We start from the raw sequence: 123289 nt of genomic DNA, 5'->3' as shown, positions 1-123289 counted from the left end.
CCCTTTACCTCCCTTCCCCCATTTTTCAACAGGTTTCAATACATCCTCGTATCCTCTATCTTCACATCTTATGTCATGTGATATCACTCTCTTTTCCTTTTCCTCTTTCTCCAAGTTCCCTAGAGTAGTTCCACTGTTACAAACATGTTCTACTTCTGAATTTGTATATGATCATGCTTGTTTTTGTGTATATGTTTATCTTTGGATCTGTCTTCCATGTATGAGAGAGATCATGTGGCCTTTGTGTTTCTGAACCTGGCTTACTTCATTTAATATGATGTCCTCCAATTGCATCCATTTACCTTCAAACCACATGTCGTTATTCCTTATAACTGAGTAATACGCCATTGTGTATATATGCCACATTCTCTTGATCCATTCATCAGTTGTAGGGCACCTGAGTCATTTCCAAAGTCTGTCTATTGTAAATAGTGCTGTGTTGAACATCAGTGTACAGGTGTCTCTATTGTATCCTGCCTTATGTTCCTTTGGGAAGATGCCCAGCAGCAGTATCACTGGATCATAGGGCAGTTCTATCTTCAGCTTTTTGAGGCATTTCCTTAATGGTTGCACTAATTTACATTCTCATCAGCAGTGTATTAGGGTTCCTGTTTCACTTCGTCTTTCTCCAAGCTCTTTTCCAATAATTTAATAAATGCTTCCCCTTTGGGAATTTTGAGTCATGTTTGTTTGTTTAAATACTTCCCAACCAGATGTGGTGGGCACCCAGCATAGACTTGGAGCAAGGTCATGCATGTGACACCAGGTATGTCAGTCCCTCCCTGCTGAGATGAAATAGTCTCTGTGACTTGGTGGCAGAAGGAGATGGACATCATAAAAAGCCATATCAACCAGGCCTGATGGTACACACTTATAATCTCAGTACTGAGGAGGCTGAGGTGGGAGGCTCTCAAGTTCAAAGCCAGCCTGAACTGTTTGAAATCTTACTCAAAGCCTTCTCATCTCCAAATTCATGGGTGCCATCACACTGGGGAGAGGCTTGTGGATATGACTGGATGCATTTGGAAATCCTCCTGCTCAGATCAGCTCAACTGACTCAGGAAAAGCACCAAGGGGAGAAGCCCGGCCTGTGTACTAAATGTAACAGAAACTCACGTGATTTTATCACCGAATTGTCCACAGACCATTTTCACATAGCACTGTAGCCCTTGAGCCATGAGGAAATGTGCAGCTGAAATATTCTCACCAGTGGCTTTTGTTTCCTTGCTACCTAGGACTGTGCACACTTAGCATTCTGTATAATCCTTTAAAGCTTCCCTTCTTTTTTCTAAAGCTCAGAAGGAAAGCGTCTCTGTACTTTCATATAAAAACTGGATAATACACAACTTTATTGAATCAGAAGCACCCTTCACCCTCCTCTACAGGGTTTCTACTTATATCAGTATGTTATGGGTCCTTCTGGGTCTTTCTCTGTGTACTTACTTCTCTGTGCATTTATAAAGCTGGGTGCCAGTGGCTCATGCCTATAATCCTAGCTATTCAGGAGGCAGAGATCAGGAGAATCAAAGTTCAAAGCCAGCCCAGGCAGATAATTCCTGAGACCCTATCTCAAAAAAAACCAACACAAAAACCAGGCTGGTAAAGTGGTTCAAGTGGTAGGGTGTCTGCTTAGCAAGCATGAGGCCTTGAGTTCAAAACCCAGTATTGCCACTTATAAAAATGTATTGTGAAAGATGAGTACTTCCCTATGCTGTGTCTGCATTTTTGCCTTCACTATTTCACTCCTCAACTAGACTGTAAGTCCCCCGAAGACAGGATAACAGGTTATGTCTTTTGCACTGCTATCTAGCACTGACTCATAAAGTACATTCACAGATAAAAAAGTCTATCTGGGATATGCATTTTTGGTGGCAGAGTTCACAGTTCATTGAGTACTCACTGTAAACTGAAGCGTCACACCTCTATACTTTGGAAGCTACTGTGGGCCTCTTGCCCAGGCAATTCATACCAACCAGCCTGTGCTTGGAATCTAATTTATTAGGCTAACTTCCATTGAGGTGGACTTGCAAGAGGGTAGAGCATGATCCAGTCACCTCGAAGAGGAGGACAGCTCAGAAGCCATGGCTCAGGCTGTCCCCACCAGAAGAGGGTGTGCAGCTCTTTCCATTTCACCAGGACCACCTCAGCCAGCTCAGGCCACAATGTCTACATGCAAGGCACACTCTTGGTCAGGGTAAGCAGGGAATAAACACCATCTTGAGGAAAGAAAATATCAGATGAAGGAGGCTTTATCGAGTGCAGGAAACAGATTCACAAACTCAACAATGAACAATTTGTACATTGAAGGGACTCCCACTCCTGCAAGGTACACAGGTCTTCTGGAAGGCAGCTGAAGGGGCTGTTCTTGCCCTGTCAGAACTGATAGTTGCTTGTTCTGGACTTGTCTCCTGAGGTAAGAAACTCTAGGGCAAAGAAAATTATGAAACTTTATAGTGAATGCTCTTACAACTAACTCGATTTTTAATTAATCATCTCCAACTTGAAATAAAATCCTAACCTTGGGAAAAATACACACATGAATAAGCACACACATCTCGTGGTTTTTGTGAGATGGTAAGATAGAGTTTCAAATAACTAAATAGTAATGGAAAATTGGCAGCCCAGCTATGCAAATTGCTAGTATTGGGGGAATATCATTCATCCAGTCTGTGAGCTGGGAAAGAGAGTAATGCATACCAAGAAAAGACATACTCCCACTATGTCCAAAGACTGCACACATTCAGAGCCAGCTTGGAGGAGACTGTAGCCAAAGAATCTTTCAAACAAATGTTAATATGTTAAGGTACCAGGAGAGAAGTGAGATTTTCCTATTTGACAAGATCGAATTCAATGCCAGGGATTGATTACATTGTCTGAGTTATCCAGAAAAAAGGAGTATTAAAATTTAATCTCAATTTACCTCTTCACACTTCTCTGCAGAATGTTGGATTCACGTGTTCAATGTGATATGAACATAAACATTTTCTAAAAAGTTTCACTGAAAATCAATAGCTATTTTCATAATTAGCAACTGCTTAATCTTAAAATAGAAGGGAATATCCAAGATCAATTACTAGGAAATAAAGATGCATTTGATGTATTTACATCCAAATACAAAGTAGAAATACATTTAATGAGGTTTATAACTTTTTAAAAAACTGTAATGTATCTACTTAAACAAAATAAGTCTTTTGTACCCAGATCCAGTGAATTAAAAGAACTAAAATTGTTCCAAAATGTTTTTTGAGACAGGATCTCACTGGTCTTGAACTCACAATCCTCCAGCCTCAGCCTCCCAAGTGCTAGAATTGGTGGTTAGCCATTATTAAGTTTTAGTTTTAACCTTCACCAGAACTTGGAAAACGTACTATTTTTAGTCATTTCCTACGTCAGCCAAACTGGTTTAACCAGTTTTTCCCCTATTCTCAATCCAAGTTAGGCCCAAATCAAAAATTGGTTGCAGACAGTTTATAAGACTACCTGGATAACTGTCCAAATGTTCCTCCAAATGAAGTACATGAATGATGTCTGAGAAGACAAAGCAAGGATATCAGGCACTACTGAAAGAAGACTTAAAGTAACTGACATATGACTGGTATTGTACACAAAAAATACAGCAAGATGTTAAATACAGTAGGAAAGAAAATGTTTTCAGGAAATACAAGAAAAATAAGCTAGTCAAAGCAAAAAACATACAAAAATGCAGCAAGACTGACTTTGTGTTATTAATTGGTAAAGTTGGATGGCAGAGACATGGGTGGTGAAACATTCTATCCTTTTATGGTTGAAATTTTCCATACTGAAAAAAATAGAGAAAGAAGAATCAGAAAAAATCCTATTTGTTTTTCTTGAAGACTGTCTTTAAACAACTAAATGAAAATATGAATAAGTGTTTAGAACACAAATAAAAACAAAATGATTTGTGGTATAAGCTTCCTGGGGACAAGTAATACAATATGGAATGTTGAATTAATGTCAGGAGAAAAAGGACCACCAGTTAACCATGAAAAAGGTTGTGATTTTTAACAAAATGGATAGATTCAAAACTGTCTCTTTTTAAAAACTTTTTAACCAGATAAATGAGAAGCTTTATTTGGAAAAGTTATCATGTTGGTTTGAGTGCACATAGACACACACAATCCATTCTCCTAAAGCAGAATGGGATTCATCTAGATTTTTAAAGAAAAAGATTATTCAATGGTGAGACAGGCTAGAAGTAGGAAAAGTTAGGGGCTCATGTAGGTTGCCCAAGAATGGCCCAAACCACCCTTCCTTGATCAGGAACCACCTGCGCCCCTCCCCACTCATTGATTATTGAATGCGAATCACCTGATACACCCTTTCCCATAGGTTATCGTAGGTTTCAAAAGCACCTAAAGGGCAGGAACATGCTCCATGGGCCACGGACTCCACCTGGGCCCCACCATGTCCCCTTTGTATTTCCCTTTCCTAACTTTTAATAAACTCCCTTTACACCCACTTGTCCTGCCATGAATTCTTTCTAGTGGGACACAAAGAATTTCGAATTCTTCTGATCACAGACTGCACCAGCACCGTTAACAATGGTACTTGGTAAAACATGGAAAGGATGACATTCTTCAGGATGGTGGCCATGGGTATAGGGAATCCGGAACACTGGGGTAAAGAAACAGTACCTGGGGATAGTGGGGAATGGGGGACCCTGATAGCTTTAATATCTCCCAGATACTGAGAGTCATCAGACATTGAGGAAGGGGGTGTGGGTTCTTGCAAAAATGACTTATTGGGCCTTTGTGCCCAAATTTGGATTTTTACAAAGAAGTGCACAGATGAATCGAGCAGAAGAGTCAGGAGCCAGACTGAAGTTCAACCAAGCAAAGCATCTTTGTCAAGGTCAGAGATCTGACGATATTTGTTTATATACCAACCCAGTTTTCCCATAAACACTGAGTGCTAAGAAAAAAATAAATGTGTCTAAAAAAATATGGTACCAAAACCAAGAGAAAAGGGAGATTTTTGTTAAAATATTATATTGAGTCCAGTTTAAATACTTCAGTAAAATATGTGTAGCAGAAAGCTAGGAAATTAAACTAAATCAAAATAACAGTGAAATTTTAAAGAATAAGCCAGGCCTAATATTTCAAAGGTGGTTTGGAACAATCCCAACACTACAGAAGGAGAGGAAACCGCTACCTCAGGAAATTTTGTTCAAATATTGAAACCTCTGGCATATACACTGCACTACAGATGGATGGCTCAGTGAAAGACCCTTAACTGGATAATGAGAATGACTTGCTGAAGAAAAATAGAGGGAAGCAATAAAATCACAAGACATCTTTGTTCTCAAAGGTTCTCCTTTGGAGGATTAAAGCATAAAGACCTTAACAATATGCTACTTTTTCTGGGCCTCTTTGTCATTCTGTTTCTGGCCATTTCTCTTCATCTTAGTCCTACACCCTGAATATAACCTAACAGTCACTTCTACCCAGGATTTTCTATCTGCCCCCTCCCAATCAATCTTCTCAACTTCTTGAAGCTGTTTTGCATACCTTTTCTGACCAATTTCTCAGAACATCCCTAATTTAAAAGGAAGAAAAACATTCTTAGGAGCAATTAAGTTACTTAGTAATTTTTACAAACAGATCTAAAGGAAAACTTACAAGTGTGACTGTGTACTTACAGATACTAGAAAAGTTGTAAAGTAAGTGTTTATGTGTGTGTGGGTGTGTTATTTCTTTTGAGCATTTATTTAGTGTTCCTATATTCTTTCCTTAAGTGATCGTCTGCATTCCTTTCACTTAAATATGTACCATACAGAGATTGGGGATGTAGCTCGTTTGTAGAGCATTTGTCTGAGCACTTTATAAAGAAAAGAGGTTTAGTTAGCTCAAGACTTATGGGCTGCAAGTCTAACTTCAAGTGGCCCCATTGGTTCAGCCACTGGTGAGGGCCTCAAAATGACATGTGCAAAAGACAACACCTGGTAACACAGATTCAGGGACCAGTCTTGCTCTTTTTATAACAACCCTTTCTTGTGGGAACTGTGTAGGGTCCCATGAGAGCTACCTTAATCCTTTCCAAAGGCAGTGCTCCTAAAAACCTAATTACCTCTCACCAGGCCCCACCTCTTAAAAGTTTCACCATCATTTATCACTGTCACTCTGGGGGTTAAGATTGCAGCACATGAACTCTTGGGAGACACACTAAAACAATACTCAAACCACAGTTTCAATTCCTATTTTATGCTTTTCCTCAAACTAGTCTCTGACCAGTACTATTATCAATTAATTCTAATTTTCCACGCCTCTATTCTTGCTTAATAAAGTCGTATCAGTAGCAGAAAGGGGGAATGGGAGAATCAAGAAGGAGACTTAACCACCATGTCATGTGCCAACTTTTTATTGTTCACACTGCTTAAGTAGGTTAGGAGACAATACATGTTTTATGAAAACAAAGGCAAATCTGGAAGGAAGAAGGCTCCTTGATTTAGCTTCTCTTCTGTCCACCCAAGGCAAGGTTATGATATCAGTTTTAAAGGTGTAAAGGCAGTGAGCATCTGCCTTGGATTCAGAGAGACTTGGCTATACATCTTGGAAAACCCACTTAGACATTCTGAACATTAAAACAGGGATAGTAATATCTATGCCTGGAGAATTCTGAGACTTAAGAGAGCATAATGCATTCAGGAAATGGTTGCTCTTATCACTAAGAAAAAGAATTTAATTCAAAGGGAGCATCGTGTTTGAATTGATTAGCAATAAAAACTGGCTTCAGCACCAAACTGTATATAAACCTTATATAAAACTGAATTCTACTGCCATCTGCATATTCTTTTAGCAGATGAAGAATCGTAAGAAGTCTCCACCCCTCTTGTAGAAGAATCGTTACTTCCTGTCTCTAAGGCTACCTGTGGCCCTGAGACTTGACTCTTTCTGCCAGAGCTGAGCCCAGCTCCATGTTCTCAAATACAAGCTCTACCTGCAGTAGTCAGCATTTCTGATATCTGACCTAGTAGTGACTTCAGGATTTATTTATATTAAGAAAGTTTTGAATCTCTTCATTTTACAAATCCTTCCTTTGATAGTGTCATTTTTTTTAAAATATAACAGAGTTGTATTCTTATGACCAAACATAAGTCAGAAGTCATAGGAAAGAGAAACTGATCCCAGCTCCAAACCTACTCTCTGAGATGAAGGTGCTAAGACACTGTTGCTTCGTATGGCATATAAAATCAAATATCCAAAAGAGACCAACTAAACCTGAGCCCAAAAGAAAAAAAATGGTTGGCTCTTATACTGTATCAATTGATGTGCTATTAGACCTAACAAATGCAAAACTATAGAAGTAATTCCTATGGATGTATACTTCATATGTCTTCCCCTATACCACTGTAGGACTCACATGACCTTGTCACAATGCCACCCAAAATGTAAAAGGCCACAGATCAAACCACTCATAAGTGATTTTACATTTTCAAAACAACATCAAATCTTGAAATAAAATGTTTTGCCTAAAAATGAAGAAATAGACCTCTTTCAGATGCTCTATTTTGACAAAACTTGGCTAGAATAACTTAGAACACTTCTGATGTTCACATATAAAGTTTTAGATGAATGGTAGACATATTAATGTAGAAGTGACAATTATTATTATTAATCTTAGATACACAAGAGGAGGGCAGAAATATAACTCTACCTTAGAAGATATTTTTATTTCTCCTTTATTACTTGAATTTAAAAAATAATTGTACACATTAATTAAATAGATATACTAATTAAATTGGTTCATCCCACCTCCCCAATTACACAGCTATGTGCCTTTTTAAATTTTCTTTATTTTGTATACATGAAATTTACATCCTCAACTATTTTGCAGACAAAGCACATTTCTGTTATCAATTAAGGTTCTTAGCGGGGAAATAAAAAGATGCCATGTAAACTTAACATCTTGACACAGAGCCCAAAGACAAAATTCTCAGCTCTTTAGTCCTCAAAATCTCTCAGTTGAAAAATTAATGTAACATGCTTGTGCATGGAAGCAATGCTAGGAATCTCTCTGTATAGCTATACTTATCTCAACTAGCAAAAACACTTTATCTTTCTTATTATTGCTAAAAAAAAAAAAAGAAAAAGAAAAATTAAAAAAGGAAAGCAATCCACAGTAGAACCCATCTGCTCCCAAAAGAGATAAAAACAACACATCAGAACACAACCCTCAGGAGGAGCAGAATGGGCTCACTGAGCCTTGCACATGGGCAGAGAGAGAGCCAGTAGCTCTGAGACCACTGAAAGTCCAGGTCCTCTGTGCACAGTGGCCCCATGTGTGTGCTCTACTCTGCACATCAGCTGTCCATTTGCTGCCAGGGGACTGCATTGTGGCTTTAATGGCAAAGACCTCCATGAGGTTTCTAAGTTTCCTTTTGGGAAGAGTGGTTATGACAAGATTTTCCCTTTAGCTCTCACTGATAGTTTCTTTCTCTCCAGCCCCAAGTCTGTCTATAGATTTGGCAGCTGAATTGATTTTGTGACAGAAAGAGGTTAACTTGGTGACATTGTCAGAATCATACATCAACTGAGGAGATGAAAACAAAACCTAAGTTTTGACTTGGGAAGTTTTGTTCCAAGCATTGCAACCGTGTGTTTCAGTTCAAAGCTGCTCAATCACCACAGTACTGAAAACATCAAAGTGCCCAAATTCAAGAATGGTGTGCCCCTTTGCAATGTAATAAGTACTCTTTTTTGTAGGACGAAGGCTGAAAATTTTCGGGGAGAATGAAGTTAAGTCTCAAGAAAAAAGAGGACATGACAGAGTAAAGAAAAATTATAAGGAAAAATCTGGAACACAGGAAGGATTGACCAGTAAGTGACAGCTGTGTGTGTGCAAGTCTCCCCAAACTGCTGAGCTAACAACTTCTACAACTCATATGTAGAATAAAAAGTTGGAGGTGAGCTAGACAGAATACTTTTGTTTACAAGTATCACAATACTTCAATTCCATTATTGTTCCACAATCCGAGGACTACAGCACTTTTCATCTCAAAAATACATCATATTTTTATGACTTATAGAATGGACACTCCTTGAATAAAAATTCCCTGTGATCATGCTTAGGCCTAAGAATAACTTTAAAAGCTCTTATTTCTACATCAAATTATTAAACTACAGGAATGTGAAATGTAGTATTTGTTGCATTGCTCCAATTACTGTTCTTTGTCATGGGAAAAGAATTATAATCTTCCAAAAGTTGTATCTGAGAAGAGTGAATATTTCTTAAGTAAGCCAGAGGCTGTATTATCTACCAAGATAGCCAGTGGTCGCTAAGATTTAAATTAAGTGAAATTAAAACTTCAGTCCATCCACGGATGTATACAGTGGAAGGTCTGGGGCAGGGGCAGTGAGCAGGGGCAGGGAAGAAGGGTCAAAGTATGCTACCTATGAGGACAGCATGATCAAGCCACCATTTGAAAAAGGGAGGGGCTGGAGGAGTGGCTCAAGAGGAGAAATTCCCACCAAGCAAGCGCAAAGCCCTGAGTTCAAATCCCAATACCAACAAGAGAGAGAAGGAAGGAAGGAAGGAAGGAAGGAAGGGGGAGACGGGAGGGGAGAATGGGAATATAATGGAGGTGAACTTGTTCAAAGCACAGTGCACACGTGTATGGATCTCTCACCATGAAATCCCCTCATAATATTAACATATGCTAATTCAAAAATAAGATAAAAAATTAAAAGAAAACTTCTGTCTGTGAATTGCATACATCAAGTGATGGGTTGCCACGTGTGACCAGTGGTCACGTATTTGACAGCACAGATGTAGAACATTCTCATCACCCCAGATGGCCCTCTCCACTATTGCTGCTCCAAGGAGAAGCCTTAGGAAAACAGGAAATGCATAGATGAGGAGTTGTGTGTGGGGGGGGGGAGATGAGGCCAGTGGCCACAGGTCCTCAAGGTGCACAGTTGTGCTTTATTTCTATCAGCTTTGTCTCACAATTTGGGAAGAAGAGAGATGAATGACTTCTCTCTTTCTAGACCAGGCAGAAGAGCTTCCTCGTGTCTGCTCAGCTCAGGAACAGTGGAACCTTGTGCCTCGCTCTCACAGCAAGATGTCACCCAACAAGACTCCAAAGGACCTGGACTTCAGCTACGTTAAATAACTCATGCTAAAGCTGGAAGGTACGTGAGTCTACTTATTGCAGAAAATATGCCTTCTCCTAAGTAAGGAGATGTTTAATTTTGCAATTTAGCCGTCTCTTAAATGTCTCTGGACTCTTCTAACAAAAGGCACCAATAAATCTTATGAGTCAACGAGAATCTTAGCATGACAGATAAAGCATCCAACTTTAACTATGCAGTTTAAAAATAATTTGGGGAAAAAAAGGGGAAACAAAAACCATTTGTTACTTGAAATGTTTACGACTTAAAGAAGACAAATATGTGTGTGCTAAAACATAGCTGAGAGAGAGAGAGAGAGAGAGAGAGAGGAGAGGTGGGGGTAGATGAGGAGGGAGAGAGGGAGAGGAACAGGACAGGGAGAGGGAGAAGAACATGTCTTAAAGAACTGACAGAGGAGAATCTTTAATGAATTTATGAACAATGATTTGGATATGATCAGAAGACAGCATATATTCCTACTGATGCCTGATGAGCTAGGGGTGTGTTTTTGTTACAAAAGTACTTCTTGAATTAAAACCTGTTTAAATAGGAATTTTCCCTCTTTAAGTACTCATGTGTGTACATATACATGTCTACACATATATTTTGACATTTGAATAAAAATGTCTGTAAAGGCCAATTTACGTGGAGGTCTGCACTCATTGTCCAGTGTTCTAATGATCTGTGTTACTTTGTCCCTCTTAAAGACTCAATAGCAAAGAAAAGAATAATACAGTCACACTTTCTGACAGGCTTTAAGAAGTGAGATAACAAAATGAATAAGTAAAAAGCAGCTGTATAAAAACCTGTAGGAAAGTCAAGGGGAAAAAAAACAGTTGCATAATTGCAAGGAAGAAAGGCAGTATCTTCTCAGTAAAAAGAAGAGAAATAAAGATAAAATTAGGAGATCTGTCCCTTTTAATTCCCTCTGGAAATTAGCAATGTCTTATACCTACATACACAATGATTTCCTTGGCTAAATCAATATAATCAGTAAATACATATTAAATAGACACACGCATATTGCTCTAAACTTAAGCAAAGCAATGCACACCCCTCCCCCATATCTGTGCAAATCAACACCTTGGAATGAAAGAAACTTATTATAGTAATTCTTTCCTAGAATTGGTACTTTAGGAATTTTTTGCTATGTCAGCTATTAATTTTTCCTCAATAATTTCTGACTAACCTCTCTTTCTAACTTATTAAATCTCTCTCTTGAGAGAGAGATTTAATTCAAAATTATTTTCTTCTTCTAGGACTCTAGTACAGACCTCTAGACACATGATCTCAATTTGGAAAGAAAGTCCTAGGTGCCGTGTGCATCACAATTGAGGTTGGAAATTCATTCACCACAGTCCAGGTTATCTCACTTCACCACCTGGGGAAACCAACGAGCCTGTGCTTCGGCCCAGAAAGTGGACAGAAACCACACACCTTTTCCCTGCCCATAATTGTAAGCATAAACTGGCCACAAATTTATTCAGACAATATACACATCTCTTCTAGAGAAAAATCAGAGAAGGCAACCCATGACACAAAGACTTCTGTTTGCCAGTAAGCAATGTATTGAACCCCAAATTCAGGGTCAGTGGATTTCACTGATTCTCAACTTCCTAAGGTAGGTAATTTCTATATACTGATTAGTCTGACTTTCCTGGAGATGAGAGGAATAGAACAAGGTAAAATCATGCTGCTACATCCTTACAGGCTTCCCCTCTTGCAAAAGGTAAGAGGAAGAAAGGAATGATTGAGAGGGATAAAATGAAAACAAGAGAGGCAAACAGGCAAAACCCTTCTGGCTTCTGTTCCGATATCTGTGTATTTTCAGGGAAGGAAAACTGAACACCACAGGTACATAGGGTGTTTGTATGGGTGAACCACCGGTGCCATAAATGAGGTGATTTTTGCCACCTAAGAAACTGTTTTGGCCACATGGCTTGTCAGGGGCATATTTATTCCAAATCAAAACAGACATAGTTAACCCACTCTCCCTGCAGGCTGCCGTGGCTCCAGGGTTATTACTCCTTCCAGTCAGGCATAAAAACACAGGCCAAGTACACAAGGAGGTTTGTTTAATCATTACAACTGGAGCCCCTGTATCCAAGACCCACTGAGAACCAGGAGAGAATTCTTTACAGTACTTGGCGTCTTCTGGCAGAGAGAACTCCTAATGTGCTCTCTATGCAGACTATATCACTTCATCTTTGGTAAATCCATTATTCAATCCATTTCCAGGGTTAAGCAGATCTGCTAACCTTGCCTTTCATGGTGATTTCTTTTACATGAAGAACTGAAACTTTACCAAAGTATATTAACATACATGACAAGCAAATTTATTTCCTTCCCAAAGACAATAAAAATAATGTGTGTGCGTGTATATATATATATACATACATATTTATATATGTGTGTGTAGATACAGATAGATAAGAGATAGATACATAGAGAGAGAGATAGAGAGAGAGAGAGAAAGAAAGAGAGGCAAATTCCACATCTGCATTCAGAATCCTCTGTTGGAAAGAAAGACCTCCCCAGCTCTACCTGGAACTTAAGCCATGCATTCACATGAAAGGATGGCCATCTATCAAAATCTGACAACAGCAATGGAGGAAAACTGATGGGGTTAATGAAGTATTAGGCTATAAGTAACCATGAATAACTTTTAAAAGACAGCTACTTCTTGTACCTCTTCTCATAACGAATAAAAAATTCTTTTGCCAAACAGTTAACTCAAATATGAGACTGTATTTAGATTGTGTCATTACACTGCTAAATTTACAGAAAATAATTCCTAGAAAAGACAAAGGTATGTGTGAATTCCACAGCCAAGAGAGGTTGGCTTTGGTGCCTTCCTCTACAGCAATGGTGTAAGGAAAATGGTGTCTCTCTGCTGAAGTAGGGTTTGCTGCATAGATCTGGAGAAAAAGTGCTTTCCCTGTCTGAAATAGTAAAATACACTGCATAAACCTTATATTAATTCTGAAGCCTCCTCAGACATACTATTACAATCTAGCTCTAAACATCTTAAGTTCAGTTATTAGGACTATTATTTTATAGAATTTTTAAAAGTTTTAAAACTACTTAGGATTATATCTCTTCATACACTGAAATTTTCTTTTGTAGGGCTGGGAATTTGAACCCCAGGGCCCTTCATATGCTAGATAAGCACTCTACTTATCAGGCAATGCCCCATACCCATTTGGTTTTTGTTTTATTTTATTTATTTATTTATTTATTTATTGTGGTTCTAGGGTTTGAACTCAGGGCCTACATACACCTTGAGACACTCCACCAGTCCTTTTTTGTGATGGGTTTTTTCAAGACAGGGTCTTAAGAACTATTTGGCTGGGCTGGCTTCGAACTGTCATCCTCCTGATCTCTGCCTCCTGAGTAGCTAGGATTACAGATGTGAGCCACCAGTACCCAGCTGTGTTTATTTTATTTTTGACACAGGGTCTCAACATTAACTTTGCCTAGGCTGGCTTCGAACTCACAATCTTGCTATCTCTGCATTCTGAGTAACTGGGATTACAGCCATAAACCACCACACCCAACTGAAATTTAAATTTTATAATGCTTTATATTAACACTATTTTTGTATGTGTGCCAAGACAGTTACTATTCTTCCAATGAAAATGATTGAAATTCTGCTTTCTCTAGGGAAAGAAACAAGCAATAAAATATTCTAGTCACTGTAGTGATTACACAAAATAGCGACTTTAAAGTACTTTTTAAATGCTTCCTATGGAACTATTATATTGATTTTAAACTTTGCCACTTATTTTTTTTAATTACCAATAGATTTCCTTGGCAGAAATGAACAGGCATTTACCTCATCTCCAAATGTGGATTTCATTTTGTGACATAGCTTCAAGTCCAAAAGAGGGCTAGTTTGTTGACACCATGAAGAAAGACTACCTTTGCCGAGAGCCAGATGTGGGACTTCTCAGTGAACGCCACCTCAATGGTGATACGGTGACTAATTTGTTCCCGTCAGAGATCTCCTAGGGAGGGAGTGACTGAACGCAGGGAGGCAGAGGAGGCCAGAGCAATGATGGAGCTGGATACTTGGTTGGGTTCTACCAGATTTTCACCTCATGAAGCTTTTAACAAGGTGAAAAAGTCTTATCCATATTGAATTTCTGTTATAGCGAGGAAAAGACATATAGGAAGAAAGTCTGAAGAAAAAATATTTTTCTCTTCTTTCTCACTTTACAGGAAGGATGCCACCTGGATTTCTATTTGATGTAAATGTGTTAATTTTCTTACTTAGATTTTAAAAGGAAACCTGGTAGATGAGGTGGGTCCCCAGCAGGCCTCCCTGGAGATGGTATCCAGAGAAGGCTCTGGTTCCCCCGAGTAGTCTGGACACAGCAGAGAGTCGTGTGCACACTCAGGGTAGGCTGCTCATGCCCACTGCTAGGGCTTGGGTATGATTTCCATGTGTCTTCCAACGCTCCGTGTGCTACAAGTTTGATCCCCACTATGGCGATGCTGACAGGTGGTGAGACTTTTAAGAGGTGGGACTTAGTGGGAGGTAATTAAGTTGGTGTGGGGAGGTCACTCTTGGAAAAGACTAATGCAGTTCCCATGGGACCTGAATTTTTTCCCACAAGACTGGGATATTAAAAGGAAAGCAACCTATGCTCTGAATCTCTCTGGCTTCTGCCTCTCCATGGGCTCTCTTCCTTATGCATCTGTCATTGTGATACCATCTACTACAAAGCCCTGGCAAGAAGCAAAAAAGATGAGGTCACCTGATCTTGGACTTTCAACCTCCAAAACTATGAACTAAGCAAAGCTCTTTTCTGTCCATATTACCCAGATATTTATTTCATTACAGCAACAGAAAACAGACTAAAAAGTTTCCCCATAACCCCTGCCCACCCACTGGACAAGTCTGGCACACATTGCTCCCCTTTGACATCCCAAGTGTTGTACTAAAGGAAAACAGCTGGAGCAGGGTGCTGATGGCTCACACCTGTAATCCCAGCTATTCAGGAGGTAGAGATCAGGAGGACCACAGTTCGGAGCCAGCCCAGGCAAATAGTTCATAAGACCCTACCTTGAAAATACCCTACACAAAATAGGGCTGGCTGAGTGGTTCAGGTGGTAGAGCACCTGCCTACCAAGTGTGAAGCCCTGAGTTCAAACCCCAGGGCCACTAGAAAAGAACTTTAAAACAACAGCTGGGAAGACAAGAGAGACTTAAAAATCCTCTATTAAATCTCCGTCTGATTTTTATAAAATTATAAACTAACACATACATTTAAATTATTTCTCCTCAGGATTTGTTAATACCTTTGTAAATTTGTAGAATCTAATTGCATTGCATAACTGCTACAAGGGCTGAATAACTTTCCTACTGTCTCACCCCAAGATCACAGCACATTTTGTAGGTTGAGACATGGAAACACAAAACTTGTTAAAAAAAAGTTGTAAGTAATATGCAGTCAAGAGTATAACAGGCAGACTATTGTGCAGAATCTCTTTCCCATGTATTATGCCCAGCACTTTTATTTTCTCAAATAAACCAGCTTCAAATGAAATTGTATTAACTAAAATCCTGTCTAGTGTCCACCAAAAGTCACTTTTCCAAGCCAGTTGTAGTGGCTCACACTTGTAATCTCAGCTACTCATGAGGCAGAGATTGGGAGAATCACAGTTTGAGGTCAGCCAGGGCAAACAATTAGTGAGACCCCATCACAACCAATACAAGCTGATTGTGGTGGACCATGCCATCATCTCAGCTATGTTGGGAGCATAAATAGAAAGACAGAGGTACAGGAAGACCCTGGCATAAAAATAAGACCTTATTAGAAAATTAAAACAAAAAAGTTTGGCAGAATGACTCAAGTAGTAGAATGCCTGCTTAGCAAGTGCAATTGCAATGCCTTGAGTTCAACCTCTATACTACAAAATAAATAAATAAATAAATAAATAAATAAATAAATAAATAAATCACTTTTCCAGCTCCCTCCATTATATCAAATTATTTCCCTGGCTGTTCAATAACTGAACGGTCCTGAGTTTTACCATTGACATCCTAAGTGCTATAAACAGAAGCTCACTCAGTAAAAAAGTCTGCAAACAGAAAAAATAGAAATTCAAGTGGCTTTAAGAAGTTACTTCAACCTCTGGTAAAAGTAATAAGTTAAAATGAATAATTTCAAAATACAGACTGTTTTTTCCCTACCAGTAGCAATGTCTAGAGACAAAGAAGAAAAATTCCATGGCATCAACCTTTGATAGATGACAATGTTACTTAATTTGGAATGTCATTGCAACAAAATGAAAGAATAATTTCATGTGCCAGTCAACCCTAAGAGAAATTCCTTTCTAACTTAATTGATTCTAATGGTGAAATGCAACATTATTTCACCATTTTTGTTACACTTCATGCATGACATTAGGTAGAGAATAAAGCTCAAACACAGGACAAAAGAGGTCATAATTGTCACTACCAAGGCTAAAACACGAGTGAGTAAGACAGAAAGCACATTTTCAGTCTTTCTGCAGCTGATTGTGTGAAGACAGCCAATAGTCATCATTCTACCCTCTATACAGACACATTCTCTAAAACCATTGTTACTGTGCTGGGCATAGTAGCCATACCTGTAATCCCAGCACTTGGGAGGTGGAGGCAGGAGAACTGAGAGGTTAATGCCAGCATGAGCCATATAGAAAGATCCTGTCTCAAAAAATTGTTATTATTTTTAGGCCAATTTAACACACTGGGTGAACCTAATGTCAGTGAGTCCTGCTATGTAATTTGAATTAATTCACTATGTGTTCAGAGTCACCAAAGTGACTGATTTTTCTGTGCACTTATGTTATGAGACATGCACATTTTATTTAAGTTTTAGTTCTCACTGAGTCACAGGAGGAAGTTACCAGACATATGAAAAGCTTTAATCCTAAATCCAGAAAAGAAATTCCCAGGCACGACTTGAATTCAGCAGAAATATGGCTGCTGTCTTCCCCAGCATGTAAGTGGCTTTTTTAAAATATTTTTTTTATTGCATTGGGGGACATTGTAATATTTACAAAAGTTCTTACAATATACCACAGTGGAGTTCACTCCCTCCATCATTTCCTTTATCCCCCCCTTCCCGAATTGCTGGAATAGTTTCACCAGGTCTCATTTTTCCATTTTCATACATAAGTACATAAAAGCTCCACCATATTCACCCTCCTACACCTTTTCTGATGTCCTCTCTGCTCCCATTAGTGTCGGCCTCCAGATAGGACCTGTTTTATCTTCCTATTCTCCATTTTTTGGGGGAAAAAGACATTTTTATTTGTTTAAGATAGTTAAGTAACTTTTTCACAGGAGGAGAAAAGCACCTTGGGGAAGATGTTCCTTAGGTAAGAAACATAAAATACTGAATACTCCTGCCTCATGCTCTCTCATTTTCAACAAGCCAAAGAACAAGCAATCCCTGGTGAGAACTCATTTTGCACAGGAATAAAATGAGAAGGGAAAAAAAATCACTTATGTGTTTTTAATTAATTTGTGAAATTAATGTAAAAAACTGTACTTGGTGCTCGACTTGCTGTGCCTGGGACTTGGACATTTAAAAAATGCAAGTGTGGAGTATGTTAATGCATGCCTTTGTTTTAATAACACAGTAACATGGAATTTCATGCAAAAGAATGCCCTTTCCTCCCAGTCTTTCTAGGTTCCCTAAAGGTGGGCCCAACTACAGAGCTTAAAGTAATGAAATTTACAAGTATTTATATTAAGTGTCACTTTTTCATCTTTTCTAATCAGCAAATCTTCATTAAGCACCGGCTAGATGCCCTATCATCCCAAAACTACTTTTTATTTGGCACCTAGCTTGTACCACACACATACACATGTATATATCATACAAGGGTCATGTGCCTTATCCCCAATTCATGCAGCCAAGTAGCATGGTGGATACTGAAATGTAATTTGATTTAAGGATCATCCAAGTTAGTAAGTACAATCAAAAAAGTATTCTGTTCTCAAATTCTCTCTGAGCATATGGTATGCTCACCACCTCTGTGATTCTTCTCTGTGCTTGACAGTATTCAAGACTTTAAAGAATGAAGCCCAGTTTTCACCTCTAAATTCTTTTGTTATGAATTTATGAGTATAAAAATACACCTTTTCTTTCAGGGCTGATATGTAAATGTTATATAACATATACAGTCCCTGTGGAGAAGAGATGTATTGTACAATAAATGCATTGTTGTTGCTATCTTCATTACACTCCAGGCAGACAAAGATACTATTTAAATTAATGGAGAACAGATGCCTGAATAAAACACAATTGGATGTTAGAAGTAATGGCAAAATAAATGGGATGTTACTTTCATTTGACTTTGATTTATCTGCTCAGTAACAAAATCTTGACTTAAATGCATCAGGACTAGAGCCCTGAATTTCCTTTACCCAAACATTTCCCTGTAACCTACTCTCCCTGTTGACAAAGATTGTTTTCAAATATAAAACTATTTTTCTCTCAAATTTCTTTCTTTTCTTTCTCTCTCTCTCTTTCTCTTTTTTGAGACAGAGTCTCATTATGTACCCTAGGCTGACCTTGAACTTGTCATCCTCTTGCCTCCATCTTCTGATTGCATCAAATTTCTTTTGTGAAGTAAGGAAAGTAATTAGTATTGTAACACCAATCTGACTTCATCTCACCCCAACAGAGAAATTGTTCATGGGGAATCACAACAAACCTCACAACTCACATCTGCCTTCATTTATTTTGACCTTTCAGTGACTTTTAGCAGAAGAGTTCATGTCTAAATCAAGCTGTTCTCATCTTTTGCTTCTGTGACGCCACGCAGAAATTTTCTTCCTTCTTCACAAGCCAACTTCTGGTCTTTGCTGGCTCTTCCTCATATAACTAGAGATCTAACAGGACTTTGTGTTGGGTGTCTTTCTTTCCTGTGTTCATACTCTCTGAAGGTGACCTCATCTACTCCAATGATACTAAGCATATTGACACACTGAAAATTCCCAAATGCACCTCTCCAGTCTGCACCTTTCTCTCCAAACCCTGACTTTTATGCCTGTACTCATCTGCTATCTGGTGTTCCTCCTTCTTTCTTGAGCACAACTCAAACTTAAATCCAAAACAGAATTCTGGATTCCATTTGAAAACCTGTTACATCTAAAATGAAAAGCTTTCCATCTCCAAAAATGAGAACACTATTCTTCTAGTTACTCGGTCTAAATAGATGGAAGCTATATTTCTTCCTTTCCCTCTCCCCCAATTTAATTCAGTAAGAGGATCTGGGAGGTCCTCTTCTTAAGTGTATAGCAAAGCTATTGACCTCCACCCAGCTTTCTTTTCTGTCCAGCTTCAGAGATGGATATTTCAGGCTTGATCATGTTATCAAAGATCCAGTTTCCTTCCATTCTTCCATGGGTCAAAAGACAGAGTTCTAGATCATCAGATGTATAGAGACATTTTCTACCTGATAAACATGATGTTATTTGTACATTGTATGTTTTTCTACTTTTAGTATGGTAGAAATACATATTGAAAACAATCACAGGGATCTAGCTTCTCTGTACAGAAGACAAATACATTCACATGGGGGTAAAAGAAAGAGAGACAGAGAAGGAGGAAGTACGAATGAGCCTGTAGTTCCAAAATATTTGTAAAATCTAAATATCAAATGAAAACACTCATCATTCTTTCTGATGAGTTTAAGAACAGAACACATATCAACTTTTAAGAATAAATTGAGTTTAGTAAATGAAGAAAAAATGAATTTCCTCAGTTTGGTTATGCATGCATGCATACTAAATTATTTGACTTTACCTTTCATTTTTACCTTTTTATTGCTTTTACTGTCAAATTTAGCAAATCTTTATCTGTATAAAATTGTGAAAGCAGTTGGCAAACTATGCAGACTCAAATCTGAGCCAAATTGTCTACCATGAAAATGGGATATGTACTCATGTATGTAAATGGAAAAATGAGACCTATTGAAACTATTCCAGAAATGGGGGGGAGGGGGACAAAGGAGAATAATGGGGGGGTGAATGCAACTATGATATATTGTAAGAACTTCTGTAACTGTCACAGTGTACCCCCAGCACAGCAATAATAAAAAATGGGTTATGTCATATAGTCACACAAAGATGAAGGTGATTTTATAGAACTTAAAAGTTTGTCATCTAGGCTAAATTCTTACCATAAGGACTTTGATAAAAAGAATTATTATTAATAATAATTATTTAAAGAACATAGTAATTGTAAGTTTCACACCTGATCATACTTTGGAATCCCTTCTCCTTATCTGTTATCGTCAACCAAATCTTGCCTGAGTTAGAATCTGAGCAATTGAGTCTCTTCAAGGAAATAATAAATGAAATAACCAAGATGAATCCAGTTGTGCACTTCAGGGTCATATTACGTGGTTAAAGGGAGAGATTTTTTGAGTGACTCATCAAAGTACTATATTTTAGATTTGTTCTGTTTTGTTGGCTTGTCGTTTTAGAGTTTTTCATTTTTCTAAGTGCCTTTTCAGTGAGGTGCCACTTTTTGGAATGTTCTTAGTCTTTTCTTTTGATGGATAGAAACTTTAATACAAAGCAGTGAGACTGGTGTGGGGGAGGGGCATTATAAGTATGTTCTCTATAATGATGTGCTCCTAACTGAGGAATACATCTGAAAAGACAGACTTTAGGTGGCACATGTAGTTCCTGCTTGGGTGCCCACTACCTAAGGGGCAGAGGTAGACAGATCATGGTTCAAGGTCAGCCCAGGTCACTCTGAAAAACAACATGAAAGCAACAGAGCTAAAGGTGTGACTCAAGTGGTAGCAAATGTGAGCCCCTGAGTTCAGTCCCCAGTAAAACAACAACAATAATTAATAATAATAACTGGAATTAATTAATAAAGACAAGTGAAAAAAAAAAAAGCCTGGAGTTAAGGTTCTCTCTGTAGAGGATTATCTGAAGATAATCCTGGGGTCAAGGAGTCAAGTCTGAGTTAGGTCACTTGCCAGCTGAGGCCAGGCAAATACTTTATCTTTCTGAACCTGTTTCTTCAGGAGCACAGTGTGAGCAAATGATGGTCACTTGTTAAGGATTAAATGAATTGATTGGACTGATGAAGTAACGGATAGTGACGTTACTACCACACAGAATAGTGGTGCTCAGAATAGTTTATTTTACAAGTACAGGTACTTACTGTATAGCGATTTGCCAATGAGAGGCAAACTGACAGAAGAAATAGTCTAACTACAACTCCTCACAACGTAGACTTTCTTCATGAGTAGTACGAATTCAACATCACTGTAGTTTTCTATGTAAAATATTGAACTGACTTCTAGAAGTTGAGTTTGAAGGAAAATTCAAAGCTCAGAAACAAAAAGTAAAGGGATTTTATTTAGGGCCTTGGGAATTGCAATTTGGAAGACACAGGTACCTCTGAATAAATGTTCCGAAGGAGACAGGGACAGTGACAGCATATATAGGCAAGCACAGCTGATCTGTTACAAAGCAGTACAATTTCTTTTGTAGGAGACCAGTTGAAGTTGAGAAAGAGCAGGGACTCTGTGGCCAATAGGGATAAAGAAAAGGGTGTTTCTATGCAGTAAAAGTGTCTGAAAGACAAGGGTCAGATAACCTCAACACACAGCTCAAGTCTCCGGACACAATACATTTATTTGGTGATCCCAGTTACCTATAGTCAAGGGGACAGGTAACACAAGTTCACATTCTCCAGCTGCAGCTCAATGTGTGTAAGTCCTGCCTCCTTACGGGGTCATACTCCATTTTGAAAGTGCTTTTGATGTTGCTTGTGTCTTGTGATCCTTTTTATTTTCACAGAACTTACATGAAGGGCTCTTGAGCATTTTCTTCCAATAGAACCCCACTTATTCTAATTCTATTGGATCACCATTTTCCTAAAGAACACATTCACTCTGGCTTTACTTTTATTTTCCATTCTTTTTTCTTTGACTTTCTTTGCTCATATGCCAGATGCTTTTCAAAATGAGGATTAGAAAGAAGAAAAATTAATATAAATAAGAAATAGCACTGTGTGCGAAAAATTCACACAGGGTTTCACCAGCCAGAAGGCAGGGCAGGAATAGACTCTGATGACCGATATTGTTAGGTTGAACCATGTGGAAATGGCATTTAACTTTTTGATCTACAAAAATGGCTACAATTTGAAACCACTATGAGTAGCAGAGTTGTTTCTTATTTGAAAGAATGAATGTATTTTTAGAAATTTATATTGAAAATAATTTTTCTATTAACTGAATTATATGGTACTTTTGAAGATAGTTTCATTAATAAATGAATATTAAGTTATAGACCAAGTCTTCTAAAACCCAATAATTCATTTTTATGACAACTTTTTAAAAATATAATTGTAAGTCAGGCACCAGTGCCTATAATCCTAGTTACACAGGAGGCAGAGATCAGGAGGAAGGTGGTTCAAAGCTGCCTGGGCAAATAGTTCTTGAGATGCTATCTCAAAAACAACCCCCAAAAAAGAGCTGGTGGAGTGGCTTAAGTGGTAAAGTGCCTGCTTAGCAATTGTGTGGCCCTGGGTTCAAACCCCAGTATGGCCATATATATATATACATATATACATGTATATATGTATATGTAAAATGAATACAGGCTCAAGAAAATACAAATATAAAAAGGAAAAAGGCAAATTATACATAGTCTTATTTGCCAGAGATTAATATATTTATAATTTTATATTTCTTTTTTTTTAATTAACTATATATGCTCATTTTTACATGGCATGATCATTTTCTGTAATACCTATCCTAATTTTTCACTTAATACAGAAAAATAGCTTCTGTAAAGGCTACATAAATCCTATCCTATGAATAAATCATAACTTTTAGTCATGCTGCTACTATATGTGAACACAAAACACCTTGCTGATATAATATACCATTTATTCAAAAGATTTCAAGATTTGTGTAACACATTACAACTGAGCACCTCTAATAGAAATCTTTGGCTATGTATTAAATTAAAATAAATGATTTACATTTAAAACAAATGGTATGTATTTGTTTCATTTGTAGACTTATTTAGGTAAGTCTAGGCACTAAAACAGTTTTATAATTGGCCCTGGGAACATTAGTAATTATATAATTCTCCCTCAATCTAGCTATCCTTTTAAAAACACACTTACTAATTAAAAAACCAAAAATGTGCTCAGTTTTACTTTTTCTTTCACCTTCTGTGCTTGGTTTCTGGATACGTTTTCAAGACAGGAATAAGAAGAGAAATGAATACAGATAAGAAAGGACAATTGGTCCCTGAATAAATGTTGCATGTATAAAATTAACAGAGTTTCACCACCCAACAGAGCACGATGGAAGGACATGGGTACAGAAACAGAAAGGAATGCCTCGAGCTTAACTCTAGCAGTCGAGGACACAGAACTTCCTGTGTTTAAAATTCTTAGAGCAGTTAAAAGAAAAGAGGAAGTAGGGTTCTCTAGATTTCCTGACTTTCTCTCACTGCTACACGTAAACAAAAGAAACCAATCAAGCCATAAATGTAGAGAAAATGACCAAGTAATTTAGGAAATATTTTTTGCGCTGTAATAGTGCTGTGGCAACTATAGTTTAGCCCTATGATTATTTACTTTTCTTTTTCCTCCTGTATTTTTTCTTCCTAACATTTTACCTAAGACATCCAAAATGTTTTATAAATTTTTCTTCAGCTGTTTTAGGGATTCGTCACTAGGCAATTTAATGAGACATAATTTCCTTCAATAATAATAGAAAGAAAGTAAGAAAAGAATTGGGTATTTTATATTTTACTACTTCTAGAAAATAATTTTTTTAAAAAACTATTTATTTAGAATTCTTACCTTAAAGGTTCCCATCTCAGGCTTGTAAAAATTTATTTCAACTCTGTTGGTATTACAAGCCTAAAATATATATAATGATAGCACAAATTTTAATTTTTATACTAACTATCAAAATGTAAAAGAAAGCCTGTCTAAATATTTTTAAAAAAAAGAGAGTGGATTCTTCAAAACAAGAAACAATTACAAATGTAAGAATGGAAAATACTTTGATTTTTTTTCTTAAATATGACTTTCTATGGAAACCTAACTATCCAAACCCAACTTTCTTAGAGTTGAAGGAAGAGAATGGAAAAGAAAGTCTCAAATACTGCAGTATATATGTCATGGTAGTGTTTTTCGAGTGTGTATTAATTATACAAAGGGTTTCATTGTGATTGTGATACTTCCATTCATGCATAAACTGTACTTTGATCAAATTCATCCCATCTTTTTATCTCCTTTCCCCTTTTAAAAACAATTTTTAGCAGGCTTCATTATTCTATTTCCATACATGCAGTAATGGGTTTTAAAAGAATCTCAGAGTATTTCCCATAGGTTCTTATTTGTCACCACATAGGGGTGACAATGAGAAAAGTCTCTATAAAATGTTACATTGCAAAGGCCTGTTCCAGTGAAATGTCACTGAGAACATAAACCTTAGCAATGATGCTCAAAATCCAGGTGCCCCTTATTTCATTGTAAACTCAGTACATGAAATTCTCCGTAAGTTCAGCATCTGCCTCATTTTTGTCCTAAAATGTGACAAAGTGATGAAAAGGTGTCCCAGACAAGAGGTTGGAAGAAGTGTGGAAAAGGAACAGAGAGAGTAAACTACATTACTTTGAGTCTAATGGGGACACTCAAAGAGAGGCGGGGTAGTTGTGACTTTCATAAAGCCTAATGAATCAAGAGTTTGGGATTACAGGGCAAGGAAGGTGGCCCCACCAGGGGAAGGTTGCAGGAAAAGGTGCCCAACAAGCCTGGGCTGTCTTGTTATGCAGATGAAGCCTCCTTCCCTCCGGCCCCACAGGTCAGCCACCTGTGATCATCTCTGCTGGGCATTTGATTTCTAGCTAATTTAAATGCATCAGTATTTATTTATAGTTCATTTCTTCTTTTATAAGTTATCTATGGTCTTTGTTTTTGGGGTGGGGGAAATGTTGGCATTTATCTTACTGTCGTGACATACCTTCTTATATTTAAAAATTAGCACTCCAGTTCTTTTTTCTTTCACTTCTACAATCTTGCCCCACCTTAGAAGTGCATTTGCCACTAAACAAAACATTCTTGTCCATTGAAAATGTAGCTATTACCTTAAATTAGAAAAAAATGCTATGTGTTCCTGAGTCTCATTGAAATGGACCTGTTTAATTCACTAGCTTACATAAGTAAACCTATCATAACATACTACCTTCCCTTTACTCATCTTTCTGTAGTATGTTCTTCATCTGCATTCTTGAGGCCTTTCACAGCCTCAAGAGCTACACTGTGCACTTAAGATGCTGTTCTCAAACAATGGAAACATGTAATATCCACCATTTATGTGATTCAATCTTTAATGCAAAAGAAACATAAAACCAAACATAATGGTAAAGGCAAACAAAAACAGTGCATTTCAAAGGCAGTGGAGTTTATTATCACTGGCAGTGAACAAACCAGGAACTCTCTGAGAGTTCAACAGGTGATTCCAAGCACTTACAGCCATGAACATTGCTCTAGCTGAGTGAATCCTAGGAAAAGGGAACTGATTCTTGCTGTGTGAAGAGAGCAGGAGGAAAGCAATGAACTTCTTATAGACATATTTTAGGGCAGCACTGACTTCTTGCTCACACAGATGATTTATAGTCAAACTTATCAGTATGTGTGAGTTTATTCCCATTGCTGTAAGGGTTTTGGATATTCTCCACTTGCAATCTTACAAATATTCACCTGTCTTTTCTTCTAGGTTTTACATGACTAAGTCATTGAGACTTCACAGTGTAAGGTAAGGAGAGACTTTATTGCTTAAAGTGACACATTCTCCACCCCCAATTCATTGAATATTCCATGCTTTCCCTATGCAATGTTTCTCAAACTAGACTGGAAGAAAGTGATCTGCTGGTCAGGTGTCATGAAGTACAGAAAGTGTTGGTTGGGGCTAAGAAAGAATGAGGAGGGTAACACACAGGAAGTCCTTCTTTATGCTGTCTCAGAAACGTTCAGATTGATGCAAACCATCCTCCTTTCTCCTCACCACCTTAGCCTTTTGTACTCTTTCCACAGTCTGGGAGGTGACTTCATGGTATGTCTCAGGCTGTAGGAAATAACTATTTTGGTTTTCCAGGATTTCTGGCCCCCTGACACGCACACATATATTCAGTCAACTGAGGAACAAATGAAGTAAATGAAACTGTTGTAGGACTGGAGGTGTGGCTCCAGTGGTAGAATGCCTGAGCGCAAGACCCTCAATTCAAATCCCAGAACCAACAAAAAGCATAAACACAAAACTTGAGAAGTGAAAAAAGAGACAAGGGTTAATTTCTACATAAAGCCAATATGAAATCCAGGACTAAGTTATCTACTTACATTAGGTAAAATAAGAGATGGTACCTGTGCATAGAAATTGAAATGCTACCTATAAAATTGGAGAAGTGGAACAATAGCTACCTCTTTCCTGAAAGATAAGACTTCTTTTATACATATGCAATTCTTTTGTACTTGAATGTCTTCTGTAAAATATATATAAATAATATTCAGTACTTTATTTTATAGATCGAGTAACAGACTTTTTTTTTAAGAGATGATTTACTTTAAAAAAGGTGATCGTTAGACTTCCTGATCCAGCACTCAAAGTAGATATGGCTTGAAATTCTTCTAACACTCTTTAACCCTTCTACTGAATTTTAATGGTATGTATAAATCCTCTAAATGAATCAAAAATATTTTGTGATGTTCATTGAGATGGCAAAAAAAAAAGTTGAGATGTGTGTATCAGAACAAGGGCTGCTAACGGTTTGAAAGATGATGTTTGACTGATCTCATACATCAAAGACCTATTCAACGCCACTCGTTTCTAACAGACACCACCTAAAAAAGCAGATCGGTAAACTGAGTAAGAAAGTCAATATTTCTAAGACCCTCTCTTTCTAGTGACTTCCACGCACCTAGGTCCCATGAGTGAGAAATTTTAGTTGATTGCTTTATCTCCTAAACTAGCAGGGAAAGGTCACTAGGGACAATAAATGAGATCTCTATGTGCTCTTATCTGGAGGCTTCCCCCCCAGATTTTCTTAAGCCAGAGCTTAAGGGCTCGTCGGTGATTAGACCTAGAACCACTCACGCTGAGAGATAACCCACCCCGCACACACATTTGTCATGTTCCTGCCAGACTGATAACGGGTGGTCCTGCTCTTTTCGAAGTCCTATTTGTGTACACAAGGAACGGGACGTGAGCCTATCCCTGCGATCAGAATGAGAACTGGCTTCCTCGTTTAGGCAGCGCCAGGATGAATGCTTCTGCAACACGGTGCCATCCCGGCCCGGGCTGGGATGCAGCAGGGTCCGGCAGGTCCATCCCCCACGTCCCCGGCCGCCGCCCGGGCCGGGCCCGAGCCTAACAATGCTGCCGACGTGTCTGAGCTGTCGGGGTGCAGCGCCCCTGGCTCGAGCGCGCCAGCACGTACGTAGCTTTCACGTGTGTATTGATATGGAGTTCGCGTGTGGATCCAGAAGAATATGCTGAAACAAACTGTGGCCAGAGGCGACGAAGACAGGCCGGGGGAAGGTAGGAGCGGGCGCGCACCGGCCCCGGCCTGGGGCGGGAGGCGGCCGCGAGCCGCGCGGGCTGCGCGCAAGTCCAGCGCCCGCCGCTAGAGCCTCCCGTGCGCGGCGCGGCGCGGCCCGGCCCAGGCCCAGCTTCCCCGGCCCGGCGCGGGGGAGCCTCGAGCCCACACAATAAACTCCGGGAGCGGGAGCGGGGCCGCGGGCGGGCGGGCGGGCGGGCCGTGGGGCCGGCAGGGCCGGACGCCAACTTTCCCGGGCGCCCGCCGCGGCCCCGCACCGCCCGCAGGCCCCGCACCAACTCCGCCGCGGCCGCGCCCGGCCCCTCTCGGGCTGCAGCTCGCGGGCCACCACCCCCGCCCCCTCGCCCCCGCGGGCCCGGCTGCAACTCCGCCGCGGCCCCGCAGCGAGGACACACCGTAAGTGCGCGCGGCGGGGGCCCCCGCGCCCTCCCGGCCTCGGCCCGCACGCGCCCCGCCTGGGCCCGCCCGTGCCCCGCGCGCTCGCGGCGTCTCCGTGGGGAAGGGTTCCAAACATGGCGCCCCTCGAGCCCCGAGCCCTGCGCGCCGAGCCGGCGGCGGGGCCGGGCGGGGGGAGCCGGGAGGAGGGAGGAGGCCGGCGGGGAGGAGGAGGCGGCGGCCTGAGCGTCCCCCCCGCCCCCCGCGCCCGTCGCCGGCTCAGGCCCGAGAGGCGCCGGGCGGCGGGAAGGAGGCGGCACCGGAGGGGAGGGCCGGGCGCAGCGGCGGCGGCGGCGGCGGCGGAGCCGGAGCATAATGGTGGGGAAAGCTCGGCGGCGGCGGCGGCGGCAGCGGCGGGGCGCGGGGCGCGGGGCGGCGGGGCGGGCGCAGGCGTCCGTGGCGATGGCGCGGCCCGCGCGGTGGAGCTGCCCCGGCTGCGGCCTCACGGGCGGCGGTGGCGGTGCTGACGGCCGCTCGTCCCCCTGCCGAGCTGCCCCGGGGAGCTTTGTGGGCGGCGGGGCCCGCGGCGTTGGCGCGCCGCCTCTCGCGGGGCCGTGGTGGCCCGGGGAGGAGGCCCCGGAGGACCGCGCGGGGCCTGCTCGGGCCAGGAAGCCGCGGAGTCGCGTGAACGCCGCCCGCCGGGTCCCGCGTCGCCCGGCCGGCCAGGCCTGCGGCGCCCCGGCGCGGGCGAGGTCGGCCGGGAAGGCGGCCGGAGCGTGGGGAGGGCGGCGCGTCGGGTTGGGGCGGCGGGGCGGCGGGGCACGGCCGAGCCCCAGGCCGAAGTCCCACCGGAGCTGCGGGCCACCCGGCGGCGAGGCCGCAGCTACCTCTGCAGGTCCTCCCGGGCCTCCGGGACTGTCCTCCCGCCCACTCCGGAGAGAAGCTGCCGTGGACGCGGCTGGGGTGGGAGAGTCCGGGGAGGGGGGTGCGGCCCCGAACTTGCGCTTGCAGTGTCACCCCTCTTGCCGAGGGGGCGTGCGGGGTGTCTGTGGTTCTGATGTCGTTTTTCTGTGCGTCCGTGGTTGTGCAGCACACAGGGCCGTAAGTCGTGTGCACGAGTGGCCGCTGTCCTGTGCTCTGTACACTGCGCTCAGCCTCCCGCAGTGTCCTGTGCGGTGTGCACACCGTTTTGGGTGTCGGATAGGATGTGTGCATAGTATCTGTGCATACAGTATCTGTACACAGTGTCCAGTGTCATGAAAATTGTTACATAGTATCCGGTGTTTTCTGCAGTTTGTCTGCAGTACCCAATGTCTTAAATGGTGTGTGGGTAGTACCAGGCTTCCTGCGGGGTGTGAACCCTGTATCCAGTGTCATTTGCGTTGTGTACACAGTAACCAATGTCTTCATGTGCCGTGTGCAGGTAGAACTTGGTGTCTTGTGCAGTGTTTACACAGTATCCTTGTCACTACACTGTGTACATGCAATACTCAGTGTCCCATATGGTGTGAATATAGTACTCCATGTCATATTTGGTGTGTTCATAATACCTCGTGTCAGGTGCCTTTGTAAGCGGGAAGTAGTCAGGTGGCCCATTTGGGATCTGGCACTCTGAAGACTGTAAAGAATATACAAGGTTGTTGTGTTTTGGGAACCATTTCATTCCCCATGTTTTAAGTCCCAGGTCCTCTCTCTGCCTGTCCTGAGAGTTTTGCTTCCCACAATAAACTGTGTTGTTATGGAGGCAAGAACTTTAAAAAAATAATCGAATGGTTGGAAAGTAAGTATTTATTTTAAGCTTGAGAAATAGAATAGTTTTAGCTTGGTAATTATGGGATGCATAATCTTTTCAGATTTAGTAGTCATTGATTCTAGTTAATGGTTGGAAGTTATCAGAGACAGTATTTGGTTGTACTATAAAAGTTTACAAATTTGTGTGTTTTCTGATTGTCTTATTCAAGTAGAAGATAAAAATAAGAATTTCTGTACAGACATAACTTCTCTTTGTTTTATCCGGTGCTGGTCACATAGTAGTCAGTATTTTGTTGACTGAAAGATGATCAGGCAAGAGAATCAAAGATGGGAGGATACAGGAAATAATTATGACAGAATCAATATATGTTTGTTGCTTAACTGATTAAAAGAATTCCTGTATTTTACATGGCATCTTTCCCCCTAGATATTGTTTATGTGAAAGCCAACTCTCCCTTTTACATCCTTTTTTACATCCATTTTTCTTTTTTTTTACATCCTTTTTTACATCCATTTTTCTTTTTTTCCCCAGTTACCATTTGCAAGGTATTTAAACACACATGTGAATGTTTCTGGCTTTACAAAGAAAATCAATTAAAATGTTAAAACTGAGCTTTTTAGTTCATACTAAATATTCCTTGGGTATCTTAATGATGGTTCTCTGAGTGGATGTCATTTTGCAGGTTTCTGTAAATTGCATATGTATATTTGAACTCTCACCCTTTTGTAATCCTCCCGTCTCTTTTTTGGGTGGTTCAGGCAGGGTATAACAGAGACATTCCTTTAGGGGTTTAACATTGTAGCAGAAGTATCATATACTTCTCTGCTGTTGCTTCCTTAAAACCCTAACCCCCTAGTGTCACATTGTCATTACCTCCATTGTCCTTCAATTGAATCTTACTTGGAGGACGTCATTATCTTTAAGCAAGGTAATCCTCTTTTAAGCAAAGAGGATGTATCTTGGAGAAAAAAATGAGACAGTGAACAGTGAGGCTTAGAATTATAATAGTTAAACAAGTTTCACTGTTTGAGCACTTAACTTGAATTTAACACTGAATTTTTCTCAGGGCAATTAGTTTTTGTCCTTGCTGGGGGTGGGGGTTGTTTTGTTTGTTTGTTTTTGGTCATTGAAGAGGTAGTCAAAATGATTAAAAGCAGACTTTTGAGGCCCAGTGGCTTGACTTTGAATCTCACTTCTGTCATTTACTAGGAAAGTGGTCCTAGGCAAATTTCTTAAACTCGCCAAGTTTACCTATATGGAAAACATGGGTGATTATAATTACATCAACTCATAGGGTTATTGTGAGGATTAGATGAGTTATTAAAGCACTTGAAGCCATGCCTGGCTCATGAGAAAAGCCAAGGCTAGGTTAACACAGTTGAGCTCCTTACTACAATGCATCATTTTCTCATGGATTTAGGAAATATAGATCTTCCATCCATAGTCTCAATTTCCACACTGTGCTCTTATCCGGGCTCTCATGTTCCCAGTGAAATTCTAACCTTGAGTGATCTAGGTTGGAAGAAAGATGGCCAGAGTTCTTTTAAAATTTATCTACTGTCTTTTCTTTGTTCTATCATTAGACAGACTGTGGATTGCATACCCATCAGTATTTTTTTAAGAGCTGTCAGTAGGAAAGTTACTTCTGGGTGATAGTAGTTTTGGCATTTAACTCCAAGTACCATATACCCTAGCTTTTGAGACCTCGTGCCCACAGCATGAATTTAAATGAAATTCACAGATAATCTAAAACCTCATTCGTCATTAATTGAACTTTTGTTCTCCATGGTAGAAATTACATGTAGGAAGTGTCTATTTTTAGTTTTAAGTTGCTGTTTTGTTTCTCGTTTCTCTCTTTTTTTTCCCCTTTCAATGTATAAAGAATAGAAGGGAGGATAAAACAGTGTCATATACAGAGTATGTACTCATGATTTATGAGTCCAATTCAGAATGGTAATAATTAAACTAGTGTGGAAAGAGGTGAAGATCTTACAGTGTGGCATGCTTGCATATATGCCTAGTTTTGCTGATTTCTGTTTAACTGTCATAGCACATCTGTGAATCTCTGGTTTTTACTTTAGTTGTCTTAGAAAGTTGAAAAAACAGCATTTGTTACACTCTTCAAAGCTGTGTACCTGAAGCAAATTTAAATTTTAAATCATTGCTTCTTAATCTCTGATGAATAATACAAACAAATGAAATACACAGTGTGAGAGTTATTTTAATTATTGGTTTTAAATTAATATTTTTCTTTTTTCCACACTTGCTTCCCTGTCCATAGTGCTTCAAGTTGTAAGTGTCCTATTTCCTTGAAGCAGGCGGTCTGCATGCAGAGAAACTGCTGGCACCTCTTCATTTGATCATGATGGGAACCAATTCCTCACTAATATTTTTTTTTCTAGGAATTTCGACAAGAAATAAAAAGCAACGGCCCATACTTCTCACATAGTAACTTTGAGGTAGTTTCCTGCAGTGCCAATTGTCAGATTATCAAAATGAGTGCCGCTGTGCTTTGGTGCAGTGATTCTGTGTGGATATTAGTACCCTGGAGGGATTTCTCCAGCTTATCAATTCTCCACTAGGCTTGGTTTTTGAAATGTTTTGGGATCTACGATCTTAGAGCATAAATGAGAATTATGATAATAATACATGTCATGTACTGTAGACCTACTGTGTCTAAGCCACTGTACACTTACTCATCCACACTAAGTCCCTTAAAAACAAAACCTACATAGTACCATCTTAAAAGCATAACAATCTTCCCTTTAATTATGGAAAGTTCAAAGTTCAGTTCCTGTAGCCTTAACACTCCGCCTGCCCCCCCCCCAACTCCCAGTGCACAAGAAGAGGGCAAATTAGGTGTTTGAGAGGGAATGTGATGTATATATATAAAACAGAAGTTGAGAATCCCTGGAATAATGGGTGAATGACAGGAATGAAGATAATGGGAGATAAGACCAGATTCCCAATACAATAGCCTTTTTGAGTGATCGGAGCTCGGCTGTAATTTTCTAAACATGCACAAATGTGTTGGTGCTTCTTGTTTTCTTCTTTTCTTTCTTTCTTTCTTTCTTTTTGTGGTACTGGGGTTTGCTAGGCAGGCCTCTACCACTTGAGTGAAGCTTAAGGAAAGTGTGAGTGTACCTGCTCTTGCAGATTTTCCACTTAGACTATTCTTAAAGAGTTATAGAGTTAGTGTCTGTATTATGAAAACTTCTATTGTGAAAGACTTAATATCAAAGAAATTCTCTAAAACATAAAACACTTGGTAATTTAAAAGTATTTGTGTAGCTCATTGTATATTTGAGTAGGAAAATGCTAGATACTCAAATCATCAAATAAGTCACATACTTAATCTTTTGTGTTTTTTTTGTGTATTTTATATTCAAGAGTAGTATTTTGATACTTAGTTTGGATTTCTTTTAAGGGAAATTTAGTATTTTGGATAATTTCACAGTAACATGCAGGGTAAGAGCTGTATCATGTGTTTGATAAGACAGCAGAAGACATATTCTTATGTGCAAACAAATAATTTATTGACACTGTTAAGTTATTGTAATGACACATTTGCATTGTGTATGGAAAATTTGCTATAAAAAATACTCTGTGCACCAGAGTATTTGCTACCTAAGTGACTAAAAGCTGCCTAACTTTATGTTTAACAGAAGGACAAAGGTAATGGAGTACTGTGATATGAGTTTTTTAAGGCATCATTATAGACTCTTATCCATTTGTTCTTCAGAGAAGAGCAGGATATATGACAGATATTTTCTTATACATCAGTTGGAAAATATGTTGCTGAAAACATGTATATAAAGGTTTTTGTAAACTGAATATTTCAGTAGGTATATTGGTTTTGCTTTAAATAAATGCTTGTATAGTTGGGGTTACTCCATACTTAATCAGTTTCATAAGAGCATATTAAAATATTATATTGTGTTTTCTTACAAGTACAATATGTATAGTTTTAGAATATTTACTACTTTATTAATGCATTGTTATTTATTGAAACTTTGCTATGTGCCAGACACTTGCTAAGTGCTCAGGTGGCCAACATGAGGGTTCTTGTCATTGTGTTGTTTATTATTGAGAGTAACACCGTTACTGAAGCCCGCACAATAAAATACAACAGAGAAGAATGTGTCCAGAATGCTGTGGACATTGTAGCTAAGGCTACTCCTGAGGTCTTAACAGTGACTATTTCACGTTTACTCTGATTTGTAACTTTGATATTTGCCAGGTTAATCACTTATGCTTTTTTAAGGCAACTTTGTTATGATTAGTAATTTTTTATACTGCTCTGTTGAAAAGTAGAGCCATAGTAAAATATCAAGCATATGTTATGCTCTCCAGAGATTATTTGAGCATTTAAATGAAAAGTAGACACATTTAAAATTTTTACTGTTTTTATTTTTGCCTAATTTGGTCTGTTTATATTTAAGTAAATTTAAAATATAAATTAAAAAATGAGGGCTCTTTTTTCCTAGTTTAAGCACTTATGTGAATGTAAGAGAAAGATATGTATAAATATATTTTAATTGACTTCCATTGAGAGCTTGACACATATTAACTTGTAAAATAGCATTAAAATGCTATCTTAAAAAAGCAGGAAGATACTGTGATTTATAGCCAGAGAATCAGATTTGTATACATTTTAATTTGCCTGTGCACATTAGGTTCCTTTTAAAGTCTACTGTGTAAAATGCTGGCTTCATCACCAGCATTGTGCATGGCAGTACCTTCTTTGGTACGATTTTTAAATGGTTGCCAGTTAAGTACTTCCCATACTAGGCAACTTGTGTATTCCATGTCGTCCTCACAACAGCATCGTGAAGGAATTGTAACGATTTCATGAAAACGGTGAAGTTACTCTTGCCCAGGGTTTCAGGAATGTATCAAATTGGTTTGAATTCAAGTGCATGACTACCCAACCTAGAATCAGTTGTATTACTGTCTCGCTAAAGCCCATCAACTTCTTGGGTCTTTGTACTGATGCACCTTCATCTTCCCCAGGTACCTTTACAAATCTGCAAAAGCGCGTGAGGTAACAAATGTGGGGCCTGGCACGTAGCTTAGTGTAGAGTGCTCGGCTAGCATGTGCAAGGCCGTGGGTTCAGTCCCCAGCAAGAAAACCAGTACACTACCGCACTCACTTTACATGAAAAAACAGGAGGTGGAAAAGAAAAGGATATTGGAAAACTGGTAATCAGAACATTCCATAAATAAACTTCTGGTTAATTTCAAGTTTACTGTTAATGACAGCTAGTGATCTAAGAACAAGCATAGATAATTGGCCCGGTTCCCTTCTGTTGCTATGGCAGCTTGTATTAAAGAGAAGCTTGGCTCAGGGGCAGTGGGGAGTGGGGTACTCCTCACTCTTTATTTTAATGCTTATGTGTAGGAGAAAATGTTTGAAAATAAGCAGAATTAATTCCAACACTGAACTATTCTTGCTGTTTTAGAATGGGAAGTCACTGTCTTGAATCTTTTAATGGTCCCTCTGCTGGATAAGTTCAATTTGTATTGAAATAGCTAATATCTGGAGTGCTACTCTAAGTGCTAAAGCTTCAGATTTCTGTAGGTGTATGCCGCCATCCAAAATGAAAGAATGGAGTCACATAAGAAGCATATGGAGGGAGAAGGAGATGAGCAGAGTTGTGGTAGCCACGAATTCATTCGGAGCCAGAAGGCAGTCAGCAGCAATGTTGCTGTGGGTGTTAGATATGCTTTTCTCATTCAATAGCCTTGCAAAGATTTTTTTTTTTTTAAAGAAATAGTCTCTTAATGAAGGCCAAGCCTGACATAGCTTTCTCAACTTGAAAGCTGTTAGGAAATTTTCAGTTTTCTCTGTGTAGCTTCTTGATTTACCTGCTTATTGATCATTTTTCTGTTTCAAAAAATTTAGACAGCAGGTTTGTAATTGTCAGTTGAATTTTACCATGGAGCCCTTGTAGCCTCCATGCACCTATTTTAACTGTCCAGTATTTTCAGTAAAAAAAAGGGAGAATAATCTACTGGGAGTGTGTGATTATTTCCAATTAGAAATGTCTTTTTAAACTGTAAAGGACGTAAAGTACTAAGTTATAGCATTCTTCTTAAATGTACAGAAATAGCAAATATCAAAATGCTTGAAATTTTTTATTTTGAAATATCTACATATTTTACTGTTCTGTGCATATATGTTCCATGCATATAATCTTAAGTCTCAAGGTAGGTTGTAGTAGTAACATCTGTAATCTCTGCTAGAGATGGATAGGAGGATCCCATCTGAGGCTAACCCCAAGCAAAAAAGCATAAGACCCAAAGCAAAAAGGGCTGGGGGCATGGCTGAAGTGGAAGAGCCCTTGTCTAGCAAATGCAAGGCCTGAGTTCAACCCCAATACCATCAACAAACAAGCAAACAAAAAAACACCCAAAATGGTCACTTCTAGTCAATATTCAGGTTAGAAACTGCCATTTGATATTTAAATTTTGTTTTCTTATTAATCAAACAAAACTAATTTTAGTTCCAGTTATATTCAAGTGAATTAAAAGCTAACCAATCAGTCCAATTTAAAGTTGGACTTTATCTTGGTTTGTTTACAAATTTTAAACAAATGCTAATGAAAAATATACTAATCCAAGCCTTGTTTGCAGTAGTATTAGGACCTTTTTAAAAAAGTTTTTAACATATAATAGCTGTACAGGGGGATACATTTTGATATTTACATATGTGCTTACAATGTATCTTAGATTTATCTCCTCCACCGTTCTCCTCTTCTCCCCTTCCTCCCTCTCCCTTCTTAGAACAATTTCAACAGGTTTCATTCTTCTGTTTTCATATACAGATACAAAATACATCCACTGCATTCACCCTTATTCCCCATTTCATTGTATCTACCCACTTCCCAGTGGTACACCGCCCCCCCCCCCCAAGTTTTTGAAGTGTGTGTTGATAGTCTAAGAGGGTTTTGCTTCTGGTACTTCAAGCATGTATATATTGTACTTTAATCAAATCAACCCTTATTTGTTCTTTTATTAAGTTTTTTGGGGATTTCAGATGACAGTTGTATCCGAACTCATATTTGAAACCAAGGATGATTTAGCATACTGGTTCTCTGTCATGACTGAGCATCTGAATTACTTTTTTGTTTTTTTAAACAAAAGCATTGAATCAGCCTCTGGAGGTGGGTCTGGGCTCTTCATTTTTTAAGTTTCACTTTTAAATCTTGCCAATTTCACCTTTTTTAAAATCAGAGTGGCATGTATACCTTTTAAGAAATGTTTCTTTTTGGAATAGCTTACAGAAAGTGGTGTATTCTGTGACCTTTAGCTCTGTGACCGTTAGTGCTGTGTCTCAGTAATTCTTTTTTTAGAATCAAACCTGCTAGGGGTGTAGTTCATACACACACACAAAATAAAAATAAATGAGGTTTCCTAAAGGAAGACAATAATCAAAATAACCTGAAAAAAAAGTGCATCCCTAAAGAACACCTCAAGGCTTTTCGGATTTCTCAATAATGCATCTGTATTGCCACTGTGCTAGATCTGGGAAGATGGTTATCAAAGGTTGGTGATGTTGCCTGATGGTCTCAGATATTGCTGTAATCACAGGTTACTGGACATCATATCTAGAGATAAGTGATGTTCAGAAGATAGGCTGCTATCCAATTTGAACGTTCCAGTAATTTGACTGGAAAGCAGCAGCATTCGTGTCCTTGCTTGTCTTATGGTAATCTTTCCAGGATTCTTCATACTGATAGATAGAAGACAAACTTGCAAGTCTCCCTGGAGCCGTCAACCAGCCATCTCTGGATTACATCTACCATCAGTTGGGAGGCCTCCTGAGAAAGTTGTTCTGGCTTCCCTCCCTTCCTCTGGCTACCACCCTCTTTATCCTTGGCCTTTATATGGACCCAGTGATTTTTGATATTCTTCCAGGTTCAAGGCCATTTCCTTGTATAGGTTGTTCTGCTTATGTGGACTTCCACAGGAGTAGATTCACAGTCTTTGAGCTGAGTATCAGAAGAGCGTGCCTAACTTCCTTTGCTCTGAGAAGAAGTCCTTGAACTATGCGACTCACTGTTGTCCAACCACAACTCTCCTCAGTAGCTGCGTTTTCCACACAGGCATTTGGAGGCACCATAAGGATCCTAGGACCAAGGCAGTGCCTAATGATTTCCACAGATTTCCCTGATTTCTCTTTAATACAGTGTTCAGAATCTTCCACCCAGGCACATGGCAGATGGGTTTCAAAGGAAACAGAGGAAGGAGTTTTAGGACATGACCAGCACTGTAGATGAGTGTTCAGCAGGTGTGTCAGAGTGTGGTCACTTGCTTTTCTGACTGTATTGCCCAGCCCTGTTCACAGTGGGTTTCCCACTGGTGGTGATGTTCTCAAGCGCTCACCCAGTTGCATCCCAAGCAACAATGTGCAAAGTTTTGTCTTTTTAAATAGTGTAGTCAGATTTTCTTAAGTGTATACAATTTTTAGTTTTAGATTAGATACATTCAAGAATTGTATTCTTATTTACTGCTGTTAGAATTGTGTTTAAAAGAGAATGTTCTTTAAAAATTGAACCTTGAATATGCACATATGAATAAACAAAACAAAAAAAAATGGACCTTAAATAGCAGTGGGAAATTTTTAGATGGATAGAACTGTTGGGGTCAGTATTTGTTCTTAAGTAGCAGGACCCTTTCCCTGACTGACTCTAAATGTTATGAACAATAGGAAGGAAAGAGAATCTGAAGTCTGATTCCTAGAATGTAATTAATTGATTTGGGAAAATTAGAATTCTGTGAAAAGAAAGGCTAAACTGAACCCTGGCCCCTCTGATCTCTGACCTTTGTCTTCTCAGCTCTGTGAAACCTAGGATGCTTTTGAGTTCTGTGTTACTGCAGTATGTCCTGGAAAGTACAAAAAGGATAGATGAGGTAAAGGCCGTCCACACTCATTTTCCTTCCCTCTGGGATTATACTCCTGTCAGGACATGTTAGGGTTTGTTCTTAGCTTAACTTTATAGTTTTATCCTCCGCTGGTTCCCTAACTAAATTTTTACTTCAATCAGCCATTCTGTTTTTTCTTTCAGCAAGTTTTTTTGAATACACAATTTTAGCACTAGTATATTAAATAATCAGCTTAATATTCCACTTAAAGTTTGTTGGCATTTGAGGTCCTTGTCAAGGTTCACCTACTCCATCTTGCTGCCATCATCCCAGAGATTGGATCGCTGTTTAATTTACATCGTTTGAAATTTCCATTAACAAGTTCTTACTTTTATGTAGCCATTTATTGTTATTTAAGCTCATTCACTGTAATTGTCTTACCAGTTCTTTGACCTGAGGAGACTCACCTTTCAAATTTCATAAAAATACCTAGTATGGTGCTGTATACAAAGTAGTAGGTCGCTCACATGAATGCAGAGATAGCCAAAAGAAAGAGCTCTTTATCTTTGCAGCGCTTTTACAGTGTGGGCAAAACCTAGATTCTGGGTGAATTTAGCCTTGGTAGTCTCTGCAGCGTGGCAGAAGGAAGCAAACCGTGGAACTGATGGGATCACTGTAGGTTCCTGGGAACCAGCATGTATGTTCACTTAGCTCTCCTCTGATTAGACATTCTTCCACTTTCCATAAAGGCTGACTTAAACTTTCCTTGTGTTCTTTCTCACACACCTCCTCTCTCCCCTACCCCCATTCTTGGAGCCAACATTAGCCACTTCTCAGGAAGAGAGAGAAGCCATGACTAGGAGGTAACCTGTTTTACTCCAGATCTGCAAATATACCTGCACTCACTGTCATCTACATTTGTCATTCTCTTCACTTGTGTTCTATGGAACATCCAGAAACCCCTCATCTGTTTTTTGTTTTTTTCAATCCACTTTGAAGCTGGTTCATTTTCATTTGCATTCAGATGTATTCAGACACTTCCCATTATTACAAAATGAAAGCAAATAAAAACCAAACCAATCAAAAACAAGAACAAAAAATCTTTTCTGAACTGTCTATCCATTTCCCAGGCTTTCTTTCCTCCCTTTCATAATCTCTCTCCTCTATAAATATTCATCAAAAGAATATCTTTGTTTCTCTACTTCACTGGTTCTCACACTACCCCAGTGCAGCTCCACCCCCGACTATGCTGTGGAAACTGCTCCAGGCAGTCACTCATGACCTCTGAGCTACAGGCCTCATTTTGCTTTACTTTTCAGCACCATGTACACACAGTTGGTCATTCCCTCCTGGAACACTCCTTTTTGTTTGTTTGTTTGTTTCTATAATGCTACACTATTTTGCTTTTCTTTATATTCTTTGGCTGCTTCTGTGTTTCCACAGAAAAATGCCTATTCTGCTACCTAGAATTAAACATGAAGTGTCTCGGAGCTCTGCCCTGGAACTCCTTTCTTTACTCTCTGTCTTCATCCAGAATGGCATCCCTGTTTATGATTTCAGCTACCACCAGCCTGGTAGTAACTACTGTATTGACTAGGATGCTATCAGTTCCAACATGCAGAGAACCTTGATTCAGACAGTCAGTAAGCATCATGATCCTTAGAATCTCATGTTATTGTGAGTCCAGAGGAAGGATGGACTCCAAGTAATACAACCAGCAGTTCAAAGGACCTGTTTTCTATGTTGCATTCTACCACTCTCATCGCCAGCTTTATTCCGAGGTTAGTCCCTCAAGATTGCAAGGTGGCTGCATCAGTTTGGGGCATCATATTTGACCCAACCATATTCTGAAGCAACTGGGAGCCTTTTGAGGAACTTTTTAGGAGCTAGGAAACCTAGCTCCAAAGTACCCATAGGACACTTCTCCCACCTTGAGTCACATGGCAGTTGCTGATTATCAGCAGGAAAGGGTAGTGCCGTTCTCATGACTGGCACAGACTAACCTTGTGAACCTTATAACCACTGGGAGCCTAGTCAATTTCCTTCACCAAAAATTCTTCAGGGACTTCCTGTTGCCCTTAAAGGTCCAAGTCCTTTATAATGGCTTATCAAATTCTATAATTTCATAAGACTCCTGGGTGCCTGCTGCAGCTTTGTCTGGGGCTGCAGTGTTTATTTGGTCCAACCTTGCTGGCTTATGTTAACTGTCCCAGAGGCCTCTGATTCAGTGTCACTTCTCCACAGAAGTCTGTATTGGTTCTTCAAGCCAGGTGATAGAACTTGGCCTCCTGTCTAGCACCGTCAGCTCCCAAAGCTCCTGTACTCAAAACAACCAAAATTGTTACTTAATGCAAATAAATGTTGACCAATTGATTAAGTTGCCTAGGTGTTCTCTTATAGAATCGTTTAGAGAATTGATGGTACAGGTCTATAAATGTCCTTTAGTCAGTTACTTGTGGTTAAAATCAGTGCTGTAGATGCTCAGATAGCATTTATATTAGTTTATTAGGTTACAGTTTTTAAAATGTCAATATTTAGAGTTCATTTTTGGAAAAAAGATACATGATAGGCATAACCAATTCTATTAAGTTATATTTTCACACTTGTGTATTAAATTCTGGGCTTGTCTTAGTTTGTATGGGAACTAATGTTATACTTTATCAAGTCTTATTTCAAATAGATATAATGTCACTTGGGAGAAGGGCAGTTAACCAATTGTGAGTAGAGGAAGGCTGTAACAGTCTAATAACATAACATTTTCAGTCTGATTTCTCTTCCTTTCTTATGGAACTCTGCTCCTCATTCAATAGAGTCATCACTTCTTAGCTTACTCATCCCATCCTCAAAAATAGTGAAGCAGAATGTTTGAGAAATGTAGCGTGAAGTGAAGGAAATTGTCGCCAGGGTTTGCCCCTTTAGCCTGAAAGCCTATGCATGTGAGCTAGCTTTAAATATTAGCCATGCCTTGGATTGTGGGCATTTTTAATGCTGATGAGAGGGGGTTATTTTAGAAAATAACTTGCCTTTATAAACCACAAATAATAATGATATATTTTAGTTTGCTTGTGACTAATTCTTTTCTCCTCCACAGAACCACCAAGTTTGTCCCTAGACTTCAGAATCCTTCTCAACACAGCACCCTAAGGCAGTCATTACAAATCAGTTAGAAATGTGAAGTGAGACCAAACCTATTTGCCATACCTTTTCAAAATTGTAGGAGACACATTTTAACCAAAGTAAAACTCAAGTATTTCAGAACACTATGCTGCAGTAGTGGTAGGATTTGGCAGTTGAGCCAGGGAAAGTGCCGGCTTTATTGCACACACAGTGTCAGTGTCTGCTGTTGCTGAGTCTTCACAATGTGTACAATAATTATCAAATTTTAAAAATGGGTTCATATTTAACAAAGTATTGTAAACATTACCAAAGATATTATAAACTTTGAGATCTCCATCAACTCAGTAAGGCAATAATACCAGAACTAAAATTAGATGAGAATGTGTTCCGCAGACCCAGCCAGATGTAAGTGTCAGCCTGGAAGCTGCTGGATGCTGGAAGGCATCTTGCTGGTGCAAGAACAGGAGTCTGGGGCTGCATGCTCTCACCCACTGTGTGGATCTGCTGTGTTTGTCTACAAAGTAGTCATAGGACTTCCTTGTTCTTTCTGTTGTCCATTCATTATTTCTCCAGGTAGTAAAATGAAGCTTTCTCCATTATAGTGTAACTTTTATATGGAATGATAAATGAGAGTGTGGTAATTCTCATGTGGTCAAAGTCTAAATATAATTTCTTTGGTCTAATTTCAGGAATTAAATAAAAAGTTACCATTGTAAATGTCAATGTATTAGGGAAAGGGAGGTCAGTGCAGGTTGAGATCCACCTGGGTCTTGGTGGAAGTTACTGTTACTGCTAATGTGCATAAATGTGCACACTTTTATTTGAGTTCTCTTCCTGCCTCTTAAGTTCATTCAGACATTTTTAAGGCATGTGTTGGTTTTGCATCTGAGCAGATCAACTCATTTCTTGTCTCTCTGCACTTGAATATCTTTAGTGTGGTACTTATATGAAATATGGGATTGTTATGTGCTATTTTCTTCAGATTTTGTGAGAAACTTCTTGAAAAAATATTTGAGAAGTGAAGCATTCTGGTTAATTTAGCATAGACTAGTGTAGTTGCCATGTAATAAATGAAGGGCCAATTAAAACAAATTTTTAGTAAAAATACTTGTATGTCCTATTTCTTAACCTTCTTAAGTTCCCAGAAGGCAGTGGTTATGTCATTTAACTCATTAGAAAATAATGTTATGAGCAGATCACAGGACAGCAGTGATCCCCTTCTAGTTGGCTGTGGCTCCGTTGGAAGTATCCATCTTCTTCATCTGCCTCTTTAAAATGGTTTTCAGAATGAAAATGTTATAAATATGGCTATTCAGCATATTAAAAAGTGAAGAATATATTATTTTAGTGTAGTTATAATGGGTTTTCCTTGTCACCATAGTTATGTCTATAAAGTCACCACACACACTTACTGAGTGGAGGTCAGGGATGCCAATCATCGTCCTTTGATTCCCAGGATGGCTGCAGAATCAGGAATCACCTGGCCTCATTAGGTATGGCTGAAATTTTGCTGCATAGTCTATTTAAGCACATATGGGCATTTACAATATATGTTAGATGTCCAGTCACATTTTAAGAATTTTTTATTATTTATTTATTTATTTTTGTTCATTTATTCACATGTGCATACATTGTTTGGGTCATTTCTCCACCTTGTCCCCCTCTCCCACCTTTCCCCCCCTCCCCTCCTCAGTTTCAGGCAGGTCCCGTTCTGCCCTTGTGACTAATTTTGTTGAAGAATTTTTCAATGCTTAAGTCACTTATTTACAAAATTTATTTTCAGAACACCATGTTTTCAAACTAGGTGCATCAGGCATTCCTATATTTGAGTGTTTTATTCACAAGTCCTGGACCTGTAAGCTATGTAGAAAGTCTTCTCCACTGTGACTAACTTCTTAGCAGCACATACTGTATGCTTCAGTGTAAGTCAGTTTCTGTTCACAGATATGCTGTGTACTTTTGCTTAAAAGCCTCCATTTAAGTAAAAGCAAAGCTGAAAAACCACTTTCAGATAATGTGAAACCCACAAATTTGGGAAGTAAGACTAGCGGGTCATATTTATCTGAGAGGCAGCATTTGTTGAGTAGAAAATTTTGATTTTTTGGTCTGAGTTTTCATAAACAGTGAAATTGTGATTCAGAATGCTTATTGAAAAAAAGCAAAAGTAAACAGCCAAATTAAAAATACGAACAAAAATACCTCTCAGTTACTCTTTAGGATACTGTAGGCGAGACCACCTCACTGACCTTTGAGAATTGGCTGTGTACTCTCTTTATTTCTTTGATATTTCTGGTTTTAGAAAGAGTCAAATTTGTTTTAAATGAATTACATAATTTACATGTATGCATTATTATTTTTTGTTAAGGGTAAGTTGCTCTGAACATTTGGTACCTAGGTCTTGGGAATTTGAGGAAAATGATTTAGATTTAAAATATATGGCAAAAAATTAATAAATTACTGTAACAAAAGATTCATATAATGCTATTTTTAAATGCTTAGAAATTTCCAAAATAGTAATTTTTTTTTAAAAAGTTGGTTAAATCAGTACAACAGCTACTTTCTTATGGGTAGGGAAGTTAGAGGAAGGACAATATATTTTAAAATAACATAGTTTAAAAAATCAATAATGATAGTTTGAAAGTACTTTGTAAGTTGGTTATCTTTAATAGAAGATATAAAAATAGTCCTCTGCTGACTCCCCACTTGAACAAAGTAACATGTATAGTTGGCTTTGGTGACTGCTTTGTTTGTGGCATTCAGTGATTTAAGTGCTGCACCCATCATCACTAATTCAGGAACATTTCCACTACCCCCAGAGAAAAACCCCAAATCCAGTGGCAGTCTCTCCCCACTCCCTTCTCACGCTAGCCCCAGAAACCACTAATCTACTTTCTGTCTCCAGGGATTCCCATTCTGGGCATTTCATTTAAACAGGATCATACAAGGTTGGTCCTTTGTGTCTGGCTTCTTTCATTTAGCGTATGTTTGTAAGGCTTATCCATGTTGTAGCATAAATCAGTACTTCATTCCTGTGTGTGTGTGTGTGTGTGTGTGTGTATAGTGTGTGGTGTGTGGTGTGAGGTAGGGTCTTGCTATGTACGCCAGATTGGCCTGAAACTCATGATCTCCTGTTTCTGCTTCCCAAGTGCTGGGATTACAGGTGTGGACCATCACTCATGGCCCACTTCATTCCTTTTTAGGATGTTTGATGGACATTTGGATTATCTCCAGGTTTCACTTCTGTGTGAACATAGGTTTTTAACTCTCCTTGGCATTTGAATAGGAGTTGGATTGCTGGGACCTGTAGTAAGTCTGTTTTCCTTTTTGTAAGCAGCTGCACTGTTTTATAATCCCACCAGCAATGTGTGATACTACATTTTGGCCATACTTGTTATTGTCTTAATTTTTTTTTGTTGTCACAACTATCCAAATGGCTGTAAATGGTGTCTTATAATTTTGATTTGTATTCCGCTAAATGACTACTGATGGTGAGAATCTTTTTTTGTGTTTCTTGACCATTTGTGTATTTTTTGGGGAAAATTACTATTCACATCCTTTGTCTATGCTTTATTTGAGGTATTTGTCTTTTTGTTGTTGAGTTATAAGACTTTTAAAAGTATATTCTGAACAAAAGTTCTTTCTGAGGTCTGTGATTTGCAACTATTTTTGACCATTCTGTAGTTGTCTTTTCACTTTCTTGATGATGTCCTTTGATATACAAAAGTTTTTAATTTTGATGAAGTTCACTTTATTTTTTCTTTAGTTGCATTTGGCATGACTCCCTCATTCATGTTTATTGCTGTGTCGTAGTCCACTGCACACATGCCCAATAATGTCCAACCAGTTTCTCATTTACATGATTACAAATAGTGCTACAAAGTGACTTTGTACGTGCATTTTTCCCTGTGAGCTCACTGGGTCACAGTAAATGTATATGCAATTTTGCTGGTTATTACTATATTCCCCTTTATAAAAACTGTGATGTTTTGTGTTCCCACTAGTGGTATGTGCAAATTCATGTTTCTCTATAGCTTGGACAATAGGGCATATTGTCAGCTCTTCTAGTTTTGCTAGTCCAGTACTTAGAAACAGTATATTAAGTGTAGTTTAAAAATTGCTTTTTTAATTTTGAGAGAACTCATAAGTTTGTAGGTCTTTTGCATTATGTTTTCTGCCTCTCCAAATATTTTGCTCATTTTTTTCTTTTGGGATTTTTGGCTTTTTCTGAAGTTTTAGAGTTACATTTGTGGTATGTTTTCTTATTGAACTTGTCATTTATATTGTACATTTTGGATGTGCAAAAGAATTCTGAGACTGAGTCTGTAGTCCTGGAGCTTGCTGTGTAGCCCAGGTGAGCCTTGAACTTGTGAACCTTCTGCCTCAACCTCCCAAGTGCTGGGATTACCGGTGTGTGCCACCTCTCCCAGTTTGGACATGTAAAAGTTTTAATCTTGCTGCTTGTTTACATTTTATATTTTTGTTTTTGATGATGGTTGGTTGTAGTGGTAGTCAGGTTAATCAGTTTTGCTTCTGGATCTTGAGTCATATGGGAAAAATATTTCCACTGTCTGCTTTAATGAAATTTACCTATGCATCCTTATAGTACGTGATGATTTCAGTGTTCTGACTCTTGATTGTATTCTACATACCTTTGAGGTCTCTGGATACACAATCATAACCTGTGCTATCTGCAAATGGAAATGGTTTTACTTTTTTCCCCAACAGTTTTTCCTCTGATTACCTTTTCTTATGCAATATCCGTAGTGGCATATCATAAGAATGGATCTAGTGAGGATTCTTAGCTTTTCCTTGTTAGCAGAAAGTTTCCTAACATTTCCTCGTACTCTGATAGCTTTGAGGTTAATATGTGTAACTTAAAGCACTATCCCTTAGTTCTTATTTGTTGAGTGTGTTCACAAGAAAGTGCGTTGAATTTTGTCAAGTGTTTTTCCAGCATTGCAAAAGTGATTGTGTCTCCCTGGATCTTCACATTTTGTATCTGTTGTATTTCCTGCAGTAAAGCATCTCTATTTTTAATGCACTGTTGATTGCATTTGCCGGAATTTTACTTTAGATTTTTGTATGATATTAGCTAATTTGTTGTTTGTATGTTTATTGGAATAGGAATTTTTTGATGTGTCTAAAGTAAAACTGGTGCAGTTTTTTGCTCCATGGAGACACCTCCTGGTGTCATCCTTTTTCTCTGACATGGACTAGAATTTATTCAAGGTCTACTAAAAAGCTTTGGTTTAGCAACTCCTTTTGCCTACTTCCTGTGTTGAGTCCTGTTTCCTGAGCAAGATAAGATCTCAGGCCTTCGTTTCTCTTGGTTTACTGATTCATTTTGGTTCTTCCTCCTCCCTCAGAATTCAGAAAGTGCTCATCCATCATTCTTTAACTTCTACATCTTTACTAGGAAATCTGGTACCAGTTCACTCTAAGACCTCTTCGAGCCAGCCACCACCACCTTAAAGCTTGGAAATCCTGCTTCTTGCTTCTAGTGTTCAGATCTTTGAGCTTACATGTGTGCATTGGCTTTCCTTCTGATCGTATGTTGGGCATTTGACCCTTTCATTTGTAAATACCCTTTTTTTCAGTAACATGTACTTTTCTTGAATGTTTTTCTCTCCTCCATTTTCTCTTTTGAAACTCTTCTTACTCAGAAATCGTATCACCCTAAATTTCTTTCCTCTTTGTCCCTTACTGTGTAATTCTTGTCTTTTTGTTCTGCTTTTTGGGCAATTGCCTCAAGTTTATCTTCTAGCCCTTTAACTGATTAACTCAATTTGTTATTTGTCATATTTTAAGTTTTCCTGACTATTCTTATTTGTAATATCCTGTTTATGGTTTATAAATCCAATTCCATTTCTTAACTCTTCCATGATGTTAATTTTATATATTTTGAAGATGTTTACCATTCTTGCATTTTCTCATTTGAGTTCCCCCCCTCTAATGTGGCTTCTTTCTCTCATACTGAGAAGCTACTTTTAAATGTGTAGTGGTCCTTGGCTCTTCATAGTTAAGGGAGAGATACTAGAAAGCTAACTGGAAATCATGTAGGCTTTACTGTGGGCATGCAAGGTGGCCATAAGTCTTTTTCTTTAGGTTCTTTCAAATGTCAACATCTGAAGATCCTTTTCTGGAAACATTTAGTTGTCCAAAAAGATATTATTTAGACTCTTTGGTCTTTTTCCTGAGCCTGAGGTCAAGCATCAGGAACTAAGAAGGGACTACCAACTCTTCACATTATATGGGTTTTTTTACTTAACCCTGGTGCCCCTCCTGACCAGCCTGTTTGAAATCACTGCAAGTTCTGTCTGTCTGCTGAGATCCTGTTGAAATCCACTGCTGACTCTGAGCCCTGGCTGCTACATGGATCCAATATACCTCTTCCTCTCTTCATGCTACTTCTTTCCCACTGCTCCCAGCCACTGTCCTTTCTGCACCTCAGACGTGCTGGGTTCTTTCTTAGTTATGTCTCTGCATATGCTTCCCCTTCATATAACTGCCTGAAACAGTTATAACATCTCCAATCCAAAATAAGAAACAGTTAAAGTGCTGACATGAAAAATTCCACACCTGACTTCAGGTGATGAATTGCAGTCAAAATGCAGGCAACACAAAAATTATTTTTAGGTTATGTATATAACCTAAAAAACACAATGTATAAAACACAAATGGTTTCATGTTTAGACTTGGGTCTCATTCCCAAGACACTTTCTGAAAGTATCTTAAATGCTTTTGGTCTCAAGTATTGAGGGTAAGGGGTACCCAACCTGTTTATTATCACCTTAAATTCTTATACTAGGCAGGCTCCGTTATTTTATGCTGTGGATACAAGCAACTTCTAAGTCTCAGTGGCTTAAAACAAAGATTCTTGCTCATACTCCACAAGCTCCATAGATTGGCAAGGAGGTATGCTGTGCTTTTCCTCACTCAGCCACCACCAGGGGGGCACTGCCCTACCTGTGGTGTAAAGAAAAACACAACATAGCAAATCATAATGAGATTCTTAAATCCCCCAATGTGGAGGTGGCATAAATTAGTTTTACTTGTATCCCATCACTGAGTCTAGTCATATGGCCACACCTAATCTCAGTTCAGTGGGGAAGTGCAATCCTACTGGTGCGTGAGACAACTAAAAATATTTGGTAAGTGTCACTAATGACTACCATAGCAACCTGACCATGCAGTCTGAAGTAGTCCCCCCATGGTAGCCATGGACAATTTACTTTCAACAACCATGCCAAGTCCACTCAGTCAGGAAAGAACAGAGTCACTAACAGATGGCACTGGGATAACTTGGTTAATACATGTAAAAATAAATGAAACTGGACCCCCATCTCACCCTTTGTGCAAAAACTAACTCAAAATGGACCAATGACCAAAATGTAAAAACCAGAGTGCTAAAATTCTTGGAAGAAAAGATACAGGTAATCTTCATGACTTTTGATTTTATAGTAGATTCTCAGGTAAGACAAAAAAAGTATTAGCAACAAAAGAGAAAATAGATAAATTATACTTCATTAAAATTAAAATCTTTTTGTGTATCAAAGGACAGTATCAAGAGAGGGTAAAGAGCCCAGCACCCAGGAAGCTGAGCAGGAGCTTCAGAAGACTGGCCTGGGCTACATTGTGAGAACCTGCTCAAAAATAAAAGCACAAAAAAGAAACAGAAATGGTAAAGACAACCTATAGAATGGTGAAACTGTTTACAAAAGGATTAATTAATATCTAGAATTTATGTATTTATATATATATATCACAACTTAACAAAAATAGCAATCCAGTTTTAAAAAATGAGCAAAGGACTTGACTAGACATTTCTCCAATAGAAAGCTACAAATTCCCAATAAGTACATGAAAAAGTGCTCAACCGTTAGTCATTGGGGGAAATTTAAATCAAAAGTACAATGAGATACTATTTCACACCTGTGGGTATGGTTTAACCATAAGAAAGAGAAAGTGAAAAGCAGTGTTTGCAGTGATGTGGAGAAGGTGGAATGCTAGTACATTTCTGGTGAACTGTAAAATGGTGCAGCTGCTCTGGAAAATAATTTGTGTTTCCCTTAAAAAGTTAAACATGGAATTACAGTGTAATCTAGTAATACCCCTCAAAGAAATTGAAGCAGACACTTATTGTATGTTCATCTGCAAGTAAATGAAGTGCAATATACATGTGCAAAGGAATATTATTAAAATGTATTATTATATGTAAAGGAATTGAAGACCTGATGCCTGCCACAACGTGGGTGAACCCTGAAAACATGATGCCAAGGGAACTAAGTCCCCCACAAAAGGACACATATTGTCTGTGTGATTCCACTTGTGAAATATCTTGAGTATGCAGATTCATAGAAATAGAAAGTAGGTTTGAGGAGCTGGGGGAGGGAAAATGGGGAATCATTACTTAATGGTTAATAGAGTTGAGGGTGATAAAAGTTTTACAATAGATATTGGTGATAGTTAAAAAACATTAATACATAAATGTAATACATGTCACTAAACTGAATACCTGGAAATGGTTAAGATGGCAAGTTTTATGTCACATGCATTTTATCTCTTTTAAAAATTAAGAATGTTACATATTGAAAACCATTGAATTATGTATTTCAGATTTTGGAATTACAATGTATGGGATTTGTAGATCAATAAATCTGCTTAAAAAATAAAAGGTTAACAGTTTTCCTGCCCATCATTTTATTTTACAAACTATTCTTTCAACTCTAAAGTCTGGAAATACCCTTTTGATTTACAAGTTTATGATTTGAATGTGTTTTGCCCCTTCTAAAATTCATATTGAAGCTTAATCCTTATTTTGAAATATTAACAGGGGAGAAACTTAATCTGGCTGCGTTCCCCAGAGATGGGCCTTGGGAGGTAATTAGGATGAGATAAGGTCCTGGGGCGGGGCCCCTGGGGAATACTGGTGGTTTTACAGGAAGAGGAACGATCTCGTGCAGGCACTGCCCCTCACCATGAGATCCTGCACTGTCTAGGGACTCTACTACTAAGAAGGCCAGCAGCAGATGCAGGCTCTCCACGTTGGAACAGAACAGTGAGTCAAAGTAGGCTTTTCTTTATAACTTACCCAGTCTGTTGTATTGGTTTATTAGCCACAGAAGACAGACTAAATCACTTCACTTTTTAAAAAAGAGAAGCATTTTCAAAAGCCCTATAAAGGGTTCGGTGCAACCTGTTTTGCTGTCAGGAACTTTGAAGGGTATATACTATTATTTCCTATTTTTAATTTAATATACTTTGCTTAAAACAAACAAACAAAAACCCAGCAGTAGATCTCCTTAAGTCCTCTGTGCTGTGAATTGTCCGCATGTGGAAAGTGGATGCCTTCTGATGGTGCTGGAGGTTCCTGATGAAGGATTGTTCAGATTTACCCTTCTGAAGACCTAGCAGCCAATCATTTGTTACTTTTATAGACTAGCTTTATTCCTTCTCCCCATCCTATAAAAACTTTTTAAAATGTAGTAAAATACACATAAAACTTAGCATTTGTGCATATAATTCCACATAAACACATTCACAATATTGTGTACCATCACCACCATCCATCTGCATGACTCTGCTCAACCTGTGAAACTGAAACTCTACACTTACCAAGTAGTGACTCTCTAGTCTCCCTTCCCTCCAACTTCTGGCGGCCACCAACTCATTTCTTAGTATCTCAGGCTTGACTAGGGAGTATTCAGTCAGTATGTATATCTACTTTTCTGTTAGGGACACTAAGAAGGTTTAAAACATGACATGCTTGTAAAAAGTGATGATACAGCCAGGTGCTGGTGGCTCACAGCTGTAATCCTGTCTCCTTGGAAGGCTGAGATCAGGACAACTGAGGTTTGAGATCAGCCTAGCAAGTTGTCTTTAAGACCCTCATCTCCAAAATAACTAGAACAAAATGGACTGGCACTGTGGCTCAAGTGGTAGAGTGCCTGCTTTGCAAGTGTGAAGATGTGAGTTCAAACCCCAGTCCCCCCAAGGCAATATATATTGTTGGGTAGACAATACTCACATGTGAAATAATTACATAGAATCAACAGTAACATAGAATTACAGTTGTACTTTTTATATACATAGTTTGCATATGTAAGTTTTAATGAAATTCTGAAGCACTATTAAAAGATAAAAGGACAAAAGAAATGAATGCTAATGATATCCATAAGAATTTAAAATCTGATTAAGAATGAATCACATTTTGCTGGTAAAGAAAGAAATCTTTGAGCAAATCATGCAGGTTCATTTGGTTGCCTCTTTGGAAAAACATTGTCATCTCATTTAGTATCATAAGAAATCCCACTTTTCCAGTAAGGAGCTTCTGAGTCACTATTCTGTCCTAATAACAAATAAAAAGATAAACTCACCAAAAAATAACTCTTAGATCTGCCAGAGAATTGAGGCAACACAGAGCAAGCTGCTGTACCAAAAATTGACTAGCCAGGTGGATACAAAGTATAGAAATAGGTAGAATCAAAACCCACAAGCAGAGAAACCTGAACTGAATTCAAGTTGTGTGGACAACTATGAGAATTAAAAACTCCAGGAGAACCCAGCTATAGAGGGGCTCCCCACATGTTTCTGAGTGGATCTCATGTGAATATCAGAGAAAAATCCTTTGTGTTTTTGGTACGTGGAGAGGGGGGAGGGGGGATGGAGTGGGTTGAGGGGAGGAAGAACCTTCCTCAAATATGCCAGAGTTTTATGTTCTTAACAAGACCTGCCCTCAGAAGAAACTATTTTAGGCTTCCTCAGGTTAGGTGCCTAAACAGCCCAGGTGTTATCAGAGCTCAAAATACCTGAGGGAAGGTAAATACCCAACTCCAGTCTCTACTAGCCCTCCTGTCCCACATGAGGGAGGAAAATGCCCGAAGAAGTACACCGGGGCATATCATACTCAAGTGTTAGAAAACTTGCCAGCAATGAGCAATTACAATTTAAAATAAAAACACATTCCCAGTTACACTAGTACCCCCAAAATGGACACTCAAGTAGAAATCTAGTACAATATGTACAAGATCTATGTGAGGAAGTTTTAAAGTCTGATGATAGTAATGGAAGAACTAAATAAATGATGAGACAGTCCATGTTCCTGGATAGGAGGGATCAGTATTGCCAAGACATCCATTCTTTTCACTTTGATATATAGGTTTAATGCAGCACCAGTCAAAATCTGAGCAAGTTACTCTATATAGCCAGGGAAAAGATGCAGACTAGTCAACATAACATTGAAGAACAAAGTCAGAGGATTGATAATATCCAATGTAAGACTTACTGTGAAACGATGGTAATCAGTATTTATTGAATACAGCAGTTAACTTGAAAGAACAAAGAAATTAGTGGAACAGAATAGAAGGCCCAGAAATAGGCTCATATAGTCAACCGAACTCTGACCAAGCAGCCAAGGCAACACACTGGAGCAAAGATAGTTTTTTCAAGAAATGGTGCTGGAACTTTGGCAACAACTGTAAGAAGTGAGTTTAAATGCCTCTTTCCAAAAAACTAACTGAGATTGGATCATAGACTGAAGTGTAAAATGCAAGGATATTAAACTCCTGGAAAGTAGCAAGAGAAAAGCTACACGACCTTGGGTCTGGTGATGTTTCAGATACAACCCAACAGCACAGGATTGATGAAAGAAAGAATCGATAAACCGGACTCTATTAAAGTTTAAAATTCCTACTGTGCGAAAAACAAAGGCTAGAGAATGAGAACACAAGGCACAGGCTAGGAGAAAATTTTTCCAAAAGATGACTCTGCGAAGGACTTTAACCAAAATCAACAAGGAACATTTAAAACTCAACAATAAGAAAATGAACAACCCTATTTAGAAATCGGCAAAAGTCCTGGATGGACATCTTACAAAAGCAGATAAGAAGATGAAAAATAAACATAAAAACAATATATTTATCATCATATATTGATAGTACCAAATGCTGGCAAAGATTTGAAGCAACACAAAATCATTCATTGCTGGTGGGAATGCAGAATGGTTCAGGCACTTTGGAAGGTGGTTTGGTGGGTTTGTTTTTTTTTCCCCACAGAACTAAACTACTCTTACTGTACAATCCAGAAATTATGCTCCTTGGTATTTATCCAAATAGACTGAAAACTTACATGCACACAAAAACATGCACATACAGTTTGGAGCAATTTTATTCATAGTTGCTAAAACATATGCAACCACGGTGACTTTCAGTATATGAGTGAATACATAAATTGTGTTATATCCAGCCAGTGGAGTATTATTTAGTGCTAATAAAAGAGCTTTGGAGTCATGAAAATACGAAAGGAAGTGAAATGCATATTGCTGAGTGAAAGAAGTCAATGTAAAAAGGCTATATGATTCCAAGTATTTGTCATTCTGACACTGCCAAAGGTTGAGGGGTAATGGAGATAAACTGGTAGAGCAGAGAATTTTTAAGGCAGTGAAATAATAACTTGTGATACTGCTGTTTGCTTCTCATTATCCATGTGGGGGCACACAGTATTGGTGCAGACTTCTGTAATCCCAGCACTCAGGAGACTGAGACAGAAGGATCTCAAGTTCAAAGCCACCCAGTGAGAACCTATTCAAAAAACCAAACAAAATTTAGTAATTTTAAAAAGTAGTTTCAGCTGAATTACAAAGTCAGTAATAAAAGACAAATTATAAAAAACCGGAGAAGCATGCAAGTAATTATTTTCTGATCTGAGTGTGGAGGCACTTAGAAAAGTAATTATAAAGGAATGTGTATTTAGATCTCAGTATCATTTTATTTATTAATGTGTAAATTTATTAAAAAGTTAATACACAAATTAGAAAGTAATATGAATATTTAATTGAAAGGTAATTTAAAATTGCTAATAGGCTTGAAGAGAGTTTCATACAATGAAATACACATTAAAACAATAGGATAATTTCTAAATTTTATGTAGTATTTGGTGCAAATATTTGAATATCTGTTTTATGCAACAAAATCAAAACCCTGAACCCACCTCCCTCTGCTACCCCATCTCTGCCCTGCCCTCGGTTTTCCTGTCCTCCCACCTTTGTGCTTATCACTCCCTTGCATTTCTGCAGAGTTTTCATACACATATGTATGTATGTATGTATGTATCTATATCTGTCTGTCCATCTGTTGTCATGCAATGCATTGTTTAATTTACGTTTTTGGAAAATATCCCCAACCTGTTTTATTCTCTCTCTCCATTGTGTGGTGGTGTAAACATTCCGTAGAGTGAGAACTGCTGTGAGACTGGATTTCTAGGAGCAGGGAATCTCACTATCACCTGGGGACTCATTAAAGTGACTTGGAAGTTTTTAAATTTTGTTATTTTTTAAACTACGAGCCTCTTGAGAAGCACTTCCTAAGGAGCCACTTTTACTAAGAGGAGTCTGTTATATTTCTCAAATGTATTGGAGCAGGAAAGAAAGGTTGAGGACTGGCTTAATGATTTCTACAAGTCTTTTGAGCTTTTCTTTTTGATGTCTCAATCTTTGATAAAATGAAAATGAAAGCTCACTCTGGGGTCTTGTTTTTTACATAACATTTGAATTCAGTAATTTCATATTGAAAGTTTAGCATGTTCAAACTATACTAGGTGCCTTGAAAAGCATTAGATGTAAAAATAAGTGAGACATGTCCATAGTTGAATTAAATAATTCTTTTGAGGAATTTATACTTAATTATACAAACAATATATTTGTAAAAGATGTGCAAACAAATTGCTACCAGCATACAAAAGACAAATGGGTTTGAATCCAGAAGGAAAGATTGTAGGGAAGACTGCAATTTGAGTAAGATGGAGAAAGGACAGGGAAATTAGTAAAGGGGCAAGGTAGAACATTTCAGGTAGGGAGGATTGTTTAAAGAAAAGGAGGAGAGCTGTGAAATTTGGGAAAATTTGGGAATTTAAGTAATACAGTTTGCTAGTACTCTAGTATACATTCCGGTAAGAATGGACTGAAAAGTTTCGTTGGCCACATCAATATAGCCCTAAGTGATCAGCTGTCTATTTTTAGGAAACTCATTTTCTAAGACTTTTTTTTAAATGAATACCCAGTTACTATGATTTTCTTGTATTTGGCCATATCATTAATGATATTAGCTAGACGAGAGAAGGGTTTCTGTCGTGCTTATTGCTGTGTCCTCAGAGTATAGAAGCATAGCTGGTATATAACAGGCATGCATGAAATACATATTAAATAAATGAGTGCATTTAGATTTCTAAGAAAGAAGAATTTGAATGATTGTACTTTAGAAAACTTGTCTTCATAGGCTGTTTTTTGATACTTTTTTAATATGCCGCAAACATCATTATATTCATGTGACCTGGGTGTCCCCTCTCACTGTTGGCATTGTTCTGCTTGGACTCAGTAACTAGTGATGCTCTGATAGCCTGCCTTTAACACAAGCAGGGTCTACTGGCTACCGCTTGATCCAGGCAGATTTCAGAAATCTTTGATTTTAACTTTACATTGCTTCATCTTTTAATCTTGATTTTAGTAATTTCTAAGAATATATGACATCACTTTTATTTAGTCTCCACTATATCTTTGTGATTGTTAGATCATGTTATATTAATAGCTATGCTTAGTATTATTTTAAAATGTTAGTTTGCTGTGGTATTTCTGAAAAACTATTCTTAATTTTGCATACTATATTTTGAAAGAATAATTTATACCTATAGCTTTGTATTATTTTCTAGTGTTTGTTTCAGTGATTACAATGCATCCTTAATTTACCATTGTCCCACTTGTATTAATATGATACTTCATCACATAAAATATAAGAAATTTACAATAATATTCTGTTTACTCCCTTCTCCTATTCTTTGTAGTATAGTTCATCATATATTTTACTGGTACATATGTTATAAGCCTAATGACACCTGTCAGTTATTTTTCTTTGCTTTAAACAATTGTCCTTTAAATAAGTTAAGAAAAGAAACATTGCATTTTATATTTTCTTATATTTGCAGAGTTCTTCATTTATTTCTACTCAAGTTTTACCTAAGCTAGAAGTAGCATATCTCTTGTTGGAATTCTCATTGCAAATTCTGGACCATTTATAAGTCCTATATGACCTCACAATTAGTGGTTCCATGTTCATTAAAGATTTCCTTTGCCAGTAGTAGGTTGTTTCCTGGCAAGGATGATTTATACATTTAAAAACACTTCACCATGCCTGTCATTCATGGTGCTTTAAACCAAATGGGCACTGTATATTTTTTAAGTGTATTTGAGTGAAATTTTATTTTTATCTAAACAATGCAAAATTTCATTTGTGTCATCTGATAGGGCTAAGTGGTGTTATTATGATACACCATAAGGAGTCTCTTTCTACTTTCAATTCTTACCAGTAAATTTCTTATATTAGGCTTATCACACTCTGACAGTTGGCACTCATGTACAAACACACTTAAATAGTGAGGCTTCTGTACTTCCTACAGTGGTTCCTCTTAAAGCATGAGCACTCACAAATTGTAGTTGTCATTTTATTATCTTTCAGTTATCTACCTATGTTTATACAGAACCAACCTGTTTTTCCTCAAGTTTTCTTTAAAACTTAATACTGATCTTATTTTTTTAAATCTCTCTCTCTGTGGAGCAGAGAGTAGGAAGGAGATACTCACCTCACTCACTGTCTTCCCTTTAAGATAGAAAGGTCAGATCAAGGAGATTCCAGCTGTCCTGGCTTCATGCTCACTTTACATTCAGGACATAGAGTTGAAAGCCAGTGGGGTCCCAATGCTGGGATTCATCATGGAAGAAAGCCCCCAAATTCCGAAGACCTACAACTTCCCACGCCCAGATGAGAGGCCTCCTGTGACACCATCGCCCGCCAGCGCCCAGGCGCTTTCTTTATCTTGCCAGCACACAGTTGGAAAGTTAGCTCAAGGGGTGGTGGCTCCTTTTCAGCTCACTCAGAATATTAAAATTTGAATGAAATAACAGTGCTGTGTCCTGATGATGTTAATAAACATCCCTGAAATCAGCATCTAATCCAAGAACTGGACCCTTCCTAATAACTTGTGATGCTCTCGTGTACTACCCCCGGCATTTCACATCTCAACCATGGTTTATTTTTTTTAATGCTATTTTCTTATGTATATAACATTGGAATTTTTAAAGCCATGACTAGAGTCAACTAAAATGTCAAATAGGACACATTTAGATTCCATTTTGTATTGCTCAAATTCCCCACAGTATGAAGTCTAAAAATGAAACTTTCTTATAGTATTTCTGTGCTTTAGAAAAAAACTTTTTTCTTTTTTTTAATATACTGATATAAGATGTCCACTTGTTTTGCTTAGGAAAAAAGACCTTTTCAACATTTTAGATTTTAGAATGTCACTCTTTATGAAGTAAAAGTGAACGTAAGTTTTTATGAATTAAAAATGTGGTGATGTGGATGGTAGAAACTAAGAAATGTAGGTAAGGCTACATTCTATATTAGTATAATCCGTAGTCAAGAGCTGCTGAAAATATTACTCACGTTGATACTGATTCCTTGCATAATATATGTTTTTTTGCTTTATGTTTTTGTATATTACTACAGCTAAAGAAGTAAACAGGTCATGGCACGCTTAACAAAAAGACGACAGGCGGATACAAAAGCTATCCAGCATCTTTGGGCAGCCATTGAGATTATAAGGAATCAGAAGCAAATTGCCAACATTGACCGAATCACAAAGTAAGTAAAGTTAGGCAAAAATATCCCTGTAAGAGCTCATGTAAGACATTGGGGAAAAAGTCCAAAAATACCTTGTCTACTGTGCATTGAATGTATCATGAAGGACTGAAGACACTTTCTGCCCTGCAGAGTAACTTTTGTTATATTTGTTTCCCTGCATACTTTTTAAAGTAATAAAACTTAATTTATGTATTTTAAGTGTTTGGCTGATTTTTTGGGTTAATTTAGATAGAATTTCTTTATGCTAATCCATCCCCATATTTGTTAGATGCTGTCTATAAAAATGGAAAACAAATTCACAAATGCCGTTTTGGTCTTTATTACTAAATAACACAATTGAGTTTTACACATTTTTGTCCCTTCCCTGTATTCTGGTGAAGATTATAAAGGTTGCAGATGAGGGAAGGAGCTCGAAGATAGAGAGAGATAAGTGATAAACCACTCTCACTGTGCATTCACCCCGGAGTCATGGAAGCCTTCAGCTCCTATAGGCTAGTAGAGAAAGAAAACACTGGACAATACTGTATGGAAGATAAGAATAAAATAAGTGCTATGTTTAAACTGAAGCGAGTAACTTGAGGCTTGTTAACTAAATACAGAATAAATTATAAGAAGGTGATATTGACACAAAAACAGTTTTTAAAAAATCTTGTGCTTAGTGATAGAGGGCTAGACTAGTATGTACCAGGTCCTGGGTTTAATCCCCAGCACTGAGGGGAAAAATAATCTCAAAGAGTAAAAACCATAGTTTTAAAAATATTAACATGCTTATAAAAGAATGTTGAAATATATTGTTCTCTGGAGTAAATGTTTTAAATTAAAAATCATGTAAGTTTGACCAAACTATTTCAATGTCTCAGACTATTTGCTTCTTTCTAATCTCTGGAATCTTTCTCTGGAAGTTTAAGGGACATTTTCTGAAGCTTTTGGAATCTCCTAGTACCGATGTTACTGCTAAGGTGGGAGTATGGGTGCACATATCTGCTGGAGCATCATAATACCTGTGTGTGTATATGTATGTTAAACTGTAGCAAAAGGTACAGAGATTGTTAACAGAATGCATCTTCTCACTTTACATTATTTTATTCTTTCTTCATTAATATGGTTTTGAATGGTGCCAAGGCATAATTTTCTTCATATCTTAAGATAAATAGATTTGTTTACCAACCAAATAGTCATGGTTTTATAAGTCTAATCAGAATATGGAAGGAAGGAAAAAGTGAAAGAAGGAAGAGAAAAGGAAGGAAGGAGAGAGACAGAATGGGGGGGAGAGAGAGAGATAGAGAAAGGTAGGTAGGTAGGTAGATAGATAGATAGATAAAAGAAAGCAAGCAGCACACAGGTTAAGTGTTTGAGAGTGCTTCCCAGTGTGACTTCTGCCCCATCGCTTCTGAGAGGACTGTCATATTCCTTTTATTACAGTGGCTCACTTTAGAGTATGCTATCCTTCTTCTATAACATTAATCACATTTGTAATTATATCCCTGATAGACAGTGAGCTCCAAGAAGGAACTATCTAGGGAAATGCCTAATCTAGCACATTTGCTTCTTGGGTAATTTTACTTCTCTTGCTTGTTACTCTTGCCTAAGGTCAGGTAGGAAGTACCACTAGACTGTGACAGGAAGTCAGATCCTTTGCTCCAAAGCCTTCCTGATCTGCATTCTAGGTTAATTTCCAGTCAGGTTGCTCTGCTTAGTTCTTCAAGTTTGAACATAGAAATATCTTTCAAACTTTAAATGTATCTTAAGTCATTGAAGGCTTTACTAGAGTTATTGTCAAGGGTGCATGTGTAGTTGTTTCTCTTTCTGTTAGGACTGGTGAATGAGTGGTTCCATTACGAAAGTAAATAAATAAAAGCTACAGTTTCAACCATGCATTAAAGGTCACGGTCTCTCAGGCTCTTAACCTGATATATCACTGTCTAGTTTACTTCTGTGTAATGATTTGATTCAGCTTAGTTTTTCAAAAACGTTTTTTATTTTAATCTATAGGCTTCTCATCTTTTTTGTTGTTGTTTTCCTTTGGGATTTATTTATTTGTACTGTGTCTTCCCTTGGTCTGGCTTTTCCTGTGGAGTAGTTTGACCTGTGGCTCATTGCTCTGTACTTTATGGACATTGGTGACTGCATTTAGAGGCTGGTCTGTGGGGCCAGACTGTTCATGGGTGGAGGTGTTCTACTGTCAGGAGATATATGATGTTGAGTGTTATTTCATGATGTCTGTGGCCACTGATGCTAGATCCAATAATTCACTGAAGCTTGAAAACGTCAATAACCTGTTTTATCATTTACTTTAAACTATAATACTTTCATAAGGACATAAGCCTCCTATCATCTGGTTGGCTAGTGTGGCATAAGTCCATATAGGAAAGGTAGTGTTTCTTTCTCTTTACTTGATAGTTTTTAAAATAGCATCCTCTGGTGATAACCAAGGATGTTTTTTGTGTCATTTGTTATTCTCTATTGAGTTGTCTTTATCATCTTTTTGGTTTTTAATATTTTTGTTCTTTGCAACTGTGTTTATCTCTGACATCTGCTGTGCGTTTACTTGCTGACTACCTAGTTTAACTTTATTTCTGGTTCCCCCGCCCCACCTTTTTTTTCCAGTGCTAGGATTGAACCTCGTCTTGACTTCTGAAGTGATTGTCTTCATTTTTCTTTAAGTGTTTGGCTCATTTCTAAGGTTTTTCTAATTCTTACTCATGGCTTTGTCACCTCACATCTCTGCTAGCACATCTCTTCTTGTGTTTTGAAGTAAGAGGTAACAGTCTTCCTCTCTTCTGTAGACTTATATTTTCAGGGTGCTTTGGTTGCACAGATGCTAGTCTGCCCTTCAGTCACAGTGCTTCTCCCTTGGTCATGTTGATATGAAGTCAGTTTTCCTGACTTGTATCTGGGGAAAATGGTTCTCGATACTTTTTCTAGATTTATAACTATAATGTCTCTTTTTGATTTTTATTGCCAGAAACGTGACCTCATGTTTCCTGGAAAGGGTGTTTCTCTACTTTTTCTCCCTATTTTGTTTTCTGGAACTGCCCATTCTTATACTGAAAGTCTTTTTAACTGACTTCACTCATGTTGCATTCTTATCCCTGGCATTTTGCTGTAACATGGGGCTTTGCCCTGGATGGCAGCTATGGCTGCTTGATTTTGAGCATTCACAGGGCACAGTGCTCTCTGGCCATTTAAGACTTTGCCATGAATTCATGCATTACTGTGAATCGTCTGCAAGTGGGAATTTAGCGTAAAAACCTACCTGGTTGCTGCTGCTCTTCTTAGTCTGGCCCCACACTTTCCAGAGCACCTCTTGACTGTTTATTCTCCTGTCCTCAGTGCGAAGACACTGAGCTCATCGCTGTCTCCTGCACAGGTGTCGGGATCAGTTGGACTGGAGCGCTTGGAGATTTGCCCTCACCTGCTTGAGTTTTAGGATGCACAGGAATCCCTATACTTATGTTTTGTATATGTTGTCCAAGAGTGTTTTGTTGTTGAGATTTAAAAACTATGCTACCTTTGACATCTTTCCATTCCCAACAATCTTGTGATTTTTTTTCTTAAAACAAAGCAGAAGAACTCTTTTAAAGACACTGAATATTTTCTAAAGTCCAAAAGCTGAGATGAAAACATTTTTAAAAAGTCTCTTCTCCAGAGGCAAATCCAAGAAACATACATTTTCTTCACGTTCCTATATAATTCTTGGCATATCTGAATCAACAGTACTGGCCTCTTCAAATACTGGATGAGATCCTTACCATAATAAGATTTGTGTTGCAGTTTTAGAAAGGAATTCTCTAAGCAGAATTCACAGCTTTTTAAACTGGTTAAGTCCCAGTGAGCTCTAGGCACTGATTATAATAATCATTAATTGTTAATAATTACTGTAACAAAATAATAAGAGAAACTGTGACCTAAATGTTCATTCCACCTGATTCTTTTTTTCTTTTTCTTTCTTGTGTGTGTGTGTGTGTGTGTGTGTGTGTGTGTGTGCGCACGCGCGTGTGCACATGCTGGGGATCAAACTCAGGGCTGTGCACATGCTAGGCAAGTACTCTATACTGAGCCGCATCCCCAGTGCTTGTTTCTTTGAGACAGCGTCTTGCTATGTTACCCAAGCTGGCCTCAAACTCACAATCCCCTGTCTTTTCCTCCCAAGGGCTGGGATCACAGGCATGTTCCACCAACCCAGGCTGTTCCACCTAACTGATGACATGTAACTTTCAGAGTTCATACTAGTGGTCTTGTGGGGTTCTCAGGATAACCCCCTGAAAGGAGTTCTGAGTCTTTTTCAAATAGTTTAAAAATATGACTTCTTTAATAAGTTCTGTTGTTTTGTCAAATAGTCAAAATGAAAGCAAAATACACATGAATTTAAGTTTTTTTTTTTATTAATAGTTAAGCTGTCTCTTTGAGTTAAAGCTCCTATTTTATAAATTTGATTTCATACTGTAAAATTTTACAGGTGTTCTCATTTGAGAATTTAGCAAACAGAAATAACTTTGGCCTGTCAGTAAAACCATTTTGCATTTTTAGAAGCTGGAGGATGTTTCGTGATGTTTCTTTCTTTCTTCTTCATGATCTTATTTTTATTTATTTATTTTATTTTTGCAGTGCTGGAGCTCACACCCAGGGTTCTGCTTGCTAGGTGGGCACTCTACCACTTGAGCCGCACCTCCAGCCACATTTTAGGATGTTTAACCATCTCTGAAACAGATAAATCATTTTACATTAACAAGGGAGTACGGTAGCCAGCTTAGGGTTATCCATGAAGATAAGCAAAAGAGCATTTTCTCTTTTCAATTCAAGAACCTATAGATGCTAAATTATAGTTGGTACATGTGAATTCATCAATTTTACGTCATTTGGATGGGTGTTATTATAGTAAAACTTTGAAATACTTGGTTAGCTAACATTTATGTTAGACAAGAATTTATAAAATATTTGTATGCTTAAGATGATGTTAGCTTTCATGTTACATATTTCAAATCAAGATGCAAAGGATAAAGAATTATAGTGAAGTGAAACTTAAGCTTTCAATCTCTGACTCCCAATACGATTCATAACTCATTGTCATGTTATTTCTTTAAGTGCATCTATATTTTAATAGCTTAATAAAACAAGTTACCTATATCACTCTTTTGCTCTTTAATCCAGATGTTACTCACATCTAATTTGGATAATTATAGCATGGCACTAGCTTTACAATTATTCTGAGTAGTTGTTACAAGTATAAACATGCATTTTTGAAATTAGAATGGGTTTTATCCTTGTCTCTGAGGCTTTATTGGCGGAGGTAAATTTAGCTTTTACTGACTCCTGGAAGCAGCAATTGAAGAAGATACTGTTTAGGTTCCTTCCTCTGAGTCAATTTGATTTTGTGTTTCGAGGGGTAATTATATTGTGACTAACATGGTTAGACTAACATTGGATTGGTAGACTAGTCCCATTCAAATTGATGTTTCAGAATAGGGCATCAATTAATTACATGTATTGCTTACTTTAGGGTCAAATCCCACTTAGAAAATGTGACCTCTGACCTCTTGTGGCATGTTTGGCATTGAAGTGTCAGAGTTCTCCTGGAGTTCTTCCTGTTGCTACAGACACACATAAATCCGAACTGTAAGTCCTCTTCATGCGTAGGTTCAAGTTACAACTAGGTACACATCACTTCTCTATTTATTTATTAGAATTTAAGTTTACGAAGCCCAATTTCTGGGGCTGTTTAAGTGAAATTTTGCTGTGTCTTTCTGTCAGTTTTTATTTCCTCATCATAGTAATTGGAGGGGAGGAGAACGGCTATTGCCAGAGAAACCGCTCTATGTATAATTTAAATACAAATCAGTTTAAAAACTACCAACCAATATTACCATGCCATCCATGTAATCCCAAGGATTCCTCACAGAGTACTTTACTATATTGTCATTTCTGCCCGTTGATTTATTCTTTTTTGTACATCTTAATATCTTATGGACTAACAGGTGTACCTCACCACTGTTACCACTTTATAACATCCTGACAGAAAAAGTAACTGATTCTAGGAAACCATAGTCCACAATGGCATTTTTTTCCAGTGTGCCAAATTCTTAAGGCATTCACCTTGCCTGTTTTCAGATATTTGACATTTCTATTGTGAAGGAGACATACTGGAATTTGAACTCAGGGCCTCGAGCTTGTTAGGCAAGCTCTCTGCCATTTGAGCCACACTCCCAGTCTTTTGGCTTTGGTTATTTTTCAGGTAGTGTCTTGAATTTTTGCTTGGGGCTGGCCTTGGGTTGCGATCCTTCTACCTCTGCCTTCCTTGTAGCTGGGATCATAGGCACGTGCTTGTTTGTAGCTGCTGCTCCCCATGCTCCTTGTACCCCAGGAGCCCTGGGCTCTCTGCAGGCCTGCTGTTCCCTCTCTCTGCCTGGGATTCCCTGCCCAGACTCCTCTTTCAGTAGTAACTGAGAAGCCTTACACTAACAGCTTTCTAAGTTTTAGATATGATTGTGTTCTTAAAAATCTCTTTATAAAATCCAAATACCTAAGCAGGGCATTTGTACCTCACTCTTTACAATCAGATCCCGACATGTCTTTCTTCTTTTCATCCCTGGCATCTCCCCACTCACTGTTCCATCTGATGAGATTGTTCTCAACTGCCTGAACACTCTGCGGATGTTTTATTTTCTATTTTTCCTTCACTTATGGACAGAGTCAGAGCCATTTTTTAAGCTCCAACTCCTGATAGCCCTTTGAGATTTGGACACATTCCTTAGCTTGATTAACCACACTCCCCTTTTTGCCCCCATAGCAATTGTTTGAAATTCAATTTTATCATTTATTAAAGTTTCTTATCATCTTTGAAAAATATTTTTGCTGATGTGAGCACCTTCAGAGTAGAGCACTTATCATTTCTGCCTTTGTGTGTTCGCATTAAGTGCAGTGGCTGGGATGTTAATAATAACGTACGTTCAGGCTGGGACCATCGCTCAGTGGCAGAACGCTCGCCTGGCGTGCACGAGGCCCTGGGCTTAATCTGCAGCATCACACACTCACATGGATACAGTAGCGGGTGTCTAGTTGTGTTAACTGTAGCAGTGGCTCCTAGGAGGGTTGTAATACTTGATAGCATTGAATGAGTCATCATTCTGACAAGCACATGCTTTATATGATTTACTTATTTTCACAACTCTGTCAAGTGCCATTCGTTATCCCCATTTGCTGATGGAGATAATGAAGCCCAGGAAGGGGAAGTGAGTGGCTGGAGCTGTGCGAGTTGCCCAGGGCAGACAGAGCTCAAATGCAAAAATAGTTCTGTCTGATGTCGCAGTCAAAAGCTGTTAACCATGGCATGTTTCCTTCTGATATCTAATAGATTGACACGTGTATCCTTGCAAACTTTGAAATTTTCAAAAACAACACTGATCATTATACAATATCTCATTTTCTCCTCAGAACCACCCTGTGAAGTTAAAATTTGCTCTACTATAGATGAAGAATATGAAACTGTAAGAATAAATTATCCTAGATTGTTAGAGTTAGGAAGAACATACTTCTTCAGAATATATTCTAAAATTTTAAAATAAATTAATTGGTAAAGGCTTCATAAAGTTGCTACTTAAATTTTCAAGTTGATTACTTTTTGTTCAGGGCAATTTTAAAATAAAATGTTTAGTTGCCATAAACATCTAGAAAGGAGCTAGGGCAGAATATTACTATTTTAAAAAATACTGTTTTATTTCTCAAAGTAACATAAACATATACAATTCTTGGAAAATAATCACAGTTTCTCAATCCAAACTCAAGTAAGATCTTCATTTTGATTTATTTTAAGTTGTTTTCATGTTGTTTCAGCATTATTTATGCTTTTTCTGTGTTATGACATAGTCACTGTAAATTACTTTTAATGCTTCCACAATATTCGACCTGATGAGACTACACTATAATATACTTTGAAAGGAAGGAGGAAGGGAAAGCAAGATACATTAACAATTATTATGAGTTTTATCTTTTTGCCCTCAAAACAGTTACACAGGGTTGGCTTTATTAATTTTATTTCACAAATATGCAAATAGAGATGCTGAGAAGTTAGGTAACTTATCCAAAGTCCTGCAACCAGTAAGTTACACAGCTGGCATTTGTTCCAACTTCTATGTGACGCCACAGAGACCTCACATTTCCACTGTATTTCAGTGTTAGCTCTATGTACCATCTATTAAATTTTTATACTAACTCTTGAGTGTTCCAATTATATAAATAGCCATTTATACAAATAATGAAGTTAAAACATAGAGGAGTAAACCACACTAAAGAGCAGGAAGCATTTACTGAGAGCCTACTAGGTAGATGGCCCTGAAGCCTTCTCTTATCATAACCCATAAGCAAGTATTATCCTCTGCCTTTTTAATCATCATGGTGCCATTGTGGTACACTAGATACCTTGGTTGCTTTCAGGTTTTTCTCTGTGTTCCACATCTCCTTCCATCATAGTAAATGTGCATGTCCAACTCTTCCGTGACTGATAACAGTATCTTCTTTTCAACCTGCATGAGGACATCCTTGGTATGTATATCCAGAAACAAATTCCTCCTTGGCTATAGGATATGTAAATGCTTAACTTGACTAACTCTGAAGAAGGGCAGCCTGCATCCTCATGCTTGTTTGCGCTGGTGCACAGGGATTTATTTCCTTCTTTATCTGCATATCCTTAATGTCTGCATAACCCAAATTTTATTACTCAGATTGATGCTTTAATTTCCATTTCTATATTCATTAGAGAATTCAGGCAGATCTTGGTGTGGTATTCTTGGGCTTCCTTTTCTGTGGGTGTCTATTATTATCCTTTGCTCATTTTCCATTGGGATTGTTATGTTTTTCTGTTGATTTGCAGAAGTTATTCTTTTTCTAGGCATTAATTCCATCAAGGATTTTATGCTCTGTAAATATGTTTTTTATTCTGTCATCTGTTTAAATTGTTCCAAAATGTTCTTTATTAAACAGAAAATTTTAATTTTGGTGTGATCAAATTCAATTTCTTTTTTTTTCTAATATTTTCTGCTTTTGAAATTTTATTTAAGAATTCTTTTTTCTTAGGAAGGCTACAAGAATATTCCCTACATTTTTTTCTTTACTGATCTTGTAGTTTTACCTTTCACAGTTAGGTCTTTAATCCATACTGTTTTCTGTGTTAGTTCAGGATCTAACTTTATTTTTCTTTTACACCTTTTTTTTTTTAGAATCTAAATCTAAGAGTCAGAAACTCTCGTGGGAAATATTTTCAGAGCCCTTATAGTGTGCCATAAAATTGAATTATTAGCAGTACCATGAATTGTGTACACTTGACCCTGCAGCTTCTTCCCACCCCTGTGTCATTTTTACAGTCTCTTTTGTGTTGAGGTGTGTCCCAGGCACCCAGAGCTAGTGATAGGGACATGACACTCACCAGTGGTCTTCAACAGTATTTGTTAAGTCCTTAGTAAGTGTAGGCTCTTTTCCTGCAGCCAATTTGACTCCCCAACCAAAAGTCTGAAATCTTTAATGATTTAACTGATATCTTTAATAACTGCTCTTCTATTAACCTGTTTTGTCCATTTTCCTTCCTTCTCCAGTAAATAAAATGCCCCTGTATCATGACCCAGAAACATTCCCTGTCTTCCTCTGTTGTCAGTCTGCCCTCCCTCTAGCCCAGGCAATCACTGATTTGTTTTCCATCATGGTGATTAACCTTACTTGTTATAGAACTTTATATAAATGGAATCCTATGGGACAGGCTGAGCACCCCTGATCCCAAAATGCAAATCCAAAATGCTCTGAGGTTCAAAGTGCCACAGCAGCATTCAAAAAGTTTTGGATTTCAGAGTTCAGGTTTTAGAATTAGCTATGCTTAATTGGCAAACTGTGCAAGTGCTCCAAAATCTGGAACACTTCTAGTCCCTAGCCTTTTTGCTAAAGAATATTCAACTTGTGTATTTTTCATGATTAGCTCTTTTTGGTCAGCACATTTTGAGATTCATTTGCTAAAAATATTGGAAACTCATTCCTTTTAATTGTTGAGTAGCATCCCATTACATGAATATACCACATTTTTAAAACTCTGTTCACCTACTGAGGGACATTAGAGTTTTTCCATTCGGGGCTATGACAAAAGTTACTGTGTGCTTTGGTGTAGACATGTAGGTGTATGTTTGGATAAATACCTACGAGTGGAATTGCTGAGCCACACAACATAATGCCTGTAGAATGTCATTAGAAGGGCAAACATTTTCTCCACAGTGCTTGTATTTGTTTGCATTTCCATCAGCAGTGATGAGAATTCTAAATTTTCCACATTCTCTTTAACACTTGCTGTCGTTGGTCTTTTTAATTTATTTCAAAAGGTTTGTAGTGACATTTCATTGTGGTATATAAGTTTTCATTTTCTTGAAGACTAAAGATATTAAAGAGGACATAAAGTATGAAGATAAAGAAGGAGAAACAGGTGAGGATGCAGCTCAGTAGCAGAAGCTCATCTAGCATTCAGGAGACCCTGGGTTCCATCCGAAATGTGCATGTGCACACACACACACACACACAAACGCAGAGGACACACAAAGTTAAGGACACTAGGAATTGGTGGTGGTAGGTGCCATCAGGCGGGACATGTCCAAGAAGTCTTATCAGAATTGGTACCTTTCTTAATTGCTCTTTCTTAACCTGGGTGGTAGTTTGTTTGGTGTTTGTTTTATTCTTGAAACTGTACACATATTTTAAAATATTTTGTTGTATATGTAATTTTAAAATTAAAAAACTTAAAAAAGAAGTATATGGAAGGCACATTAAGACTTAGGGAAAAGAGATGATGAAGAAGGGTTAGGAAGGTGGGTCACATACAGGATGATTACTCTGCTTTTTCTATTCACTGAAGCAAATCCAGATGAAAAGAAAAAGCAATGTATTTTTAAATAAGATTTGATCTTAATATAAACATTGGAAGCATCCTATTGAATCATAAGACATTGATTAGTTCATATTTTCAGCTGATGGGGAATGGAGAAAAGAGGATAGAGAGCACCTATGACTGGAATAAGGGTGGGAGGACACTTTAGGTAGAGTTGTTCTGTAAACCATGTTGACCAAACAGTCCATGAAATACTGTCTCCCTGTCATCACAAAGAAAAAAAATGGAAGGTCCATGGCATTTAATTTGTGTGGCACATGTGTCTTGTATTCATATATGTATATCAAATAAATACATAAATGTATTTTATTAGAACTCCATTGGTCCAACTAGAAAAAAGATATAAAGCAAAGTAAGTTACTATGAGAAGGGTAAGGAAAGCGAAATGAGGTTTAGGGTTTAAAATGGAGCCAGGAGGAAAGCTAGTGTAAGAAACTTCTGTGAAGTTCCGCAATGTGTGAAGGATCTGCCACAGATATGGCGAAGGAATTTTAACATTTTAATAATGTCTATTGAGCACATCAGTTACTGAGGTGAACCACAGTGATTTCTGATAGTATTAAGACCAGAAAGAAATTTATCTATAGAGTTTCAAGTTGTTGCGAAGCTCATGACAGATGGCAGAGGGTAGTTCTGTCCTGAGGAGTCAGGCTGGACTCTCAGAGGCAGTTTTAACTAAACCATTATTGTCATATAATAAAGAATATCCCAACCAGTGCTGTACTGTTACATGTGCTCTTTTCCAATGTACAGGAAATTGACCATAAAGCTTACAACATATTTCAATTTCTGATATGAAACAACTACATTTTTCTTGAACCTGTGGTGATTTTTGCATCATTACACAGATATGTCATTTTCATTAGTTGTGTCATTATTTTAAACTGGTAAGTAAGTTTCTAAAAAGTTGGCAAAGTTCAGGGACAGACCTAATTTAATAATATAAAAAGATGTGAGCAAGCTGTAGAATGTAGAATCCATCATTATTGAAAGTGAGACTTGGAATTAAAAATATTCCCTCTTTATAGCATGAAATCAATGTTAATAAAATAAGTAGTATTTAGGAAAAATGTTTTTCCCCTCCAATGAAAACTGCCTGATAAGGAAAAATGTTTTTCCCCTCCAATGAAAACTGCCTGATAAGGAGTAACACTTACATCTCTACCTAGTTTTAAAATAACTAAGTGTTTTACAGTTATAATGAAAGTCACTGCATAAATAATAGAGATTGGATTCTAAGGTGATCAATCACAGTGTGACAGTTTGAGGTCATTGGAGAAACTGTGAGAAAAAAATATTTGTAGTGCTGTTACTATTGATGAAAAACATAATGGAAAGGTAGGGCTTTTTGTTAATTAATTCCCATAAACTTCACAGTATTCACTGAACACTAAATTATTTTTAATTAGTTCAGAAGTGAGGAAAATTAAGACTGCAATTATGACTAAGCTGAAATTATGAAAAGCTACTAAAATCTTTACCTCTCCCTGTGAAGGGGTGACAGCAGTAATTAGTTACATGTGTAGTGTTTTGAAAGTGGACCAGAACTGGCCAAGGATTATGGTTCTCTGGAGTCTTTTAAAAGCCAATGATAGTGACTTGTATGTTGCATGTTTTTAAGTCTCCTGAGTGCCTGGGTTTTTTTAATTGTGTGCCATCTATCTCTAAGAAATACAAATGTAGACAGAGACAGATACAGGTAGGGTCTAGGCTGATGTCCTTTGACATACCATCAATTTTAGATCACCTTGATCTAGTCAGTAATTGGCATGATTTGAAGCTCGGTTTTCAGTTCCTTTGTGACTCAGTCTCTTTCTAGGTTTGCCCTAAGCGTAGAGTCCTTTTGGTCAACAATCCAGAGCCTGTGGGGTTTTTTACCCAGGCTCCCTTTCTTGGTGTGCTGAATTACAGTTTTTGTCTTTGGCCCTATGAGGCTACCAAAACCACTTAGCTTTTGAACCTGTCATTTGCTTCTTTTAGTAGGCTTTCCAAATTAAATGCATTATTTTTTAGTATTTTGTTTGGTTTTTCTAATTTTTAATAGAAGAATTGCTCTCAATAAACTTAGACACCTATTACTGGTTATAGAACACACTCTTCCTCCATATCTATGTGTGTAGATATGTGTGTATTATATGTATGTGTATCTAATTTTAAGTCTTATCCCTTTTAATATTATACCATAACACACCATTATGTTTTTTTTGAAACATTACTTTTATTAGCTGCAAAGTATTCTATTGGGTAGATACAGCATAACTTATTTTATGATTATGGGCATTTAGATCCTTTTTATTCTGTAAATTTCATGATGTGAGGAATATTTTATACATAAGCCTTGTGCCCCATTTGATTTCCTTAGAAGTGAAATTGCCATTGAAGAATTATCATAAAGTGACTGATACATAATACTGCACTGCTTTCCAGGCAGAGCTTCAGCCTTGATGTGGAGAGTGGCTGTGTCAATGTGCCTTTACCAGCACTGAGGAGAGTAACCTTAAATGTCCTGTTGTTTAATAGGGGGAAACAATCTTTTTATGACTTTTAGTTTTACATTTTAAGGGTATCCGCCCATTGTTAATATCTGTCATTAAATGTTTTTCCATTTTACCATTTGCTTTTAATTTGCAGAATGGAAGTTACTGGTGATAGCTAAAGAAACTAGAAAAAAATGGGTTTCTGATGTGCTTGTCATAATGAAATTCCATATTTCTTACTAGTCTTACTAGTCTTCTTATGTAACTTCCATCGCTTTTATATACCGAACACCTTTTAACATCAACAGATGTGATCAACAGACACTTAAATTTCCATCTCTAATTATATGATTGTGATGTTTTTCTGATTCTTTTTTCAGCCTCCTGAGCTCGTTTACCCAGGCCAGTTGGTGCAGGGAGGCACTGAATTGTGGGGCAGTGTCAAGTGTTAAGATGTTTGTCTAAATTATCCAGGATACACTTAAAATGAATGTTACAGTTAGCCAGGAGCTGGTGGCTCTGTTGTGCCGGGTAAAAGTTCTACTCTGAGCCACATCCGTAGTCCTCAGGGTACATTTTTACCCATAGACTTTCACCACACAGATGGGTTTTCTGAGCCTCTATGCACTCTAACAGCTTTAGAGCGTAGACTGAAACACATAAAGAGTTTTAGTTTTTCCTCAGTTAATAGCAGGTCGGGTTCAACTTTCTTAGTTAAAACAGAGCAGACAGAGTCAGGCACAGCAATATATTGGGCCACTTGGTTTTCTGTCTTTGGCCTTTGAGGGACTATAGAAGATGTACACTGTGATAAGCAGGCACATAGTCCTGTTCTTAGCATAAGGGTGAGGACAGTACCAGAGCATGGCTGAAGGATTAGCCCTGCTAGAACCTAATAACAGCAGCAATGCAAAGAACTGCTTCTGCTGAATATTGATCTACTCTGATAATACAATAGCTGTGAGTTAACGACCCTGTCTTTTCTGAATGGAAAGTCAGACCAATGTGGATAGAGGATAGTGATCAAGCATGCATTCAGAGGATCATGAAAGGCTAAGAACATACGTTCATTGCTTGTAGTAGAGGCAAATGTCCAGAAATACGAGCTCCTAAAGTGATACCTAAACTTGATGAAATGCTCACTTTGTTCCTGCTGTTTTCTGTCCTTTTTAAAAATTGTTGTATCCTTTAAAAAGTCAGTTTGAAGAAGTTGATTTCACCTATTTTTCTTAAAAAGTATAGGAAAAGGTTAGAACTGAGCCAGAATACTTAGATATTAAGAGAGGAATAGTGTGATTCTATTGAATGTTATAGTGGACAAGGTGTAAGATTGTCTTGAATTAATTACAAATAATAAACCCTGAAGGCGGAGGGATATATATGACACTGCACCTGTGACCAAGCTTCTACTTCACTTAGAACATGAAGTACTCAGGCAGATTTGTTTCATATGAAGATACTTACATTAATAACTGGTGAAGAACACTACAGGTTTCTCTCATTTTCTTAAAAACTGCTCAATCCATCACAGGGGTGCACCTTTTCCCAATAAAGAGGCACAAATAGGAATTTGGGTTTGAGATACATTTACAGAGGCCTTCTAGACTCTTTTTAAATTTTACCTGATTACAAAATCATGAAATGGTGCACAGATATCTAATATTTAGATGCTACATTCAGTTACCATTCATTTCATTTTCTCCTGTCCTAGTCCGTTCCTGCAGTTTTTCTCCTACTATCTGGAGCCCCGGGGTACTGCTTTCGAGTTGTTGCTAAGCCCCAAAGTGCATCCAAGCAACAGGCTATAACACCCTAAGTTTGTTCTTCTCCTGAGACAATAATTCGGCATGTTCCAAGACAAAAAAAAAAAGTTAATGCTAACAGCCACTGTTTACTTGACATTTCTACAAAACTAAGAAATCTCATGAGTCATAGTTCCCTGAAAGTAGTTAACTGTTTTTATGTCTTCTAATAATGATTCGATCTGAGGAGTGGTGGCATCTCACTTGAAATGAAGGTGTCAGAAAGTGAGCACAAGAGGGAAAGCAGAAGAAACCTGGCTGTGTCTTGTGGAAGATTAACCCACCACAAAATACAGTCGTGTGTTTCTGTTAGTTAAAACACATGACGAGTGCCTGTAATGTCCTCATGTATCTTACAACCAGGTTCACACTACTCATGGAGTTTGGAGCTGTGAGAATCGAAGGCAATAAAACTTTTTTTTTTTTTTTTTTGACAGTACTGGGGTTTGAACCCAGTGCTTCATACTTGCTAGGCAGGCACTCTTATCATTTGAGCCACATCTCCAGCCCTTTTGGTTCTGGTTATTTTGGAGATACAGTATGGCTTTTTTGTCCGTGCTAGTCTGGATTGCCATCCCCCTAGTTCACACGTCCCACCATGTCCAGCTGTTGGTTAAGATGGAGTCTCACCAGCCTGGAGCTGATGGCTCATGTCTGTAATCCTAGCTACTTGGAAAGCAGAGATCAGAAGTATTGCACTTTGAGGCCACCCCCCCCCCCACCCACTGCAGAAAGAAAGAAAACCATCCAAGTTTCAAGGAATAATAAAATGCAATGACATTCTTCTTAGCACCCTAAGACTGGAAAGGAATTTCCTCAATAAAAGATATACCCAAACCCTACAGCCAGTCTACCAGTAATCATCCTTTTATTATTGTTGTACTGAGGGTACCTTGTGACATTTACAAAAGTTCTTACACTGTATCATAGTTGAATTCACCCCCTCCATCATTCTCCTTTATCCCCCTCCCCCCATTCCTGGCATAGTTTCACCACTTCTCACTTTTCCATTTACATACATGTGTATACAATATTTGCACTATATTCATCCTCCTATGCTCTTTCCTTATATCCTCCCCCTCCCACTGGTTCCAACCCCCAGATGGACCTGTGTTGCTCTCCTGTTCTCTGTTTTTGTTAAAAAAAAAAAATGACAATTTTGTTTGTTTAAGATAGCTATTTGTGACATTAATCATCTTCAAGTCTCATGTTTCATTGTGAACCATTTTAAGAATCCTCTGAAAGTTCTAAAACAAGAAATGATCGCTATTATGATGTATATTTTACAAGTCCTAAATAGCTCAATAAGATAAGTTCAATAGGTTTTACAGACAAACTTGTAAATGATAAGAGCACAGCAAAGGTGCTTAACATATGCTAGCAACCAGAAATTTTATAGAAAATGAAATTGACTTTTCAAAAGTAAATCTGAGGCTTTTTGAGTGCCTATACGATGCTACAAGTGGAAAGTTTCATACCAGACTTCATGTGATGGGTTGCATCAAAACACAGGTGCACTACTTGGTGTGGTGGCACATGACTGTAATCCTAGCTACTTGAGGGTGGGGGCAGCAGGATTGAGAGAGAGTTTGAGGCCAGCCAGGGAAAAGTTAGGGAGGCCCTATCTCAAAAACAAAAAATGAAAAGTCTGGGGGCGGGGCTCAAATAGAAGAGCTGCATAAGGCCCTGTGTTCAATTCCCATTACTACAAAAAAAAAAAATGAAAACCAAAAAAAGAGGTACTAAAAGTATTGTATAAAATTATCTCCAGGCTACAAGTACATGAAGCATAAACGAATTTCTTGTTTGGACTTGGCTGATGTTAAAGAAGCATTCACTCATTCCTGTTTTGTTAGTAACTGGGTATTAAACTTTATTAAATGTCTTTTTAATGTGTCAAATTTCTTAATGATGTTTTACTTTTGATCTATTGTGGCAAATTTCATATTTAGATTTTAATATTAAATGTTCCTGAAATTAAATACTTATGGTACGTTTTTGTTTTCTTTTGGCAGCACTGGGGTTTGAACTCAGGGCTTTGTGCTTGCTAGGCAGGCGCTGTACCACTGGAACCACACCTCCTGTCCTGATCCATTCTTAGTGTGACTGTATCAATGTAATAATAATTATAAATATATTTAATATTCAACCGCATATTCACATTATTATTTTGGAATTTTTTATCAGTATTCCTGGGGAACATTAAACTTCTTTTCTGTGCTATTTTATAAGATTTGTCTTCATAATATATTAAGGTCCTTGCTTTCCTTCATTACTATGCACTGGAGTTGTTTAGAGCCCCTGGTCACTGAAAACTTTGACAGTTACCTTATGAATATGTCCCTAACTGGTATTTTTCTAGGGAACTTTTTTGCCAGCCCCTTCTTTATGTCTTTGGAAACTGACTTTTTTTAAAGTGCTCTATTTTTTTCCATGGTCAAGTTTTGGTTACTTGTGTTTCTTAGAAAACCATAGTGTTCATCTCTTGTTTCTTGAGCAGAACTGAGGAAAGTTCCTTCAGATTGCTGCAGTTTCCATCTCACTCTGATGGTGTCCAGAGCTTTCCTAGTTTGTGCCTTTGTGCTGCGGTCCTCACTGTTGGTAGACTGGCTATGATACTTCTCTGGACTGATGCTTGTTCTCAATTTTTGTTTTTAAACTAGCGCTGCTTTGCCTTTTTTATTATTTTAAGATCTTTTGGACCATTTAGGTAACTTTTTTAACTCAGTGGTTGTTTATAAGAGTTTTTAATTTTGCTGTTAATATGTGTTTTAATTTCATATGACTAGCAAAGGTCTGCATTACTTTTGAAATCTATTAAGGTGATTTTGTGGTCAGTTTTATGAATGTCCCTTGGACCTATTAAAGGTTTTGTTTTATTCAGTTTTAGAGTAAATCAGCCAGCTCTATCTTAGTTAAGTCTTCTACAGTCATATTAAATTTTTACTCATAGAATCCAGATAACTTAGAAATATTTTGTTCCAAGGATTACCTTTATAAATTTAAATAACACTTATAAGTCCTGGGATAGTTTTTAACTTTTGACCATTTGTCAGAAAAGGTGACAAAATTAGTGTGTTTGGACTAATTCTCCATCTTCTTCTCGTGTATCCCCATTTTGTAAATTGTAGCATGTCTCCATTGTCAGGGACGATGTTCTGCTGTCGAACCATAACCCCCACATTTCTTTCCATGTCAGTCCTTCAGTTAACAGGGTGAAAGAAAAAGCAGGAAGTTCTTAAAAGTGCCCCATCTCCTAAACAGAAAAGAGTTATCTTCTGCATACTGAAAATACAAATACTCATCATCAATCCTTTTGCTGGGATTTTCTGGATTTCTTTGTTAAAATTCACTTTCTGAATTTAGAAGGTCATTTGGTGCTGGGTTTTTGCATTTCAAAATTATTTGTTGCTTTGATACTTGAATGACAGGCTAATTAGAAGTAAACTTCTTGTGCCCTGTTTTGTTGTCTTAAGGCCACAGTAGGCTTCACTCCTTTGCCTTCCAGTGTGGAATGGTTCCCTGGAGAAGTCAGAGGCATATCTTATTTGTCTCATACCCTGTGTTTATCTGGATATCAAGGGGTTCTTCAAAATCCACTGTTTCCTGGGGCAAGAGGGTCATTGAGGCTTTATTTTTAAAAATACTATGAATCTGTAAATTAGGCAACACTTGTGTGCATTAGTCACTTAATCCAAAGTATATTTTGCCAAAAAGCACATTTTTGCTTTATTGATCATAACATTCATGTTTTCCTTATATGTGACAACCACTCATATAATTTCTTATTTTCTCTATGTCATTTTCTGAGTGTTGAGTAAAAGTATTATGCCATACTTTTGTGCTTCTAAATCCTGAGGATTATAAATCTTAACTTCAGAATCTGCAGAGTAAAAGTAGTGATTGCTCCAGAGGCTTAAACTAAATGGGACGTTTGACTAAAATGTGTTCAATGGTTTCTATCTGCTGATTTGGGACTGTTTTGAAGAAGTACTGCTCTAAATGTACATGACAGAGTTTAGGCTTAAAATAGCCTAACAGCTGATAGTACTTGGGAAGCAGGTCTCCCTTTCCTCTCCTTTCCTCTCCTTTCCTTTCCTTTCCTTTGCTCTCCTCTCCCCTCCTCCCCTCCCCCTTTCCTTTTTCCTTTCCTTTACTCTCCTCTCCTTTCCTCCCCCCCACCACTCATAGTTCTTAAGAATCTTTTCCCTCCCTCCCTCCCTCCCTCCCTCCTACCCTCCCTCCCTCCTTCCTTCTCTGCCTTCCTCCCTCCCTTCCTCCTTCCCTTCCTCCCTCCCTTCCTCCTTCCTTTCCTCCCTCCCTTCCTCCTTCCCTTCCTCCCTCCCTTCCTCCTTCCTTTTCTCCCTCCCTTCCTCCTTCCTTTCCTCCCTCCCTTCCTCCTTCCTTTACTCCCTTCCTCCTTCCTTTCCTCCCTCCCTTCTTTCCTTCCATCCTTCCTTTCTTCCTTTCTTCCTTTCTTCCTTCCTTCCCTCTCTCTCTGTCATTCCCTTTCTGGCACTCATAAATAGAAATCAGTAAAAGAGAAGCAAATCACATTTATTTTCTGGTTTTTACTCATTTTAGTTTTTAGTACTAAGATATTTCTAAATTTGTGTTTCCTGTGTGTTCAGGTATATGTCTCGAGTCCACGGTATGCATCCAAAAGAGACCACCCGTCAGCTGAGCTTAGCTGTGAAAGATGGTCTTATTGTCGAGACGCTAACTGTGGGCTGTAAAGGGTCAAAAGCTGGTATCGAGCAAGAAGGATACTGGCTGCCAGGAGATGAGATTGTAAGTATGTTTGATTTGACAAACTTAAGAGTGTTGGACTTCAGTTTTGAACATTATTTAGGTAAAGCCTGTAGAAATGCATTTTCAGAAATGAAAATTTTTGTTAACATTAAGGCTGCACACTGGTAGAATGAATACTTTCCCTTACTGATTTTTAAGGAGATAACTTTGAGTCTGGTTTTTCTGTCAATGCTACCTTGAACCTAAAAAATAAAGACCTGTTAGCATGCACATAATTAATGGCATTCCTAGGTGTTTTCTCAGTAAATATTAGTAAAAAATGCTTCAATGCAGGATGATGTTGATACCATCTGTTCAGATGGAAAGGGACAAACTGTCTTCTTAGGGAATCAGTTGCATTTCAGTTTGGATGGCACTGGACTGGAACCATTGTGTACAAGGGTTCTAAATGTTCGTCCCCTAGTCAGCATCTTCATTGACCAGGGAACGAACTGTTGCAGGTTTTGTACACTAGAGTAGAATCAAATAGGAGAGGCGGAAAGTAAATTCTCTTTATGTTTGTACCATTCCACTTTTAACTCCCTTGTAAGTGACAACATTTTACTCTCTGTTTCCTTTCAGTCTGTAACTTTATACCGAAAGGCACACATAGGAGTTCATTTTTCATATGTAAGATTTTCATATGTAATCTTTCTGTTTTCCCACCTTATTTTTGAGGTTTTAATAAATCGATTAGCAATGTCTTAATTTTTATGAAAGATCATTTAAGATGATAGGTTCCAAATATAGAATATGTTAATTTTTCTACTTTTTGAAAGAATGGATTTAGTAATTGAGTGTTTTGAATGTTTCCCATGAATTCTCTAAAATTTAAAATTATAAAAAGACATAAAATATTAAAAATTGGTTCATCATGAAAAAAGTTTCCTAAAACTTTTTGTTCATTTCCTTTTCTGACTCTCCAGAAGCTGAATCAACAGACTTGGTAACCTGTGAGTCTGAGAGCAGCAAAGTTGCCCATACCGTTTCTGTGGGGAGCTGCTTCCCGTAGTAGCTGTGATACAGGTCTTTTGTTGCTAGCCAAAAACTTGGGGTAAAAGTAATCAACAACTGACTATATACTTAAAATAATGTGGATAATAGAGAATTTCTTACCCCCAAACATGTGGAAGATTACACAGTTTATTAGATTCCTGTAGTAACTAATAACAGTCAAAACTTACTCCACAAGATTCTGCCTTGTGGGCCAAGTGTACATTTTTCCATACAAGTGAGTTTCTTGTTTTGATTAGCTTATTTTTATATGTCTGCCACAGTATTAGTTCCTATTTTCTGTTTTTATTTTTATATGTTCTGATTGCATATGTTTATAGTATCATACTTTCTTTTCCTTTTTCCAGATGAAGTCTTATTAAACAACCAGTGTATGGGTTTAATTCTGATTGGTTCTTATTCACAAACTTTCATACTAAATATACATGCATAATATAAGTATATCAGAGTTGTGCCTAGATTGTAAAATATGTATATATTTAAAATTCAGAAGTAAAGTAATATATCAGAAGAGGTAAAGTCTTATGTTATAATAGCAGGGGTTTCAAACCCATCTCATGCATTTATTTAGTTACATAAACTTGAAGAAATTTCCAAACCTCATTGATACTGTCTTCAGTTGTCATATGTTCATAATTAATGTCTAATTCATTTGATTTAGGATTAAATGAAATTATATACATACAGTATAAATAGATATACTCGAAGGAAGTTTCTGACAGTGAATAAATATGCTTAATAGCAGTCTATTACACAGCAAAGTGACTAGGGTTAATAATATATTTCAAAATAACTAAAAGAATGGATTTCAAATGTTCTCATCACAAATTATAAATATTTGCTGTGAGGGTATGTTAATTGGCCTAATTTGGTCACTTCTACAATCTGTACACGTATTGAAGCATAACATTGCACCCTATATAGTTATTATTTATTAGAAGTAAAATAAAACTTCAAAATCTTAAACTAGGAAAGTGCTAATACAGTGCAGCAGAAGCACATGAGTTTCTTACAAGCACAAATTCTTATCAGAATTTTACTTTGCAGCATGTGTCCTCAAACACAATCTTGTGAAGAGATTTTCCTTTAAAACACTAGGTCTTAAGGTGTAACCACAAAATAATGAGACTGATTGCATAAGCATTTCATTGTCTTGACTGATGTACCACCTGCCTACCCAGGGGCTGTCTCTGTGCTCTAATTTTCATGCCCTAATAACACTCTAGAAGCTCATGGGATTGATCCTGTCACCTTTGGCACAATACAAGCATCTCACTCTGCCAGCTTTGTGTGTTTGTATTAACTGTATGGCCCGAGCATGCAGGCTGGACCTAAGTTGGCAACTGTACAACTTAGCAAGCATCATTCACATCCCAGACATTATATTTCTGTATGTTTACAGTTCTCTAGCATATGAAAGTGTCTTATTCTAACTAAATGAGTGTACCACAAGAGCATCTGATGGAAGGGTCACCTTTTCTAATTTGCACAAAGGTGTTCCGTGGGCTGCTTGCGTGCCAGCCTCTAAAAATAGTAGTTATCCATTCAGAGATGGGAAAGAATATATTTCTTGATAAGTCCCCCAAGTTGTATCTCCTGAGATACTTTGTATCAGCAGAAGTAGGGTTCTTCGTCTTCACCACTGTATTGACAGAGTAGGTAGACAAGCGTAGTTTCCTCTCTGCCACACAGCTGTTGTCGATAGAGCTTAAAAGATAAAGAGTTTGTTGGGGCTACACTTTTTATAACTCCAACATTTTTGTAATGCTTATTTTTAAAAACTTGAAACAACTGAGAAACATGTATATCTTCAACATCATTTTTATCAAGTCTGGGGATCGTGCAGTTAAAGCTTAACTGCACTGTGTGAGGATACAATTATATAAAATCTGTCTACAGGGAAGCCTGCATTACGAGCCAAACGCAGAAGCCTCCATGATACTGACATGTTTGCCACTAAACTGGAGTGATCCTTAGACATTTTGCCACCCTGACGCCAACCACTATTTGCAGCCCCTGTGTAAGTGATAATTCATTTGGAGAAACTCATAAAATTAGGCAATGCTTAAGCACTTCATGGGGATATTTTATATATGTCCATATGAGATGGCATATGAAAATGTAATTATTAAAAATGAGGCCACTCCCAGTTTTAAATGGCTTGCCTAAATATTTGTCAATGAACAAGCAAAAGTATATGCACCAACCATTTTTTTTTTAAATGACAATCTTGCTGAGCCTGAGAAACACTCTTGTACAATTATTTATGGTCATCTCAAAATTTCCTGATGTTATATCATTGACATCACTCACAAGGTCCAAATAATTCATTTAAAGATGGTTTTCATAGCTTTTGAAATTTTATAGGTAAAAGGCTATTAGACCAGGGCACAGAAAGGACTTTGTAATGCCTGACCATTCAAAATTTTGCTACGTCAAGACTTTCTCTTCCGATTTCTTTTTAAAGAAATACTACATGTTCATATAGGTTCCCATAGGCTCATGCAATGCTTCAGCATCTTCTCAATCTAAAGAAATACACATGAGTGGCTACCTTTAATCTATATTTCTGCACAGCATTTCAGCCCCTTTATTCTTACAACTTGAGAACTATATTTTTAGGACAGAATTTTGCAATTTGCTAGGCAGAGTTACCTTTGTAATAAATGTAAGTTAATTTCTTATGAGTCAACCTCTTTAAGGTGCTCAATAAAGTATTTAGTGTAATACAGGAAGGCAGGTAACCTTGAGTTGTGGATCATTTGCAAGTAAAGCACATCAAATACGTATTTTGTAAGTGAGGCAGTTAATGTTATTTATTTGATGATATCCAAGTTTATTCACAGACCCTGACTCAAAGCTAGACTATCACTTGACACCTTTTCATCTGATGTTAAATAATTTGGCTCCCAGTATTGAGGAAGACATAATTTTTTTTTAAAAAAAGATGTTATTCATAAAATGACTTTTCTCTTTTCATACCTGCCAAATTTGGCCAGAACCTCACTTCCTTCGTAGGTCATGTCAGTACAAAAATAATGTATTAATTTAGGAACCTCAGCGTCTGCTTTGGATCAGAATTCTTCTACAAGTTTGTTTTGCTATGTGTGAGTCAAGGGTTTCTGGCCCCATCTCCTGCTTCAATTGGAAGATTTTCTTTTTGCAAGTATGTGGAAAGTTTGTAGGGCCTGAGAGTGGGACCTCACAGTCCACTTAGATAGGACTAAGAGGAAAGGTGGCACCTTTCCTTTTCTCATCTTTTGCCTTTTCTCATCCATTTAAGGTTTTTGGTACTTTTTAAAAGCATAATAAATAAAAATACGTATTTTGTGATTTCTTAAAGAATTTAACATGCTGGGAGTAAATGATCTCCAGAGGGGGCAAAATAGATACTTTTTCCCTCTCATCAGCTGCTTCTCCCACTCCAAGTCACCAGCCTAAAGGAAGCCGTGGTCTACACTTCTCTTGGAATCTAGTTAAGCGCACATCTTTTACTTGAGAGGTACGATTAGGGCTTATTGCCTTATCCTTCAGAAATCTCCCTGAAACCGTGGCAAGAAGTGGCCCCCTTGTGCTTGAGAAAGCACCAAGAGACTGCTGAGGTCAAACTGAACTCACCTGCCACTGCCACAGTCCACACGGCACAATGAGGGCCTCTAAAAGCAGTTCAGAGTTTTAATTGACATGTCATCAGTTTTAAACACCTGACGTGGAAAACTCCATGCCCCTTGAATACTGTTGACTGTTTTAAAATGTGAAATAAATTTTACTCTTAAATTAGTTATACATGAAACTATGATCTTTACAAATGTCCATGGCCCAGTAAAAGCATTACTGATTAATTAATCAGAGCCATGTCTGCTATAGTCTGTGTGAATTTAAGCCATAATGTACTTACACTCTGAGATTACACTTGCTGTGGTGAAGAATTTCCATTTTACCCAAAAGAATATTTTTGGGTCATGCTACTCTTTTCAGCTTGTACTGATTGATTGTGTGTGTATGAGTACTTTCTTTTTTTCTTTATTCTGCTGTTTGAATTTGGTTTCACTGAGCAACGTTGTAATATTTTTATTTTCAAAATAATATTTAAAATACTGAAAACGTTTAGCACTCAGATTCTCAGTGCCACGTGATTGAGCGAGTTTGTTAACAGAATTAAACTAAATCTAGAACTACAGAGCATTAATTGCACATTGTAGCCACAGTAAAGCACACTGTTCATTGCACATACTTGGTAGCGTGATTTGTATCTGTTCATTAAGTAGAAACAGGAAATTCATTTACAAGTGAAAACTTTTTTTTGAATTGCTGCCGAGGCTGGATTATAATTGGGATCCCTTTCCTGGCAGTTCTTCTCGTGCCCCTCTTGCTGCTTGCCTGAGCTGTCTTTCTGGGCTTCAGTTTTGTCTCCACGTTGGAGTTAGTAATATTTCTTGTCTGCCTAACTTTCAGACATGATGTGAGAATCAGATGTGATCATGAGTTTTAAAGTGCTTGGAAAAGGAATGCGCATATATCTAATTATAAGCATATTACCCGTTTGTGGCCTGGTCATTGGCTGTTTTGTGCATTAAAGATAATCTTTACACAGCCGTGAGTGCCGGGGCCAGGATCTGAACCAGTCTGGCTCCAGAGTTAAGCAAATGATATATGGATGGCAGACTTAGATCAGTAGGCTGCTGCTAGATGGTGGAACTTTTTCTACTAGGTTCTGAGGACAGCCTGTATAAGTTTCATATTATGGTGAGGAATTGAGTTCACCACACTCACACTCATCACCCCAATTTTTTAAAAGTCCAGCATGAACCAGTTTCAGATCAAAAAGCATACATTCATGGTATTATGCAAATGTGTGATGACACTGAATTTATTTGTTAGTAAGGTATTTTTCTAACATCATCATAGGTTTTGTGGCACATGAATTCTTGGAGAGAGATGTTCTCTATTTATAGCATTTGTATTAGTGTGAAGTTTCCTTTTCAACTGGAAATGACTCTTAAGTTTGCATGCTTCTGTCTTTTCATTAATGACAACTAGCACATTGAGAGATTTTGAATAGTATCATCTGTAAAGTAGTATAAATCATAAACCAAGTAATAAACGTTTGACTATGTATGAAATCCCTTTAGCCCTGTGTATTACCTAATAATGAGCAAAACTGTGGTAGAGAGACCAAGGTTATTTTGTTTTTATTTTGAAAGGCCTACAGTGTGCAGCCTTTCTTCAGGACAGCAACCCCAAACAAGGTGAACTATTTTGCACTATGTTATTTTGCTTTAATTCTGCTTTTTTTTTGGTAATACATTTCTGTCTTACTTTAGGCTGGCTTAGTTAACTCTTGCTAGACTTCTTTGTTAAAACCAGATTGTCTTTACATTGCTTCTAGATTAGCATTTTGTGGCAGTAGGTTTGCTTTCTGAAAGCTTTCTTGTTCTGAAGTGACATTTACATCTGCTGTTAAGCAGGCTGTTTCTAGAGTAGCTGGTGACATCTGCTGGAATCCAATAAAAATGCAAATTTAGTTTATTGGCATATGTGATTGAATGTTAGACCAAAGCACTATATAAGCAATTTCTATTTACTAAAGGACAAATTGTAGGCAACTTAACCCAGAATAAACATGCCTGTATCATTTATTCCTCAGAAAAATTTTCCCGGATTTGGAAACTAATAACTTTTGAACCTGACTGACTTTCATATGTTTTTATATTCTAAACACCTATTGCCATGATTAAAAGAATAGCACCAGGTGTGATGGCTCGTGCCTGGGCTGTGACGATGAGGAGGATCGAGCTTTAAAGCCAGCCTAGGCATAAAGTTAGCCAGACCCCATCTTGGCCAATAAAACTGGGGGTGGTAACACATACATGTCATCTCAGCTGTGCGGGAAATATAAATAGGATCACGGTCCAGGCTGGCCTAGGTATAAATGTGAGACCCTATCTGAAAAGTAAATAAAACAGAATGGGTTTGGGGGATTGATTCAAGTGGTAGAGGACCTGCTTAGCAAGCCTAAGGCCCTGAGTTCAAACCCCAGTACTGGAATTAAAAAAGAAGAAGAAATAGCACTACCTTTCCCAGTCCACACTGTCTTTTTTTAAAATCAGGTAATGGAGTTAGCTATATATCCCATTATATAAACATATATCCAAATGTTTCTGTACTCTACTTCCTTTAAATTATGCTTTCATTTCCATAATTGCTATGAAAAGCTAAATTTAGACTTAAGCATCTCATCAAAGACATTCACTTTCATCTTCATTTCATAGGTGGATGGGGGAAGGGCAGGGTGGAAAGAGGTAGGAGGTAATTTGGAGAGGCTAGAGCCATGGTCTTCCTTCCCTTTCTTCGTTAACCTAGTATCTACCATTTCGACCATCACATGAAGATGAATTGATGTTAAAATTCAAATGATAAAGGATGGCGTTTCCTGTTGTTAATAATGAGTCAAATATAATCCACCACAATCCTTTAAGATGCTTCTAAACAGCTGTGAGAATAACCTGGAGTACTCTGTGTTGACCTTGGGAAGAGTTTTGTTAATTAAAAATAGAATAAGATATCTTATCTCCACTGAAACCTAATTTGTGTTGAAGTTTTTTATATGAAAATTGAAATAGCTAAAATGCAACACATATATAAGCTATCTGAAATGGAAACACCAATGACTATTGTTTTAATCCTGCCAAACACCACATAATATGTTACACATATAGGGTGCCAGTGGGTCAAAATATGTGGATTAGGTTCTACCATGCACAGAGTTTTATATAAAATCAATATTTAGATTTCAGTAGCTGAAATTACTATACCACAATGAGTTTATAGGGTATATACATCTGCAGCAAATAATTAAAAACTGTCATATCTTTTTCTTTATTGCATTGGTCAATAAATATCACAAATTTCTTAATGAAAAGCAAACAAAAAAGTATACATTTCTGCAGAATTTACAATTATACTCTATCCATGGCTGTGGATGTGAGTTGGAGGATGTAAATTTTGGAACATTAGTGATTCTCTACCTTTTTGAGGGAGAGGATAGTGGCACACAGTTGAACCTAGTTTCTAGAAATCACTGCTCATTGAGTGCTATATAGAACCATATTTGTTGGGAGAGTACTAACATCAGAGGAAATGAGAAGGTTGCTCAACCTTGTAAATGGTGGAGGCAATGATTTATAAAAAGAAAAATGATGGCAGAGCCCAAATGTGGAATGTCAGGGTCCCCACTGCTAACTTTGTTTTTCCTTTTGTTCATTTGGTTACCACATCTACAAAAGAAAGTTGAGAGTTAATCCATCACTCTTAAGGATATTTCAGTAAAAGCTAAGAGTGATACTTATTGAAAATGAATAATAAACTGATAGAATACTGAAGTCTTTCTGTTTGTATTTAAGTGGTACTGGCTGTACAAAGAGGTGTCACAAATTAAGAACATGTTGAGGAATGCTTGTGTACCTATAGTCATGTCCTTTTATTTCTAGGAACAGCCATATCAGGAAGTAGGCCTACTTCCCTTTTTGTTTTCTGTAATGATCTCCTCTGGAGAATGTGATTAAGCCTTGGAGTTTCACATTTTCCGTTTATTTTTCCAAATTCAGCAGACCCTAAAAATTTGGCAGTCTTTCAGAACATGGACATTCTGATTAATGTTTATTTTCAGTAAGGCATCTGATACCAAGGATGAGAAGATAAGAATAGTGAACATCACCACTTGTTACTACTCTCTCTGTTCCCTCAGTGTGCGAAGTACTTTCTATGTAATTTTTAAAAAGCAGAACAAAACAAAGGTTTGTTTATTTAAAACACTAAGCCACAGGTTGGTTTCGGGTACTCAATTTGCTGAAGAAATTATTTCTTAGATTTTATTTTTAAATGATAATATTAGAACTGAATTGGCCTTGGACTTACTTCATTTTGGACTGGTTTGCTATCAAATCACCTTAAGATATTTCTGAATATTAACACTGCTTAGGAAAGAATTTAAATTTTAAAGAAGTAAATTTCTAGATATTTTCCCTCTTGTTTTAACACAGTAAATGTCTAAAATTGTTTACAATGCCTAACTTCTGATGGACTTTAGTTTCAATTTTGTTCTTAGTCATTGCAGATATTGACAAAATGTCATACGAAATTATTTTGTATTTTTTGTAGGACTGGGAAACAGAAAATCATGACTGGTATTGTTTTGAATGCCATTTGCCTGGAGAGGTGTTGATATGTGACCTGTGTTTTCGTGTGTATCATTCCAAGTGTTTGTCTGATGAGTTCAGGCTTAGAGACAGCAGTAGTCACTGGCAGTGCCCAGTTTGCAGGGTGAGTACCTATGAGCTTTCATGTGCTGGTCAAGGGTTGAAATTGATGGATAATAGCCTCACAAAGATATCCCAGGTGGTCTTGCCAGATGAACGGGTAAAGTACTGGTGGGTGGGGGCTGTCTACCAAAATGTTGAGAAATGAACACAGAGCACTCGTAACGGACATCACAGAACATATACCATATTCCAGGGGGTGGATTCTAGAAAGTTTAATCACATAAAAAGATATTCTCTTCCTGTACTTTACACCTGTCTTTAGATTATGTGACTACTTAAATGGATAGTTTTTCCAAAAATAAATACTTATTCCATAGCAAGATCTGTTCAATAATTATAATAAACTGCACAATTTATGCTCGTCACATTGTTGAAAGCATTCTTTACTCACTTTCCACTTTATATCCATGTAATGTTGCCCTTATTTTTGTCTAGTTTTGACTGGTTTATTTTTTGCTTATATTTTATTGGGAGGGTGGAGGGATGGAAGTTGTGTATAAAGAATTCTGAATACTTGAAGCAAGTGAATTGTGCAGTAGGTGAAATGAAGACTGTGTCTGCTGTGGTTGTTGGTTGCAGTGTGCAGCGCATCTGTGCACACGGATATGTGTAACGACCAGACGCTGCACTGCATGTGGCATTGATGGCGGGGAGTGCAGAATTACTTGATTTAATCACTTACTGTGATTAAAATTCTTATTCTGGAGCCATGCAAATTGTCCAGGTTATCCATGAGTTCAGTTTGTGAATGTTTTATAATACTTAAGTAATTTAACTATTCATTTAATCTTCCAAAAATTTCTTTTCTTGTGTTTCCCCTCTTTGACATCACTCAAAAATTTCCTGCCAGCATAATGAGCAAAATGTCAGGATATATTCCTCTAGCAACTATGGCTCTACCTAAGTCTGCTGAATCCTCACTCACACCACTGTGCGTATTCAGTAGGCAGACAAAAGACAGTTGGTGACTTCTTGGTCAGATGCCAATCACCAGGTAATGACAATGATAAAGTAATGCTGGTCACTAGGTCTGAATGGATCAGTATCAAGCCTGAAGCTGTAGTTCTCTTTGAGGTCTACAAGAACACGATGTCTGTATGCACGATTTTGAGCCACAGAAAGCTGCATTAATATCCATATTTTATCCTAATGAATTTGTATTTTAAAGCAAATAATATATTTCCTATTTTCAGGTGAAAATTTACACTAGGGAAAGTGAAAATTTGATGAGATCTTAATAATAAGAGCACTAAGTTAGTAAGAATACAAGATGAGGAAAAGTGCAGGAATGACGACAGGAACAGAGGGTTGGGAGCTGGTCCTTGGTGCACCTGTCTGCATAGGCACAGCTTCTTGATCTTTAGTATGGAGTTCTAATCCTCATGGTAAAGAATTTTAAAACCTGATTTTTTGAGGAGGAGTTAAACTTTATTGGAGGTATTTTATATTTAGTATATTAAGAATGGAAATTGCACAATTACAATTCTGAAGAAAATATATAGTATTTCTTCTGTCAAAATTCACCATCAAGTTATCTGATTCCATTTCCTATAATGGCTCACACAGAAACCACAGTCATTCTTTCTCATTCTTTTCTTCTTTTTGACTTTCTTTTTGCCTTTGTCAGTTTAGATATTTTGTGATACAAGGAAATAATTATACTTCCTGAAATGATTCTGAAAGTCAATGCAAAATCTTGAATCATGCATTCCTTACATGGCCTATGAGCTGCTCTCTGGGAAGATTCAAGAGCCCGTTCTGAGGTTAAATACAGTGGAGCTTGAAGACTTCCAAAGAATTCATTGCTCTGTTAGATCCATTCTGCTGTCTCATGGTTATGATCTGGAAAAAGATAAATGCTAATAATTCCTTTCCTGAGAGAAAGAGCAATAATAACCTTGAAATTCCAGCAGAATTTTAAATATCTATAAGCTGAAGTTTTTATTTTTAAAACAAAGTGCTGAAACTTCAACAAAAACTGTATTTAATGAGTAGTAAAAGAGTGACTGACCAAATTTGCATATTCTTGGACTAGGAGGACTTGGAGTCTGTAGACTGAAACTTAAGACTGTGTTTCCAATCAGAATGACTCTCTTGCCTATTTTTTCCTTATTTCTTGGGAAAATACAGATTAACTAGATATACTAATAAGGAATTTTGAAGATAAGATACCTGTGTCAATTTCAGTACAGGTAAAAACAGTCAATGACATCCAATTTCAGATTGAAGTCAGCACCTCCTTCCTGTTTCGTGGTGGTCAGTAGACTCTGCCTTCCCAATGTTGAGGAAGTCAGTGAGGATAGGTTCTGTGCCTCCATGTCAGCCTGTGGCCACATTTAATTTACCTCAGGCAGCTTTATCTCGTATGTCTGAGTAGTTCTGAAATTTTGAGAAAATAACATGCATTATCTCAATGAAAATAACTATGAATTTTTACTAAATCTCAAGAATCTTACAACTCTGAGGATATTTCTTTGGAATGCTTTTTCTTTCTTTCTTTCTTTTTGCACTATCAAGGTTTGAACTCAGGGCCTCATCGCCTACTGTTAGAGCCACCCCTCCAGCCCTTTTTGGCTTTTTTTTTTTGGAGAGGGTCTCACTTTTTGCCCAGTGCCAGCCTCTGACTGCTATCCTCCTGCCTGTGGCCTCTCACATAAGCTGATCATAGGTGCATACTACTTACTCTTCCTGGATTGTTGGTTGAGATGGGGTTTTTATAACTTTTTACTTGGGTTAGCCACAAACTCCAACCCTCCTGATCTTCACCTCTCCAATAGCTGAGATTACAGGCATAAGCCTCTGTGCCATGTTAATGTTTGTTTTTCTAAAAAGTAGACTTTGCAGACACAGCAGGGCTTTTATTTGAAAAGCATTCTGTGAATATCTGATTAGGTTTAAATTCATTGTACATTATGTCCAGTTTTGCATTATTTTGTTATTGCATTTGTCTTGTTATTGAGAACTCATTAATTAAAAAAAATTTTTTTTAATTCTTGTAAAGCAATTCAAGTAAGGTAGAAGAGGATGAGAAAAACAAAATTCCCTGAAAACCTGTTGTATACTGGGTGAATATCCTAACACTCCCCCCTGTGTATGTGTGTGACTTTATGTCCATTACTGTATAGAGCTAGTTGCTTCCTTCCATTCAGCAATATCCCAAGCATCTTTTTGGTATGTTCTTCTTTGTTTTGGCAGTACTTACTAGGCAGGCACCCTACCACTGCCCTTTTTGCTGCGGTTGTTTTTGAGGTAGTTTCTTGCTTTAATGCCTGGACCAGGATCCTCTTACTTGTTCTTCCCTGTTTAGCTCGAATGAAAAGTGCACCACTGTGCCCACCCATTGTTTGAAATGGGGTTCAGGAACTTTTCTGCCCAGCTGGACTCGAACCACGAGTACTAAGGAATCAGGCTTGAGCCACCACACACGTATGGCCATCTTACTGTCTAAAAAGGGGGTACAGTGATTTATGTAACCATTTTTCCATCATCAGTGGAGACCTTTGTTGTTCCCCTTCTGAAGTCTCTGTCAAAGGTGCCATTTGTATTGCTGTGTAAAAGCCACACCCGATTTTCACCTTCTGAAGAAACCCATCTCGTTATTATTTATTTCTTCATGAAACTGAAGTTCATATTTTGTTTTATTTGAATTTTATTTTCCTGAAATGGCCGTGACTTTTCTGTAAAAACTGCCTGTAAGATTTTATTTGCATAAAAGAAACGCCTTTTAAAGTGTTTCTTTTTAAAGCGCAGCACAGTCCACTGTTGTCACCGTTTTCCTTTTTGTGGTGCTGGGCTTGGGCTCAGAGCCTGGTGCTTGCTAGGCAGACCCTCTACGCTTGAGCCACGCCCTAGCCTTTTATTATTATTATTATTATTTTTATTTTGTTATTCAGATAAAGTCTTGCTTTGCAGTCCTCCTCCCGATGCCCCTGCATTGCTAGGATGGCAGGTATGGGAACACAGGTGTGGGGGGATAGGTGCCACCATGTCCAGCTTATCTGTTGAGATGGGGTCTTGCTAACTTTGTGTTGCCCAGGCTGGCCTTGAACCGCTATGCTCCCGATCTCTGCCTCCTGAGAAGCTGGGATTACATGTGTGAGTCGCAACACCTGATAGTCATATTTTTTAAAAGAAAGGAATTATGTCCATCTTTGTAACTTTATCTGACCACTTTTGGTAGGGTGCGTCCACTGAAGTAGGATTCTCACAGGATTTTCACATTTACAGTTTTGGTAACAATCCCATCTTGTCCCTCACACTATTATACCCATTTACACCACGGCACGTGAAAATGTTTTTCAATTTTTCTTGCCAATTTGATAGGATAAAGGTGGATGTCTTATTTTAATTTACTTCATTTTCATATTTAGTTTCCAAATTATAAAGTCGCTTCATCCTTTGAAACCATGGTTAAGGGTTTGTGTGTATGCAGGTGTCTACATGGTCTTGTATATACATGCACTTCGTGTGCACAGATATCTGTGTGGCCTCGTGTATATGTGCACCGTGAGTGCACATGGATGTCTGTGTGGCCTTGTGTATGTGTGCGTGATGTACACCCATAAGCCTGTGAGGGAAATGATGACAGTTTGCTAAGTACTAACCTTCACAGGTAAGGTGGCCTTACATACAAACCTCAGAGCCACCACTAGGCATCACCACATTGCCTTTTAGAGAGGTGCTGCCTTTTCTACAGTGCTGCCAGTGGACTCTCCGTGCTCCCCAGTGTGAGCCATTGACCACATGTGTCTTCTGAACCCTTGAATGTGGTTTATGGACTGAAGAACTGGATTTCAGTTGCCAAATGTGGCTTGTGTCTCCATAGTAAGCAGTGCAGTCATAGAACATTTATATTCTAAATGCCTTTACTACGCCAGCAGAAGCATCATCCTGATAAAATGGTGGCCTCATGAGAGTGGACTGGTGTTTGTCTCCCCATCAAACCACAGTTACTACTTTAAGGATTCTGAAAGAGTTGCTTCCCACCACCCCTTCTCCCTGAAGCGTGCCCAGCAGTTCTGTCTGCACAGACTGAAGGCTGAGGAGTTGTCTAGGCTTGCTCTGGATGCAGTATCTCCTGAAAAGCCAGAAGGTCCACATTAGGGACTAACGAAACAAGTAGAGGATGTATCATTCAGACAAAACAATCGGTACTTTCCAGGTGGACAGTGGAGACGGAATTTGGAGACCGATTCTCTGCCTCCTCTTTTAAATATGTTCAGTTCCTTATGTAAATGACTTTTGTTTTCATAACTTACCGCCATTTCAACTCAGATAATGCAGTTTTTACACTTGTAGTAAAATTGTAAAGCAGATTGTAGAGCACTGAGTTGTGTGTGCTGTGCCTTTGCTCAGTGAGTCATGTAGGAAGTGGGTGAGCGGGAAGGTGGTGTGGCCTGCTGTTTGCTTTTCCAGCTGCCTCTGAAATGGAACATGGAGCCACTGACATTTCTCCAAAGAGTTAAACCTTAGGATTTTATAGTTGTTTTGTCATGCAAGAATTTTATATTATGTCATTCAGTGAACTCTGGATCATGGCACATCCCATGAAATGTTTAAGTGAAGGGATCAATGCATGTCCCAAACGAGACAATATTAAGGTAATGGACAGGGACACACTTATTCCAGAATGACTTCAAACACTAGGAATTACTCATTACCCCCTAAAGGGTTTAGATGAGATTTTTCTCTGTTTAAGGATTGCAAATTTAAGATATATGTTAATGTACAAGTTTTATGGGGAATTAACCTGCTAATAAAATATACAAGCATAAAAAATATAGATAATGAAGTAAAGAGGAACAAGCGTTGGAGAACTGGATAGTGACTTTAGATGAAGCTCTCGTGCACTTGCGTGAGCTCTTGTACATGTGGTTCTCTGCTTCCTGCTCCTGGCTTAGCAGTCCATGATGTGGGGAGCCAATCTGTACAGTGCTTCCATACTGGCAGGAGCTGTTCCTGAAGTTTCCCTATACTGAAGCTTCCTTTAAATATTTACAGTGAAGTGATATGTCCTACAAGAAACTTAATTCCTTAAAATAGACAGAGAAATCTATGGAAAGCACTTAATATTAAGTTTCACATTAAGAGCCAGGTACAGTAATACATTGTAAACCCAGCACTCAGGAGCCTGAGGCAAGAGGATCAAGACCAGCTACAAAGGGAGACCCTATTTCAGAAAAGAAAACAAAACAAAACAAAAAGTTCACGTTAAGCCCCCAGTGCTTTTTTCTTCCCCACTGTATGGGTTATAGGATAGCCTGTAGGCAGATAAAAGTAAAAAGGGACTTGTCAGTGTTGACTTAGTTCACAGTGATTGTGTGGATGGCATTTTCCCTGTGACTTTCTGTTCATGAGGGAGTTAAAGTTATAAAGAAAACAGTCTCTTAAAACCAGAGATAGAAACTTTCTTCTGACCCAGCTTTCGTGCTTTAGAGTGTGTAGGCAGTACGTTTTTCCTCATTTCAAAAGAAGAGTGATGCTTGTTTAATGTTCAGAATGAAATCGGGCCCTATGCTAAATGAAAATATTTTGGACATAAATTCCTTATTTTTATCTGCTATGAAACTATAAATACTCAAGCTTTTTGGTCAGTCTTCCTTTGTGAATGTGGGAAGTTTATTAATATTCTTACCACCAAAATAAGTACTTTTCCTTTCAAGAGACATATTAACAAACCTAGAATGGAAATTTGATTCTTCAGCAGAAGATTTTTTTTTTTTGATGGGGGGAGGTACTGGGGCTTGAACTCATGACCTCACACTTGCTAGGCAGGTGCTTTACCATTTGAGCTACTCTACCAGCCCCTTGGAAATTTGATTCCTAAGTAAAATAGAAGTTACTGGCCTTTTTTAATGGTAGGAGATTATAACTTTGAAAACAATAATGAATATTAGTCACATGGGTCATATAGTTTTTGAAGACACATGGGTCATATAGTTTTTATAAGACTAAAGTAGAAATTTAATTTTGAAAGATCATGTCTAAGCCCAGCACTTTCACTGGTTTTAACCAGAGGAAAAGGCAATGGGAGCATTGGTAAAGGCAAAGATTGTAAAAACTGGGTGCAGTGCATACAAGTGTAAAGGCCTTTGCATTGTCTTCTAATCTCTGTAAAACTACCTAAGCCCATGCTAACTCACATATTTTATATGTGCATTTCCATGATGAATTTAACAACGTCATGGTCAAACAGACTTGGATATGAGTATGAAATGTGAGTGGCAGTGCATTTGGTCTTTGCGCCTTCTCTTTTTGGTGACTTGTCAGAATCTTAATTGAATTATATCTTTAATTTTAACTGTAAGGAATTGGGACATTGACTAATTTCTATAGCAGGATGACCGTGACTTAATCAGATATATAGAAAACAGGCTCATTTAGTGTTTGCAGTATTGATGAACTGAAAATGTATGCAGCATGCAAAAAGTTTCCTTTTATTGTCTCCACAGTGCTAAATGCATATGGTTGGATGGAGGGAGTGGGGAGCTAGGCAGGTTGTATCTCCTTGGCTACAAGTCATCCTCCTTAAACAAAAGACAAGTAATACTTGCACCTTGACACAAAAACAAAAAGACATTTTAATTTCTTGTGGAAAAGAATGGAAATTTCAGAGGAATATATTCTGCCTTTGGCTTTTCAGTCTTCTTTATTATTTTTTTTTAAATTTTTGTACTGGGGGAACATTGTGACATTTACAAATGTTTTTACAATATATCATAGTCAAATTCACCCCTCCCTCATTCTCCTCTACCCAACTCCCTTCAGTCTTGTTCTTTAAGACTAGTGTTGTATAAAAGAGGGGAGGAACAAGTAGATACAAATCCTGTGTTCCATAAAAATTTTGGCATCCTTTTCCAATACCCAACTCCTATAGAAAACCACAAAGGGGCTTGAAGTTACCCTTTAAAGGTCATCAATATTAAATAATAAAATGCCCTACATGTATAATACCCCTCTGTGGGTAGCTGATATCTTAGATGTAGTGAATTTAGAAATACTGTGGGGATTGTGACCTATAGAATTAATTAAGTTGAGAGATGCTTTAATATTTGTTAAATCACTCCAGAGTGGATGCTTCCAGGTTGCTCATGATCTCAGTCAAAACTTTTTGGCTTCCATTAAAGAAGAAAGAGCTGACTTATAAAATCAATGAAAACAGATGCAGCAACATTAGCATTCAGTGTTTTTGTCCATCCAGATAAACAAGTCTTGAAACACTGTGCCTTAGTGCTTCTTCAGGACTGACCTGTTGGCTAGGGAGTGGCATGCGAGAAGTCTTATTTGCCACTGTACTCCAAGAACCTACCTGCAGTGTTCTTAGAACTTGAATTATCCTACAAGTTCCAACTTTTGCCTGTAAGAAGGCATAGTTGTAATAATTTAGAGGATGTTTTAAAACTTAAATTATTTTTATCAAATTAAAAAAAAAACTTGCCAGAAACTCAGGACAAATAACTATTGCTGGATTGGCTGTAGGACATTTAGGATGGCACTGTGGAACTGGTGTAGGTCAGTGTGATTCATTGCATGTGCAGAAGTGGATAGGTCAATGCTGATAACAGGTATGCAGCACTGCTCTTCTGGTCTTGTAGATACAAGCTGATTTTAGTTTGTTAATACTGGGGGTGAGAAAACCTGACTGCAGGTATATTTTTAGAAAATAATTCTAGAAAATGATTTGTGTCCTAGTGGTTTAGGAGAAGGCAACTCTATTTTTCAAGTCTCAGATCTTGTGATTTCTTTATTAGTGGTTCTAGAGAATGCTACAGGCTTCAATTTCCATAATAACATAAACAATTTATGTACAGATGAACTTCATTTTGATTCTTTTGTGTTCTGTGATTATAGTTACAGAGAAGACCTTGAAATTTATTAATTACTAAAATAACATTGGTACTTTATATGCAAATTAGTGTTTCTCCAAATAAGATCCAGAGGCCACCTGAACCAAATCACCTGGTGTGCTTATTTAAAAACCAGACATTCTCTGGGGATGAGGCTTGGGAAGCTGCATGTCCAAGGAAGGACCACAGACCACAGATAGTCTGTACTCATGCTCACGCAGGGGAGCTCTTGATGATGGTGGGCTGTCTTGAAAGTCAGCAGAGGATAGTTAGCTGTCATCTGGCAATGACACACTTCACACGTCAGAATAAACAAAATTCCTAACATTGGTCATAATACACTAATGTGGACTCAGGTGTGAATAACTTGCTCATACATTTGGAAGAGCCCTTATATTCTTATTTTTTATTTTTTTTTAAATATGTGTGGTGCTGAGGATTGAACCCAGGACCTTGCTCATGCCAGGCAAGTGCTTTACCACTGAGCTACACTCCCAGCCCAAATAGCTACATGGAAGATTTTTAGTAGTTAGTCAGAAAATCGTGAGCCAAATACTATACAAGTCCATCCTCAAAGAACATTGAAGTAGTTTATGATGGACCCTACCTTCAGAAAACTTAGACTCTAATTCAGGGGTCCACCAATGTTTTTTTGTACTGCCCACAAACTAAGAATGGGCTTGCATTACTAAATTGTTGAAGAAAAATTAAGAGAGGAATAATATTTTTGTGATGTGAAAATGCTAAAAAAATTTCAAATATCAGTATTCAAAAATTTTTTAAAAACATAATCATACTCATGTAACACATACATCGTTTATAACTACTGTTTTACAACAATAAAGCAGTTGGGAAAGAGACCAACTGAGTGATTACACAGCCTAAAATATTTTCTATCTGGTCCTTTGCAATGAAAAGTTTTGTCAGCTGCTGGTCAGTCTGTTGTAGAAGGAACATTCTAGGTATTGGAAATATCTAAGACAGTTTGAAACTCATTTTTATTCACAGGTGACTTGGACAAGGTGAACCCTAGCATCATAAATGTATATTGCCTTAAAAAAGACATCAGGATTTCTGATTTTTCACTTTTGGATCTTTACACAGTATATTGAAATGATAAAGGTTTCCACAAGTTCATTGTCTGTCAAAATATGTTTCTGTGACTGAGACCTCTAGGTTTGAAAAATTCAAACCACTGAAGCCAGAATGTTCTTTCAAATAGTGATCCTTGGACATCATTGTCAACAATCAGCTATGGTAAACCTTGACAGGGTAATAGTCGCCAGTGATAACTTTCAGCAAAACTCCCTGCTGCACACGTGTGGTTAGAGGCTCCACTCATGCCTTGGCTACTGTTTGTACTAGAATCATTTGATTTGATAGCCCCATGATTATTTGTAACTGGCTTAAGGATCCTTTGTTCAAGAAGATGTCCAAGAATTTCCTATTATTTTTCCTTTGAGTACAGGAAGGCAAACCCTCAATTGTCTGTAACTTATTTAAGAACACCTTACAGTAGTAGACATCATATCCCATTTCAGCTGTGTGACTGCTGTCATTTTAGAATAGCTGCAGTGACCTTGCCATGAAAGAGAAGATTTCTTTCTGTCTTATTTGTAGATGCTGACGGAATCCCTCCCACATGCTGGCAGGGGCCAGTACTTACTGTGTTTTGTTATGCTGAGTTTTGACCTGAACATTGTCATAGGGAGGCTCTTAATGAAGAATCCTAAAGCTTGTAAATAGAGAATAGAGTTCTTCCAAGCCTGACAGAGAGAGATGGGTCTGAAGTAATCTGCACACATTTGGGGTGTTGCTTTTCTGGTCTGACCTTGTTGTGAGGAACCATCTGCTTAGTTGTATTACAAAGTAGTGCTGACCGCAAAAGCTATTCCTTAATTTCTGTTGGGTGTAATATGCTTCCTTCAAGCCTTCTAGATGCCACAGTTTGGCTGATGAGCACCAACTGAAACGCTTTGCCGTGAAAACATCATAGTGCAGCTCAAGGTTATGTTACCTAAGAAGGTGTTAGAGCAAAAGTCTTAGAGGACAGCCCTGAGACAGAAGGTGCAATGCCCTGTTGACTTCTTGGTGAACTACTAAATCTAAATTACAACTGGAAACTGTTGGAAAGAAAACCACAAGTTTATCAAAAGACTTGTGAAAGCATTTTGCAGCAAATACGTTGTTCCCAAAAATTATTGAGAGAGATTGGCTTCCTGGTCTTTGTCTCATTTGCTTCTGTTCACAAAGCTCCACAGCTTGCAAGTCTGGGCTGGGGATTGAGTCAGCCTCTGGCATCCAGTCACAGCACTGTGGCATGACCATTGTGCATGTACGTCCTCAAGTGTGCAGTGTATTTAAGCTCTTGAAAGTGGTCTTATAGTGTCAGGAATAGAAGCCGTTATTTTTCACCAGAAAAGGTGTGTTGGGCACAGGTAAAAAATAAAAATATGCATATAATATGAAAGCTTTCAACAAGATACTCTTCTCTGGCTCTAAAATTCCTTTTGATCAGTCCCAGACAGCCAAAATCATTAGGTTTCTAACCAGAACAAATGAAAAGAACCACAGATACTTAACAGGTAGCCACCACAGCATTTTTGACAAATACAAAAGAGGTGTATTCCTCTTTGCATGAGTGAGTAGACTATGACTCGATGTGAGGATTTAAAACACAGGTGTGGTGGACTTCAAGGTCACTTTAAAATAGACTTTTCAAGATACATCACTTTATGCTCTTAGGACAGCAGCAAAATTAAAATCTCAGCTGCTGCCTCAGCTCGTGCTGCACACGACTGTGTGACAGGCAACCTTTTTTTTATGACATTAGACGGTGAAGACTGCACATTACACACTGAGGGCTTTTAGAATGATCGGTGCCTAGGCCCCATCCCTTGACAACTCTGTTAGAACCTCTGGGAGAGGTGCCTAGACATTGGTGTCTTTTTCCTATGAGGAAAAACTTACATGCACAAGAGCCCATGGTACCATTTGAGGAATAGACAAGGGCATGTAACCCAAATCTCATGAGCCACAGGAAACTCACTCTTGTCCCACCCCCTCCCAGAAAACCATTGTTCTGATTATCTTCCATCGTAGGTGAGCTTGCCTATTGCGGGACTTACTATAAACGGACAGTGTTGTTTGAAGGCTTACCAGCTGGTTCTCCTGCGGTAACACTCAAGTAAGATATCTGACTCTGAGGAGCACTTTGCTAAGCGGGAATAGATTTTCTTGGAGTAGAACATGAAGGTAATATTTTGAAAGCATCCTGCCTAGTTTTCATCAGATGCAGCTAAGGATGGGGGTGGGTCCTGTCCATTTTGATGGTTCCTGGCACTCTTTTCTGAAATAGCATTTTTCCAGGCTCAGACCCTCTTTTTTAATTACACTTAGATGAAAAGAGATACTCTAGCAATCTGGCTCTAAGGAAATTTAAACATAACACAAAATCACATTTTCACCTTCTATTGTATGATGTAGTTTCATGAAATTAAGGCTGTCATCATGAACTCTATGCAATCATAACCTTACCAAAAATGAAGAAATGTTTCTGGTTACACTAAATTAGAATTCACTTAAAAATGAAAGCAGACAAAACCTGGGCTTGTGAGAGTTTGTAACATCTACAGTTTGTGTAGATGAAGCCAGCAGGAATTGAGCATAGACCTTATTTGAACTGGTGGTTATGGGAGCAAGCTGGCACACAAGTTACCCAAACCCAACCAAGTAAAGTGTGATTTCTCATACTGTCACAAAGTGCTTCAACAGTTTGTTTGTCTCAAAGAAGGAACGGTCTAAGTAGAATGCTTTAGTGATAGCAATACTAATTTGGAGTCTAGCAATGCATAATTTTTGCCCATAGAGAAATACTAGATTGCTTTATTTTGTAAACTTAGATACAAGCTAACAGAGTGAACTAATTTAGAAGTTTACATTTAGAGCACAGAGAATAAACACATTCTTGCGTATAGAGGGACTTCATTCTGGATGTGGTTAGGCTAGTTGGTAGTGCTGACACCCTCTCCACTGTCATTACTCAAGTGATGGTGGACAGCCTAGAGCTAAGCTGTCTCATTGCCCAGCTGGGCTTGAGTTATTCAGAGGAGGGTATTCCTGTCCTGTCCTTGTTAAATTGATGAAATGGCTGGACACAATATTTAGTGAACATTAAAATTATATTTCCATGTTGGTTGCATATTTCCTCTGAATCATTTGTTATCTACTCTCTAATAGACCATAACCCCACCAATAGTATTACAAGCCTGGTGTAGATTACTATGATATCTGGATGTACACATGTTTATAACAATGATAAGATTGATAGTTTGAAATTAATAGTGCTAATATTGTACTCAAACTGTTGTAGAGTTGACATGGTGGCAGGGCATGTAGCATTTGTTTTCATTCTCCTTGTTAAAGTGATACTGTTTTCTGTGTGCCAAGAAAAAAGCAGCCATCTCTAACCCTCTGACCTTTTCTTCTCTCCACATCTGACAGCTCATCAAACTGTTCATTTAGTGTGGAGAGCAATGCATCACAGACTGTCCACGCTAGTAAGAATGTCTGTGCACAGCGTTCGTGGAGAAGCTGCTTGTGCCTCATTTCCACCTTGCACATCTTCTGCACCCTTGCCTGGCAGGATGTAGAGATCCAGCGCCATTCTCTACTGTAGGGTGCTGTACGGGGCGGCCCTGGAAGTCCTCAAGTGCTTGCATGTGCAAGAGTCACAGGACACCTTAGTAACCATTGGAGTGATTTTATGTGCTCTTGCACAAAAACATTAATTAATCAGAAGTCAGTGAGGGGTACATGAGATACTTAGCTCTCTTTTGCCACTCCACGTGCACACAGACTTTAAAACATTATGCACCATAAGTGTGTGCAGTTTTATTATGTCAGTTTTTTAATTATAAACAACAAAAGACTTGCCAACCCAAGTCACTGCAGAAACAAACTTACTGACTGGAGTTCTCTGTATATGTTTTTTTTTTTTTTACTGGTTTTTTTTCTTTATTGTTGTGTTGGATGGGGGTACATTGTGTCATTTACAAAGGTTCTTACAGTGTATCAACTATATCACACTTGAAATCACCCCCTCCCCCAGTTCCTGGAATAGTTACAACAGGTATCATTTTTGCATTTACACACGTGTACCCATGTTTTGCACTTTATTCATCTTCCCTCCTACTCCTTTCCCTGCCACCTCCCCGTCCCACTAGTGCCAACCCTCTAAGTTGTGTCTGTAAGATTGCTTACATAAGATTTGCATATGGGCAAAACCTTGCTTGAGAATTTCTCTAGTTCTTCATTCATTTCCCCCTTAATATGGCCATGGTATTTATTTGAAATTCAGCTAAGTTCATTTGTTCCTGTTTGAGGAAAGAGACAAGAGAGAGAGAGAGAGAGAGAGAGAGAATAAGAATATATTCTAAAACTGTATCACCCTCTTTCTCCAAAAAGACTGTAAACTTGGGGTCCAGGAAGTTTCATTCCATTTTAAACTCCACAGCTATGCCATTGGTGCTCAGTCTGGGTTGTGCATCAAAGCCACCCAGTGAATTAACAAATAAACATAGGTCCACAGGCCCTGCCACCAGATTTTAACCAAGATACCCAGACTAATGCCCTGCTGCATTTGAAAAAAGTTCCATCTATGAGTCAGGTGCATGGCAGGATCAGAAAAACTGCTGTAGGATCGGCATGAATTTTAGAAGCTGTGTGCCTAGCTCACAGAGCTGACTAAGGAGAAAAGCCTTGAGTCCAGGTGAGAAGCACAAGCGTCAGGAAGCTAGCACTTAAATAGGAGCTGGGTGTGGTAGCACATACCTGTAATCCTAGCTCTTGATAGGTGGAGACTGGAGGATTGAGAGCTTAAGGCCAGCCTGGGATACATGGGAAGACCCTGTCAAGAAACAAACAAAAAAATTATTGGTTTTTAGATAATGAAGTCGTTTTCCACTCTCTATTCAGATACTTTATGTTGTATGCATGTTCAATCTATTCAATTAAGCTTAGCTAAAAATCCTGTTATATGAGAAATATTAGCTGTTTTCTCTATGTATTTAGCATTTACATAAATAGAGTTCTTTTGCAGGAATTGTATTATTGGACAGAGAATCATACTGTTGTGACTTGAAAAAGTTTAAGCGTCCATTACAGTAGTGGCCAGACAGCTCAGTTCCTCAGCGGTACAATCTAATTACCTTTTTTCTTACCTTGACTGGTGGGAATGTGTGTCCTTGCTTCCTGGCTGTCTAGAAATGACATAAAAGGTAGAATCTGATCTTTTTTTTTCCCTTCAAGTTAGAGTATTCTGAGAGATAGTGGAATAATAACTTAATTAGCTTGTAGGCCAAACTAATAGAAACAGGAATTATTACTGAGTAGCTCCATAACATTTAAAATAGGTATGTTAGTGTACAGTTGTACTATGCATAATTCATGTGACGTAGAGTTCTTAAATAATACTTTTGACAAAGAATAATAGTTGAAAATCTCTGTTCAATATTACAAATTTAAGATGTTCCCTAAAGGTCGTCAATCTTTGATAAAGTAAGTGATTCTTCACTATATCTATTTCTTTTATCGAAAAATTGCTTGCAGTTTTAAAATATCAAGAAAACTTTTAAAAATCATCTCTACTACATCAAACACATCATTGTATTTTTCAGTTCCTGCCTTGTAAGTTCAGTGCTATTTTTGTTAAGCAAATTTCAAAGCTCTCTCTTTATATAATGATGAAAATAGTGTGTCTTAATAAAATCTTTGCGTACTGTGATCCTGTAATATTTTTATGTGAATGTGGACGTATGACTGATCAGACTTTCTCTTTGGCCTCTTCTTTCTCCAACAGAGCATTAAGAAGAAGAACACAAACAAGCAGGAGATGGGCACATACCTGAGGTTCATTGTCTCCCGCATGAAGGAGAGGGTGAGTGCTGCAGAGGAACCCTTCATACTCTCCCCAGTAGGCTTCAGTCCGCTTTAGTCTTTCAGTTAGCCTCCTAAATGCTAGTATTACAGGCATGGGCCACCACACCCAGCTACTGTCATAATTCTTTTCTGTTCTATACTGGACTAGATTTTATTTTGTTTTGTCTTTGTTTTTTGACATAGACATTTTATTAGCTGCATTGGATTAGAAACACATTTTAAAATTTTGTTTCTCAAAATGAAATGGAATTTCTAAAATAACTGATCTTTCTATCAGAACATTAAGGAATACCATATCACACTGCATAGTATATACATATGCATTTTTCAGTTACGTTTTTGCTTTTTTTGGTGGTACTGGGGTTTGAACTCAGGGCCTTGCTAATGCTAGGCAAGTGTTCTACCACTTGAGCCATACCCCCAGCCCTCCATCAAGTTTTAAAGTACTGCTTAGAAGATTTCTCTTAAAAGTATAAAATATTTTGAGTTTTAGAAATTGATGTTTTATTTGTCTCTCTTTAGCCACATTTAAAATCCACATATCTAAAACCTTCTAGGCCATAGATCTTAATAAGAAGGGGAAAGACAACAAGCACCCGATGTATCGGAGGCTGGTGCATTCAGCTGTTGACGTTCCCACCATACAAGAGGTAATTCACTTCCACTTCAAATACATTTTTTAATAATCAAGTTACAACATACATAAGCAGTTAAGCAGTGAGTCTAGTTGCCCTTCTTTCCCTGAGTGCATTTTCTCCAGTTTCTTACTAAAACAAGGAAAAACATAACTGCCAGATGAAGCATTATTACTTGTAAATTTCCTGTACTTACTCCAATGCAAATTAGGTGTTGCCTTTAAAAGGCCTGGTTTTAACAACTTGTAGCTTTTTGATACTCGCTGATTAAAGTCAGGGTGACTAGCCTGGACAGTTCAGTATCTCACATGTCAAGCACTCACTTCTGGACTTGGTTTCCAGTTCTCACAGTGGCACTTTGGAATTCTCTTCGGTAGACCTTACAACATAGAACTCGTATTGAATCCTGGGACAGACTAAAATGGACAAAATAAAAGTTATGACTAGAAAACTTATTCTTAAAACAATTTTGACTGCTTTTGCCAAGGATTTTTTAATAAGTTTGTTGATATTAAATTATAAATTAAAACAATCTAATAGAACATGTAGATATGTTTCCAATCAGGATTGGTAAATTGCTTTTTGTACTTCTGTATGACAAAAATTTAGAATCTAATGGTTGGCCATGATAACCTATAAGAAGACCACAGGAATAATTTAATATCATAAGTTTCTTAAGCTTCTTTAGTAGCTGAGAAAAACTATGGCTAGATTATGTGAGTATAAGATAAGGATAAATGAAGGCTATTCCCTCAATGTGGCTGGCAAATCCTGGAACAAAAACAAGTAATTTCAATTTTACCTTTTACACCCAAATTCCATAGCTCTAGGATGGGCCTGTCACCTCCACTATAGACCTGTAAAGGATACTTAAGAACCCCCCTACCCCCCCTACCCCCCCACCCCCGCCTTTGCTCACACAGTTTCCTTCCTGATGAAATCCTCCAAGATGCAGGTCAGGTGCCATTTCTTCTCTGAAGGCTTCTCAGATTGTCCTTGTAGACCTGGGTTAATACTTGTGGGTTAATGATGTTTGACCTTGTGCTTGGCAAGTGTCACTCTGAGCAAAAGGACTATAAAGAAAATGAATAGGAAGACAAAATTTTTATATTACCAGTTGACAATCCAAACCAAAAGATGAGCCATGATGAAGAGCAAAGCTCAAAGTAAGGTGCTTTGGGAGTGCTGTGGGGAAATTCTCAGCAAGGTGTGTTTGGATTGTCTGAGTGAGCTCCTGAACAATACAAGTGCCTAAGTTACCCTGATCCAGTAGGATCAGAAATTCAGGGGTGGAACTCAGACATTAATATCACAAATACTACATGTGATACCTGGGAAGATCTGGGAGACCTTCACAGAAGAGATAGCAATTGAACTGGGTCCTGAACTTGGGAATTCAACAGAAGGGAAGCTGTATGTTCAGAAACAAGGGGTATACTGAGTTAGAGACCTCAGCACTCCAAGCTATTTTCCTAAGTGTATCAAGATAGGAAGAGTCCTCCTTGCTACTTCTAAGTAACTTTGCCATAACACTACTTGCAAAAGTTTGGCTCTCTTTTCCCACAAAAAAGCCCTCATGTTTCCTCTGTACTCCTCTTTGACAGCCATAGGCAAAGCTACAGCCAGTCCATTGAAGAAAATCTCTTTCTATTTCCCACTGATCTAGGAAAAACCCTTGAATTACCTTGGTATATAGAAGAACGCCTGGAACTTTATTGTTAAATTATTTGTAAGTCAGTGTCTGGTCCCTATTCAGAATCTCAGTAGCTATGGGAAACTGTCACCGAGGCCAACAGTTCTAATTTTTACTCTTTTTTCTCCTGTTAGGAAGAACGGCAGGTGTGTGGTTCAGGTCTCATTAACTACACCAACCACAGCCTTCGTGGCTGACAAAGCTTAGCAGCAGTTTTCACCATATGGCAAAATAAGATATCCCAACTCTAAAGTTCTCTCTAGGAAATTAATGCAGGCAACATAGTGGCTGAGAAACAGCTGAGCTGCCACACTGAATGTGATGTTAATACTGTAATATTAAGACTGAACATGAGTTACTGGTTTCTTTTACGTATGTCCCTGTCAATACTGAGGGACAGAGAAGTGGCCTGATGTGATCCTGGAAGGATTCTGCTGTGCCTGTTTCTCTTGTTCTGCGCACATAATCCAGCCAACATTCTCACTAGGAACCCTTGGCATTTGTCTCTGTCCTCTACAGAAGGTAAACGAGGGGAAATACCGAAGTTATGAGGAATTCAAAGCGGATGCCCAGCTGCTTCTCCACAACACAGTGATTTTCTATGGAGGTTGGATACTTCTTTTTTTCTTTTGTGTGCATTTTTTAAAATTTCATTTGTATTCCATGTTGAGAAATGTCTTTTATAAAAGATTCACATTAAAAATTAATACCTTAATGATCTCTATATAAGTGATAATGCTAGAATTTAGATTTATGAATATTTGGTGATAGAGCTTATAGAGTGGACTAGCCAAAGGCAAACTTGCAATACACTAAATGATGAAAACATAATTGTGCTCTGTAATTTTATATGTATTTACCTTAGCTGAGGGGCTTTTTTTTGAAGCCCTGATTAATTCTGATGTTTCCTCACTAATATCCCATACTTCAAAGGTAAGAAGTCACCACATGGCTGGAGAATCAGTAATTATGCAGAACGTAAAATAAAAGCTGCCTAAATAGAATTTTACTTTTGCCACCTGAACCTTATTTGGAATATATTAAATATAGTTTTTGATTTGAAATGGTATGTGTCCACTTTTGCTAAACTGAAAGAATATAACCTGTCCTCATATGTTTCTGGATTATTAATTATAGGTTATAATTACCTTTAATTACAGCAGACAGTGAGCAAGCTGACATTGCAAGGATGCTGTATAAAGACACGTGTCATGAGGTACTGTTCCTGCCTAATAATTAAATTCTTGATATAACCCAAAATTTTTTCAGGATTCTACTCTTGTTATCTGTTTAATTATGACATTTCTTTAAGTGAAATTTTATTTTCATGTTTGACATACATGGGAAGTAATGCAAACAGAAAAAAATATTTCTTCAGACAACTATTTGAAGTCACTAACTCTCAACTACCCTTAAGAGCTGCTGTATTAGGGGGATGGTGCCTGGAAATGTGTCGTACGAGGCAGACAATGACTGTTACCTTTTTGAACAAAGGATTCACATTTGCCTCTCTACTGTGCTACACAGCACAAGTAAAACAAACCCTCAAAGATGGAAGTTCATGTTCATGCAGTAAATGAAATGCACACTTAAGTGTTATTTCAGTCTGTCTTATTTGAAAAACTCACCTATAACTATTATCTTTATAAAAGTCCTCATATAAAAAGTTTTATTTCTTCAGTTCATGTCACATTTGACTTTTGCTTTTTATTTACTCAACAAATACTTACTGAATGCCTATTATGTGCCAGACAGTGCGTTAGAAGGAGTAAAATGGCGAGCAGGACACAGGCTTCTTGATCATGGAGCTAGCTAGCTTCTGAAGAGAGTGATTGGAAAAATGAAACAGACAAAATATATTCCAAGTTACAAAAAGAATGTTATGAAAAATGGAGGTGAGACAGAGTAAGGGCTGTTGTCCTCACCTTGTCTTATGCCTGCTGACTGAGAGGACCTCCACGAGTTCTGACCAGCAAGATGGGATCAGGTCATTGTCTAGTCAGACTATGCCAGGCCTCTTAGTGCTGTCTGACACCCTGGAGATAGTTCTAGCAAGAAAGTGACAGGACCTTCTACCATTAATGAAAAAATTTAAACGTAAGCTTAGAAGATTATATAAGGAACAAAACTCATGTGTGTGCATGAATGAGAATGTTAATATATATAAATATGTTTGTAGTGTCCAGTGCACATGTATGGTTTATGTAGGCTGAAATGGTTACTTTTCTTTTTCAGCTGGATGAACTACAGCTTTGCAAGAATTGTTTCTATTTGTCAAATGCTCGTCCTGACAACTGGTTCTGCTATCCTTGTGTATGTGAAAATTTGTGATTATTGATTTTTTTACTTCTTAGTGTGTAACCTGCTGCTCTAAGGATGCTTATTTCCAATTCATGTAAAGATTATAATCTTAACAATTTCTTTGTATCATAGTATATATAGTTTTAATGAGTATGAGCAACTGAAACATGAGGAAAATAATTGTAATCATTTATGAAATTAAAATGAGGTCCTTAGTAAGACTGAACATTGCTGCCCTTGACAGGCAGCAAAATGAATTTTTGCCTTCTCATTTTTTGATGAGCTCTAAGGCTCCTTGTATATAGCTCTACAATTTCCACTATAATGACATGATTTCAGGGAGGATGCTTACCAAGAGCCTCTGAGTATTTTAGGTCAGCAGCCCCAAGTCGTGGGCCACAGAGAGAAGCTGGTCTTCCAAGACTATCTCGTGGAGCTTGTGACAAAGGACACTGGTTCAATATGGAGGGCCTAAAATTCTCCCATTTCTAACCAGTTCCTAGGTGAGGCTGATACAGCAGGTTCCAGGACTATGCTTTTTGAAGCAAAGATAGGGCATTCATTTTGCCACTAGTGTTTACATGGCCCTTGGATTTACAGGTGGGCCCATTCCAATTCCTTGCTTCTTCTGAGAAATAAGGTTTATTTTGCTAATCTTTCTTAGGCAATATGAATTTGGGGTATTTTTTCTTGAAGGTTAAAAATACTTCTAAACACTGTGTTTAGGAGTTATAAAAGAAATATTTCAAAGTAATGGATTATACTTGACATATTCACTATTAATGGTATCCTTGCATTTATCCCTTGAAAGTAATGTGACAAAGGAAAACAATTTTATTTCCAGATACCTAATCATGAGCTGGTTTGGGCTAAAATGAAAGGTTTCGGGTTTTGGCCAGCCAAAGTCATGCAGAAAGAGGACAATCAAGTTGACGTTCGCTTCTTTGGCCACCACCACCAGAGGTAACTCATCAGTGAGCATAGCTGTGCTTCTGAGGAAGTCCTGAGAAGTCAGAAGTTCATTTTAAATTGAAGAAACGAAGTCAGCATGTGACTGTAGCTAGCTGTGGTTTCTATAAATTCTGTTTCTGGATTGTTTTCAGATATTGTTTGCTAAACAGGACATTTTCAGTAGGTGATGCTGTTGATTTCTGGAAGCACTGAGTGCTGAGATTTTGTTCACCATGCAGGGGGAAGGCTTATCAGAATTTAGCCATTTCACATCACGGCAAAGTCATTACAGTTGTTTCAACCATCTTCCGAAGTTAAAGTCAAAAGATAATCAACTTGGGATTAGAAAAGAGTGTCGACCTTGTGATCTAAGAATGTGCATGAATGCATTAAACACGTCTAAGAATGAGGAACATGTAACTACCTGGCATCACTTCTAACCTGAAGTTTCTGTTAGGCACATAAATATGGCACAGCTTAAAATTTTACATATTTATAACATAAGAAAATATGTATCCCAGTAGTGGAAACCATTTTATTACTTTAAAATTACTTTGCATGGAATAGAAGTGAATCAGTTTTACTCTGTTCAACAATTTAAGGGGGGAAAACTACCCTGACAGGTTACAGGTTCATTCCAGATAGTCAGCACAGCTTGAACCAGAATTTTCTCTCAAGCAACCTACTTTCAAAAAGTGAACAAGAACACTTTTATTGATTGCCTGCTGCATCATAGGACTCAAAACATTTGTGTTGACTGAGAGTAGATTTAATACTAGTTCAGAATCTAATGGTGAGGAACACTCCTGCAAGCATAAGCTCATTTGTTGGTCTGCATCAGTTAGAGTTTGTTAAAGTACAGTATACTTTAAGGTTTTTAACAAGGCACTTCTGCCAGATAAGACACTGCTGATTTAATATTCATAAATATCTAATAGTTATAAATTATGTAGAAGTTCAAATTTAACACTTTGAGCTATTGATATTAACAGCATAACCTGTTACATATTTTAAATGTGCTTTTAAATTGTGAAGCACATACCTTTAGCTTGTACATCAAGTTAGAACTCTTTATTTATTGCTGAGACACCTGTGGCCATGTTTCTCTGAGAGATTCCTTCAATACTGGCCAGGTTTCTGGAACTCCATAATTAGAGCGCTAGAATTAAAACTGTGACATCTAAAGGAGGAAAAACTTTAACAGAAAACTGAAGAGATTAAATCTTTGTGTGTTCACGGGGCCGTATCCCATCTTGTAACCTAGAAAATATCTGATTGCTGTGTGTGTGTCCTTACAGCTTCCTGCCATATCTCTGATGTTCCCTCTGCCTGGAATTTCTCCCTCATATTGTCCACTGTCTAAACCTTACTCATCTTACAAGATCAAGCACACATAAAATGTTCTGACCTGTCACAGCCACATGGCAAGCTCCTTGTCTCCACAGTATCCTAATACCTTTACTTCATGTTGTGTTGTAGTGTAGTTATTTCTTAGTTCCTTAAAGTCAGAGGCAGTGTGTGAACTGCTATCCTAATAGTGGGAGAACTGTCATCTGACTGGATTCCAGCCACTCATTAGTAGTTTGCCCTTAACCCCTAGTGGGTATCAGCTTCTGCAGCTGTCAAACTAGGGAGGCAGTGAAACTCAAGGTCGTTATTCTGCACTCGTTTGTGTTCTGTGAGGCACCTTCCACTGGAGACAGGGAACTTTCATGGAGTTGATACAACAACCTAGATAGATCGTAATTTAAACCCATCAAGAGATTAGTCCATGGAAGCTTTCTTGAATTTGAGCATCCTTCTTAAAACAGCCAAATACAGTTTTTCATCCTCTAGTTTAGAATCTGTATTACGCATCGTTTAAGAGCACTTTAAGTTGTGTTTGTGGCTAAATAATATAAACACCTCTCCATTTGTTACTCTGGCTTATTTACCACACAGAAGTATGACTTAAATATAACTTAAGATGCCCTCATTTTATATGGATACATGTATATGTCTTGTGAAAATTTCTGGGTATTTTCAAATACTTCTCTAGTGCTAATGTACAAATAGCTGGATGGGTCCTACTGGGTTATGTTATCCAAAATAATAAGAAGTAACATTTTTACAAGACTTATGAAGAATATAGACATGAGCCTATGACAAACTAAGCTGCCTAAAGAAAACAGGGAACAATTGAAGATAAACATGAATCATTCCAATTCTGAGAACTTTCATGACTGAAAAACAGGAAAAACACCTCCCCTATTTTCTGCTCTGTGAGAGTTTATCAAGCCATAGCTTGTCTATACTCGCAGGAGATTAGAAATTGCTTTTCACCATAGGCAGGGCTCACTAAGCACTCCTAGCCTCTTACCCACCATCGGGCTGTTCTGACTGCGCCTTTACACACTCTGCAGGGCCTGGATCCCTTCTGAGAACATTCAGGACATCACAGTCAACGTTCACCGGCTGCACGTGAAGCGCAGCATGGGGTGGAAAAAGGCCTGTGACGAGCTGGAGCTGCACCAGCGCTTCCTTCGTGAAGGAAGATTTTGGAAGTCTAAGAATGAGGACCGAGGTGAGGAAGAGGCGGAATCCAGCATCTCCTCCACCAGTAACGAGCAGGTGAGTTGGTCTTGGTAAAGAAAGAAGAGTGAAGTCTTATTTTTAAATGTGAAAATCTTAGTGTATGCGCCTCACTGTAATAAACAGATTGACATTTTTCTTTCCGTTCTATAAAATGTTTGTAAAGTAATCCAAAGGCAATTCAAAGAAATAAGTAGATCTAACCATCAGTGAGCTTGAGCTTGACACAGCCAGTGTGAAGAGAAAAAGCACTACTCATTCCTGGAGGCTCATTGACTCCTTCAAGCCACCAGTTACCCGAGCAGTAATCAAGAGAGTGGTAACTGAGGGGGTGGAGGAAGCTAACATGGAAGGGAGGAATTGACTTGCTTCTTTCATGTGGGTCCACTGGAAGTATTTTCAACATAGAGGTATTTTCCACACTCTGGAATAATAAGATACTACTTTTATAATGCCCACAGCTAAAGGTCACTCAAGAACCAAGAGCAAAGAAAGGACGACGTAATCAAAGTGTGGAGCCCAAAAAGGAAGTAAGTTGCTGACCTCCCAGGGTCCAGGTTTTTTTGAAGAGGAAATAGCCTCAAAGTGTGGCCAAGACAGTCACTCCCAATGGACACTTGTGAGATGCAGTTGCCATTGGTCAGATGCTGTCCATCAAGTTCAGGCCAAAGCTTCTGGCTTCTGTCTTTGTCTCCTGCTGCCAGAGTAGGACACACACACTCAGTCTCTGTCCTCCGTAGCAACCTCAGAGCAGAGTTTGACTGGTGGGAAAGGCACATTGCTGCATTTGCTGGGACCTGATCTTTTTCCATAGTATTACTGAAAACAGAGCAATTATCTGATAAATCAGTTATGCCAGTATTTAAAAACTGGAGGAGACTATAATTCAGCTGAACATTTTAAAATTATGTAAACTGTGTATGTTTTAAAAGTGTGTAAATCTGGGTACCTTCCAAACACATATTCAGCGAGAAGTGGTTTAGGATTTTAGGAAATTTGTTAATGAATTTACTGCAAATAAGAGATTATGTTGGTAATGATTTTATATTCCATATGACAAATTTTTTGCTTAATTTTAAAAGCACAGCCCGTAGTGTTGCTATGTAATGAAGTTAAAAATGAGGTTTTTATTTAGAATTATTGTAGCTATTGCATGTTTTTCATTCATTGGATGGTTCTTTTTGGGAGAGGGGGCTATTTTTAGTTGTGGTAAACTAGACATAACAAGATACCATGTAAATTACCTGTTTTTAACAGTAGTTTATCGTATAGCTATTTATATGTGTCACTACAACCAGTGAATTACATTCCTTGTTTTGTATCTAAACACTTTTCCTACCCTTCAGGAACCAGAGCCGGAAACGGAAGCAGTAAGTTCTAGCCAGGAAATCCCCACAATGCCTCAGCCAATCGAGAAAGTGTCAGTGTCAACTCAGACCAAGAAGTTAAGTGCCTCTTCCCCAAGGATGCTGCATCGAAGCACCCAGACCACTAGCGACGGAGTCTGTCAGAGCATGTGCCATGACAAATACACCAAAATTTTCAATGACTTTAAAGACCGGATGAAGTCAGACCACAAACGAGAGACAGAGAGAGTTGTCCGAGAAGCTCTCGAAAAGGTAAAGCTGGTCACTGGGTGGCTTCTGAGACCTGGCCTTTCATAAGCGACCTGGCTGCTCTTATGTAGACTCCACCCTGGGGCAGCTTCTCAAAGCTAGGAATACTTTAGGCCAGTGTCCTGCAGAAGTAGTGATGCTCCACAAAGTATGGGGAAAAGGCACATCGTTTCAGTAGAGCTGTCCACGAAGTTTTGTCTGCGTGAGTGGGCTGCGTGAAGTAGTGTGGATTAACTTCTTTTCATTTCAGCTGCGTTCTGAGATGGAAGAAGAGAAAAGACAAGCTGTAAATAAAGCCGTAGCCAGCATGCAGGGTGAGGTGGACAGGAAATGTAAGCAAGTCAAGGAGAAGTGCAAAGAAGAAGTTGTAGATGAGATCAAGAAGCTAGCAGCACAGCACAAACAACTCATTTCTCAGACCAAGAAGAAGCAGTGGGTAAATATCACCATTTTTTTTAGAATCTTATTTCTGAAAATGTACTGCAAGTGTAACAAAAGTCAATTCAGAAAGGTGGAGGGTGGTATATGCAGAAGTTATGCCTTTACCAAATACGATCAGTTCAAGTCCTGTAACTTCTCAACTGCAGATCCCACATCTCTGAGAACTGCTCAGTATTGTTTTGTGAAGCTGAAATTATGTAACACTTTGGGACATAACCTATTGAGTATAATTACTTTATATAACTTCACCTATGCAGATATTTTTGGCAAATGGTCTGGCTCTGACTTTTACCTGGTGACTTCTTTTAGGTAATACCCAAATTGTGAAATTGTAAATGTAAATACTGCAGTCAGTGACAAGTTAGAGACTGTTGGAGTCTCTGTCCCTAACATTTATACGTTAGATTCTTTTCAAGAAATCAGTTGCTTTTACTTTATAGTGAGAGCACCTCCTCAGTCTCTCAGTACACTCCCTTAAACTTGACCACAGTGGCCCTTGTCATCGCCTTAGATCTGCAAGTCTTCTCATCTGCAGGGCAGAAACTCTGAGCCACTCCAGAGTCACATGTTCTTTACAGTCCCACCACAGTCAGGGAACCAATGGTGAGGGAATGTTCTCCAAAAAGCTGAAACTTGTTCATTCTAATGATATTCTGTACAGTGTTTTATGATAATTTACTTTTAATGCTTCTTTTTATCCAGCTTATATTATGAGGAGATTCTTTAGAAACATGCAGACTTTCCATGAGAGAGGTAAACATTAAGAATTGATAAAGATTTAGCAAGAAGGAAAAGGGAATAATTTAGAGGAATATGTAGAGATAATTTGGTAGGAAAAACTGGTAAAAAGGAAGTAGGAAGAGGCTATGATAAAGAATTGTAACACTGCTTTTTTACAGAACTTCACCATTTCTGAAATAGCTAAAGTTGCTATTTTTGCACACGCACATACATACACACACACACACATCCCTGTTTTAAGATGAGGTTTATGACATTTAAATCCTAGCTTGAGCTGGAACTCATCTTCCTAAGCTGCAACTCCAAATCCCAAGCTTTTCTGCTCAGATTGTTCTTCCCTTATTGTAAGAAACAGAACAGGATCATAGGACAGAAAGCATGTGGGTTTGCCAGGTGCTATAAACAGGTTGTGCTGAGAAGGTGGAAACATGGTAACAAAGGGAGAAGTGAAAAACCAGGGCAGGAGCAACTAAGATCATGGGATAGGCGGTGGCGGTGGGTGGTGCTATTCAAAGATGAGGAAACTAAGAAGTCAAAAACCTTGGTCTGAAGTCACATGACCAGTCTGTGGCACAGGTTCAAGATTCTAATCCTGAAGCATCTGATTCATCCAAGCTGTGTCCAAAGTTAAACGTATTCCTTCACCTAACAGTAACTTGACTGAAGTTATAGTTGCTGACATAATAAGAACACAAAAAGTTGCAGATATTAATTTTAACAGATAGCAAAGCATAAAGTACGCAATCAAGAAGAAAATTAGAGGTTTAGAATTCTTTTGGACCAAATTCGGGCTATTCTCCCTCAACCCACTACCCTGGGGGTTCTTCTCCTCACTCCTCCATCCCTCTCCACATCAAATCTGCATCTGTCTGTGTCAGCCTGTGTACCTGTGAGTCAGTCTAGAGAACTTTCCTTTTTCTGCCAACCCACTGCCAAGTGTTGTTGTGCAGAGCTTAGTCTCTGGTCTTCTTTGCCCATCATTATGGATGTCTGTTCATGGTATAGCCATTAATTCACAGCTCAGCTTTAAACTTTAGCTTTTACTTTTTTGACTCTTCTCCCATCCCTCGGTGCTATGAACCACACATTACTGGGAAGCTGGAGCTGTATACCTGGATGTTTTAGCAAAATCCCATTGGTGGCCCATCCCTCCCGTCCCAGTTTCTCCAAAGTTGTGACAATCAAATTAGCCTAGTACTCAGGGCCCAGAATTTGCAACTCAGCACCACACACAGAGAAAGAGTATCTCTAAACATTGCCAAATAAGATGAAGACTGAGGCTTGACCACTAGAGTGGAGGTCACGAGTGACTGCGATCATGGGAAGTGCGGTGGGTGGTAGGCGGATAGGAAGGAGACAGTTCTCAAGGAGATTGTGAGGGAGCAGAATAAGAGAGTACATGGTAGTGGGTCAAGGACATGAGGGCAGGAGCTTTTGAAGAAAGTGGAAGCAGTCCATGTCTGTGTGCTGGTGGGAAAGACCCTGTAGGGCCAAGGGAAGCAGACACGGTGTTGGTAAGCTTGAATTTGCTGGCACATGACACATGCAGCCCCAGGCCTCCCCATGCTTCCCTCCTGCTACCCAGTGCATAAAACATCGCACAGCCCAGCTGGAATGTTCCAGTAATGCTGGTGTGAGCCTGGGCCGTCTGAGCCGGTTCCCCTGCCGAGTCTTACGCTCCTCTCCCTGCAGTGCTACAACTGCGAGGAAGAGGCCATGTACCACTGCTGCTGGAACACCTCCTACTGCTCCATCAAGTGCCAGCAGGAGCACTGGCATGCCGAGCACAAGCGCACCTGCCGCCGGAAGAGATGAAGCCGCCCGGCTGCCTGCGACCACTTCTCAGACACAGCGGTTTTTGTTTCCAAGAAGCCAAAATTGTTTAGAATTTGCTTCCCATTTTGCACCAGCCTTTAAACACTTTTCGTGAAGAAATTTTGCACAGTAGTTTAAATCTTTTGTTAATGCCCCCCCGGAGTTTTTCAGGGGGTAAGAGTAACATCAGTGGAGGGTATTATTTTAAATAAATTTTAATTGAGAATCTGTTGCATTTTCAGCAAATTTTAAAACATTTTTAGGTTTTACAGAGATTTTAACCTTTAAACAACAGATCTTTAAAAAAAAAAACAACAGGTGAATACAAATGTGTTTAACAAAGAAACATTTAGAATAGATCTGAATGTAAGAACTACAGAACTGTTTCAGAAATAAAACATACTACCTTGATGTGACATTTCTTTCTTAACCTTGTTGAGCTGGTTTTGTTCAGCTTACTTTACTGTTCAGAGGCATTATCTGTTGGTTATGCCAGTGGGTATTTGATTGAATTTAGGGAACAGGGTTGACACAGCAGGGCTCGTCCTGCGTATTTTTTCTTAAATATTTCCCAATTGTGTTTTTCATTATTTCTTTTCAATATATAACTTTTATAACAAATTATTAGCTTTGATCTTGTAGTTTGAAATTGCAGGGAACTGGGGTAATCTTTTACTGAGCTGGATCTTAGAGAAAATGAGTATTTAAATTTTAAAGTTTGCACATTTCATCTTTGTCCTAACACGAGTGCTTGTAACAAAATAAACAACAAATAATAAAACAAGAAGCCAAAAACTACCTTTATCCATATGTGAAATTATAGATGAGGCATACAAATTTCTTTACTGCTTCCCTCCCCTCCCCAAATGCCATCCTAACTGCCTATTACCTGGTGTCACCTCGTGCGTGTCAGTCAGCACTAACAGAAAGAAAGCACTTGGGTCTCACAGAAGCCACCATGGTTCTCACAGCGGGTCATTGCCTGCTAGTGAACTCCATCACTGTACACAGAATGAAGAATAATGCATGTTAATTTTCTTGTATTAAAGATGCCGTGATTTGTAAAAAGTCTGTATTTTGCGGAATGTCTGATTAAGAAACATTACCAATAGGAATGGATCGATAGTTGAATAATGATTTTTTTATGCATAGAGATATAAAATGCAGCCAGGAAAACTTAAATTGCTTTTCTTTAAAAATATCTCCCAATGTATGTTGTTGGGTTTTTTGTTTTTGTTTTTGTTTTTGTTTTTATTTTTGTTTTGATCTCAGACCAAGTCAAATTCCCACTTATCATTTAGTTATTTTTTTGAGGATAGAAAAATAATTTGTAAATATTTATTTAGACCTTTGATATTTATTAAAGCAATTACTCACAATGGAAGTGAAAGGATCAGGGGAAAAACCTTTTAAAAAGTTTTCTCCGGTTTGTCAGGGTCACTCTAAAGATGAAAGTGTAGGAAGTCTTCTGTGAAATCTCGTCCATCTGGCCTCAATGCTGTGCAGATGGTGGTGACGCAGTTAATCGACAAGCTTCTGCCAAACGATGCACACGGCCCCGTAGCCCACCTCATACCACGTACCCAGGTTACACAGCCACGCGGCCCCACCACTCCCTCCTCGTGGCTGTGTAATTCCTCACTGTCGCCGCAGTGCCACGGCGCCGAGAGAGATGTCGTAACCAAGGACACTTAACCTTCTTTGATTGTTTTTCAAGTTTAAAAACTTCGATCCACCCCTATAAGAGCAAGTTATTGTGGAAATATTTTTGGTGTAAAATCATTCCAGAGTATGTACTATTTAACTGATAGCTGCATGAGAGTGAGATTCGTGTTACTTTGGCTTTTTTGTCTCTGTTGACACGGTTGCACATTTCCAAGTTACTACAGCGTGAAAACTGTGTGTTTGAAAAAAAAAAAAAACAAAATTAAAAAAAGAGATTGTGGCCTGGTTTTGTAAAAGTTTTAGGTAAAATTACAACTGATTGTTTTAGGAATCATTATTAAAATTTTCTGCAGTCATAAAGCGATATCAATGTGTTGAGCTTAGCCACTATGCACATTGTAAGTACCCATCGTGGCTGTCCAGTTCTATGATGCATTCTGGCATTTCGTAAGCTGCTCTGACTAGCAATATATAGATTCATTTAATGTGTTAACATTGGTTAATAAATGTATTTAAAAACAACTGGCTCTGATAAGTTGTTGATTTACTCCAACAAACCCAACACAGCTGAACCTAAGTATTGATCAGATCCAGCGTGTCACTCACGGTGACCGACTGCATCAAAATCAGTTTGTTCAACGGGATTCATTCGCTTTATTTTTTTCATGTTAACATTTAAATTTACTCTCGCCAGTTATCAAAATCGCAGCATTGTGATTCAAAAGGCAAGGACGAGCATTTCACATCACTGACTGCAGATCAGCTAACGCTGCGACATGCTGTTCAGGACTGACTGACGGACACTGGTCCTCTGCTGTTCTCATGTATTGGTGATGTCCGTAGGCCTGTTTAGCAGTATGAGGTTTTAGCACATCTTCACTTTGTTCTGTTTTTCATCACTGACACCCTACAGATGTAGCATGCCTGGGCTCAGAGGTTAGTCCTGAATATTTCGGTCCTATTTACTGTAGGATTCTGAACTTTCTAACAGCAGTCACTCTCATTTTATCTTTGTTTTGTGAGAGTCATTTTTCTAAGCATCAGACTTACTGGTATTCATTTAATACCTCTGTGAGAGGCTTTGCTCCCATTTCCTGTGTGGGGAACAGGAAACATTGCTCCCTTTTTTCACGACTTTATCCTGTTTTGCTAAAACTTCAAAACAGAAAGGTTTTGTGAGACACTGGTTCTGATTGCAGATCTTAACCATTATAATTGTGCTCCAAAAAGCTTTTTCAACTAAAAAACATTTAACAAGCATAAAGCGATATCTACACAAGTATCACTGAAAAGTCATTGACCCAGTCTGATGGAAGAGGTCTGGAGGAAGATGTGGAGTCACAAAATCACTGCTGTGACTCGGGCAGGGCAGGCTGAATCAGTGAGACTGCTGGAGCAGAGACTAGTAAGCAGCTTGCTACCTTCCAGGATTGACCCAGCATAACCCAAAACTGGAAGTAGGATGCTTGTGTAGAACTGGTCTTGTTTTCATAAACTAATAAGGGAAATTTTGCAATTAGTATATTAGAGCCAAACCGTTGGTCAGATTGCTCACGCAGGGCAGGTGTAGACAGGTAAATTTAGGATGGCATAATAACTTACCCAGAGCCATTCATTTGGTCACTGGCAGAGCGAAGTCTCACACTCAGATTTGCTTGACTGCAAAGCCTATTTTTAAACTCTTATGCTAGGATGAAGTATATAGATAGGAAATTACTCAATAAAATAAATTAAATAAAAAATTAATGTCAAGGTCAATACACCTGAAATTAAATCTGACAGCTCTCCCACTTCCCCACCTCTCCAGCCAGCTCACAGGATGCCCATCTCAACTCTAGACAGCATCAAAGCCCTCCTCCCCTGACCAGACCAGCGAGCAGCACACGGCTGCACCTTGTCCTCTGCCTGACGTCTCTACTCAGTCATTCCCAGACTTGACATCAGGATCACCTGGAGGCTTAATGCGTTGCTAGGTCCTGCACCCTTCACCCTGGGAGCCCCGGGGCTCCCCAGCACTGCTGTCCTCGGAGGACTATGGCTCTATTAACAGAATGATAAAAACAATAGATCCTTTCCTATGAAATGCACACGTTCATACTCACACATGACAAATACAGAAAATCCTACAGACTCCCACCCAGAATTGTCTTGACCTTCAGGTTAAGAACTCCCAGCCCAGTGGGATTAATGACGCAGAGAGAGATCCCGGATACTGGGGGTTCTGTAATCTAAATCGTGCCTCTCAAACTTCTGTGTGCATGCATCACGGGAGGGCCTGGTGAATATGCAGACTCTGATGGCTGGGTGTGCCATGGGTGGGGTAGGAGGTCCTGCTAGCTCTCATAGCACCCAGGTGACACTGGTTCCGCTGGCCAGAGACCATACTGAGAGGTAAGGACTTAAGGTGCGATGCACAAAAGATAAAGTGGTACTGCAATACGTGATGAGCCCCTGCAAGGACACTGTTGAAGGAAATGCAGCATGAGTCATGCATATAACTACATTTCTAGTAGTCATATTTTAAAAGTAAAAGAAATAGGTGAAATGATTGTTGGTGTATCTTAATATATCTCACAGATTTTTAATTGATATTAAAGTGAATGACAGATTTTATATTTTTTGCTTTGCCCAATCTTCAAATGCAGCATGTACTTTACACTTCCACTTCTCCATTCAGACCAACCTCATTGGTTCACGCTCGAGCAATGGCTTCCTGTACTGAACAGGGCATCCTAAAAACAAGAGCTTTGTCTTAGGCAGGTACCTGCCCTTTCAGCGACTTACCTGTTGTAGATACTCAGCAAAAATGTATTAAAGTGCTTACCTGGCACCTAGGCACTGAAAAGAAAAAAAAAAATTAGATCTCGCCAGAAGTTGAGCTGATTGCAGGCCTTTGATGTCTCAGAGAACTTAGAAGTCACCTGGTCACCTGGCATTTTAAATAGGCTGCCCTGGGCAAGGGTCCTAAGTATCCTTATGGTGTCACAGAGCAGACTGAAAACCCTCGTTAAAGCCTGGCATGCTGGCATACATCTGTAATCCCAGCTACTCGAGAGTATCAAAGTCCGAGGCAGCCCAGGCACGAAAACAAGGGGTCACGTTGTAGAGCACCGGCCTAACAAGCATAAAACCCTGAGTTCAGTCCCCAGACACTCACAGGAAATCTAAGTCTTACAGCTCGTGCTGGAGAGAAAATGAGACCCCCCCTTGGGAAGTTCCATAATATGTGACAAACAATGAACACCGAGGACACAGGGGAGGCAAAATGTTACCTCTCCCCCCTTAGGCCAGGCCAGCGAATTAGACGGACAGAAGACAGTTGAGTAGGAGTCAAGCACGAACAGTTGTGTGTGACATGGGAGCCTCCTAAGGGACTGGAGACCCTGCCTTTATGTTAGGTTGAGCAGAGAAGCTGGTATGGAAAAGGACCTGAGTTCTAAGGGGAGGCAAAGGCAGAGGAGTTCTGGGCTTTTGAAAGATCTATTTGTACAAAGTTCCCCTGACCGTGACTTGCTGCTGAAGAACGTTGCTTGTCTCCGACAGAGGGCAACTTTCAGATGGGAGCTTCAGCTCCTGTTTGCTGGAGGAAAAGGGAGCCTGGAACGCCCTTGGTTCATTTGCTTTTACAAGCGCTTTAGCTGAAAATAATCATCCTGCCAAAGTAGCCCATTTTGGGGTTGAAGAGTCTGCTCTCCTTCAAGGACATTATGCTAGGAGACCTGTCATAGAAAAACAAATGCTGAGTGATTCCACTTGGGGAGGACTCCATAGCACTCACGCTCAGAATCAGAGAACCGTGGCCGGCAGGAGCTGGGCGGGAGGGGAAGTGGGCAGTGGCTTGATCAGCATAAAGTCTCAATTATGCAAAACAAGCCAGAGCTAGAGGGCAACTGTGCTGTGGTCCCTTATAGTTATCAATACTGTAAGGCTCACTAAAAGTTTGTTGAGAGAGTAGATCTCATTCTGTATTCTCACCACATAAAATGAAAGTTAAAAACAAAGGCAGAAGGGATACAAGAGAATAAATGCAAAAGCTCTAAATAAAACAAAATAAAACTCTTAATGGGATATTATGTCATATCCATGAGGGTGGCTATCCGGTCACCACCCTTACTAGCAGGGGATCACCTCCATGACCCCCAGGGATGCTGGCACTTGCAGCTGGCACGAACCAGATGTGTACTATATTTTCCTGCACACAACTAGGATAAAATTTAACTTATAAGTTAAGCATTCTAAGGGCATAGTGATAATTGTAACAAGAACAATTCTGACACCATACTGTCAGAAGCTCCGTGAATGTGGTCTCTCAGTGTTACTGTACTGTCCTCACCTCAGTTTATGACAACATGAGGTCGTGCCTTGCTTATGAGGAGATGGAAGAGGTGAAAGACACAGGCATTGTGACATAGCCTTAGTGCACCAGGACCATCTGCCCTGTTTAATTACCAGTTGACTGCTGGTAATTAAAATCGGGGGGGGAGGGAGGGGATGTGAAACGGCAGATAAACAGGGACTACCGTCATCAAGAAGATGGATACGAGGAAGCTTTGACAAGGATGCGCAGAGACTGGAATTCTCCTAGCTGGCAGGCAGGAATGTAAAGGGTGCAGTCACCATAAAAAGAGTTTGGAGTTCCTTGGACAGTTGCACACAGTATTACCACAGATCCAACCATTCCGATTCTAAGTTTGTACCTAAGAGAAATGAAACAGATCTGCACAAAACTATGCACAGATATTCAGCGCAGCATTGCTCATAAGAGCCAAAGAGTGGAAACATCCCAGATGCTCCTTGCATGATGATTGGATAAATTGTGGTTTATATACATATGCATATATATGTGCTCATACATATGTATGTATTATACAGTGGCGTTTTATCTGGGCTTTAAAGGAAGGAAATGTTGACACATGGTTTGTCATGGAGGAGATGAAATCATTGTGCTAAGTGAAAGAAGCCAGTCATAAACCGCACCCTGCATGATTCTACTTTCATGGTTTCCAAAATAAGTGAGTCTAGGAATGAAAGTGGATTTGTGGTTTCCTGGGACTGGGGCTGTGGGACAAGGTGAGTAGGTGGGCTGGGGAGTGACTGCTTATGGGCACAGAGTTTCCTTTGGGAGTAACAAAAATGTCCTAAAGCTACACTGTGTTGGTAGTCGCACGCCTGTGGGAATATACTAAAAACCATTTAATTGTACACTGGAGAGGATA

The 123289-nt window shown here is 38.4% G+C and overlaps 1 protein-coding gene and 1 long non-coding RNA gene across 11 annotated transcripts; one reads left to right on the top strand and one right to left on the bottom strand.

Annotated features, from left to right (window-relative positions):
• Window positions 1-27564: 27564 nt before the first annotated feature.
• Window positions 27565-118595, top strand: Zmynd11 (zinc finger MYND-type containing 11). 10 transcript variants are annotated; one of them, XM_074056773.1, is made up of 16 exons: window positions 27565-27722; window positions 58408-58542; window positions 78365-78524; window positions 84743-84787; window positions 87699-87860; window positions 103565-103642; window positions 104202-104294; window positions 106492-106579; window positions 107136-107188; window positions 108208-108285; window positions 109118-109236; window positions 111627-111834; window positions 112257-112325; window positions 113142-113414; window positions 113662-113847; window positions 116286-118595. In XM_074056773.1, exons 2-16 carry the CDS (start codon window positions 58427-58429, stop codon window positions 116406-116408), a joined length of 1851 nt encoding a protein of 616 aa, XP_073912874.1. In that variant the 5' UTR covers window positions 27565-27722; window positions 58408-58426; the 3' UTR covers window positions 116409-118595. The 10 variants fall into 10 exon arrangements, with proteins under 10 accessions (XP_073912874.1, XP_073912870.1, XP_073912879.1 ...); XM_074056769.1 differs by having other exon boundaries at window positions 107133-107188; XM_074056771.1 differs by lacking the exon at window positions 27565-27722 and adding an exon at window positions 28004-28137 and having other exon boundaries at window positions 107133-107188.
• LOC141417556 (uncharacterized) lies at window positions 54002-57715 on the bottom strand. Its single transcript, XR_012442204.1, has 2 exons — window positions 57482-57715; window positions 54002-54432 (listed from the first exon to the last, which is right to left on the bottom strand). It is a non-coding gene; the product is annotated as an uncharacterized lncRNA (long non-coding RNA).
• Window positions 118596-123289: the final 4694 nt, after the last annotated feature.

The sequence above is a fragment of the Castor canadensis genome, chromosome 15 (genome assembly GCF_047511655.1).
Source record: "Castor canadensis chromosome 15, mCasCan1.hap1v2, whole genome shotgun sequence".
Lineage (NCBI taxonomy): Eukaryota > Metazoa > Chordata > Mammalia > Rodentia > Castoridae > Castor > Castor canadensis.
The sequence above is the reverse complement of the archived record's forward strand: the minus strand, read 5'-3'. Positions and strand labels throughout refer to the sequence as shown.

Coding starts and splice junctions, on each gene's coding strand:
- Zmynd11 (XM_074056769.1), top strand. CDS start 58,427: ATGGCACGCTTAACAAAAAGACGACAGGCGGATACAAAAGCTATCCAG. Junction 78,525..84,742: donor GGCTGCCAGGAGATGAGATT/GTAAGTATGTTT, acceptor TTATTTTGAAAG/GCCTACAGTGTGCAGCCTTT. Junction 111,835..112,256: donor CCTCCACCAGTAACGAGCAG/GTGAGTTGGTCT, acceptor TAATGCCCACAG/CTAAAGGTCACTCAAGAACC.